This window comes from Callorhinchus milii, unplaced genomic scaffold, assembly GCF_018977255.1.
Source record: "Callorhinchus milii isolate IMCB2004 unplaced genomic scaffold, IMCB_Cmil_1.0 Scaffold3, whole genome shotgun sequence".
NCBI classification, from domain to species: domain Eukaryota; kingdom Metazoa; phylum Chordata; class Chondrichthyes; order Chimaeriformes; family Callorhinchidae; genus Callorhinchus; species Callorhinchus milii.
The window spans coordinates 63,644,508-63,782,738 of NW_024704744.1; the positions used below are offsets into that span (position 1 = coordinate 63,644,508).

At 41.3% G+C, this 138,231-nt stretch overlaps 8 protein-coding genes across 9 annotated transcripts in view; 4 read left to right on the forward strand and 4 right to left on the reverse strand.

Moving 5' to 3' along the window:
- psen2 (presenilin 2) overlaps positions 1-228 on the reverse strand; it is a 12,876-nt gene extending 12,648 nt beyond the window's left edge. The window contains exon 1 of the mRNA XM_007893697.2: positions 108-228. The gene's annotated coding sequence lies outside the window, so the exon portion shown is untranslated. The remainder of the gene's footprint in view (positions 1-107) is intronic.
- A 12,283-nt stretch (positions 229-12,511) lies between these two features.
- Positions 12,512-18,169, reverse strand: fam89a (family with sequence similarity 89 member A). The gene is made up of 2 exons (XM_007895148.2): positions 17,673-18,169; positions 12,512-14,894 (listed from the first exon to the last, which is right to left on the reverse strand). Exons 1-2 carry the CDS (start codon positions 17,925-17,927, stop codon positions 14,613-14,615), a joined length of 537 nt encoding a protein of 178 aa, XP_007893339.1. The 5' UTR covers positions 17,928-18,169; the 3' UTR covers positions 12,512-14,612.
- Positions 18,170-27,124: 8,955 nt separating this feature from the next.
- Positions 27,125-45,672, forward strand: LOC103180038 (E3 ubiquitin-protein ligase TRIM9). Its single transcript, XM_042333400.1, is given in 9 exon segments — positions 27,125-27,898; positions 35,206-35,301; positions 36,754-36,876; positions 37,217-37,327; positions 38,463-38,674; positions 38,818-38,989; positions 40,871-41,009; positions 44,205-44,508; positions 45,487-45,672. Coding segments are annotated over 9 exon segments (2,103 nt in total). The 3' UTR covers positions 45,659-45,672.
- An 11,412-nt stretch (positions 45,673-57,084) lies between these two features.
- On the reverse strand, positions 57,085-68,028 carry cunh1orf131 (chromosome unknown C1orf131 homolog). Its single transcript, XM_007898192.2, has 7 exons — positions 67,844-68,028; positions 64,260-64,641; positions 62,774-62,830; positions 61,664-61,759; positions 59,716-59,799; positions 58,962-59,005; positions 57,085-57,658 (listed from the first exon to the last, which is right to left on the reverse strand). Exons 2-7 carry the CDS (start codon positions 64,533-64,535, stop codon positions 57,544-57,546), a joined length of 672 nt encoding a protein of 223 aa, XP_007896383.2. The 5' UTR covers positions 64,536-64,641; positions 67,844-68,028; the 3' UTR covers positions 57,085-57,543.
- A 230-nt stretch (positions 68,029-68,258) lies between these two features.
- On the forward strand, positions 68,259-93,244 carry gnpat (glyceronephosphate O-acyltransferase). 2 transcript variants are annotated; one of them, XM_007897332.2, is made up of 16 exons: positions 68,259-68,481; positions 70,886-71,074; positions 71,454-71,630; positions 72,753-72,882; positions 73,762-73,889; positions 74,922-74,997; positions 78,771-78,922; positions 79,014-79,144; positions 84,568-84,791; positions 85,433-85,672; positions 86,934-87,013; positions 88,293-88,433; positions 89,164-89,266; positions 90,199-90,292; positions 90,987-91,048; positions 92,690-93,244. In XM_007897332.2, exons 1-16 carry the CDS (start codon positions 68,434-68,436, stop codon positions 92,731-92,733), a joined length of 2,019 nt encoding a protein of 672 aa, XP_007895523.1. In that variant the 5' UTR covers positions 68,259-68,433; the 3' UTR covers positions 92,734-93,244. The 2 variants fall into 2 exon arrangements, with proteins under 2 accessions (XP_007895523.1, XP_007895006.1); XM_007896815.2 differs by having other exon boundaries at positions 68,260-68,481; positions 70,883-71,074.
- A 1,598-nt stretch (positions 93,245-94,842) lies between these two features.
- On the reverse strand, positions 94,843-100,354 carry sprtn (SprT-like N-terminal domain). The gene is made up of 5 exons (XM_042333564.1): positions 100,023-100,354; positions 98,594-98,693; positions 98,043-98,171; positions 96,792-97,062; positions 94,843-96,455 (listed from the first exon to the last, which is right to left on the reverse strand). The coding sequence occupies exons 1-5, from the start codon at positions 100,331-100,333 to the stop codon at positions 95,449-95,451; spliced, it is 1,818 nt and encodes a 605-aa protein (XP_042189498.1). The 5' UTR covers positions 100,334-100,354; the 3' UTR covers positions 94,843-95,448.
- A 174-nt stretch (positions 100,355-100,528) lies between these two features.
- exoc8 (exocyst complex component 8) lies at positions 100,529-104,379 on the forward strand. Its single transcript, XM_007899846.2, has one exon. The coding sequence runs from the start codon at positions 100,782-100,784 to the stop codon at positions 102,834-102,836; it is 2,055 nt and encodes a 684-aa protein (XP_007898037.1). The 5' UTR covers positions 100,529-100,781; the 3' UTR covers positions 102,837-104,379.
- A 3,988-nt stretch (positions 104,380-108,367) lies between these two features.
- selenol (selenoprotein L) lies at positions 108,368-120,652 on the forward strand. Its single transcript, XM_007900663.2, has 9 exons — positions 108,368-108,487; positions 110,849-110,927; positions 111,635-111,688; positions 112,517-112,562; positions 114,014-114,138; positions 115,205-115,319; positions 116,520-116,642; positions 118,254-118,391; positions 119,637-120,652. Exons 1-6 carry the CDS (start codon positions 108,385-108,387, stop codon positions 115,275-115,277), a joined length of 480 nt encoding a protein of 159 aa, XP_007898854.2. The 5' UTR covers positions 108,368-108,384; the 3' UTR covers positions 115,278-115,319; positions 116,520-116,642; positions 118,254-118,391; positions 119,637-120,652.
- The last annotated feature ends 17,579 nt before the right edge of the window (positions 120,653-138,231 follow it).

Here is a 138,231-nt window from a genome sequence, read left to right on the forward strand (position 1 = left end):
CCCCCCCGACCCGACCCCCGACCCAGTTCTCGCGCGCGCGCACACACACAGTGGAGGCAGCCGAGCAGTCGGCCAGCGGCCAAAGCCATTAATACATCACACATTACCTGTGACAAGCGAGAGGTGCGGATAAGAGCTACTCCTCACAAAACGGAGCCGCCCAAACCTGCAGCCATTCTGCAGGGAAGCGAAAGCGAGCCAGTCAGCTGATCAGAGCCACACTCGGGGGAAGCTCTTCCCACAATCCTCACTCGTAGCTCTTATTGTATTTCCCGTCACAACAACAGCGACAGCAACAGCGCAACTGCTCCCCCGTGTGGCTGTCTGGGAGCTACCGCACCGGTCATTACAGTCATAGCAATAATTGTACCTCAATTGAGCAATAATAACCCTGGCATTTGATACAGCGCCTTATCACGTCTTGGGAGTCTCGGAGTGCTTCACTGTAGAAGTGATTTGACTGTATGTTTTGTGGGCAAGATTTTTCTTTACTTCTCGCGCGCAAACTGCTGGTAGGTGGGTGCGAGGAGGTTTCGCCAACATGGCCATATTTTTCCCTCAATGACCAGGGTTGCTCTTTTCGGTCTTGAGAGGGGACGTCTTATAAAAGCTTTCAAAAAAGATTTGGAACTGGATTGAGAAAGTCGATCCAGAATGACTCTTTCAGATGCACCAAGACAGCAGAACCAGAGGACACTGGTTTTGGGTTTCAAAGTGCAGTTTAAGGATGTATTTCTCTACCCAGCGGACAATTAATGCCTGGAATTAGTTTCCAGGAAGGGTGATTAAGGCCAGAACACTGAACTTGTTTAATAAAATAGCTTGATGTGAGTACAAAAGGTTGAGATCAAATGGACTGAAGGACCTTTTTCATCTGAACCTCTCTTGGGAAGACTGAAGAGCTTCAGGTCCGTCAAAATGTCACATTTCATCCCTCTAACGTTGGGATCATCCCCCATTGCTTTCCTCTGCACTGCAAATGTTAATACTGGTAGTGTGTTCCTAACTAATGCAGACATTTCAGAATGTTATTAGGTAAAGGCAGATATAATATTCCTTGCATTTGATATGGTGCCTTATCACATTGTTGAGACGTCTCAACGTGCTTCACAGACTATTTTGAAAAGAGAATTGACTGTATTTTGTGGGCAAAATGTGCCAGCCAATTGCACACAGCAGTGTGCCACAGACAGTCATGGATTGAGTGACCANTTTTTTCTGACACTGTTAACAGGTGATTCAGTGTTATATGAAGAGAATTTGCTAACCATTAATTTATGGTAAGCCTTCATGGTGATGGTTTTTTACATGTACCAGATACCTGGCTGATCAAAACCAAATATTATATTGTTCTTTTTCTGCTATTAATCACCAATTTAGCTCATCAATGTTGAGAATCGTGAAGACTAAAAGTTGTTCATGTCAAATTGGTTGTGAGCATGTCGTTGATTGCCTTTCATTATGAATGTGGATTGACATAATAAACACACACACTGTAACAGTGTGACATTATTATTCCATTTGTCAAGTGAAAATTGTACTTTTTGAATTTTTGCGACATTATCAATGCAAGCAGAGGACCTTGAGGACAAATACACTTCCATGGCATGCCATGTTTCTTGTTAACTTCACACGTTGAGTCATCATATTTAGTGTGTCAACACATGCTGCAATATAAGATGCTCAACTCCAGTAAAAAGTTTGCTTTTGGCCAGGGAGAGATTATGTGCTCCTCCAAACCATTCACTGGGAGGGGTGTGTCGTCACCTAGTGGGTGATGCTTAATAGTTTTGAAACACTGAGGGGGTCTAATTTCAGAACTTTAATTGTGTAAATTAAGATGGACATAATTTGGGGAGTTAAAGGGAAACGAGAGTTAAATGCCCTCAATTCCTGTGAATTTCCAGTGCTTGTTTTGGGGAGATACAGTGGTTCTGTGCAAACACTAAAAAGGTACAAAATACACTCAATTTTCACTTTACAGTATATTCTGTGAAGCGCTTTGAGACATCTCAATGACATGATGAGGCGTTATATCAAATGCAAGGATTATTATTAACACTTCCTCATCTCCTTCTCCTCTTACATCCCTCTCTCCTCCACCAAGCCCTCAACCATCCTCTACCACCCTTGGAAAAGGCTGCTCCCTGAGACCCTCACAAAGGCCCTCACATCATCAAACATCCTATCCCTCCAGCTTTCCACCCACAGAGATCCTGAAGCAGCCGTCCAGCTGCTCCATGATTGCCACTGCTCCACCTTCAACTCCCTCATCCCCCTGAAATCCAGGACCCACCCGATCCCCTGGTACAACAACCATCTCCAGCGCCTAAAAACCCAAAACAGGCTGCTCAAGCGCAGATGGTGGAAAACTGGCCTGACAGTTCACTGCCAACTGTGGCTCGAGCATCTCCACAGCTACCGCCGTTCTTTGACACGTGCAAAAACAGCCTTCTACTCCAACATCATCTTGGAGGCTAAACACAACCCTAAAATCCTTTTTTCCACCACCCACTACCTCCTCTGTGCCCCCCCTTAGGCCTCCTCAATCTTCATATCAAATGCCAAGTGCGAGGAGGTCATGGACTTCTTTTCATTTAAAATACACAACATCCGTCAGGCAGCCTCATCCACCTGCCTCTTGTTCCCACCACCACACCCTCTCTGTCCCCCTCACCTTCCTCATCATCTGCTCCTACCACCAACCCCATCCTACATTCCTTCCTCTCCATCTCTCTCTCCTCCCTCTCACCCACCATCACCTCCATGAAATTCACCACCTGCTGCCTTAACCCCCTCCCCACCAACTTCCTGGTCACACAGCTCCCCCTCCTCTGCCCACTACTGGCTGATGTCATCAACCAGTCCCTCTCCTCCGGATCAGTTCCTGCCTCCCTCAAAACTGCTGTCATCAGCCCCCTCCTCAAAAAACCCTCCCTGGATCCCTCAAATCCCCAACCACTACCGCCCTATTTCTAACCTGCCCTTCCTCACAAAAGTCCTAGAACGCGTTGTTGCCAATCAACTCCACGCACACCTCTCCTCCCACTCCCTCTTCAAACCCCTCCCGTCCGGTTTCCGCCCACAGTACAGAGACTGCGCTTGTGAAAGTCACAAACGACATCGTCTCTATCTGTGACCAGGGCTCCCTCTGCCTCCTTGTCCTCTTGGACCTCTCAGCCACGTTCGACACAGTCGATCACCCCATCCTCCTCCACCGCCTTTCCTCCCTCATCCACCTCAGTGGGACCGCACTCGCCTGGTTCAAGTCCTAACTCACAAACTGACAGCAGTACACCTGCACAAATGGCTTCTCCTCCCACTCTCACCCGGTCACTTGCGAAGTACCCCAAGGATCCATCCTTGGCCCCCTTCTCTTTCTGATCTACATGCTCCCTCTTGGGGATGTCATTCGCAGACATGGGGTACATTTCCACATGTATGCAGATGACACCCAACTCTATTTTTCCACCTCTCTTTGCGACCCCCAGTCCCCTGATGTTCTGTCAGCCTGCCTGTCAGATCTCAGGGGCTGGATGAGCGCAAATTTCCTTCAGCTGAACGTTGACAAGACGGAAGCCATACTCTTTGGCTCTCATCAACATCTGAAATCTCACGGTTCTCACCTCCTCCACCTACCCGACCTCCCCCTAAAAATCTCTGTACGCAATCTAGGCATCAGGTTCAACCCCCAATTATCCTTCCTCCCCCACATCCAGTCCCTCACCAGCACCGCTTTCTTCCACCTTCGACTCATTGCCCATCTCCGTCAATACCTCTCTCCGAAAGCCGCTGAAACCCTGATCTATGCTTTTGTCACCTCTCGGCTGGACTATTCAAACACCCTCCTCACCGGCCTCCCCTCCACTACCATCCATAAAATCCAAATCATTCAAAACTCTGCCGCCCGTATTCTCACCCGCACCAAACTCCGCTCCCCAATTACCCCAGTCCTTGCCAGACTGCACTGGCTGCCTATCCCAGAGAGGATCGACTTCAAGATCCTCACCCTTGTCTTCAAATCCCTCCACTCCTCTACAACCCCTACCTCTCTGACCTCCTCTCTCCTCAAAACAGTACCTATTGCCTTCGTTCCTCCGGGTCTGACCTCCTCCTTGTCCCCCGAGTTCTCCGCTCCATCCTCGGCGGCCATGCCTTCAGCCACTACGCCCGAGACTCTGGAATTCCCTTCCTCACTCCCTTCGCCTCACCCCCTCTCTTCCTATTTTCAGGTCTCTGCTGAAGATCTTTCTTTTTGACCGCGCCTTTGGTCACCTTCCTCCCCCTCCCGCTGGCTCGGCCCCGGGATCTGTTACTGTAAAGCCCTCTGAGACGCTGTCCGGCGTGGAGGGCGCTATATAAATCCAAGTTGTTATTATTAAGGTTTTGGTTTTGGATGAGGTATGGGAGAATTTACATAAGCCTCAAATTGTGTTTTTTTTCTCCTCTAACAACAAGAATGTATTTATACAGCTCTTTAGAACCAGCATAAACTGGACTTTGTGTTCTTGTGACCGCAGAAGAATACCAAAGAAATATATCTGTGCAGGAAATACCAACAGGCAGAACAAACAAAGAACTAAGAAGACCAGTTAGTTTCAACAATAATTATATTAGATCTAATAAGAAAACAGACCCGTCTCAAGCCCCTCCTCTTCTACCGTACCTTCAGTTAACCTCCACCTTCCTCGATTCCAACCCCCAGCTAGGGTCCAAACACAGATTGTCCAGTGCCTTGGGACGTCCTCCCGACATGAAAAGCGCTATACAAGTGTCATTCTGTTGTTGTTGTTGACAGTAATTCAACCCGTAGCACCGTGCTTGTGATGAGAATGCTTTGTTATATCTTTATATTTCCTGGTTCCCAACCTGTTATGTGTGAGAGGGAAAGTGAGTGTGACGTGTGATGCTGTGTCCCAGAAATAAATAATTAATAATAATCCTTTCATTTGACATAGCGCTTTATCATGTCATTGAGACGTCTAAAAGCGCTTCACAAAATATATTATAAAGTGAATTGACTGTATTTTGTGGGCGAAACGCAGCAGGCAATTGCCCGCAGCAGTGTCCTGTCCCACATACAGTCATTTTATATGAAAAATATATTTTATATATAAAGGGGACGAAAATGAATTGGAGGCCAACAGCCTCAGCCCCTCACATCTCCACTCACCTCAGGAACATGAGAGCTGCAGCTCCAGATGCCTCCTTCTGAAGGTGACTCACAGTGTAGCCGCAAATGCTGTCCTCTCACCTCTCCAGTGGTTGTTGCTCCATCATGCGCTGTTTGTGTGCTGCAGTGTCAGCCTGATCATTGGCTCAAGTCATGATGTGGGGTGTGAACCCACAACTTAAAACAGTTGTTTTGGGGAGATGAAGACAAACCATTGTAATTAGTTGCTTGTTAAATTGTGACAGGGTTGAAAGCACAGTCAGTGGAAAGTACAGCCCTCAGTATTGCATGATAGGAAACTTGTAGATGACCTTCTCAGTTGTACTGTTCAGCACTTTCAGCTACATTCAAATTGTATGATTACTGCTAGCACTGCAGGCATTGACCAGCTGAGTTCAGTGAAAATGATCTGTTAGATGATATTCTCAAATATGAGTCCTTCAAGCTATATTCCAATGATATGACTAGCATCAGCACTGTGGGAGATGATAAAAATTTAATAATATGATCCACAACATAGTGAATTGTGATGATGATGTAGAGAATCAGGTGGTGATCGGGTGGCAGGTGACATTACTAAGGATATTATGTCAAATTATAAGACTGGAGTGCTGCTGGGTGGGGGCAGAGGGAACTCTAACTCCCAAACCCAAGTCCGAAAGTATCTGAAGACAATGCAGAGCCGATTCCTTCCAATGTCATGACAAAGTCAATTGAACAGATTGCCTCTCCGACTGCCAAGCCCAGTCTGAACTAGTGATCAAGTCTCAAGGCAGTCCATGTTCCACTTTCTCCACCGATCCTTTTGGGGCTGGATCATACTCTTCAGAATCAATGGTCTCTGCAATTCCTATTCCAGCCAACAGAAGTCTGAGGGCAGGCATTCCACTGCTCAGCTGCATCCGTCTCCCACGAATAAATCATGGAGAGGTTCGGAATGGCAGCTACAACGTTATGAGACCTCAGAGAGGGAGAGAGCACTGCCAGCAACTACACAGCCTGAGGAGTAACTGATAAGAATAGACAGTACATTTGATCTTAGCCAAAAGGACAAGAAGCAAACAATATATTCTTTTAATTTGGTGAGTGAGGTGAGGCCCCACTCACCCCCCGCTAAGCCCAATTAGACCGAATCACGTTCTTCAATGAGAGCGAGAGTTGTCCCACAGACAGGCCTTTCCCCTGATAATCTAGGATGACACAGACCATCTTCCTTCCCTCGTGACCACCTGAGCAAATCAGGTGCCGACAAGGTGACCAAGTGCTGAAGCTAGATATGTATTCCAGTTTCTCTGCTCCTCTTTGTGAGGGTGAATCAAACCCGATTCCAGCCAACAGAGATCCACAGGCTGGTTCTCCTGCTCAAGCTGCACCTCCCACCCATGAATGAATCATGGGAGGCTTAGAGAGGTGGCGGCGAGCACCACTCCCTGCCTCAAAGGATGGGCGCACTCCGTACAGTGGCTGACACCCACTAATCATGGGGAGGCTCAGAACAGTGACAGCGATACCCAGCTCACTTCCAGGCACTGCACAGCCCAAGGAGTAAGTGATCAGTGTACGAGTATCTGTTAGCGTGATGGGGGATGTGTTTTGGTGAGCCCAATTCTTCCCAACTAGAACCTTCCCTTACTTGGTTATGCAGCCAGGTCGGCAGGATTGCAGAGCACCACAAGAGTTACTGAAGTTTAAGGCAGGCCTGTATAACTACCTCTCCATGATTTTCACTTCATTTCTAATTCATTTCAATCTGTACTTTGTGTATTGTGAGTCAAGTGCTTTGACTCATTTATATACACTACAGGTACTATACAAATGCAATGCAAGTTGTTGTTCTATGTTTTATAATAATAATAATCCTTGCATTTGATATAGCGCTTTTCACGTCGGGAGGACGTCCCAAAGGCACTTCACAGAACACACTGTAAAGTGAATTGACTGTATATTTGTGGGCGAACGTGGCAGCCAATTGTGCACAGCAATGTCCCACAAACAATCATATGGATTGAAAATGACCAATTTTATTATTGTTTTTTTTTGGAGGGATTATTATTAGGCGTGTGGAGTAAGGAAACTTGCCCAAGGTTTCGCCCTCTGCCTGGAATTGAACTCAGGTCTCTCACTTGCAAAGCGAGTGCTCTAACCACTGAGCTACAGGACTCCACAGAAACTCAAGAACTGCACCAACACTGCATCTGCATTTCAGCCAATACCTGCGAGCAACGTGAGCACTGCTTCTGACTGGAGCTCAGTTTTAAGCAATGTTGCCTGGAACTCTGTCCTTCCATGGACATATTTAAGTACAAAATTCACCATGACTTGGCGAACATGGACAGTTGAAGCGTACATTGTTCTATTGGAAATCTATAATTTGTCAACACAGACTGGGCAAAGAACTTCACACCATCAAGGCCATTCAGCCTATCGTGTCGGTGCTGATTTTTGAATGAAGAATCCATTCAGTTCTAGTCCCATACCGCTACAAATGACGGCTTTTGAATATCTATCTAGTTCCCTCCTGAAAGCCAATATGGATTCTGGCTTGATCGTTGCTCCTGCCAGGCCATTTCAATCCAAACAACTCTTTGTATATCTTAAATGAACACACAGTCCCAAACAGATTGCACAGGCACACGCATAACACGTACAGATCACATTGGAGATACACTTTAGATCATGATGCAAGTTAATAATTAATGCAGCAGAAAAAGAAACAAAAAGCGAATTTTAATTCAATATAATAAAACACACACAATGACAGATGTTTTCTGGTCTAATTTTCATACAAACAGACCTGCGTCATTCTCTATCAGGAGCAAATCATTCTTCCTCTTAAAATAATGATGTAAGCGATTGGCATAGTTTTCCTTTTAATGTTTTGAGATTGTCAGTTTTGATCAATGCTTCCAGCTCACAGATCAACCAGATGTAACCCAATGAGCTCCTACTGGGGACAGCAGTGTCTCTTTATAAGGGGTTCAAAAGAACAAACAGAAGAATTTAAAAACATAAAATCTGCATAGGATTATCTTCTATTTTAATATTATTTGCGAGAGTAGTTCATATCGAATAAGTAAATCCTTATGAGATTATATTTGGCCTCAGAAGAAGTAAGTGCCTCAAGTGTTTGTGCTCTGAGTAATTTTGGGTTAGTCATCTAAAGTATGAACTCGATTGACTCTAACATGACAACAATGATCTTATGCCCCTCGGCAAATAGTATGTGATTGATATCGCACTATCACCAATTTATTGCAAAGGTTAAAAATGTCAATGCATGTTGCCACACTTAGTAAACTTCTTGAATTCAAAAGCATACTGGGTGTATATCCAGTTAAGACTTTAGGGATTAAGGGAGTGATCAACCAGGAACAAAAAAAGCTGCAAAGGAAAATCAAGAGATAATTATCGAAAAAATTATTCAATTATTCATATTATTACAGCAGAATTTTGTCATTAATTGGTGATCCCATGTATACTTGCTTTATTTGAGGCTTCAAAAGGCATTTTTATGACACTGAATTAAGATTATAATAATCCTTCCTTGCATTTTGATATAGCGCCTTATTACGTATTGAGACGTCTCAAGTGCTTCACAGAATAGATTGTAAAGTGAATTGACTGTATATTTTGTGGGTGAAATACAGCAACCAATTGCACACAGCAGCATCCCACAAACAGTCGTGGATTGAGTGACCAAATTATTATTTTTTGAAGGGATAATTAACCGCAGAAAAGCGATCCGCCAATCAACTAACAACCGGGTTCCTACTTACTACTAGGTAAAGAGGCATGTGAAGTAAGAAAACTTGCCTAACGTTTCGCTTTGTCTGGGAATTGAACCCAGGTCCTCTCGCTTGCAAGTTCTCTAACCACTAAACTATGGGACTCCATGACCTTATGCTCATCTGTTTCCACTCTTCCTTTATTATTCCATCTTTCTTCTACTGTATTCCTATTTTAATTTCTATTTCTACCTTCTACTTCTAGTAGTTTGACTTTAAGTTCCTTGGCCATCACAACCTTACCATCCCTGAGTTCTACGATCTCACTCCCTTGCCTGTTCAGGCCACATTGCCCACCACCTCCTCCTACATCTAATCTCCTGTGGCTCACAGATCCGAAATACACAATAAATTAGACATAAGGTACTAAAACCATTTTGAAACCTATAAATAGATTTTTTAAAAAGATTTTTTAATTACCAAAATGCCTGTTTATTAGGTGGTGGTGGAGGGGGTGGTCACAATAGGTGACAGATCTGATATGTTTTACCACAATAATGAATAAAATGTCAATCCCACTGCCACATCTTTAATGTCTGCTACCATGCAAAACCTAATGTTGGCAACCTCACAATGCTGCATTTAACCTGACTCCGACTCCCGACTTCTGCACAGCACCAATTAAATTGGTGATTAAGCAATAGCTTGAAATTGGTATGTGATGAAATACCCTCAATCAGGAGATGCTGAACAAATGCATTTTCCTGCGATGCAAAATTGCCATTTTCTGTCCATTCCGAAAAGCGGTTTGATTATTTTATTGATTATTCAAGGACCTTCACTAAACGTTTGCTGAGTTGAAATTGTTGGGACAAATTTAGAAAACACTGCCTGGACAAACATAAGGAATAATTAGCAACCAGCTGTCATTTGAAAAAGGAGCTTTGAATAAATGCCAGCTGTCTCCTGCAATCCCTTCCTTTAAATGTCTTAATATGGCAATTTTGCATTGTAGCAAATGCAGTTGCTCAGCTTGTCCCGATTGAGTGATTTCATCCCATAGTAATTTCAAGGGATTTGCTGCGATCCATTTAATTGGTCGTGTGGTGCTCACAGGACAGGTCTAACGCCTTCGGGCATTGTTAAAAAGCTTGCGTTCTGATGAAGGGTCATAGACCCGATATGTTGACTCGTTTCCTTTCTCCATCAAATCTGCTTGACCTGCTGAGTGTTCCCAGTGACTTCTGTTTTTGGTTCAGATGTCCAGCATGTGCAGTATTTTGCATTTTGCGTGATAACTTGCTTGCCCCAATATGTACTTATCTTGTTTAAAAAAACACAAAATCAAACAAACCCAACGTACACGTTTTTTTTCGCAAGCAAGAGACAAATCTAATGATGTACTTGCCATGGATCTGAGGTTCCAAGAATTCTGACATGTTAAACACATGTTATTTACCTATGTTGAATAGTTAAGGTTTCTAAATGGTAATACAACTACAAACTGGTAATATTAAATAATAATCCTTGCATTTGATATAGCACCTTATCACATCTTTGAGATGTCTCAAAAGCGCTTCACAGAATATACTGTAAAGTGAATTGATATTTTGTGGGCGAAATGCAGCAGCCAATTGCACACAGAAGAGTCCCACAAACAGTCGTGGATTGAGTGACCAATTTTTTTTGAGGGATTATTAAAAAGGGATTATGGTAGTTGTCAATCAAAGGGGATCACTTTTACTTGAAAGTACATGACTTACATGAATGCATTTTCAGCAAAATTATTCATTTTCATTAATAATTCTCAATTATTAACATTATTGGGTGATAGGTTAATCTGATTAAAATATCCTAGTTCTTTATAGGTTGCACTCATGTTCAAAATAAAACTTTTAACTCAACCCAACAGTATTAAAAACTGAATCCATATGGTGAATGTGTAATATAATCTGAATGATGAATATGATACTTCCCTCTGTTGATGCTTATCTGTGAAATATTTGATTGTGTTGAATACCATTGTCGTATCCTCTGTTGAAGGCATAAACAAATAAACTGTAGACATTCCCATGAAATAAGCCAACTTACTTCTGCTAGGACTCCACTGGCTCCACATCCCCCAGAGGACCGAGTTCAAGATCCTCGTCCTCACCTTTAAGGCCATCCATGGCCTTGCCCTCTCTGACCTGCTGACTCCTTACCAACCTGCCCGCTCCCTCCGTTCATCAGGCTCTGGCCTGCTCCATATCTCCCGCCCGACCCAACCTACCATCGGTGGCCGGGCTTTCAGCCTCTCTACCCCCCTCCCCCACTCTGGAACTCCATCCCACGGTCCCTTCGCCTCGCTTCCTCCCTTACCTCCTTCAAAGCCAGTCTCAAGACCCTTCTCTTTGAACATGCCTTTGGTCTCTCTACCACCTCTCTGCCTTCCCTCACCCCTACACCCCTGTGCTTGAGCCACAACATCTGACTTTTCCGCGCTTTGGGATGTCCTTCTGACATGAAAGGCACTCTATAAATGTAATTTTTTTGGTGTTGTAGGTTTTTGAAGAAGTTTTTTCCAGAAATATGCCCTTGACCTTCATCTCATTGTTTTGTGTTTATATCTGGCCAGTAGCTCTTTAAATAAAAATGAGGTGGTTTCAGTGGAGCTTAAGGTCAGTACACTGCAGGAAAAACCCAAGGACATGTTAATGTGCACAACATCATTAGGGAAGCTTCCTATAATAAGAAGCTCCTGACAAATACTTGGATATTGTTGTAACTGCTATCAATTATTATGTGTGTTCTCAACAGTGTTGAATTTATTCCAAGTTTTGGGAAATATCAGTTTTGATGCCTGAACCTATAACATGCCCTGACTCTTCCTAGGTAGGCACTGGGCATGTAACTTGCTAGATGGCAGGTAACTTACCAGTAGCATGGGGTGGGGGGGGATTCAGAAAAAATGTTGTGCATCAGAAATTCCCTGGAAAACCTCTCTGAACAGGACTTTTCCTTCTTTAGTAGTAGCATTGCAGTTTATATTGGTGTGGTTTTGTTAACAGAGGATTTATTGGGGCATTTTTGTCAGAAAATACTTTTCTTCCTCACACTTGTTTTAGCCTTTCACCCAAAATACATATCTAATTATCTGTATAACCTCTTTGTAAGATCTTGACTGCATCCTCTGATTTCAGGTCACCCTAGATTGGTATCATATGCAAATTTAACTTTCTTGAATCAACAGTAAAATCAGGTCATTTATGAATACAAGAAACAGGAGTGGTCTCAGCACAAAGACTTGGGCCACCCCCTCCATATCTCCCTCAATTTGACGCCATTCAGGTTATGTCTACCTTTGGTTTGCTTCTCCCTAGCAAGTTACAATACATGTCCCAGTCTTAACCACGATTCCCTTGCATAAATTCTCTTCTTACAAATTACAGAAGTGCATGTGCAGCTTGGAGTCCTGCCATCTTGCAACAAGCTAGAAAGCTTTATGCACTTTTAATTTCCAGGTTTGGTACTTGGGCATGTAATCTAACAGTGTGAAGCTAAGGTTTCAAAAGGCTAAAACTTTGCAATACACAGATAGACAAATTAAGCAAATACATCATGATTGCCTCCATTGCCAAGAAAACCATTTTTATTCAAGCACATTTGTCAGCACAAGGACAAAATGGAAAATTCTGGTAAACAGGAAGACTCATTGAATTTGCAATTTTATCACACAGTATAAATAAGAAACCTATAAATCATTATTAGTTCTGTTACATTATGGTTAAACTTATGCCATGAATAATAAAATCAACTAGTTTATAGTTGGTGTGATTAGCAGACATCCATTCAATGGAATAAACAAAATCAGAGTGAATTAGCAAGACCAGTGACACACTTTGAGGCTACGGTCAGTGCATAAGGAAGTGTTTAACAAGATTTTAAAGCATTTGAATGACAGAATATCTGAATGCACCACCTGCAGTTTCAGCTTCCCTAGTTTGACACCCAATGGTGCCCTGAAATATCAGATATAGCCATAGGATGTGCAAGGTATGTGAAGAGATATTAAACAGCATCATTATCTGGAAAAGGTGACAAAAATATTTAAATACAACTATTGAATTAGAATTCAGCACTTTTTTTTATAAATTAGAAATAGATTCAAAGATTTAAAAATAGACGTATCGACCGTTCAGCACCATAAAACCCTGCATAAAAATCAGTTATAAAATATGAAATTAAAGAAATTGTATAGTCATCATAGAAGTTATACAATCATAATTGCTTAAAATAGTGTTGTTTGCACAGTTAACTTTGTGTAGAATAAAAAAAAATTATAAAAGCATCCAACTCCTTAAGGAAGCTCACATCCCCTCTGCTTGGCTGCATAAAATGATAAGAGTCCATATACTTTTTTTAAAATAACAATAGCCCAGCAGAAGTAGAGTTTTAAAATTATGCCATGAAAAAAATAAATACAATTCATAACAATAAGAGTGCTACATATAATTGAGGAGAACATTTCTACCAAAAGTTCAAGTAGAATGTTGAATATAGTTTATGGAACTTGGTTAAAATACTGGTGAGGGTCACGTTGATATAGTTTATACTGCAATAAACATTGCTAAGGTGAATAAATGAGTCATCCAGCTTCTATATTAAGCCTACATTTATCTCAATCCAACTGTGCTCAAATTACTTGATACTAGCTGAAGAAACATTTTCAATCAATGATGCATTTATTAATAATGGTTCTGATCAGTAGATTTCTCGGTTATCACTCTAATCTTACCAATTTCCAGAGATATTGATATATTTTCAATTGCCACACCTCTATACTACTATTTGCATTTTGTAAGCATACATATGTGGGATCATCAGATCTTGTACAACATAGAATCTGCCATGAAAGTAACAGTTGAAATGGAAGTGTGGCTATCATGAGGATATACAAACCTACAATATTTGTTATATTGACCTTCATTTGTCTAGGCAGACACATTCAGTGTTCTACAGTATTTAGTAGGCTTTCAATTTGTATTTCTTAGGAATTGCTTCACAGCACAGGAAGGTAAAACAGTCTGGCACGGGCTACCAGATTATTAACAACAGCATTTATGGTCAGCGTATACGAAGTGCACATGCAGCAAGATAAGACAAGCTTTTCACTCCTTTTGATACACATTTCACACCAAAACATATGATGAGTCAATTTACTGAAGGCTAAATTTACAAAATCTTATTGAAAAATCCTCAGCCCTTAAACCAATAAGCACAGTGTTTATTATATTCAATCTAAAGAGTTCTAACTTACTCAGCAGGATAAAGGTTAAAGCTGCTTTTTTGGTTATGAATATTGAGTAACATATTCCAGCACAGCAGTTCCAACCTCCAGAAATAGCGTCCATGATCCAGTAACAAAAGAAAGTCAATGTCTGCCTTCGATTCTCCAAGAAGAAATTTAATGCAAAACATTTGCTATTTCCAAAAAGTGTATATAATCTGTTAAAGTATCAAGTTCGTCAAAAAAGTACCGCGTTAATTTTAAAGCTATAGAAGACTCAGCTTGAGAGGTACTTTAGCAGCATTTGCTTCTAGCTGTTTAGGCTTCAGTAAAACCTGCTATTGAACTTTAACAATTCTGATCCTGACTCACTCAGATACATTTCAGAATAAAGTACAATATAATGTACAAGTACAGTGTGAAGGTCAAAGCTACTCATCCTTGGCTAGATGGTGATATGAAAAGAATCCTGCATCCACTGGTCTCTAGAATTTTGAGTTTTAGGCACTGCAAGATTGACTTCTACATCATCCTTCCCATTTTTTACAATGGTTTGTTCCTGGAAATATTCTTCTTCTTCATCAAAGTAGCCATTTTCCATTCCATAGGCGCAATCAGAATTCGCTGCAGCTGACAAGTCCTGGCAGGTTCCTTTATATTCCTGAATAGACTCATAGAGAGACCACAGCTGACACAGCAAAGACATATCTAGCTGGCGAAGGCCAACCTACATTTTAAAAAAAAAGGAACTTTTATTACTTCAGTGGTAATGATTTGCATCCATTCATGAATTACAATACAGAGCAGCTGGAGCCAAATGCAATTCATAATGAAGCGTAAATGCTTGGATAATACCAGTATGTAAAATGCACAAGGAATTAAGTTGATATGTTGAGGTGGTTACAATCCTAAATTAATGAAATTTTAGAGGATTTACAACATCAAAATTTCTTAAAAGATCTTCACAGTAATAACCATCATGGGAGATTATTTTTGGAAGGCAAATATGGTGGCCATTTTGCAAACGGAAAAATCCCACAATGAATGACCAGTTTATCTGGAGGAAGGTCATCCATGACACCATTCTGTTTTTTTAATTAAGCGATCTTTACACCTGTGCCATGACCCGCTCTGCCTCCCCCCACCACCGCACATTGCCCGGCTCCGCCACTACCTCTCCCGTCAGGTGCCAGAACACTCATCCACGCATTTATCACATCAACAACAACTTGGATTTATATAGCGCCGGACTCGATTACCCCACCTCCCTGCTGGTCACCCTTCCCTTTACAAGATGCAGATCATCCAGAACTTTGCAGCTCGTGTCCTCTTCCCTGCCAGCCTCCACTGGCACCCCATCCCCCAGAGAACAGAATTCAAAATCCTCATCCTCGCCTTCAAGGCCCTTCACACACTTGTCTGCTCCCTCCAATCTGCAGCCTGCTCCACGTCCCCCGTCCGGTCCGCCTCACCATCGACGATCGGGCCTTCAGCCGCTCTGCCCCCCTTGTTGGAATTCAAACTCGTATTCCCTTTGCCTTGCTTTCTCCTGCAAGGCATGTCTCAAGATCCTCCTCTTCAACCGCATCTTCGGCCACCCTCCTACTCTCCTTACCCTCCATCCCCCTGCTCAGGTCCAAATCCCTGAGATCCTTCTGACGTAAAAGGCACTATACAAATTTAATTTGTGGTTGTTTACATCCACTTGAAGAACAGCCAGAAATCTCAGTTTAAAGTCCCGTCTGAAGAGCGGCACCTGACAACGGAACATTCGATAAGAGGCTTGAGCGCACAACTTTCTGATCCAGAGGCAAGAATACTTCCAACTGAGCCATGATGACCACCAATGCCACAAAACTATGTGGAATCTGTTGAAGACACTGTTGCTTAACAGTTCCAAACCAAATGACTATTCATTTTCCTAAAGATACAAAAATACACTTACTTATGCAAATCAAAATGTTCACAAATTACATACTGATTTATACTTTCAGTATTTCATACAAAAAAGCCAACATACTGTTGTTTTAAGTGCTTGTATACCTTTCCCTAATTTGTCAGTACCACAAAAGGCAGATAATACAAATGAAATGTACATACGTGATATCAAATATAGATTAAAGATTAATATTGCACTTCATTGGTAATAATTATTTTCATCCTAGTCGCTTCCTGCAGATAATTTGGAAATGTGATGAAAGGTGTCGTGCTCCAGCTCCACTTCACACTTTACAGAACAGGTGGGTGCCCAGAGTTTGTGCCGGATTAGGATTGTGAACAATTGAAGAAGCAAATCAACGGTTCTGGATTGAGAGTCATGTCTAGCTCTGAGACAATTTTGGACTCTGATGTAGGCATGTCAGTTTATCAAGGTAAACAACAAAACGACATGGGAAAAGCTAAAAATGCTTGCAAGAGGAACCATGACTGACCAGCCAGAAGCCAAGCAGCAGCAATCCAATGACCCTGAAGCCATTTTAATAGTCGGTATGTCTTAACACAGTGTAATTTTTTGGGATCCAAAGAAGCACGTTACAACAGGCACTGCTGTGTTATCACTTCACAAGATCAATTTCAAAATTTAAGGAGTGGGGATTTCCTGGGATTTATCTTTTCTTAAGACGGATAAGACCCAGGAATTCTAGATGATGAAAATTTATGATTAGGATATTTATTTCTGCCACACACAAGATTTAGGCACATACCTTCATAAAGGCCAAGAGAATATGAAATTCGGCAGTTTAAGTATGAAGCGATGGAAGTGATGGAATAAGATATCACAGAGCAATGAACTACAAAGGACTTGGAAAGAGGAACTAGGAAGGCAAGTTCCTGTCAACCCAAATGATTCAGGGTTGTTTGATGTAGATAGATGCACTGAAAAAAATGGTGGTAAATTGGATTGTAAGATGGATGAACTGGAACAGTTGCTATTGCATGAATAACCGACTCGTACCTGAAATTATTATATGCACAGGAGTTGTGATCCACTCACTCCAGCACTTCTCAATCTATTAATCACTCACTGGAGGTGCCTCCTTTGTGAATGGATCCGGATTTTTTTGACCCGACTCCTGGAAATAAATGTCTCGGGGGCCCAATCCCACAGGAGAGGGAGGGTCGGTCCTCTCTCTCGGTGGGAAGTCGCGTCCAGAACACATCAGCCTGGGATTGTGTGCCCTTAATTTAATGCGCGTTTAATATTCCGGGCGTTAGAGGAGGACCGGGGGTCTGCGGCTCTGGACACCTTCTCACTATAATATCCCGTGTCCTCCACCCCACACCCACACACACCCCCACACCCAGGAGCAGGAGGCCGGGCTTCACTCTCTCCCAAGTCGGACGGGTCATGTCTCCCCGGCGAGACGCTCAGCTTCAACGCCTTTGGCTCCTGGTGGTGGTGTCCACCCCCTCCTCCTCCTCCTCCCCCCCCAACACACCCAGACTCCGGGGTCGCACGGCCACACCCACCACCCCTTTTCTCCCGAGTCCCCCCTACGCTCACCATCTCTTTCCGGAGTAGGGCTAAAGCGGCGTCCAGGTTGGCCGGTTTGCTGGGCTGCGCGCTGTGCCGGGTGCTGGTGCGGGCCCGGCTCAGGTCGTCCTGGATCATGCTCCTCTTGGCGTACATGCGCTCCATCTCTCGCCAGGAGCCGCCGCTGGAGTTCAGCAAACCGCTCAGGCTCTTGGGCAGAGGCGGCAGACCCTCCAGGCACGCCGTGTTGGGCACGGAGCCACCATTCGCCGGCTTCCCGGCCATAGCGGGCGCTTCCCGAGGCGGGTCCTGGTTTCTCGCTCGTGTGTTCTTGGGGGGACTGAGCGGAGCTCACATCCTCCTCTCGCTGTTCCCGGCTCCTCCCTCCCGGCTGCCGTCCAGCACCATCCAAACCCCACTCGATAACGGCCTCCGCTTCTCAGCCCCAACTGACAACCGCGCGCTGTCTCCAGTTACCAAAATACTCTCCCGACCGCAACACGTTTCACCGGATGTGCCGCCTCCCCGCTGCCCTGATTGGCTCCGCGCCTTCCCAAGGTGCCACTGGTGTGAGGCGAGCCGCCGTGTCAATCACGTCGAGTCACCCAATCGGGTGCTACGTCACGTCCCGCGGCGACACTCAAGCGTCCCGTCTGGTGACTGACTGCTCGCTCGGGGGGAGCGGAGCGGAGTGTAGCGGCGGTTCGGTTACGGGTTCACATTGAACGTGAAACACGTTGTCCCAAACCAGCGCATTTTTTTTAATTCGCTCATGTTTCATTTTTTTTAAAAAAGTAAATATTCGAGGAGAAGGGAATTCTTCGCGGTGATCCTGACCAACACTCACAAAAACATGGTTGATTTACTTAACGAGAGCCGTTAGAGGGAAGCTGCTGGGTGCAAATTCGCTGCTCTCGCCTACAAACCGGTCACTGCACTTTATACTTTATACTGACTGCAGTGAAGTGGGTTGAGACATCCGCCTATTGTGAAAGTGGCGACATTAAATTGCAAGGTTTATTAGCAACAATCCCCACCAAGGATGTTTGCTCTCTTGCAGGTGCACACAACTCACATTGTTGACCTGAAATGTAGGCAATTATTCTGAAGGCTGTGGCTTTATTCAGACGTGAGTCATTCTTGAAAATAACGTTTTATGATTAAATTAGAGTGAGACCCACGTCTCGTTCTTGACATTTCACGATGTTGTCAACTGTGAGAGACGCCTTTGCAAATGGTTGTTTGTGCCTCAGTTGGCACTGTAGGCTTTAGATTGTGGGTACAATGGCAAAAACTAGAAACCTGAACAGCTTAGGTTTCAGTTCCTACAACTACCAGCATCCTGGCTTAATGCTTATCTCTTCCTGACTTCACAATTCAAGCAGAGGAAGGAAACAGAATTTCTAAGGAAACAATGGCTAACATTGTGTACTCATCAAAAATGAATGCATCTGTGTTTTAGCTGCCGAGAATAAACAAATGATGGTATTAAACCAAAGAACAATGGTATTTTGGATCATATTTAATGGCTCATAAATTCTCTGGTAATTACAGAACAAAGAAGGATATTTGACACATCTCGCCTACACTGAGGTTTGCTTCACAGATGAAATCGTAATAATAATAATCACTGCATTTGAAAGAGCACCTTATCACATCTTTGAGACGTCTCAAACCACTTCAGATTATCCCGTAAAGCGAACCGACTATGTTGTGGGCAAAAACGCCACTGCCAATTGCGCACAGCAGTGTCCCACAAATAGTCGTGCATTGAGTGACCAATTTATATATTATTTTGAAGGAATTATCACCCACGGAAAAGCGATCCGCCAATCGACTAACAACCGGGTTCCTACTTACTGCTAGTTAAACAGGTGTGTGGAGTAAGGAAACATGCCCAAAGTTTTGCCCTGCCAGGAATCAAATCCAGGTCAACTGTATACCTTGATCCTAATTTCCTGGTCTATGTTGCACATTATTTTATGATTTGTCTTCAAACATGTATTCATTTCTCCATCAATTGGTAATTCAAAAAAGTTTGGAAACTAAAAAGGATTAAACTTCAAGGACAAAGGATAAATTCACACTTTTAACTGAGTAAAGTAAGTCAATAAATACAAATTGTTACTAAAACAATACTGTGGGACAATAGACGTTGATTAAAAGAAGTGGTTTATATTGAAATGGTTGAATCAAGAGAAAAAAGCAAATTGATGGTAACAGTAACACAGTTACCTCCTGATAATTCATTACTCCAAGGAAAAAGGGTTCAGTGTTGAGTTATCCAGAGTGGCGTGTTAGACATTTTTATAAATACATAAATGCAGCTGGAATATTGACAGCATGATGACGTAATGGTAGTGATAAGTTAAGCCAGAGTTGAGTTATCAGGAGTTTACTGTATACTATATTGTAAAACTATATTTGTGATGTTTAATTTTTTTTACGGCTTTTAATTAATCGTTATATACGTTTAGAATGAAATCTACCCATAATCCTTTAATAAGGTTGGTTTGATTTAATGAGTAGCTTAGCAGGGGTTAAAATTAGCTTTGCTGGACCAGTCAAGGTTAGCTTCTGATTACATTCCATGTTTTCCTGGGAAGATGTTCTCTCCTCTGAGATAATGAGCAACAACAACAACAACAAGATTACATTTGTATAGCGCCTTTCACGTCGGGAGGACATCCCAAGATGCTGGACAGTATACAGCATTTCAGACTCGAGCTGGAGTCAAGGGGGGAGAAGGGAGGGGAGAGGAAGGGGGGTGGAGTGGGTCGGGGGACGTGGAGCAGGCCAGAGCTGGCTGAAGGGAGGGAGCGGGCGGGTTGGTAGGGGGTTAGGAGGTCACAGAGGTAGGGTGGGGAGAGGCCATGGAGGGCTTTGTAGGTGAGGACCAGGATCTTGAACTGGATCCTCTGAAGGATAGGGAGCCAATAGAGTCGGGCGAGAATGGGGGAGATGGGGTCACAGAGTTTGGTACGGGAGAGGACACGGGCTGCATAGTTCTGGAGCAATCGGGTCCTTGAGCATAGATGTAAGAATAATGGACCACAGAATGGAAAGGCTGCAGCTTCAGACACCTGTCTATCTCAAGGCTAAGAAGCAAGTAGGCTGTAGGAGGCTGCCCAGAAGTTGTCCATATCTCTCTCTGTGCAAAGCAGCCTGCGAAGGGTGGGGGCTATCTCTGTGACGAGGGGAGATGGAGTTAGAAACGCACAAAAGGTGTAACTTTGAAATAGTTGGAGTTGTGTAAAGGGTTAATGCACTTCCCAGTGGAATCAATATTGATTCTACTGTATCTATGGTCTCAGTTTTAAGAATAAATTAAACTATTTGTATTACTTAATAAACCTCGGTCGTTTCCATCCGAATCTCTTACATACTCTTATTACTAGAATGCTTTTAAGAATCTCACAAAAATCAGAAAAATCCCAGGAGCCAGAGTAATATGTTCTAATGATAAGAATGTATTTCAATCAGTGCTGATATAGAAGGAGTAGTGGAGTTGCACAGCAGTCCAATGTCATCCTTCCATTTGTTCTGAAAATTAATACATCTATTGTATTAAAAAGCAAGTACACTCACATATTAATATTTTGTGTATTGTAAAAGTATCTTGAGTTAAGAAAACAATTCGGTTTGCATTTGCACATTTTATTGAAAATGTGAACTAACATTCATTGGAGTCCTGTAGCTCAGTGGTTAGAGCACTCGCTTTGCAAGTGAGAGACCTGAGTTCAATTCCAGGCAGGGCGAAACCTTGGGCAAGTTTCCTTACTCCACACGCCTAATAATAATCCCTCCAAAAAAACAAAAAAAAACAATAATAAATTGGTCATTTTCAATCTACGACTGTTTGTGGGACATTGCTGTGCGCAATTGGCTGCCGCGTTCGCCACAATATACAGGGGACGTCTCCGACGTGAAAAGCGCTATATCAAATGCAAGGATTATTATTATTATTATTATTATAATGTCTATTAAGTCTTAAAGAAATGTTTTCTTGATAATAGGGTAGATATCACAACTTTTTGGTCACTGTAAAATAACTTCCCCTCAAACGGCTTTATATGAAAAAAATGAGGATTTTAAGAAAGATTCATAGGTACTTGGAAAGAAAGGAAATAAGAAACATAATAATACTCCTTGCTTTTGATATAATGCCTTATCATATTATTGAAACAACAAAAAGAGCTCCGCGGGATTTATTATAGCATATAGTGACTATATATTGTAAGCTAACTAGAAGAGCAAAATTGTCTAAATCAATTTTTATGATCAAGTGCTTGTATGTTATTAACACGTTTCCAGTAGAGCTTTATACGTGAATATAAAAAAAACACGGGATTAAAAATAGAAACTCCATGACTATTAAATGACTGTGGAGGAGGCTGGATGAGGCAAATTGCCCATGTTTATTTTATGATAGAGCTTTATGTTAACACATTTTTCAGTAAAGATTTATACTGCAATAAATGAATTAGTAGAGTACATAAATCAAGTTTTAGGTACCACTTAAAGTGCAATTTTTTCCATGTTCCATTATTCAAATAACATCTAGAATAATAATTCGAAATAAATAGACGAAGTATTTAAAAAATCTTATTGTCAATTAACAACAACAACAAGATTACATTTGTATAGCGCCTTTCACGTCGGGAGGTCGTCCCAATGAAATAAAATTAAATTAAAGGAGCAATATGTATTTTTATTCATGTTATGTTAGTAAAATTTAAATGAAAGTTACATATAAAATTTTAAATGAAAGTTACATATAAATTCATGTTCTGGCATCTCCCACTCTGACCTGCCTGTACTCCACTCTTCTGCCCGCCTCCTTCACTCAGCTAATACTGGTCTGTCTCGGGTCCCTCGAACCCTCCACTCCACCATCAGTGCCCATACCTTCAGCTACTACTTCACTAACATCTGGAACTGACTCTGAATTACCCCCTCTTTATCTTTAAATCCCATTTTAAGACCTAATTCTTCGACTCCACCCTCTTCTCCCTTGCTCAATGTCCAACCAACCCACCGTGGACACTCCGTAGTGCTCTCCTGTGTGAAGAGTGCTATATAAATATGTTGTTGCTCTTTACTGCAACAGATGAAAGATGTAATTTCATCTTTCTCTGCCATCAGCTATCCAGAGAACACTTTTAAGTTGTTTTATTATTAAACAGCGCTAGTGACCTCCTTGCTCATTGATTTCCACCTCCTACGTTTGCCTACAAAACACAGTTACTTCACTTTATAATATATCCTGTGAAGTCCTTTGGTATGACCTCCTGAAGTGAAAGGCACAATACCAAATGCAATGATTATTATTATGTTATCTGTTGCTTCTCTGCATTCAACCTGAAAAATGAGATCAGCTTGTAGGTGGATGGGAAAGTGCCGCTGCTTTTGTTCCACCCACACATTTTACACATCAGTTCTGACATGTTAGTAGGAGAAATAATCTACTTCTTGCTAGGTGCAATTGGATCCCCATATCCTAGAGGACCGACTTCAAGATCCCCACCTTCACAAACAAATGCCTTCACACCCTAGCACGTACCTACCACTTTGACCTGCTTGTACCCCATTCCTCTGCCCATTCCCTTTGCTCAGCTAATACAGACTTGTTGTGCATCACCCAACCTCTGGGTACCACCATTGGTGGCCTTGCCTTCAGCCACTACACTTTTGCCCCATCTCAATCTGTCCGCCTCCCACCCTGTTTATCTATCTTTAAATCCCACTTGACAATCGACTTCTTTGACTGCGTCTACGGTCACCTCCCCTATTCTGCCATTGTGCAGATCTCCGTGATTCTATCCAGTGCTATATAAATGCAAGTTATTGTTTTTCTCCTGGTTATTTTAGTATTTTTGGCAGATTTTTAATGGAGGAATCTAATGTTTACAAGAATTAGTGTATTATTCCTTAAATAATAATAAAAATTACAAAGTTAAATTGTAAATATTTAGCCAAAATAAATGACCTCAATACTCAGAGAATTCACTTACAATATATATATAAATATAGGAACAGGGGAAGCCATTCAGCCCCTCAAGCCTGTTCCGTCATTCTATTAGATCATAACTGAATAGTACCTCAACTCCAATTACTTGCCTTTGCCCCATATCCCTTGATCCCAGCTCGAGTCTGAAATGCTGTACACTGTCCAGCGCCTTAGGATGTCCTACCGACGTAATCTTGTTGTTACAATAGATAGAACTCTCGGTTATTCCAGCAAAATAAACATCATAGATCAGTCCATTTCTAAACTCTATAACCGATTAGTCCAAAAGCTTCAGAACTTTTACTTTCACACTAACAACCCTTTACTTTTTCCTGAATGTAGACATTCATCCATTGATCCATCGCTCCATTCACACAAGTAGGTGGTCTTTCTTTCACTCTATTTTTGCCTCAAATATTTCCACTTTCTCTGCCTCCACCAGAGTAGTTAAAGCTTTAAAGAATGGATCATTTTATACAAGGCATCAGTAAAACTTCATAACCTGAGTTATACCTTGTGCACATACACAGAACATCATTGCTAATTCATTCAGCTAACAGCCAGGAAAAAATAAAATGTCAGGTTCTGCTAATGTGAAATGCTATGGGAGTAGGACTGCGAATCAGAAATATTCTTGATATGAAGTGGTGGTCAGAGAAAGCAGGACTGATGTATACGATGCAAGTTGTGTTCCGTCAGCATGAAGTAATGTTCGGTAAGTACTGTTCATTTGATAATCTCAAGTACTGAAGGGAGAAGTACTGCGTAGATAAGTACCATCATTGTAAACTATTTTAGAGATCCTGTATCATTGTACAATGCTGTCTTGTAAAGAATGGATGGTTAGGAGTGCTGTTGATTTATTTGGTGTAACTGTGAAAATGGACAAGACAGAAACCTCCTCCTTGGCTCCCATCATTACCTTGGGCAAGTTTCCTTGCTCCACATGCCTAACAATAATCTCTCCAAAACAACAAAAAATAATAAATTTGTCATTTTCAATCCACAACTGTTTGTGGGACACTGCTGTGCGCAATTGGCTGCCGAGTTTCACCCACAAGTATATGGTCAATTAACTTTACAGCACATTCGGTGAAGCGTTTTGAGATGTCTAGAAGACGTGAAAATCGCTATATCAAATGCAAGGATTATTATTATTATCAACATCTCCTCACCTATGATTGTGAACTTGTGAACTTCCCTCCACAAGCTGCAGGTCATTCAGAACTCTGCAGTTCATGTACTGTCCCGCACGAGGCTTCACGACCACATCACTCCCACCCTCGCTCGCCTCCACTGGCTTCCCATCCCCCAGAGGATCGAATTCAAGATCCTCATCCTCACCTACAAGGCCATTCACGGCCTCGCTCCCTCCTACCTCTCTGACCTACTATCCCCCTACCTACCTGCCCGTACCCTCCGTTCCTCTGGCTCCGGTCTGCTCCACATCCCCCGCCCCAACCGCCCTACCATCGGTGGCCGGGCCTTCAGCCTCAGCCCCCAGGCTCTGGAACTCTATCCCCCAGTGCGGCTCTGGAACTCTATCCCCCAGTGCCTTCGCCGCCTCCTCCCTTTCCTCCTTCAAGGCCAGTCTCAAGACCTTTCTTTTTGACCGAGCCTTCAGCTCCCCTCTCGACTCTCTACCCCCTCCTCACTCCCTCCCTTCCCGCACCCTGACCATTTCCCCCCTGCTCAGGTCCTGACCCAACTGTGCAGCGCCTTGGGACGTCCTCCCGACGTGAAAGGCGCTCTATAAATGGAATCTTGTTGTTGTTTGCCTTCCTAGCCTATTCCTCAGATTCACCGAACCTGTACTCAAACGTTGCATTAGGTTTCATCTTCAGTTATCCTTACTTCCCCACATCTGGTCCCTTCCCCCATCACCCAAGTTCTTGTCAGGCTCCATTAGCTCCCTGTTACTTTCAAATCACTTCACACCCTGGCACCTCCCGACCTTTCCAATCTGCTCACACTCCGCTATCCGTCGCTTTCCCTCGGCTGGCATGTCCCTTGATCTCTCCACTCCACCACTGGTGGCCATGCTTTCATCACTATGCCCCAAATCTCTGGAACGCCTTGTCTCAATCAATCTGTCTTGCCCCCTCTCTGCCTACCTTCAAATCACTTGAAGCACCAAATCAGTGTCCCCAGCTTCACTATAAACAAGGTCCAAATGATACAAAACTCTGCTGCCTTCATTGGAAAGATTGATGACAAGTCTTGTTCATGTAAATACTGTAAGAAAATGTTGTCACTAAGATGCACTGTATAATAAATTATTAGCAACTGATTGGAAAAGGGGCTCAATAAATTGATTTGTGGCACCAATATCTTGGTAGTCTTGGGTTTGATTCACCTATGTTATATATCTTCAATAAGCTTTGTATGGGTTTCCTTTTCTAGTGTGCTGAAATGTTTGTGTACTCATGGTTGAAATGCCAAATCTATTATTCTAATTATAAATTCAGTTGTGTATAATTTCTGTTCTCTTGATATGAAATAAATATTTTTGGCAATTTAAAGTATACCATCAGTGTTTCCCAGGGTAGTCAGACAGACAGATGCAAGTAGCAAACTAGTGAATAGCAGGGGCTCGGGGAGCGAGCTAATGGGTTGTCAGCAGGACAAAAATGCGGCAAAAATGGGATGCAAAGCTTTAAAGTCTGATTTTTTTTCCCTGTTCTATATAAAGCTGTTAACTATCCAAGCGTACGGCGGTGCACAAATAAGACAGGAGGTAAAATAAAGTCCTCTCTGCACACGACAGCTCGGAGCCGCAGGTACTTCAGACACGAGCTACTGTCCTGGAACTGGCAGCTCCGGGTATACTATAGCTGACACGTTTAGTGGTGCGGAACTTGCAAGAAGTCAAGGGTAAGTGTGAGGAACCACAGAGCGCTTCACGAAAGCGGCTTTCCTGGGCAACCGCTCGACACCTTCAGCGAAGCGACTAAGTGTTGAGGGGCTCGGGTCGCCCTCGGCCCGCCAGCCGCTGCGCTGATTTTTTTAAAAAAAAACTCATCCTATTCACCCTTTCATTTTCACTTTCTGCCCGACTTCTCCAAATCCGTGGTGCTGGGGCGCGGCAGTCACCGCAATCCTCCTCCTGGTGTGTTTTATTTATTTATTTGGGTGGGTGGGTGAGGGAGAGAAAGAGAGAGAGAAAGAGAGAGAAGCAAAGATGGCGCCGTCGAACGGTTGGAGGCAAATCCTCGGGGCGTGCGGCGGACGGCGCGCGTGCGCGGTGTGGCGAGTGGGCAGGGGGTACGCCTGCGCAGTGGCGTCCGCGGCGCTGTCCCTCGGCTGGTGCTGCTCGGCGGTTGACGGTTGCCCAGCGCGAGCTCTCGCGCCGCCGTCGGTTGAAGCTGATTCCCCTCCTCGTTCTCCCCCCCACCCCCCCCCCCCCCCACCACCAGCCCCTCCAACCCCCACCTCCACCGCCGCCGCGACGGACAGCCGGGCGAGCGCTTGCATGGCCGACATGGAGGAAGAGCTGAAATGCCCCGTTTGCGGCTCTTTCTTCCGAGACCCCATCATCCTGCCCTGCTCGCACAATGTGTGCCTGCCCTGTGCGCGCAACATCATTGTGCAGACCCCCGAGGCCGAGTCCCCGCAGAGCCGAGCCTCCGCCTCCGCCTCCGACTACGACTACCTGGACCTGGACAAGATGAGCCTGTACAGCGAGGCGGACAGCGGCTACGGCTCCTACACCAGCTTTGCCCCGGTCACGCCGAGCCAGAAGTCGCCGAACGGGGTCCGGGTCTTCCCGCCCGCCCCGGTCCACCGCAATTCGTGCCTGACCTGCCCGCAGTGCCACCGCAGCGCGCTGCTCGAGGAGCGGGGGCTCCGCAGCTTCACCAAGAACCGCCTGCTGGAAGCCATCGTCAGCCGCTACCAGCAGAACCGGGCCGTGGCCACCAAGTGCCAGCTGTGCGAGCGCAGCCCGGTCGAGGCCACCGTCATGTGCGAGCAGTGCGATGTGTTTTACTGCGAGCCGTGCCAGCAGAGGTGCCACCCGGCCCGCGGGCCGCTGGCCAAACACCGGCTCATCCCGCCGGTCCAGGGCCGAGTCACCAGGAAGCAGCTGATCGCCCGCAAACTCGCCACCTGCACCGAGCACGACCTGGAGAACCACAGCATGTACTGCGCCAACTGCAAAGCCCCGGTGTGCTACCAGTGTCTGGAAGAAGGCAAGCACGCCAAGCACGAAGTGAAGGCGCTGGGAGCCATGTGGAAGCAGCACAAGGTAGGCTGCCATTCCCCCATTCCCTCGCAATTCCAGGCAGGTCAGGGCGAAACCTTGGGCAAGTTTCCTTACTCCACACGGAGCCTAATAATAACCCCTCCAAAAAAAACCAAACCATAAGAAATTGGTCATTTTCAATCCACGACTGTTTGCGGGGACGCTGCTGCTGCGCGCAATTGGCTGCCGCGTTCGCCCACAAATGTACAGTCAATTCACTTTACAGTGTGTTCTGTGAAGCGCTGTGGGACGTCCTCCCGACGTGAAAAGCGCTATATCAAATGCAAGGATTATTATTAGTAGTAGTATCCACCGACAAGATCACAAGGGATGCTTCCACCAAGAACGTATTTTGGTCCATTTCATGAAACGCTATTGCCCAGAAACGGCCCTGTTCCTTTTAACCACGGAACACCCAATCCTACATTCCTGTTGCTTTTCATATACCCTTTAATATTCCCCCCCGTCAAGCATTTATCAAATTCCCTTTTAAAATATATTTTAGATTCTGCTTGAACAACGTTTGATGGCGCATTCCAACCTCCCACTGGGTAAAGAATTTAAAGAATTTAGCTTTCTAGTTTTCCTTTTATTTCTTTTTTTTAACACTATATGTGTCATCTCGTTACTGATTTATTCCCAGTGCATTTTATCTATTACTTGTTATCATAATTCTTCGTGATCGTTTAGACCTTTATGAAATTACATTGTACCTTCTCAGCTCATCCAAAGGCATCATTTCTCATTTCACTTCACAACTAAAACCATTCACCCCTTGTAACATCCTAATGGATCTATGCTGTGATTTTCCCATTGTTTATGTATATTTACATTAATGGGATGTACAAAACTATATGTATTATTCAACTCTTCCTTAATTAAGGTTTTGGACAAATTCAATATTATCCTCTTTTTGAATACTTTGCCTTTGGATATAAAACCAAGTTTTCTTTACCTTTTCTCTACCTGTGCAATCACCTTTAATGACCTGAATATCTGTACATCAAGGTCCCTCTTGTTCTTTCAAACTCACCCTGTCTAATCATTTCTCACATTTGATCCCTGTAACACTGGGGATCAGCCTCAGTGCACTTTACATGTGGATCTCAAGTATTCAACCTTGAATGAAGCAAGCTAACTAAGGATGACCATTTTACTTCATTTCAGCATTCTCCGTACAAGTAGGCTTGCCAGCCCCAGGAGGTATAAAAACAACAATCCTTTCTGAACGCCCACAATGGTTTTCTAAGAAATGTACAAGATTTCTTTGCAATTGAGGGTTCTCTTACAAAATACACAATCATATAGTTTACAGTAAATCTTGTGAAGCACTTTGAGGTGTCCGCCCAACATGAAAGGTGGTATGTCAAATGCTAGGATTATTACTATAATATTATTTTATTATTAGGGAATCTGAATAATGCCATGATAAAAGGAAGAGAGAAAGAAATTCAACCATTCTTAAAATGACCTTCTGACAACGATCCAGGCCCTTTGATAGTAAATGCCAGGGTTGCCTTGATCTTAAACATGGTGATTTTGACTACAGATGTCACCACCCCATAGGTACAGACACTGGTCTGAATCTCCCAAAGGCTGAGGATATTGATTTTTGGGATTAGTTTCAGTGCTGTTTTTGAGCATCAAGGCGATTTAAATTTTGATACCAAAGCAGCTGTCAATAACGGCAAAGGAAGATAAATTCTACTGAGTACATTAACCCTCAACTGACCTAGTTTACACACCTATCCCAAGAACACTCTGCTGTCCATTTTCAGATGGAACCATTTTGGAAAGAGTCTGAACCTTGTATTCCCTGATCACGAGACTAGGTGATTTGACTCATGGAGAAGAAACCAATATACATTTGCGTAGTTCAGCTCAGATGGGAATTGCTTAGCAACAGATCTACTAAGGCAAATTTTATTCATAGCAGGCACCCCATCATTATCCTTACTAGTAAAATTGTTGTGATTTCATTGGTACATTATTGGCTACCTGCGTAGCACACATTTAAACACAATCATAGGAAATGTGCCACTTTGCCTGAAGAAAAAGATGCACAATTGTTGACAGAATCAGACCTAGGACTAATCAATCCAGCAGGATTTTTCCGAGATATATGCTGGTTTTCTGAATACTGACAGAATAAAGATACAATGATAATCCTTGCATTTGATACAGTGCCTTTCACATCATCAACAACAACAACAAGATTACATTTGTATAGTGCCTTTCACGTCGGGAGGACGTCCCAGTGTACAGCATTTCAGACTCGAGCAGGGGTCGGGGGGGAGAGGGGAGGGGAAGGTGGGTGGCCGATGGTATGGTCGAAGAGGATGTCTTGAAGTGCTTGATAGCATTTTACTGTAAAATGTATTAACTGTGTATTTCATTGGCAATTCTGAAAGAGCCCCTAGCACCCTTGTCATACGAACAGAACATAAGGGAACAGAAAGTGTCATTTAGCTGCCGAGCCTTTTCTGCCTTTTATTAGAGTATGGCAGATCTTTTAGTCTTACTTCCCACCCTTTCTCCACATTCCTCCAACTCTATGTGTGAAGACATATTTCCTGGTGGGTTTAGCTCTAAAACTCAAATTATTTTCCATATTTAAAAAATCAGTACATTAAACACTGTATTAAATAAATGTAGGTAATTCAGTCTTCTATATAGGCTTTCACAAGGACAAAGAGTGTTTACAACAACAACAAGATTCCATTTATAAAGCGCCTTTCACGTCAGGAGGACGTCCCAAGGCGCTGCACAGTTGGGTCATGACCCGAGCAGGGGGGAAATGGTCAGGGGAGGGGAGAGAGCGAGGAGGGGGGAAATGGTCAGGGTGAGGGGAGGGATGGGAGGGAGCGAGAAGGGGGAAGAGAGTCGAGAGGGGAGGTGAAGGCTCGGTCAAAGAGAAAGGTTTGGAGACCGGCCTTGAAGGAGGAAAAGGAGGAGGCGGCGAAGGCACTGGGGGATAGAGTTCCAGAGCCTCGGGGCTGAGAGGCTGAAGGCCCGACCACCAATGGTAGGGCGATTGGGGCGGGGGACGTGGAGCAGACCGGAGCCGGAGGAACGGAGGGTACGGGCAGGTAGGTAGGGGGATAGTAGGTCGGAGAGGTAGGAGGGAGCAAGGCCGTGAATGGCCTTGTAGGTGAGAATGAGGATCTTGAAATCAATCCTCTGGGGGATGGGGAGCCAGTGGAGGCGAGCGAGGGAGGGAGTGATGTGGTCCCGAAGCCTGGTGCGGGACAGTACACGAACTGCAGAGTTCTGGATGACCTGCAGCTTGTGGAGGGAGGTGGCGGGAAGGCCGGCGAGGAGAGAGTTCCCATAGTCCAGCCTTGAGGTGACAAAGGCGTGAACCAGGGTTTCAGCAGCCTGAGGGGTGAGGTAATGGCGTTTACATTTCTTAATATTATTGCTCCTGCTTGGGCAGTATTTGTGACTGGCATCAAATATGTTTTTGAATGGCAGTAACATTAATTTTGATATCTGTATTCACACTTGATTTGACTGAAACTTCCCTTATTATCATGTGGAATTTAAAAGTTCAGGATATGTAAAGATGAGAAGTTAATTTTTAAGCATTTGCTTATGTAACAATATTCTATATTATGTACAATTTTGTTATTAATTTCCAAATTATCATCCCATTTTTTGATTGGGTTATTAATGTATGCCTGTGATTCAAGTGGACGTAAAGTGTGGACTACCCTGCTGTTCGTTTCCCCAAATTATCCTATTTTGCCTTTGAACCGAATTTATCTCCAAATTCAAATTAATTTATCTGCTTATCTCATTGTTTGGGATATTTTGGTGCCAATTGGCTGGTATATATAAACTCTCAATAACCATCTTGTAACTCACGTTCACTATATATGATTGTCAAGCCATTAAAGAAAAGAGTTATTTACCAAAAGAACTAGAGGTTACAAAATCATTTCTTTACACAGAATTTTTGGAATGTGGCATTCTCTGTCAAAAAATGTAGATTAAGCAGAGCCCATAATATCTTTTGAAAGGGAATTTAGATGCTTGAAGAGGAGAAATATTAAAGGCTTTGGGGAATGATCAAGAAATTGGGATTAGATTGTTGGATTAAAGTAGTAAAATGAAATTAGATTGGCTCAAGTGGAGAAAAACACCAATACAGACTTGATGAGTTGAATGGCCTATTTCTGGGTGGTAACATTACAGCATATGATTTTAAATCACTCATGGTAATCCTTTAACATTGTGTTAAAAAACTATGTTGGAACCAGGCTCGGTGACCCTATCACCCTCGCCCGACTCCACCGGCTTCCCATCACTCAGAAGGAGTTCACAGTTCAAGATCCTGGTCCTCACCTTCAAAACCCTCCATGGTCTTGCTCCCCCCTACCTCTGCGACCTCCTAATCCCATACCCTCCTGCCCGCTCCCTCCACTCAGCGGCTCCAGCCTGCTTCACATCCCCCGCCTCACTCGCCCCACCATTGGCAGGGGGGTCTTCTGCCACTCTACCCCCACCTTCTGGAACTCCATCCCGCAGTCCCTCCGCCTCGCCCCCTCCCTTGCCTCCTTCAAGACCCATCTCAAGACCCTCCTCTTCGACCGTGCTTTCGATCACCCTCCTTTCCCCCCCGCCTCCCCCGCTCTCCATCCTCTCCAATCCCGACCCCGAGCTCAGGGCTGAAACACTGACTGTCCAGCGCCTTGGGACATCCTCCCGACATGAAAGGCGCTTTACAAATTACATTTTGTTATTGTTGTTAGTATGCCTTATGTACCCTCATCCAGACTATAATGAACCGATATAGAATCACCAGGTTTAAAAAACAAAAAAAAGGAAATATGGGTAAATATGTTATGTAAGGAGAGATGTAAGAAAAGGGTAAAATAATACATAATAATCCTTGCATTTGATATAGTGCTTTTCACAATATGTAGAGAAACGTGTTGGAGGAGGAAGACAGGTTTGCGAAATGAAAATGAGTAGAAATAGTGACCCATTACATAAAAGACCTTCATTTCTAAGGTGGATTGACATTCAGAATATTATGGACCAGAAACTTTGAGGTTAAGTACAGGACGGACAGTACCCAGTGAGGCTGTGGCAGTCAATAAATAATTGACGGAATCCAGAGGAAGCCTTTACTCCATGAGTATCAGCTGTTCGTGTCTCATTTTAATTATTGTAGCAATAAGCTTAATGAAACAAAAGTCTTTAGTTATGCATTTTATTGACTTCTTAACACACATTCCATTAGTAAGCCTTCAAAGTCTCCAGGGAATATCCTGGCAGAGTGCTTACAAGTACTCATGTAACCATGCATATCATCAATCTGTAGAGCCATTAGGCTGTAGACTGTAAATTGTTACATAGTGTCCAGTAATTAAGTGCCTTTTGTAGTGGAATACTGTATTTGGAAAATAATTATCCATTATGTTTAATATATTTTGTGTTATTTGCTTTCCTGAAATGTTCATGTGCTTAAATTATTATCAGACTTTAGGAAAAATAAATGATCACGTGAGCATTTGATGGCTATTTTTAAATCACAATTTTAATATTTATAACAAAGTAGGCATTCAAACCTTAAAATGTAGAGCAAGTATGGCCGATCATTTGTATATTTTTTCCTCCCCTTTTCTCCTGAAGGTGCCTCACTTTTCTGAAAAGGTCATTATTCAACTGCGTTGACATGCTATTTTGAAATCAAGATTGCAGCTAAACCATTCCTTTATTTAGCCAGTAGTCGCATAAGCATGCTTCCAAGAGAAGTCAATAGATAACAAATAGGTGTGAAAACGTTTGGTTTGTTATCCACTTCCTAATCTTATGCTCCCTCCCAGCGGCCAATCTCTGGTTAAGATTGAATTTAACAATTTCCCAATCTGTATGGGTCAACTCCTAGCCGAATAAATTTGTGGAGGTATTGGAGAGTTCCACAGGCCAACCTTCTAAAGCTAAAGAGACAGGAAAGCAAATTGTCTGCTGACATTAGTTACATGCATTTTATATATGCAGAATATTGTATTATAATAATAATTAATAATAATCCTTGCATTTAGTATACCACCTTATCACATCGGAAGAAAGTCTCACAGCGCTTCACTGGAATCACTGTGAAATTGTTTTTTATTTGGGGATTTGTTGGCCAGGACACTGGGAGAAATCCCTTCACTTTTTAAATATTGCTGTGGGATATTTAATGCCCAACTGAACAGGCAGGTGGGACCTTGGTTTTATGTCTCATTCAAAGCATAGCTTTATGTGCAATACATTGGTGTGTCAGCTTACACTTATGTGAGTTCAGCTCTTGACTTGGAATTCACATAACCTTCTGACTCGGAGGCAAGAGTGCTACCACTGAGCCAAGCTGACAGACATTGTTTGAGGATCCCTCCAGCACTGGACGTAAACGTTTCCTTATTGTTCCCTCTGTTGTTATTTGCTAACATGTCTGTGACAGTCCATTCAATTGCAATCGAGATGACTTCCTCTAAGGGATGCATGTATATGTCACAGATGGAAAGTATTTTTCTTCCTTCTTTCAGCTGAGAGTCAAGCTCAGTCTTGGGGAATTTGTTGGTTGATAATTTCACCACTTCTCCTGCCATTCAGCAAGTCCTCAAAAATGCATTTTATTATGTTCTGCATTCAACAAAATATAATAATAATAAGATATCTTGCTATTTGAGGAAAATAACAAAAACATTGTGTGAATTTTCCCGAGGCTTCACCTTGATGTGCTTTTGATAAACCATTCTAACCTTCACAGCTATAAGGAATGGATGTTCATGTGTGCACTGTTTTGTAAAGGCAGCAATGATGTCACCTTAAAATATCAAGTTGAAAAAGGCTATTTTGATGAAGAAAATGTGGCTAGATTAGAGCTTAGTCTTCTTGAGGAAAGCAATGTAGGAATTGTACTTAACAATGAACTTCAGCAGGTATATAGTTCACACTTTGCAGTGAAATTTATTCATGTTATATCTATTTTAATTTTGTATCTTACATGTTAATTTATATTTGATCATATTAAGTAGTACTATAATGTGGGAGATTGCTTGATAATGTCTTAGTTTTGACATCAACAAAGGAGATGAATTCCCCTGTCCCTGTTCTTCCATTTGCGTTGATGTACTTTATATTCCCCGATTTCAAACATTATCTGACACTAATCTGCAAAAGCATAGATTCACTATTCCATAATTGCAAAAAATCCTAAATTGTTTAAATACGCCTTGAAGGTGATGTGATCAGTGAAGCTTTTGACCAGTGGTAATGAGTTTACTTAACAAAAACATTTGCTTTTTAAATTGTAGGCTGAACTATCGCTAGCATTAAATGGAGTGTCTGACAAAGCAAAGGAGGCCAAAGAATTTTTGGTGCAACTGAAAAATATGGTACAGCAAATTCAGGTAAGAAAGTTCTATGTTGACATATGTCTATCTATGCTAGATTTATTTTTGAGACTAGATATTTGTGGTAAGAATATGCCTTAAGATTTGAAACTCCGCACAAAACTCCTCTCCCCGATCACCCCAGTCCTTGCCAGACTGCACTGGCTCCCTATCCCAGAGAGGATGGATTTCAAGATCCTCACCCTCGTATTCAAGTCCCTGCACTCCTCTGCACCCCCCTACCTCTCTGACCTCCTCTCTCCTCGGCACAGTACCCGTTGCTTTTATTCCTCCGGGTCTGGCCTCCTCCTTATCCCCCGAGTCCTTCGCTCCATCCTCGGTGGCCGTGCCTTCAGCCACTATGTCCAGAGGCTCTGGAACTGCCTTCCTCACTCCCTTCGTCTCGCTCCCTCCCTTCCCATTTTCAGGTCTCTGCTGAAGACCTTTCTTTTTGACTGCGCCTTTGGTCACCTTCCTCCCTCTGGCTCGGTCCCGGGATCCTAAACTATAAAGCACTCTGAGACGCCGTCCGAGGTAGAGGGCTCTCTATAAATCCAAGTTGTTGTTATTGTTGATTCATGTCAATGGATCAGTTGCCCACATAAACCTGACTCAGATTGGAGTCTGATGACTTAAAAACTGCTGTTTCTTTTCAGATAGTGTATGGCTAACAGTGAGCAGAATCTGATTTGATGTGATGCTATGCACACTAGTGTGACACTATTGCTGACCATTGTTGGCTCCCATATAGTAGAAAAACTAACCACACATGTTAGAGCAGGAATCCATTTTTCCTCAGCTAGGAATAACATTTTCAGTTTTTAGAACATTTATGTTTGTGAGCGAAGTTATAAAACATGCCATTTACAACCAGATTCATAAAGGATTTGTAAATATTGAAAACTGCCTTTGTCAGGCTTTGCTCCGCACCATCTTGCAGGAACTCTGCTCCAATGTAGTCTATTTCTGGCCACAACAGAGTGGAATTCCCATGGGTGGGCATGACACATGTCTAGTTATTGGCAGCATTGAATATTGACAGTACCTTGTGAATGCCATGATTTGCACCCCAGTGAGTCTCCAGCTTTTGTTTTATTTTGTTTTAATCATTGTTTAATCATTGTAGTTGGTCCAGTTTGTATGTTATTTTTGTGTAGAAAATAATTTTAGGGTTTGTAAATCTCTGAATTTTTCAAATTTTTTATAGTTTTGCTTCTGCCTATGTTGTTTGTTGATCAACATCCTTGTGCTCCCTCAGCAGTTTTTAACAAAAATCTTGACTGATTTTATTTTTTAAGTTGTTTAATCCAATTGTAATAAAACACTATTTTGAAAAACAACCTGAATGTTTATATTAAATATTTAAAATATTTATCAATTTCAATCAATGGGTTAGAAAGCAAGCAATTTATTCAGTGCAGGCATGTTCCAAACTTCATAATGGTTCTACTGTTCCCGTAAACCTTGCAGGAAAATGGCGTAGAGTTTGAAGCCTGTCTTGTTGCACAATGCGATGCACTTGTAGATGCATTAAATCGTCAAAAAGCAAAGTTGCTCACCAGAGTTACAAAGGAACGTGAGAATAAATTAAAGGTCAGTAAGTTGAATCTTGGATCTTCGTATTGCTAATAATTAAGTATAGATTTACAATGTTATTGATTGATTTAGTGTGCAGTACTTATGAAATGCAAACTACAAGAATTTAATTGAATACATTCGTTAGCAGATTAAATGTTTTAGAACTGTAATATTTACCCATTTAACATTAAGATATCTTTTAAGAAACACTGTAAATTAGACCTTACTATATCTGTGTAGATACGTTTTGCATTAACAACAGATTGTGAGCTGTTCTATTTTTCTTAATTCATCACTTGTGGTGTGCATGGTGCAGTGAGTTAGATTCTAAACATTGTTCATTCTGTGCTGTCAGGTTGTTCGGGACCAGATAAGTCACTGCACAGTGAAGCTCCGCCAGACCACAGGCCTCATGGAGTATTGTCTGGAAGTCATGAAAGAGAATGATCCTAGCGGATTTCTACAGGTAACAAAACAAGTGTGCAGATTTATTATTTGTAGTCTCTTTACAGTAATAATATTTGAATAAAATACAGAATGTCAGGAATTTGCCAATGACAGCTATTTATCTACATTGCTAGTTATTTGAGTTCCATGCAGAGAATCCAAAAATTATTTTAGGATACATTATTTCATCTTTCCATTTCAGTAACAACCCCATTTTTCATGCATAAACAATTGTATTTGATACTCTTATTTGTTTAGGTAAACATCTCCAATGCATCCAACAATCCTTGTGAAGTTGACATTCCTTGAATATTTTTAAAAAATGAGAGTGTTCAGCAGGAAGGTTTAATTCAACATGACATTAAGTTGTCACTTCTACTTAAAGATCATAAGGGGATAGGAAACATTTTATTCTTTAGTTTATTGATGTGTGAAAGCATTGTATAAAAGACTATATGATAAAATGAGTTCACATTTAGAAATAGAGACACATTTATTTTACAAAAGCAGGAGGGGTAGTTCTGTGGAATCACACTTTCGTCGTCCTCACCTGTAAGGCCATCTATGGCCTTGCCCCCTCCTACCTCTCTGACCTGCTGACTCCCTACCAACCTGCCCGCTCCCTCCGTTCAGCGGGCTCCGGCCTGCTCCATGTACCCATTTTGTTGTTGTTGCGCTAGATTTAAATGGTTTGAATCCATGTGTCTGTAAGGCTGTTGCACAGGATTATAGCCATAGATTCATTAACATGTACCATCTGCGATTTCATCATTTTAATTTTAGAGCCTACATTCCACTCTGGTATCCCATGTTCCTGAGAGCATTTTGAGCTAGAAATTTTCAAACTCTTGACGCTGGTAGGGATGAATGATATGCTTGTACTTTTCCTGCCATTATATTAACAGTAAAAAAATGCATTTAAATGATGATTTGAATTTGTATGAAGTTGCTGAAAAGTAACAAAAGAAAGAGGAATTGCATTGCATGGATCAGTTTAAGCCCCAAGTATTATTGTTATTATTATCCTTATTATTAAAGATGAAAACAATTGTTTTGATGAACCCAAAGTTTAGATTGGTAAAATTTATTGTTAAGGCCTTTAGGAATCACCTGAAATAGCTTATAATGCAACATATTCTGATTTACAATTCTAGATTTCAGATGCTCTGATCAAGCGTGTACAAACGTCTCAAGAACAGTGGGTCAAAGGAGCTTTAGAGGCCAAAATAAATCCTGACTTTGATCTGACACTTGACAGTGGTCCGTTACTTCAATCAGTTCATCAACTGGACTTTATTCAAATGAAAGGTAAGTGACACTTCACAACAGCTAAGGTTACATATAATGCTATAGGGCAAAAAAAAGAATTTTAGTTTGAAAATTTTAAATGCTTAATCCTGTGCCTCTGAAATCTTCCTAAAATGTATGGATGTTGTTGAAATTAGATATGTCTTCCAGGTTTATTTGGTTCATTGGGTTTAATCCTGCTGTGTAAGGACAGATTTTCACTAAGTTATCCTTAGTTTCCTCTGCAGTGCCACCTGTACCTATACTGCAACTGGAAAAATGCTGTACTCATAACAACAATGCTACACTTGCATGGAAGCCGCCTCCACTCAACCAGACTCCGATTGAAGGCTACATCCTAGAACTTGATGATGGAAGTGGGGGTCCTTTTCGAGTAAGTATTATTGTACTTTATTTAATCATATCTTTGCAGCAGAAAAGATAGTGTTTAGATTATTATGATTTGGCATTAAACTAAGTTCAACTTGTGCAAATGCCTTTTTTTAAAAAAATTGTAGAGCTTTAATAATAATATACATTTTATCATTTACTGTCTTAAGCATGAAAATGTAATAATTTCAGTTTATACAGTGTTTATAAAGTATAGTTTTACCACGAGCGCATACCATTTCATGTTACAGATTTTCAATTCATTAATGGTCTATTATTGTGTCATGAGTTCTTCAAACTATTTATGAAAAAATGTACATTTCTATTGTCATTGAGGGCAATTCAGAAGACTATAATTTGTACTTCTACATTGAGTAAATTATAAATACTTGTTATTGCACGGGAATTTTTCCAGATTGTAAACTTAATCTTCATTAACTCTGTTCAATCACCTGATCATTTGTTATAACCGATTGCAGTGTATTCAATAAATTAATCCCCTGTAACATGCAGTGAAGTAAATCCACTTTCATTTCAATTCAAGGCATGGTAAGCTGCCACCTGTCTTCGTCTACTATGACACCCATATAAAACAAAATGCAACAAGCTTGTTTAAAGCAGAATAAATCTTTCCCTATGAACTCAAGATGTATATGTTGTATAAAATAATACAGGCTCTAAACATACTCCAATCTGTTTTATTCTACATACAATGTATTTTGTATATAAAGAGAAAACCTATTATAAACCTCAACGTTGATGTCCTTATGCATTGGGGTTGTTGACATTTGTCATAATATCTAATATCAATTAAAATTTAAGAATAGACAAAGTATTTCCATAAACTTCATAATAGAGTTCTTAACAACAACAAATTACATTTGTATAGCACCTTTCAAGTCGGGAGGATGTCCCACATGCTGGAGAACTTGATTCTTAATGTTACTCTCAACTAATATTTAAACTTGACCATCCCCAGTGACTGTGTCGCTCACAAAATATACAGTCAATTCACTTTACACTATATATTCTGTGCAGCGCTTTGAGACGTCTCAAGGATATGATAAGGCGCTATATCAAATAAAGGATTATTATTATTATTGATCTGGGACAATGTTTCAGTGCCTTGGGATAAATGTAAATTTGTATTGTAATGCTAAAATGATTTGTCTCCAAGAGAGAAAGATCAGAAGCAGTTAAGTATCCAACCTCTGCAAAAGACTATTTCTGTTGCTGATATAGAGCAGCATTGATGATGACCACGGAACAGCTCTTTTGCCTAGACTTCCCCCTCCACACACCAACCTAGAGAAATGCCAGTGAGTCAGGAGAAATGAGTGGATCAAAAGGCAATTTATAATAATAATAATAATCCTTGCATTTGATATAGCGCTTTTCACGTCTTCTAGACGTCTCAAAGCGCTTCACAGACTAGACTGTAAAGTGAATTGACTATATTTGTGGGCGAAACACGGCAGTCGATTGCGCACAGCATTGTCCCACAAACAGTCGAAGATTGAAGTGACCAATTTATTATTAATTTTTCATGAGGGATTATTATTAGGCGTGTGGAGTAAGGAAATTTGCCCAAGGTTTCACCCTTGTTAATTTGTCAAATAATCCTTAATTTTTTTAACTGTGCCTCATTTGACTGAAATTGCTTGTTGCTGTTCGTTTGCAGTAGAAATATAATCCCACTGATAAAAGACATAAATGATTTGAATCTACGTTATATTTTGATTTGAGCACCTGAATAATAATATACTAAGATTTTAATTCGCAATTTGATGCGATTTATGCAACGGGGAAGCTAAACATCGGAAGTGCTGTTGATGCTTATCATTCATCTACATTTTTAACTAACTTAGTATACTTGGACTTTCAGGAGGTGTATGTTGGCAAAGAAACTGTGTGCACAGTAGATGGACTTCAGTTCAACAGTGCCTACAATGCCAGAGTAAAAGCCTTTAACTCAGCAGGTGTTGGACCTTACAGTAAAACAGTTGTGCTGCAGACATCTGAGGGTGAGGGTTGGCCAATACTAACTTAACATTACAAATTTCATTATTATTGTTTTGTACAAATATGTTTGATCTATCTGAATTGGCTTTATCATCTCCCAAGTATTTAAGCGAAGAGTTTAGATCAGGTAAAACTGCTGATAGGATCTTTTTCCCTTCACCCTGCATCTTTTAGGTCTCAGCACTCTTTCTGATGTTTTCTACATCATTGTACATTAACATTATGTGGCACTGACACACGTTATCCTCACTCTTGTGCAGTATTAAAGGCAAAATATCGAAATGTATCCAGGCAAGGATGGGGTTGATGGGCTCGCAGTGTAGTATGGGGGAGGAGACGGATTTTGAACTTCTGGATGATCTTGAACTTGTGGAGGGTAGAACTGGGGAAGCAGATCATTGGAAAAGTTGTGTCAGGTTGTGACAAAGGTATGGATGAGGATTTCAGCTGTGAGATGAGGTAGTAATCAAGATGTACAATGTTGCAGAGATGAAGGAAAGTGGACGTTCTAGAAATCACAATTTTTCAACCCATATTTCTGTATTTGCATACATTAATTTTCTTTTTGTTCTCTGCCTTTTCCATCTGGCCCTTTCTTCACCATATATTTCTACAATCGAGTACAAAACTGTCGTTCTTACCTTCAAAGCCCGCCACGATCATGTTCCCCCCTACCTCTCCAACCTCCTAACCCCAAATATGTCTTCCGCTCCTTCTGCTCAATGGACACAGCCTGCTTCAGGTTCCCCACATTTCCCGCCCACCACGGGTGGTCAGGCATTCAGCATCTCTGCGCCCACACTCTGGAACTCTACCCCGCAATCCCTCCGCCTCACCTCCTCTCTTGCCTTCTTCCAGTTCCATCTCAAGACTCTCCTCTTCGACCATGCTTTAGATCATCCTGCTTCACCGCCCCTGCCTTCCACCCTCCCCAATCCTGACCCACAGCTGAAACTGACTGTCCAGTGCCTAATCTTGTTCTTATTGTAGATCAATAGAGTGGGAAGGTGATCTGCTTCCAGGTCTCTGCCAATGCTGCTATGTAACCACCTGCGGGATTTATGTAAGAGCGCTTATCCTCCAATTTCCTTCTTTCTCTTTGAGAAAAGACTTCCTCTTTACAACCTAGCTGAGATCAGTAATTTACCACATAGAATCATAGTATTATACAGCACAGAAGGAGGCCATTCGGCCCATCGTGTCTGTGTTGGCTCTTTGAAAAGGGCTATCCAAATCAATCCCACTTCCCCACTCTCTTCCCATAGCCTTGCAAACTTGTCCTTCCCAAATAATTATCTACTTCTCTCTTAAAAGTTGTTATTGAATCGGCTTCTATCACCCTTTCAGGCAATGTGTGTGAAAAAATTTCGCCTCACCTACCCTCTGTTTCTTTTAACAACTATTTTAAATTGGTGTCCTCGGGCTACCGACTCACCCACCAGTGGAAATAGTTTCTCCTTGTTCATCCTATCGAATCCCCTCAAAATTTTGAAAACCTCTATTAAGCCTCCTCTTAACCTTCTCTGTTCCAAGGAGAATAATCCTAGCTTCTCCAGCCTCTCCTGATAACTGAAGTCCCTTTTCCTTGTACCATTCTAGTAAATCTCCTTTGCCCCCCTTCCAATGCCTTGACATCCTTCTTGAAGTGTGATGCCCAGAACTGAACACAGTACTCTCGCTGAGACCTAACCAGTGTTTTATAAAGGTTTTCATCATAACTTCCTGACGTGTATTCTATGACCCTGTTTATAAAACTTAGTATCCCATATGTTTTGTTAACAGCTTTATCTACCTGTCCTGCTACCTTCAAAGATTTACTTATATGAACGCCCAGGTCTCTCTGTTCCTTCACCCCCTTTAAGATTCTACCATCAGCTTATATTACCCCACCTCTTTCTTCCTCCCAAAATGCATCACTTCACATTTTTCCACACTAAACTTCATCTGCCACGTGTCTGCCCATTTTACTAGTCTGTCTGCGTCCTCTTGCAGTCTGTTACTATCCTCCTCACTGTTTACTACTTTTCCCAACTTAGTATCACTTGCAAACTTGGAAATTGTGCTCCCTATATCCAAGTCCACGTCATTTATACAGAACAAAAACAGCAGTGGTCCCAATACTGCCCCCTGGGAGACACCACTTCCCTCCAGTCAGAAAAATAACCGTTCATCACCACTCTCTGCTTTCTGTCTCTCAGCCAGTTCTGTATCCATGGACATAGGGATTCTTTACTGTGAGTCCATGCTATACCATTCCCTTGAGAATCACATTAATACACAAGAGAATTGTGCTATCAGATTTCACCTCTACCTAATGTTAAGCATTAAAACATCTTTGGATGCATGAAATGTGTTTATACTCCTGAGCAAACCCTTAACATAAGCCTTTATAACTGGCTAAATTGGAGGAAATTGGAGGAAAAACTGACAATGTGGTATTTCCTCATATTACAAATTAGGACTTTTAATGTTTGGAACAGGTTCACTTATATTACTGGTGTAACAATACCAAAAATGTAATTGCTAATCATATGTTGTATATTTCCTCAGTATACTCACTCAAATGTCTCATTTTCCATAGTTCTTCGTAGTTGCACTCGTTGAATATTTCATATTCTTTCAACTTTTAAATTTTAAATCCAGTTTATTTTCCCTGCCTTCTCCTGTTAACTTCCACAAATGAAGATAGCAGCTTCTGGTGTTTTTACTCCACGCAAATGGTGGTGGTGGCTCTCTGGCAACACAACCAAGTGGGCATTCTTAATGTCTAAGACTGAATTCAGTGAGCTTTGAGGGGACTTTCAACAGTGGCAGTGATAGCACTAAATTAACACTAAAACAATAACAGATGAGTTAAAATGCCAATGTTATATATCTTCTCATTATTATCTAATTCTAGTAGTCAAAAGCACAATATGCCAAATCCGATTGGATGAAAGGCTTTGAATATGGTTAAATGCAAGATCTGTATATTCTATACAAATATATGCTATCATTCTATTTTTTGTTTTCTGGTTCAGATTTAATTAGGAAATAACATCAATATTTTACAAGAATCTATAATACATGTAGAAAACAGTATTAAATATTTCAGGTACACATTGTCTCATTTTTTCCTAAAGAGAGATGAAGCAATTATTATATGGAATTTGTTTCTATCATTATTTTTAAATCACTGTTTTGCTGTTTCATTTCAGTGGCTTGGTTCACCTTTGATGCCAATTCTGCCCATCCAGATATCCTATTGTCTAACGATAATCTTACAGTTACGTGCAATAGTTATGACGATCGTGTTGTCCTTGGATCTGTGGCATTCTCAAAAGGAGTCCATTACTGGGAACTGTCTATTGATCGCTATGACAATCACCCAGACCCTGCTTTTGGAGTGGCAAGGATTAATTTAATAAAAGATATGATGCTTGGAAAGGATGATAAGGCCTGGGCCATGTATGTTGATAACAACCGTAGTTGGTTTATGCATGGCAATTCTCACACAAACAGGTAAGTGATCTATTGGGAATATTTTCAAAATATTAAAGATCAAAATCTTCCTTGATATTCATCAATTTTGCAAAGGATGAAAAACCTTTCCCCTAGTATAGTTTAGTAACTGTAAGTTAATATATAAAAGTGGTAAATGATCTTTCTGATTAATACTATCAGAATATTTAAACAGATCAATTAAAGTGTGAAGGAGTCTATAAAAACGGTACTTTATCCCGGGATTTAGTTTAAGAATTGTTTTCATGTAAGGTGACGGTAGTGACCAAAATGAACCCTGCTTCACTCAAACTTACTTGATTTGTAACTTGTATAGAGAATTGTATGATTTGGGGGGGCTGGCGATACATGAAATTCATAAGCAGCTTTTTTAAGATTGTAGTTGTTTTTCGCTACATTGAAAAAGTTACCTTTAGTAATCTAAAAGAGATAAAATTATTTTAAAAATGTAACAAAGGCCAGCTTGATATAATAATAACCCCTATAATAATAATAATCCTTGCATTTGATATAGTGTCTTATCACATCTTCAAGACGTATCAGAGTGCTTCACAGGATACACTGTATTTTGTGGACGAAACGTGGCAACCAATTACGATCAGCAGTGTCCCACAAACAGTCGTGGATTGAAATGACCGATTTCTTTTTTTAAGTGATTATTACCTCCGGAAAAGCAATCCGCCAATCGATTAACAACCGGGTTCATACTTACTGCTAGGTAAACAGAGGAGTAAAGAAACTTGCCCAACATTTTACCCTGCCTGGGAATTGAACCGAAGTCTCTCGCTTGCAAGGCGAGTGCTCTAACCATTATATTTTGTATAGCGCATAAAGGAAGTGTCTGATACAACAGGGAGGGAGGCGATTCCAAGAATTCCCAATAGAATAGACATTTTGCAACTGAAGCTTTTTCGGAGTAGTGTGAAATCTTTTAGAAAATGCTGGTTTAAATAAAATCCTTTTTTTTACTGATTGTAGGACAGAAGGTGGGATTTCAAAGGGTAAAACAGTTGGAGTTCTTCTGGATCTTAGCAAACGCACCCTTGCATTTTATATAAATGATGTGCAACATGGACCTGTAGCGTTTGAAAATTTGGATGGAATTTTTGTGCCAGCTGTCAGCATCAATAGGAATGTCCAGGTAAACTGAGCAATTCTAATAATAATTACTGTATTTGATACGGTGACGTGTTAACATCATTGAAATGCATTGAAATATTTCAAAGGATTTGAGAAATGTGAAGTAGTACATGGGGAAGGTGGGGGAGGGGGAGAGAAAAGAGTCTTGTGCCACTATATTTGTTTTTGCTGCCTGTGATCAAGATATTTCAGTCCAATTGCATGGAATAATAATGGTGTAAGACTCAGAATTGAGATTATAGATATGACAATGGACTTTGGAATAGAGAAGGTTAAAGGAATCCACTAAAAGTCTTAAATCTGAAAGGATTTGAGAGTATAAATAATGACAATTACGCTTGCTGCTTGGTAAATTGGAAGCAATGTGATAAATGTTGTTTCTGGAAGAATCAAGAGGANTTTTTTAAAGAAATATTCTCTATTAGAACATAGAAGGCTTTGCCACAAGTGGCTATTGGAAGCTGGGACATTAAAACATCTAACAAAGGAATTGTATAACCATTTGACAAGAAAGAATGTAGTAAAGAACTGCTGGGAATTGAAATTATCTATAGTTGAGCTACCATCAGCATAGGGTTGAATAACCAAATGCCCATTTTGCTGTGATTCTGCAACTTGTGTGTCTCCCAATAGGTATAAAGTTGTACTTTGTGTTTATTGTTGATTTTTTTTTAAAAGAGCTATTCCTTGGTCGATCTGTAAGTGAAACATAATCTTGTATTTCCCTGTCCCTATCTAATCATGTTACTTATAAATGTTGAACACATGTCACTTCTCAGCCCATGTACTGTACAGTATTGCTACGTGTAAACCTAAACACCTGATTGGAATTGTTATTCACATTTAGTGCTATCATGTTTTAATGTGCATTTTGTTTGACAGGTAACTCTTCACACAGGGTTGGAAGTTCCAGATCACATCAAACAAGTAAAATCCTCATTACCCTATGCTCTTAATAGCAGCTGTACCTATTTGCAGTAGATATGCAAAACAACCAGCAAAATAACTATGTATGAGGCTACACAGTACTGTTCCAAAACTCCCCATTCTAAATGCACAAATTAGATTGGAAACTGTAAAATAAAGAAGACTGGTTACAATCCAGTTGCCAGAAACTTTGTTTTTGTCACACTAGTGAGCCAGCATTATAGCATCTCCAGAACTATTATTTTTTAGACAGGAGTTGTATTAACCTCTGCCAGTCAATATTGGAAGGGAAGTTCGACTTTTATAATATCCTGACTTCAATTTAAACCATGCTATCAACTCTACTCTATTTTAAAAGTCTCTTTCTCTGTAGTGGTTCATCTTGAAAATTCTACCCCAGATTTTGATATATTTCATTTCTGATCTGCAGAACAAAAAAATTAGGAAGNAAAAAAACCTTTGTTACTAAATGTAATGACATCGAGAGAATGTACGAACGAGGCAGAATGCTTGGTATAGCACACATTTCAGTGTCACTACATTTAATGAATTTAGGAATTTTCCCTTCTATTTTGTGTTTCATTAGTTCTCTCAAAGATAATTCATTACCTTGAGCCAGTAGGAAGCACAGTTTGAGTGATATCTATTTTCTCCACCGTTCAAGATGAAATGTTGCACTTTACCTAACATTCCATTTTTGACATCTAGTTGACAACTGACAACCCACATATTTTGCCCATATGAAGCATGAATTTCAATAACAGCCATTGATCCTCACTTTCTAACTTTCCGTTTTTTAACTATATAAAGCTAAATTTGAGTGTTTCATTTTAATAGGTGATTGGAAAAATATATTCATAAAAATTGTTGAGCCCATTTTATAACATGTAGGTAGACATATGGATCTTGTGTGACCTGGTGTCTGCCTTCTCGTGTACAAATATGTATTTTTTCCCAAACAAATACATATGCCACTTTGATCTAAACACCTTCCAGTTTTCCCTCATTACTGTTAAGGGCACAATAAATATCGGGTATTTTCAGGGGTATAATAGCTAGTCAAACCAACATGCTATCATGCCATTATGCTTTGTTGCTCGTGCAAGACCATATATTTGCTAGACTTTTGGTATCATGTTTGTCTGCTGATTTAGTGATTATGTGCCAAAAAGTAGACATTTGGTGATTTAATGATACTATGACATTCATTCAAAAAATGCAACTAAAACCCTTTTATTATTCTTAATAATCATCCTTGCAGTTGATATAGCACCTTATCACATCATCAAGATGTCTGAAAGCATTTCACAAGATTTACTGTAAAGTGTAGTGACTGTGTATTTGTAGGTGAACCCAGCAGCCAATTTACAAACCACAAACAACCATGAAATTAATGACCAATTTTATTTGGGGAATTGTTGGCCAGGACACTGAGAAAATCCTCATCTGCAGTTTCCAAATGAAAATCAATTGGGCATCTTAATATTTTTCCTGCTTTATAGATCAAAGTATGCAACTCATATTCCAAAAACTCTAAAGGGCTCAGAATTTAAGCGTTGTAAAGGGTCAGTAGCTAGTAGAGATTCTACTCATTTCGGATGTGTATCTTCTTGGCATCAATGGTATCTTACTCCATTTGACTTGGATGCATAAATTGTAGCACAAGGTGTAAGAAATAAGTTATGCATCACATACCTCTATTGAAAATTCTTTGAGAATGATTAACTGTAGCTTTGTTGAGTGGAATAATATCGCCTTAGAGAAGAGAGCAAAGCTCAGGAGAAATGAAGGGCTTTCAGTCCATACATTTTAGAAACCTGATCTGTAATTGTTGGCCAAAAGGAAGTTAATTAAATTGTTATTCACCTTGGCTTTTGGTGATAAATGGCAGATTGAAAATTAACATAAATAAATAGAATTTAAATCTCTTTTTCTGAACAATTTCAAATCTTCTTGATATGCAGGATGTGTGTAACTGAAAACTTGATTAATCAAGATTGAAAATACACAGAATATCTCTGCTTTCTGATGCTTCTATAAATGCTATAATCCTCTATATAACTTTTTTCTAAGCATTTTGAGAATGGATACAATACTTTCACACCACTGCTGCGGTATTGAATAATATTGTGCCACCAATCTTTAAAATCAGTTTTTCACACTGACAGTCATTTTCCAGCCTACAGTGTTCACCCACACAGAGGCCCAGCATCACTGTCTCTTGGCAAAGCGAGTAAAATGTCACTACCAAGCATGTAATTGGTGTCGTATTACAGCCATTTGTCTTTGAGTTGTTTAGGGCCAAATTAGAGACTACAGCTCCTTTAAAAATTATGCTGTTCTATAATACGGTGCTTGCAATTTCATTTAATGGGAACTGATTACTGGATAATTGTTAACTTGGTATCCCATATTAGATTTTCAACTTGGAGACTTTTGTTAAAAATGCCTTGTTGGATGTTCTAACTGTGATCTTCCTCAGAAAGGTGAGTTAGGTAGTCAACTATTATTTAGGGGACTGAAGAAAAACTGCCTGGTAGACTATGGTTTCTGATATCACTCAAGTATTCCTACTATTAGGCTGACCAAAGAGAGGTGTTGGGAGTCAATGTCAACATTTCTATAGGCTTGACTCTGCCCTTGAAAGAAATGAGGATTTTGTAGCAATGAGGGCTCCTAGCATAGAGATTGTGGATAAAACAAAAAATCTAATTCTCAAAGGTTTTTTTCTCTCAAAGTTTTAAGTGTAGAAAATATGGATAATTTAATAAACAATAAAGCAATCTATGGTATTACTTTAACATAAAGCTAATAAAAATCCAAGTCTATTTTGGATCCCAATAAAGTATCAGTATTAAATCTGCAAGTAAAGAGCTAGATTTTTCTACAGTACAATCTGAGGCAGTTATTTCAAAATGTACCAAACAGATGTAGCTGATTCTCATTATTGTGACACATTGATAAAAGGTCACTCAAGTGAAGTCCCCACCATTGTTATTCAATATTAGCTTAATTATTCTTCCTCTTTGCTGTTTATATCATCATGTCTGGCTCTGAATTTGCTGTGCTTAATATTAAATATTTTCAGTGCAACTGTACATCCTAAATGATTAGTATCCTGAACTCAGTCTGTCTGGAGGAAGTGCTGATTAGACAGGAAGCACTTCCTCAGATAGTGGGAGAGAGGGACAATTTAAGGATGTATTAACCTGTGCTTTTCTTGAACATCTGCTTGTCATTGTTTGGTCTGTGTTACATGGATGGGATCTAACAAAGAGGAATTTTTTGATCAAGCACTCCCAGCACCAGATTCAAGGCTTTTGATTCCCTTTTCATTTAATATTTATGCATTCAATATTTTCAGTAAGGAAAGGGAGTTCTAGGGAACGATATGGAGAGAAAACTCTTGTGATTCTGTAAGGTACGTTGACCAAATGATGCAATATGGATTAAAAGCAAAAAGTTAATGTAAATTTAATACAATAGTGTTTTGTGATAGTTATTTCAAGCATGTGTTCTGCTAATGTATAATTTATTATGGTTTTAAAGGTAAAATTGTATTGATGGTAGATACAAGATATGCTTAAAAATGTATTGTGAAAAACAGCTGTTTTGCATGTATAATTCAACAGAGTTTGCCAACTTTTATGTATGAAAGTTCCTTCAATATGCACTTTTGATATTCATTTATAATTAGAAAAAGTGATAACATGATTTTTTTGTTAAATTTTAAAAAGATAACTTTGCCAGGGCGGTATAACACTACAAAGAAATTGCGCAAGGTATAGAAAGGACTTGTGTAAGGCTAATGCTGACTATGAAACTGAATCATACAGACTGGGAAGATACCAGATTTGATCTCTAGGATGCTCTCAATTCAGTGATTCCAGCCAGTGTACCAGATGAGCTGCTACAATTTCCCTCATTATCCCTTGAAGGGAAAAATTCAGCCATGGTTTCTGCTCCTGATTGCTTTCCGGTGATCCCTACTGCAAAGTGGATAATCGGGTAAGGAGTGGATTGAACTTTACCGTGATACTCCTTAGAGATGAGCAGCCTGGTGACATTCAGTGTCTGGCACTGTGTCTGGGCTCACAAATAGAGAATGTCCATTTAAGGTATTGGAGGGCGGCCGGCGCCCAGGGAACCATACCTCAACATAACTCAGAGTCTCCATATAGGAGGGAACAAAACTGAAGCTTTTAAATACATATATATATATATATATATATAATTTAAGATATGAGGGCCAGCTAATTAAATCAGAGCATTGTTCTATCGTCTTTATTTTCAGAATCTATTCCATCCTAAATATCTGCTTTATTCTGCTCCTGGGCCATCTGCACGTGACACCTGCTCGAACAGTAGGGGAAGCAATCCTCCCCAATACACTTCCTTCCCCTTTTTGCACCAAGTGATGCAATTGAAACTGACAATTTGCTCCCTTGGAGAAAGCTCAAACACAAACGCTAATGAAAACTAAAATTCAAATTCCTGTCTACATGTCACACATTTTATGATGTCTCTCCAAGCTCTGTGAGATGATCACCCCCATCTTTGCCCAATTTCACTGGGTTTCCATCCCCCATATGATTGAGTTTCAAGTCCTCATCCTGACTTTTAAAGCCCTCCCTACCTCTGCAACCTTTGAACATCATATCAACCTTCCCACTCTCTCTGCTTGGGGGTAGCTGGCCTGCTCCATGTACTCTGCCCTGCGCACCCACCATCAGCGGATGGGCTTTCAGCCTTTCTGTCCCTCTATCCCGGAATCCTTTCTGAAACTCCATCCCAGATCCCTTTGTCGTGCCTCCTTAATGGTCTGTCTCAAGACTTTCTTTCGGTCTTTGACCGTACTTTGGTCATCCTCCCACCCCCATCCCCCTTGCCCCATCCTTGATTCCAACCCCCAACCTGGGTCCAAACCTTTGACTGTTCAGCGCCTTGGGACATCCTGCCTTGAAAGACGCTCTGTAAATGCAATTCGTTGGTGTTGATGTTCTGTCAGGGTTAATATGTGAAATAGATTTCAAATCAGCATTTAAATATGCAGGAATCTATTTGCAAAATGAGTAAAACATTTGAACTTTTCATTACTTTTAAAACGTACTTGTTCAGTTACTTTCTCTTATATAATGCCGTTCACATAGCACAACTTTTCAAAGCACTTCATTCACTTGTTTTATTTGACCCTCAACTATCCTTCCTACTCCACATCTATGCCATGTCCTGCTCTGCCTTCCCCCACCTCCGCAACTGTCTCACACTGCAGGCTGCTGAGACCCTCATACACGCATTCATAACATCCAGGCTCGACTAGGCAAATTCCCTGCTTGTTGGTCTCCCCAACTCCTCCTTCCATAGGCTGCAGATCATCCAGAACTCTGCAGCCCGTGTTTTATCCCGCAACAGGCTCCGTGACCCTATCATCCCCGTCGTTGCCGAACTCCACTGACTTCCCATCACACAGAGGAAGGATATAGTTCAAGATCCTTGTCCTCACCTTCAAAACCCTCCATGGCCTTGCTCCCCCCTACAAACCTGCCCCTCCCTCCACTCAGCGAGCTACGGCCCGCTTCACGTTCCCAATGCCTCGCTCGCCCCACCATTCGTGGGCGAGCCTTCTGCCACTCTGCCACCACCCTCTGGAACTCCGTTCCGCAATCCCTCCGCCTTGCCACCTTCAAGACCCAGGTCAAGAACCTCCTCTTCGACCGTGCCTTCGGTCACCCTCCTTCTGCCCTCCACCGTCCCCGATCCCAACCCTAGCTCGGGTCCAAAACACATTGTCCAACGCCTTGGGACCTCCTCCTGACGTGAAAGGCGCTATACAAATGTAATTTTGTTGTATTAAAGGAAATAGTCTTACATGCCAACAGATGGCACTGGTGCACTTTGTAAATACATTTGTGACACCCTCAAATGAGAAAAAGTTTGTCTTTAAGTACAGTTATATTTAAAAGTTGGGCAAGTCAGTTAGTTGAGGCCAGGATGCTAGTTTGTGTAAAAACAGGTTCATGCTGTTATGGGAGGATGAAAGGGTGGGTATTTCTTATTATTAATAATAAATGATAATTTATTATTAATAATGATCCTTACATTTGGTGTAGAGCCTTATACCTTGGGAGGATATCCCAAAGATCGTATTTTGGAAGGATGAGATCAAATTGGCCAAAGGGCCTTTTTTATCTGAACTTGTTTTGTGATCTTGTAATTAAAATAATTCTGGGAGGCTTCATTCAGTTGGAGGCCTCTTTTAATTTACCTTATTTTAGCAAACCCTCTATGAGCATGCCAGGTCTTGGAAATGTAGCTATTCCAAACAACACATTGTAAAGACCATATTATACCCTAATCCGTAATCTGCAATGTATTTTTAAAAAAATTAAAACTGTGTATGACCAGAATAAAATTTATTCGAATGTGTGTTTGGCATCAGTGCAAATATTCCAATCATTATTATAGAGAATTTTAAAATAATGTACTCAGCTCTTTTTAATAGGAATATAGCAACATGAAGAGGACATTCAGTCTATCAAGCCTATTCCAACATATTTAAATAGGTTATGGCATTTTTAAATCTCATTTCTCTGCCTTTTTCTCTACATATTTTAATGACTACTTTCCAAATATTCCGCTATACTTATTTAGTTGTCTAAGTTGTAAAGTTCACTGACATAGAATTGCTTTAAGGTGTCATGAAGGGAATAGACTATTTCAGTTAACTGTTAATTTATAAAAAAGATATGACCGGTCCATTAACTTGTTTGAATCCTCTACAAAAATCACTGCAAACCTTTACGTGAGATCCACAAAGGGTTGTACAATCTTCTGAAGATCAGTTGAGATTAAAAATTAATTATCAACAACATAATCCCTTCAAGATGTTTATTATCATTTGATGAATTTGTTACAACGTTCAATGTGAATAGCTGTGATTTTCAAATGTTTTTGTAACTAGGATTAAGTTTTGATTAAATTAGAGCTTTGAGAGGGGCTAGCATTCTGAACTATCCATTACGATCTTATTGAAAAATAATTTCTATTTGGTTAAATACATTTTAATAAATGCAGAAACTGAATAATTAATGTGTACTATTTTAAAGGTAAGATGTTTGCTGAAATTCCAAAGAGTATACTGTTAGTATGTTTTTATCACGTTCTTAATAAAGTCAGTTCATAATCTGAAAAATATTTCTAAATTTTTCAAAATTGCGATTTTGTGAATAGTCGAAATCCTTAAAAGTCAGGTACCTTTACTCGTTTTTGTTTTTAAAAATCAAGTTAAGATGTTTTTAATACTTTGTTACAGCAGAATTTGATAGTTTATGAATGTATTGTTATAAACTGTTAAATGAACTACAATATTTTAAATTCATTTATAGACTACTTGTAATACAAATACTAAAGACAATTAAATATTAAAGAGTATTAACACTGAAATAAAACTAGAAATTGAGCATTTTTACAGATGGCATTATCAGGCCCAGAATCCAAATAATAGGCATTGTTTACGAACTGAATCACTGCCAGCCATTTTAATGATAGTGCCTGGCTATTATGCTGAACATAGTTAATAGTGTAATAATGTTTTCTGAAGAGTGTTAAACTCAAAACTATTGTAATAGAAACAGTACAGCCTGTCACTAAAATTGTGACCTTATGGCTATGCCATTTTATGTTTTGACTCAAAATAACCTCATGAAGATTAGAATTGGATAAGATCATTGCATTGGATTGACATTTCAATGAAAATTTAGTAGCTATGTTAATTTCATTTCAAGGTTGTCATGTTTATTTTTTTTCCCGTACACTTCTGTTGTAATGTATGACAAGAATTGCATTTGGAGCTGGTTTTAAAGGTAACTTTTAAAAATTAGATTGTAAAAGGAGGGAAAAAGTAACTTATTTTTCCCCGACCAATAATTGGCTATAAATGTAAAGAAGGCATTTTGCAGGAAAAGTTTATGCATCTGTATTTTTAATTTGAATTAATCAATTCATTTTACATATGTCAAGCAGCTTCGCATTGGCTTGTGCTCAGAATGGAAACTTTATCCATTTACAAGCATTTTATACCTGGTTTTATACTCGTGGACTCGATGCACGTTGAACTCTTTGGTGATACTCTAGACATTACTTTCACCAGTAAATCATTTCAGAGCAGTTGCGTTTAGATTTCCCATTCTCAATTGCTCTTATGAGGGTGGGAGACGAGGAATACTCTTCATGTGGGCTATTTACAGAATTCTGCACTTTATTTTTTTTAGTAGTGATGATATGTTAGCTGTACAAATCAATATTCTGTTGAATCCACCTTCAAGGTTGGATCAGCAGCCAGGCTCCAAAACAAATTTTAACGTTGGACCTGATTTATAGTGTTTTTGTAATGATGCTTCACATCAAATTTCCATAAAAGCCACAGTATGAAATGGGCATAAAACAGATGTCCAGGGTGGATGGAACACATTTTAGATGCACTGAAAATTGTAGTAACTTGTGATTATTAAATGACCTTCAGTTTAAGAAAACCTACCTCGGCATAGTTTGGTTTTGTTTCAGGACACTTTAAATAAAGACCTCAACATTACCCCATTCTAGAACATATTAGAATTGATAAGACTGACTAAAAATTTGTGCCACAGTAAACCTCACGATTAGTCTGTTTGAAAACCTTGGATCCAAATGTAAATACTTTACTGAAAATATCACGTGTGTTGCATCAAAACAGAATCTCTTCTATTGGAGAATTTACAATATCCCTAATTGGATATTTAGGTGAAATGGTTTTCACTGAAAGAATGTTTTAAAGAGATTAAAATTGGGCATTGAAAATGTTAAATGGATACTGGTTGGGGTCTAATAGCTGGAATAGTTAATTATAAAATATCTGGCTGTGGACTAAAGAATTACATATTGAGAATATACAATATAGGTTGGCATTTTGTTCTGTGGTCTAATGTGGTTATCATTTATAAGGTGCTTCACTATTCTCAAGATAGCTGTTGTTTATTTGAAGTTATGTTAATGTATTAACTTTCAACATTTCAACAATAAAAAAAACTTAAGAAGAAAAGGATCACACTAATCTTGAGATTTTTTTTAAATGACTGGTTTACTAAATGTTATGCTTTTTCTGGCCAAACTCAAAACACTAACTGATTTCACTCGTGATTATAGTTGGTTAAGCAAAATGTCTAAGGCTTATCTATCAATGCAAACCCTTACAACTGTGCTATTTATTTATGTCATTTGGTCAGTTTTGATTCTTAATTTTAATGTCATCACATTTTATTATTTCATAGATTAGATCACCAAATTGAATTGAATGCATTTGCAATTTTTTAGGTGCTAATTATTTTTTCAGTGACCTGAAAAAATTATGGCTTCATGCAGCTTTATATTTCAACTTGGTCTTAAAAGCACCTGAACATAATGAAGATTGGTATTAGCGGAATTAATTTGCAATCTTGTGACATAACAAGAAGTCACGTTTTGTTTCAAGAAAAATCCTTCTGTAGAGGTATATCCTCATATTCTGTCCCCTCCCCCATGGTGATAGAAACATTTGAGAATTACTTGAGCATACAGCACCTATAGAAGGAATCTAGTCCGTTACTATATTTGGCTTCAGGATGTAAAAGGCTTGCATTACAGATAGAAATTGCCAAGCTCTATTCACTTAAGATTTTGTATTTGAACTTGTTTCAATGTTTAACCAACAATTAGAATGTTAAGCGGCCGGCCCGCTGATTTTTTGTTAATTCTTTTTGTGACTAGAGAATTTCCTAAGAAAAAAAACTTTCTATGTATATCGGATAGTTTGGCATTTGTGTTTTATATTAATATTCTGTTTGTCACTTAATGGTCTTGTGTATTACATCATTGGAGTAAATATTGTAGTTATAGCTTCTCTTTTCATAAATTGTATTGTGCCAAAAATAAGTGTTTGGTGTAACTAGCAGAATTTGTTAATGAAATAAATCTGGTTGTTACGATTTACAATTACCAATTAAACAGAATTACTTCAATTTATGATGGAATTAATAATCCTTGCATTTGATATTGTGCTTTACGTCATCGGTCTCAAAACGCTTCACAGGATATACTACTGTAAAATGGTATTTTGTGGGTGAAACATGGCAACCAAGTTGCACACGCAATAGCGCCCTTCATAAGGGGCATCTTCGAGTGCTTAACAGTGGAGGAGCCTGACACCAAGCTGGGGGAGGTGACTAAGCGTGGTCGAAGAGGAAAGGCTTTAGGTGTGATCTGAAAATGGGGGATGAAGGAGAGTCCATGGAGAGAAACTGAATGAGTGATCAATTTTATTTGGGGGATTTATTTGTTACTCCAGCACTAGAATAGCTTTCCTCCTTTTGTTGTGTACCAGGCAGTTTTTAACTAATCAAATGCTTACATTGAATTTGGGATTTTTAACCAGCAACATAAGCAATCTGAAATAAGCAGTTATTCCAGCCTCATGCAGTTCTAATAAAACCCACATTCTAGAGTTGGATATGTTTATTCTCTGGACTGTATTAAATGGCAGCTTATTCCCATATTTAGGCAGCACGTTCTGCATATAGTCAACAAATGTGAATTCATAGCTCACGTAAACAAACCAGGAATTCAAAGTTTTATCTCTGTACCCTGTACATTTCTTTTGGGATTTTGATGTCACTACTCTGAAGTGCTTGTTTAAATACACTGTCATCTGTAAACTCAGGGAAGTTTGACAACATTTACTGTAGAAGCACTGAAGTTAAAACACAAACTAAAACAGTAACATCAATGGTATTTAATTACTACAAATCAGGTAGAGGCACCTCTTCAATAATATTAATTAGCTGCAATAACAGTTAATACAACTTTTTGGGATAAAACTCATTTAAAGAAGTAGCAGATGTCTCGATGTTTCATTCATTGAAATGGAAAATGTCTTGAAAAATATGTACAAGTCTAATTCTATCTTGAGCTTGCTTTGATTCTCTTAATATCACGATCACTAAGAACCAGTGCCCCATTTTTAAATCTTCCAACTTGACCAGTTGGTACTACGTCAGTCTTCCTTTTGGTCCTCCTATGGAAACAAAATCAATTTTTAAAGTCAATTCTTCATGCAATATGATGCATAAGTTTACCACAGGTTAATCATCATTTACTTATTGAAGTTCTCTTGTAGTAGGTTAGTGAAATGCTGATGTTGCAGAATGGCTGAAATAAAAATGTAAGCAGTTCTGCATCTAATTAATTAATCTAATTACAGTAGCTACCAAATTAGCAAAGGGTTGGCTTCAGTGGACTGAATAGCTTTTCTCATCCTGACTTGTGTTCCTGATTCAGCTTTAATACACATCATAGAAATAAATGAAGATAATGTAGATATTAAAGGCAAGGTTCAATTCAGTTCTGATTGCAAGCTGAAATTACCAATCATTGGTAAAGTTTGAGTCCAACAAACCACAGCTATTGCAGTCCAAAGCTTAACCGGATTTTCAAGATTGGGCACAATATGCAGGTAATCCAATCAATATATAGGATGCAAACGTTTCTGGATGTATACAAATTGTTTTATAACAAGAATTAAAATTCTTTACTGGAAGATGCTGAGCAAGAGATTTTCATTGCTCAAAGGGAAGGTGAAAAGGGGGCAAATCAGCTTGGACACCCTTGTGCATTTACCAGGAGCTCAGGAATGGCACTGATGATTTCTGGTACTCTGCCAGGCAATGGTTGATAATAATCCTTTCATTAGATATAGCACCTTATCACTTCATTCAGACATCTCAAAGCACTTCCACAGGTTATACTGTAAAGTGGATTGACTGTACTTTGTGGGTGAAACACAGCAGCTAGATGCACACAGCAATGTCCCACAAACAGATTCAAATGCAATGAGATCTAAGAGGGTATAGGAATACTTTCTTTCAAAATTTTAAATATTAGGAATGAAACCAAGTCTGTGTTCAGATTAAAATGATCCAATAATAGTTTAGAGTAACTACTTTTCAGAAGATATTTCAGAATGTGACTTACAAATCTAAATTGGTTGATTTTTTTCTTAAAAACTCAATTTGTTTCCAACAAATGATAGTAGACTTTCCTTTGCAGTGATTGTAAATAAGACTTAAAATAGGATTTTATATATCTTTCTCTGAAGAAAGGGAAAATGTTTCACTGCAGATTATAAAAATAAGTGTGGTTTGTGGATCACAAATAGCAACTTGGTGAGTTCCACAAAAAAACTAGAACATAACAATATTTCAGCTGTTAATATTGACTGTTCTTTAGTTAAAAAAAACTTTAGGTAGAATTTTTAGCGACAATTACAACAAAATTAACATATCTAGATAAAACACTAAATTCCCCCAATAATTGCTCACCTTTCTGTTTTTTTCTTTTTCTTCGATTGTGGCAAATTTGGGTTCTAAAGTACAACAACAACAAAATTACATTTGTAAAGCACCTTTCATGTCAGGAGGCGCTGGACAGACGTTATGGACCCGAGCTGGGGGAGGGTGGGGGGGAAGCAGGGTGATCGAAAGTGCAGTTGAAGGTGGCGATGGAGGGACTGCGGGATGGAGTTCCAGAGGGTGGGTGCAGAGAGGCGGAAGGCCCGCCAATAGTGGGGCAAGCAAGGAGGGGGACGTGAAGCAGGCCGGAGCCCGCTGAGCAGAGGGGAAACAAATTCAGCAAAAGTTTACAAAGAAATGCTCCAAACATTTAAATGCATAAAATGCACTTGCCTGAAGGCTGAACCCGACCAACAAAGAATATTATGAGAGAACAACGAGTTTTGACAATTAGAATCTGATGCATGTACAGCAAGGGAACAAATGTTTTGCAAGCTTGAAAACATTTTATAATGCAAAGATAAAACATTTTATACTGCTGTGTATAAAGGTTATGTGATCTGATGATTTCATCATCATTAATCAGGAAGAAGTAATGATTTAATATTCTTGGTAGGTTTTAAGATTTCAAAGCACATTTCTTAGACTTCAGTATACATCTTCGACCAGCTCCTGTTACTTTACAAGCATCAGGATTTATACAATGTAATCTGTAAATCCAGAATCAGATTCAGCAAATATCCTTGAATAAAAGAAAAACTTCAAAAAGGCGCAAAACACTAACCATTTTCATTTCTTGTTCTGCAATTGCCTTCTTTTTGATGAATTCTTGGTAATCCTTGTAATTCACGTATTCACGTTTTGGGGGCTAAAAATGAAACAAACCAGATGCAAACAGTAGTTTTGTAAGAACTGGATTGTGAACTTCCGCTCAGCATTTGTAGCACTGCGCTTAAAATTAGCAAATTTCCAATAGATTGTTAACTTCCAGCAATCCCTTCATGTTACCATTCAAACACATATTTATCCCCAGTACCACTCATCATCTCTTTTCCCTGTGTTCCCCTTTTCCTGGCAGTTCCTGACTGAAGGGACATATAGATAACAAGTTTTGTTTCTTATGCTGGAATGCCTGAATCTATATCCTCTTATCCCACAATACCTTGGCAATATTTGAAAGATTTCATTTGATCTCATTAAGTATCTAATATACTTTTGCAAGCCCCCGCTTAGACACCTTTTTTTAATTCTGAGGAGCCTTATCTTAGTAGTTGTTTTATCGCTTCAACAAGGATCAGACTTCAGACTCAGGAGCATAAATGTCTTCTGCAGTTCCTTTACAGCCTGGCAACCAGAACTGTATCCAGTACACCAGGTAAGGGCTGGCCAGAGCACTGTATAATTAGGGGATTTTGACATTTACTTTTGGTCAGTCAGGTGTCTCTCACCTGCAAGAGATCAACCCAGGGATTTACACTTTATGGACTATTTGAAAAAGGAAGGAATTTCTGTCAGCAACCAAAGACTGATTCCACAGTAAGATTCTTCCAGTATTGACTGCTCAATTAAAATTTCTGACAGTGCTTCACAAATCTCTCTTCAAATACAGAAATACAGATCATCTGCCCCAAGGCAACTATTTGCTTCCAGTCCCTTGAGTCTGTTGAGAGCTTCTGTCTTGCTCATGTTGAATTCCAGAATTCACAGGATACATGTGGTGTTTGTGGCATGTTTTATTGCCCTCTATGGTTAAAAACTTCCAAGAAATAGTTAATACATTTACTCTCTCGTTTATCTTTTGCAACATCCTTTAGGTCCCCTAAGATTTTAACTACTTTCCAAATACCTTACAATCCTTACATTTGATATACTGCCTTATCGTACTGATGAAATGTTTCAAAGCACTTCAAAGAATTTTAATGTGAAGATGTAGTGAGTGTCTATTTGTAGGCGAATGCGCCATAGAATTTGCACACAGCAATGGCCCACAAACAGCCACAAAATGAGTGACCAATTTTATTTGGGGAATTGTTGGCCTGCAAACCGAGAGAAATTCCTTATTTTTCCCCAACTGGAGTTGAATCCTGTAGCTTAGTGGTTAGAGGACTCGCCTCGCAAGCAAGAGGACCCGGGTTCGATTCCCGACAGGGCGAAATGTTGGGCAAGTTTCCTTACTCCACACACCTGTTTACTAAGCAGTAAGTAGGAACCCGGTTGTTAGTCGACTGTCGGATCGCTTTTCCAGGGGAAATAATCCCTTTTAAAAAAAAATTAATAATTTCGTCACTCAATCCACATTGTTTGTGGGATACGCTGTGTGCAATTGGTTGCCACGTTTCCCCAGAAAATATACAGTCAATTCACTTTACAGTATATTCTGTGAAGCGATTTGAGACATGTAAGAAGATGTGATAAGGCGCTATATATCAAATGGAAGGATTATTAATTGGTCCCATGGAATCTTTAACTGGCACCTGAACAAATAGGGATCTTGGTTTAACGCTTCATCCAAATGACACCACCACCACCAATGCAACACAATCCCAGCACTCCATTCGAGTGTCAGAGTTGAAAGCCCTTACGTGGGGCCTGGAAACACAACCTTCTGATTCAGAGGTGAGAGTGCTGCCAACTAAGCCAGATGGACACACAATGGGTTCTTACTATTGAAATACTGAAAGAATATTTTGTAATACTATAATGAAATTTACTACTGTTATAATATGACATACCTTAGCACCAAGCATAATAGCTCGTTCCTTTTCAAACACTCTTTGCTCTTCCTTTTTGTAGCCTGTGATACCAAACCTGTGCACTTCCAGACGAGTCTGTAAGTGGAAATGGCTGAACAGTAAGACTGAACTTTCTTTGACGCCTATATACTATATATCATAAACATCCATTTACAGTTACTTAGCTTGTTAAATTAAAATGTGTATTAGAACAGAAAGCTGCCTATTATAATACAATAGCATAATGGAAACACAAAAATATTAACCAATTCAGAGAAGTACCATATGAGGGCTGGAACCCATCACTTCAATGGCTTCTACCACAGGTACAAATAGAACACTGTTTATAGTACAAGGACTAAGTACCCTTTATAAAAACTTTTGGGTCTATTTTCATACTGCAAGAGAATCTCAGAATTTTACAGTAGAGGCGTTTTGAAACATCTTGTCTATGCTCCCTAAAAACAGCCAATCATTTAGACCTACCCTTTGCCATTACCTTTCAGTATTTCTCTAATTCACCTATAAACTATTATGGATTCTGCTTCAATCACTATTTTTAGCTGGGCATTCTGTGTTCTAATAACTCTGTAATTATAAATTTGATTTTTTTGGCAATGATCTTACATCAGTAATTTTTTGATTTACAATTAAAAACAAACTTTCTAATAACCAATATAGTTAGTCTCTTAGTGTCCACATTCCTCACATACAGCTGGAAACCTCAATGCAGCTCCCAAGGATTCAAACAACTGCTTGCAGCTGCCATATTTAGTTCGTGGTGAAACATTTTCTCCAAGAAAAAACAGCTGCAGTGTGTACAAAACATAAACTGTCAAGAGACATTATGAACTTCTACGTGGTTGTGCATTCACGTATTTAAGAGTGCAATTTTGTTGATATTCAAAACTTATTTCTATTGAAGTCAAAAATATTCTATATCATGCATCTTTGCATCCAATTACAATAATATCTGTTGAAAGGCAGATAACAATTCAAATATAACACTTAATGAAAGGTGAATATTACACAACAGCTGTATCCATTGAACCTTTAAAACTCATTTGAACTTTTACAGAAAACAATTAGTAATGGAACAGTAAGACTTACCTTCTCCAAATTAAATATTTTTTGTTCCTTATCATTCTGCAGATTAGTTTGTTCCATCTAATTTTAAAAAAATGCACTTTAATTCACTTGTATCAGCACAGTGATATTTTCATCAGACTAGAATGCAGATTGTTTCACTGCTTACTGTCCCCCAATCCCACCGAGTACATTTTAAAATTAAAATTGAGTGGAATAGTTAAATAACATAACATATGGTGACTCTTTTTCACATGGGTAAAAATTCAATCAACCAGTAAATCAGTCATTTACATCCTATTTTACTAACTATAAATACGTAATCATCCCTTTGAAAAAGTCTATAAAATACAAGCCTTTATATGAACAAAAAAATGAAAGAAGCACTTCCAAAATACAAATTTGAAAAAAGGAAAAAAATGACTGATGCCAGATCTTGGCTACTTCACATCAGTTACATTTTGAGGATATCTCCAGCAGACGCATTTTCACTCCTCGATTTGATCCCCATTATACATTAAATCTAGAGTAAAGCATTCTTCATTTCAGTTAAGAGAAATCACAGTCAATTCATCCATCTGTAAAATCAAAAAGGTCAATCACATCTTTAATTTCCCTACATAAATGGCTCCTTCTGAAATAAGATATAACCCAGAGGTTATAGGTTACTTGGATACAAAGGAATATGTCATTGAAGTATGCCATTGAGGCCATCAAACCTCCTCAACCATTTTATTGTAGTTCTTTCTTTCCCAAACAAATTGCCCCACCTTTCCTTCATATTCCTTAGTATCTTGTGTATACATACATGCAACTACATATAGAAATAGTAAATCTCAACAGTTTTTCAAATAAGTGTAAATTCTATTCCTGCTTTTGCATTACAAGTTTGCCTGCATTAGCAAGATCACCTGTTAGCAACCCAATAATGAACAGCAGTCAAATTTCCAGCGACAAATTAGCTAGATCTTTCTCGAGTCAGATCTCCCAACAAGTGTTCTCAATCTTCATGATGAAAAGGGTTGGTGCTAGCAAGAAACATTCAATTGTGTCAGACGAATTACATTTGTCTGAAAATAAACCACTGAGGTTCATTGTCTTGATGGCCACTCTCAAGAAATAAAAGTGGCAATTGCCTAATATTCCTGCCCATCTACCAGTCTATGTTACTTTGTAATGTCGATCAAGATAATAAACTTTTAAAGAGTTTTCACATGCACGATGCAATCACAACACTTATGCTGTGTGTTGTGCCTTTTTCAGCAATGCAAAGGGAAGTGCTTGAATCAAGTGCTTGAAGCAGTGGGTACAGGAAAAAAAGCGCCGAGTGTCAGCACCTCTCCCTCAGTGTTACAATCCATGCTCCAGATTCCATTGCATAAAAGTGGCAAAAGATCTATATTTACAAATACATTTTAGAATTCTGAATGCACTGATTAGCATAATATGAACTAAATAAAGTATTGTTGCGTTTAATCTATCCCTTTTGAGACTAATGAAGCATAATTACTTTTTGATCCTCTTCAGTAACTGGTGGAAGTTTCTTCCTCTTGTTGGAAGGATCTGTAAACGTTACTACTTCGACTTGCCTCTTCTTATTTACAGTAAGATTGCCATTATCAGTGCTTATGTTCTTCGTCTCTGTAGGCATTGCACAATCCCAGGCAGGATTGAGAAGTTCAGCTTGCATCTCTGCAAGGCATTTTGCAGCGCCACGGATGGGTTTTAGGGCTTTCATTGTGAGCATACTATTTGTCCTTGAGAAAATGCTGGTGCAAGGGACCATCTGATTATCTTGGTCAGCAACATCTGAACAAACTATTTTTTCTTCAACCTTCTCTGGTTTGATCTTCTTTGTTTCCTTCTGTTTATTTCATCAATTGCTGCTTCTCCTGCAATAATTTTTAAAAAGGTTAAAAAGGCTCATCTGGATTAATGGGTACAAACTCTTTGGAATTATAAAAGCAACCCCAATTTTACATAAATTTATACCCATTATAAAAATAGTGAGATGTTGTATCTCCAAACTGTTAGTGCTGATATTGGGTAACTCAAACTGAAACAGTAAATTCAATGTAGAAATAATGCAGCTGATATCTTTGGTTTAAATGAATAAGAAAGTCCTCCAACCAAGTTCTTATCTTCATACTACAGCAAAACTCGCACACGTCTTATCTTTATAAATCGTATAATTGCCTAAGTAGTACATTCACCCAAGTACCATTTAGGTTCCTGTCAAGACATTTTAGATTGCTTTGCACTAATCGTATTAATCACCTCTTAACTTGTAACCCCACTGGCTACTCTCCATTACTTCCGCACTTAACAGCTGCCTTAAATCATGGGAAATAATGCCTTGGCCTGTCGACCATGTGGACTTACCAGTTGGCTGCAATGAATCGCGGGGAACATAGACTTGATCTGTTGACGCATTTCCCATGATTCAATGTGATTCCAATGCTTACCAATAAGTGCTCATGGGGTGATGGTCAAAATGACGGGAAAGTTAGTCTTGACCCGTCACCACATGTGCACTTACCGGCTACAGTAATGAACTACAGCATGTGCACTTACTGGCAGCATTAAATTACACATGCGCAGTGCAGATTATTGATTAATATACAGTTTGCTTGCAGTTCGGACTTCGCGCAAATCATATTAAATGTTATGGTCCTGACTAATCCAATTGTGACTTGTAACTTGTTTTACTGTACTCCATACAGTAAGTTTATTTCCCAATCATTGCACCCAAAAATAAGAGTATTGACACCACACAAAACCCACTCAGTCACTGAGTCTAAGCTAACCAGAGTCTGGAAAGATTCTTGCTGCCTGCTAATTTGCTACTCTTTCTCTCGATCCACATCCCTCGACCCCTTGGCCTCCAACCCCAGCTTGAGCCCTTGGACAATCCAGCTCCTTGAGACATCCTCCCGACATGAAAGGCGCTTTACAAATGTAATTTTGTATTGTATCTCTGTGCTTAACAATTTGCAATTCCTGAAAGCTCAAAATAATGGTCCAGCTACAACTCCAGCTGACCTGGACACCCTTGTGCATTTGCCAAGAGCTCAGGAATGGCACGGATGTTTGCTATGAACCAATTTAACTTCTGGTACTCTGCTAGACAATGGTTTATAATAATGCTTGATATAGTACCTTATCACATTGTTGAGAAGTCTTAAAGCACATCACAGGATATACTGTAAAGTTGATTGACTGTGTATTTTGTGGGTAAAAGGTGGCAGCCAGTTGCACACCACAATGTCCCACAAACAACCTGGATGAGGGCAAACTTTCTCCAATTCAACGTCAGCACGACTGAGGCCCTCTTGGTTGGCTCGTGCCAGCGCCTCCACACCTCAGGCGCTGGCAGCATCAGCCTCCATGGCTGCACACTCAACCTCACTAAGCCAGTCAGGAACCTGGGTGTCTTGTTTGACCCTGAACTTTCTCCCCCACATCTGCGCCATGACCGGCACTGCCTACCACCACCCCCAATATTGCCAGATTCCGCCACTGCCTCACCCCTCAAACTGCCGAAACCCTCACCCACGTATTTGTTACATCAAGGCTCGATTACGGGAACTCCCTCCTCATCGGCCTTCCCAACTCTTCCCTTCACAAGCTGCAGATCATCCAAAACTCTGCAGCTCGTGTTCTCTCACGCACCAGGCTCCGTGACCCCATCACTCCCACCCTCGCCCGACTCCACTGGCTTCCCATCCCCCAGTGATCGAGATCCTCATCCTCACCTTTAAGGCCACCCATGGCCTTGCCCCCTCCTACCTCTCTAACCTGTTGACTCCCTACCAACCTGCCCGCTCCCTCCGTTCAGCGGGCTCCGACCTGCTCCATGTCTCATCGATGACCGGGCTTTCAGCCTCTCTGCCCCCACACTCTGGAACTCCATCCCACGGTCCCTTCGCCTCGCTTCCTCCCTTGCCTCCTTCAAGGCCAGTCTCAAGACCCTTCTCTTCGACCGTGCTCTTGGTCGCCCTCCCACCTCTCTGCCTTCCCTCACCCCTACACCACCCCTCCCCCATGCTCGGGCCCCGACACCTGACTGTTCAGCGATTTGGGACGTCCTCCCGACATGAAAGGCGCTCTATAAATGTTGTTGATGGCGTGAATGACATCTTATATGGGAGATTGTTGGCCAGGACACCAGAAAATATATCCTTTTCTTTTTCAATAGTGACATCCACTTGCTCCTGACAAACGGGACCTCGGTTTAACGTCTCATCTGAAGGATGGCACCTCCGACAATGCAACATGGCCCCAGCACTGCATTATTTGCTTGAACCCACAACTTTCTGACTTAAGATGAGAATACTACCAATGCACCAGGCTGACACACTTTATTATGCGCAGGTTGGCAAGAGCCAAGGGTTTGGGGACTAGGCTCCGTGACCCTATCGCACCCATCCTCGCCCAACTCCACCGGCTTCCCATCACACAGAGGACACGGTTCAAGATCCTGGTCCTCACCTTCAAAGCCCTCCATGGTCTTGCTCCCCCCTACCTCTGCGACCTCCTAACCCCCTCCCATCCTGCCCGCTCCCTCCGCTCTGCGGCTCCGGCCTGCCTCACGTCCCCCGCCTCGCTAGCGATGGGCGGGCCTTCCGCCACTCTGCCCCCACCCTCTGGAACTCCATCCCACAGTCCCTCCCCTTCGCCACCTTCAAGACCCCCCGTCTTCGACCGCGCTTTCGATCTCCCCGCTTCCCCCCCCCCACCCCAACCCCCAGCTCGGGTCTGTAACTCTGACTGTCCAGCGCCGTGGGACCTCCTCCCGACGTGAAAGGCGCTTTACAAACGTAATGTTGTTGTTGTTGTTGTGGTGGTGGTGGTGTGGGGGGCGGTGCTGAGGCCCAACATCTGCCACTGAGCGAGAACTCACTGTCTGGCAAACCGCAGGTCCAGTTGGGACCACGTCACCCGTCAGGGCTTTGGAGTCAGCGCTCACCTCTGCCCCCTCCCCCCCGGCCCTGCCCCCCCGGCCCTGCCCCCACCGGCCCGGCCCGGCCCGTGGGACAGCTCCGGGCCGCTCCAGAGGTCGGTTGCGCCGCGCGGGGTCGGGGCCGCTCTTACCGAACTGGTAAAGGTGTTTGACGATGGTGTCGAGGAGCTGTTCGGTGCCCTCACCGCCGCTGCTCTCACCGCCGCTGTCCTCCATGGCCGCCGCCGCCCACTGACTCCCAGCGCTCCCTCAGTGAGTCCGCGGCTCGCGTGGAGCCTCCGCGCTGCTCTGACCGTATAACCAACGCTCAGCGTAATGACGTTGTGCGTGAACCCATTCTTGTGCGTGCGTGTGCGCCCGCGCGCGTGCGGGGAGCGGGGGGGGGGGGGGGGGGGGGTAATTGAGAGGGACCGGTTATTCCAATAGAAGCGCGTGGGTCGATCCTCGCGGGAGGGGGCGGGGCAAGGAGCTGCGTGCGTGCGCGCGCGCTCATCCCCGCGTCGTCACAATCAGCGGCGGGAGGCGCGAGCTCGGTCTCGCGTCGCAACCAGCGGCGGTTGGCGGTGGGAGGCACGTGTCGGGCTGGGCCGGGCCGGGCGTCACCATGGCGGCGCCGAGCGTTGTTCCGGGCCGAGGCGTGGCGGCGGCGGCGGCGCTGTGGCAGTGGCTGTCGCTTCCTCATTCAGCGCCGTAGGCCGCGTGATGGGTAGAGCGGGCTCTCATGGCTGTATCCGGGATGGCGAGCTCCGCTGTGGAATCACTGTATCCGGTGAGTGGCGTGTTTTTGCCCCGGGCTTTAACGGGGCGTGTCACGGTGTGCGCCTGGGGAGGCCCGGCCCGGCCCGGCCCGCGGTACATTATTACATTTAACACATAGCCATTATGTTTGGTCCGGATGTCCAGAGTGGCGCTTGCACCCCGAAAACCACGGTAGGGAACCGCCCGACCTGCACACCCCCGCACCGCACCGCACCCGCACCCGGCCCCCCGCACCCGGCCCCCCGCACTGCTCGGCTCACAGCAACCGCTGCTGGTGAATATACTGTGTTCGCTCTCTGTGCGTTGGACGCTCTCTGTGTAGCTCTCTGTGTAGCTCTCTGTGTAGCTCTCTGTGTAGCTCACGACCCCTCTGAGTCCCAGTCCTTTTGCCTCTTGACATTGCGCCTGTAACGTGGAACGACGTCTCCGAAGCGCTCGACAGGGGCATTGCTGTCAGGTACAGTCACTGTGTGCTTGTAAGCAGATTGACTATTTTGCACCTCAAGCGTAAACCTGTTTTTCCCTTCCGTCACTCTTAAGATGATGGCAATTATTCACGGGTTTGTGATCTGTGTGCTGCACCGGGTGACCCTCGTGTAACCCCGGTCCGCATATCGAGTCCGCTGTGAAACACGCGTATACGCAGCCCCATTTACAGATCGTCAGGTTGCCTCTAATGCGGCTTCGTTGGCTGACATCCTGCTCATAATAATAATAATCCTTACATTTGACATAGCGCTGTATTGAGACGTCTCAAAACACTTCACAGAATATATTGTAAAGTGGATTGACTGTATTTTGCACATAGCAAATGCGCACAAACATTCTTGGATTGAATGACCAAACTTTTTTTTTAGAGGGATTATAACCCTTGGAGAGCGAAAGCGTAGGTGCGGTCGAACTGTGGTCAAAAGATGAACTGTTTCAAAGCTCTGTTGTTGCAGTTGCTTAATACCCCATTTATACTGCTGGAAGTGATGCAACCTGATGATCACCTCCAATTTAGGATTGATGTGAATGGACAAACTTTGTATTGTTATGACACTGTAAACTATTTGATAGTTTTTTGGCGCATTGCAGGTATATGTAGAACCAGCTATGCATTGTCATGTAAGCATATCTGGTCTTCAATTAGTACATTTTTGTAGAACAAGTTTGCATATGATCACCCATCTTAAAATGAGATCATAAATCTCACTCTAAACATTTTCACGTCGTTTACAGCTCTGTACAATGTTCCTAACTTCCTAATTATGTTTTAGTGCTTCCCATGAATCTTGTTTGTCAATATATCCCTTTTGTTAGCCCATTGAGTTTCCTTTTTTTAAAAAACGCCCAATTGTGTCATTGCATTTCTCCTTATACATATTGTTTGTGGTATTAGTACATCTCTTTAAACTTCTGCCTACTATATGTCTGAGGGTTTTGATTGCAAGAGTTACTTACTTCTGTTACTTACTCATGAAAATGAAGCAATGCTCTTTGACAACACCAAGAACGAATTACATTTGTACAGCGCCTTTCATGTCAGGAGGATGTTCCAAGACGCTGAAAGGAAAAAATTGGGTAGAATTTCAAATATTCCAAATATTTCTGGAAAACAAAGTGAATGGACTGCTTTAAACATAAAATATTGTTTGAGAAAGTATGCCAACTCTTGATTTACAACCCCACATCTGCACCATGACCCGCTCTGCCTTCCCCCACCTCCGCCCGGCTCCGCCACTGTCTCACACCGCAGGCTGCCAAAACCCTTATACATGCTTTCATTACATCGAGGCTCGACTATGCAAACTCATTGCTTGTCGGCCTCCCCAATTCCTCCCTCCACAGGCTGCAGATCATCCAGAACTCTGCAGCCCGTGCCCTCTCCCACGCTAGGCTCCATGACCCTATCACCTCCATCCTTGGCCAACTCCACTGGCTTTCCCTTAACATAGAGGATACAGTTCAAGATCCTGGTCCTCACCTTCAAAGCCCTCCAAGGTCTTGCTCCCCCTACCTCTGCGACCTTCTAACCCCCTACCATCCTGCTTGCTCCCTCCTCTCAGTGGGCTCTGGCCTGCTTCATGTCCCCCGCTTCGCTCGCCCCACTATTGGCGAGCGAGCCTTCCGCCACTCTGTCCCCACCCTCTGGAACTCCGTCCTGCAGTATCTCAGCCTCGCCCCCTCCCTCGCCACTTTCAAGACCCATCTCAAGACCCTCGACTGTGCTTTCGGTCTCCCTGCTTCTCCCCGCCCTCCACCTTCCTCGACCCCGACCCCAAGCTCGGTCCATAACTGTCTGTCCAGTGCCTTGGGACATCCTCCCGACGTTAAAAGCGCTTTACAAATGTAATTTTGTTGTTGTTGTTGATAGTTTGAATGAAAAAAGATTTCTGTATGCATTTTTAGTATTTCATATTTTATAGCAGAGAAATCCTACACTGAGTAAAAGAGATGGATTTGAAGACATGATGGAGGATCGTAGACGATGTAGTGATCTGAAGTACGCCATGAGATATTACACTCCAGTGCTTTATAAGTACCTTGTGCCACGTACTCCTAGTGTTATCAAAAGTGTTGTTTTGAAATCTGATCAAGTGCAGCATGTCATCAAGCAGGTAAGATAACGTTAGAATTTGAATTAGTTAAATTGTTTTTCAAACGTTTAAAAAGTAAATGGATCAATAAACAAAGCAAACAGAATGCTGCCAATATATTGCCAAATCGGTTGAGTTCAATTCCCCACAAGTCATACTTGAGCTGCATAGTGTTCTGGTCAGGCTGCACCTGGAACACTTCATGCAATCCTGATCGATGTGACATATGGGAACAGCCCAGATCCTAGAAGCAGTGCAGAGAAAACAACTTAACTTTGTATGAACAACAATAACAATTGTTCATTCTCAATTATATGATTGATTTCTTTTTTGAATAGTAGTGCTGAGAGGGTTGAAATTGATTTGTGTAAAGCTACGCTAATTTTAGTTTTTTTTTAAGTTATCAAAAGAGACTGGCGAATCTCCAGATATCATTGGTGAGGAAGCAGCTGAAATTTTGGAGAAGATGGGTCATGGACTTCGATTAAGTGTTGTCCGATTCTTTGCATTCACTCTGAGCAAAATCTTTAAAGCCCTGTTCCAGAAAGTGCGTGTAAATGAGGAGGGAATTCAGAAGGTTTGTTCACTTTCTTCCTTTGTGGTATTATCTTCCACAGATTTATGTTCATTTTATACAAAAAAAAGACACATGAAAATTAAGTGCTGCAATTTGAGAAATTATTTTTCTTGAAGTGTTTCCCCTTTTTGCCTTCAAAGTGATGACTTATGCTAATGACACTAGCAACTCTTTGGTACCTCGCTCAAGTGGGTAGTCTTCATGTGTGAGGTTAGACAGTGGGTGTCACCAGACTGTTCAAATATGTGGGACATTACAATCCAGTCTGACCTACATGAGTCAAGCCTAGTATTTAGAGATACCCAAAAATGAATGTGTCAGGGTCTTATGCAAGTCTACAGCTTCTCAAATTCTGAATTGAATTAAGAACCCCGAGCAAAGATAACTAATTGTCTACACTTTATATATAACATGGTAACTGGGGTCCATGAAATCTCACCCCACGCTAAAACAAGTAGCATTCACAGGTATGTACTTGTGTATCGTGATATCATAGATCATGTGTTAAAATGGCTGATTTTCAGATCATATATTTGCCACTAACATCACTTCCCAAGTGTTCAGAAAGCCACTAGATTCGCAATACAAAACTTGATTCACCTGCACTATTGGTATCCTAATTAACTAACCTGCTCATAGTAGTAGAGTTAGTTGCGCAGTCACATACATATGCCAAGAAAAAGTTCTACAACAAAAGCATAATGTAGTAAATCGAAAAATAAACATCCTTTCAATATTTTAACAAATACCTTCTGCTGTGTCTATACTGTCAGTAGTGAGGCCTCTTGAGACTAGTCTGGGAATGTTTTCATATTAGAATTTCTTACTTAATGCAAATAATTTATAAGGATGTTTTTTATTTCTAGAGGGACTACTTTGAACACAAATTTTTACGTTCCTCTAGACTCAGTTTACCTGTGACATTTTGGAATTGGAACTTAAGCTCTATTCTATACGTTCATAGTTTATGATGTATTTGTTAAGTGTCACATTTCTAAGTAAAACTCAACTTCGTTTGCAACACTTAGTTTTACACGGTAAAATCAAACTTTTTTTAAAGTGGATGTGCCATTTCTAGAGTAAAGACCATGAAGTTTTATGAATATTATTCTTTTATTTCAGTTACATCAGGCAATTCGGGAATACCCGGTTATTCTACTTCCCAGCCATCGCAGTTACATAGATTTTCTCATGCTGTCGTATATTATGTACACTTATGACCTCTGCTTACCTGTTATTGCTGCAGGAATGGGCAAGTACAATTTTATTTTAGTCAATGAACATAATTGGTTAAATAACCAGTGAAATTCATAGAATTCATAGATTCATAGAATGTCACGGCACAGAAGGAGGCCATTCGGCCCATCGAGTCTGTGCCGGCTCTTTGACAGAGCAAGTCAATATAAAACCAAAGAGGTAATGCTGAATTGAGGTTATTAATGAAAGAAATCTGATGCATTGCAATCAAGTAATATCATGCTCCTTTATAGCACTAATTCTTTTATAATCTGGTTGCATTTTAGACCCCATTCATGGTGCACATGCATAGTCGTCTCTCTCTTTGTTGCACTATGGGAAGCTGAAATGGCCAACGTTTGGGTAATTAGATTGGTGCTGATATCATTTACTGTGCATGCATGGTACACTGTAAATAACTTTGATGGCAGTCTGATTACACAGAGGTCAGACGTTTTAGTTTCCTGCATTAAAATAAGTTGACTTCCAGGTCATCATTGGAATCACTGTCTGCTTTACTCATGTGCAGCACGTAAGAAGTGACATTGACAGAGACCTAGAAGATGATCATTTTAGCTTCCTGGGTGACAAAAATAGCCAATTTACAGGATATTGGGTGGTGATACCCTGATGAGCTGGAAGTCAGCCATTTTTTTACACGGGAAACAAAAATGGCCAACTTCTGGGCCATCAGGATGAAAAGGTCCCAGTGACTTGGCGCTGGCAGGCGTGCAAGGAAGGAATCGACATGCACAGTGAAACCAACTATCGCTCCTCAATACAGTGTGGGTTGAACCTGTGGATTTCAATGACATTGCTGTAATGATTCTTCACTGTACTTATCTACTCATGTTATGTTTCAGAATAAAAAAACTGATGGATACTTTTTTCACAGATTTTATGGGAATGAAAATTGTTGGTGAGATGCTTCGAATGTCTGGTGCTTTTTTCATTCGACGTTCATTTGGAGGGGACAAGTTGTATTGGGCCATTTTTTCTGAATATGTGAAAACCATTCTGCGGGTGAGTAAGCAACTTATTAAATTTTGTTGGGTCAGCCAGGCATGCAAACCTCTTTCCATGCTTGAGTCTACACATTCAGCTCCTAAGATCTCAGAAGTCGAGTTTTATTTATTAGTTTTGGATTGCAAAACTCTTCTGCCCTTACTTGTAAGCCCATCTCAAAACATACCTCTTCAACCATACTTTCAGTCATCTTTCCCCTCCCCACCCCTCTCAGCTCCCATCTCCAGCTTAGGTGAAGCACTTTGAGATGTCCTCATGATGTGAATGTAAATTGTATTGTCCTTCCATTTCTCACTTATCTCTACCCACAAGTGGAATCCTAGGTTTTATAAATAGGGATATAGAATATAAAACCAAAGAGGTAATGCTGAATTTTTATATGGTTCAGTTAAACCACAGTTAGAATATTATGTCCAGTTTTGGTCACTCACTTTAGGAAGGATGTGAAGGAGAAGGTGCAGAGGAGATTTGCTAGGATGATACCAGGGGTGAGTGGTTTAGTCTATGAACAAAGAATGGAGGAACTGGGACTGTTTCCATTGGAGCAAAGGAGGTTGAGGGATGAGCTTAGCTTTAAAATTATCAAGGGTTTCCATAGGGAGAGATTATTTCCACTGGTTGATGACTCAGTGACGAGAGGGCATTAATTTAAGACAGCTATTTTGTACCTCCAGCACTGCACTGGAGTGTCAGCCAAGATTATTTATGAGTTTAAATTCCTGACTTGGGACTTGAACCCCAAACCTTCTGATTCCAAGGTGAGAGTGTTAGCAAATGAGCCTGGCTGACATGCATTTGGTTATTTCTTGGGTGAAAAAATATTGATGAGTCATGATATGGTAGTTTTAGAAACCATGATCTAGATTTCTCAAATGAAACTGTACAAATTATCTCCACAATTCATAAACAGTAAAATACAGTGTCAGATTTAGGTCTCTGCTCCCCAATTATTATGAACTAATTGTATTTGTGCAAGTTTCTTTCTAAAGTTTGCTGCTATCAGTAATAATTCAAAAAATTATTTTCTAGAATGGAGATGCTCCCGTTGAATTTTTTGTGGAGGGGACAAGAAGTCGTACAGGGAAATCACTGACGCCAAAATTAGGTGAGTCTGACAGTTAATAATCTTTCATTTAATATAGCTCTTTCACAACAACAACAACAACAACTTGCACTTTTATAGCGCCCTCGATACAGGGTAGCATCCCAGAGCGCTTAACAGTGGTGGAGCCTTACTCCGAGCAGGGGAATGGGAAGGTGAGCATAAGCACGGTCAAAAAGGAAGGTTTTCAGCTGAAACATGAAAAGGGGGAGAGTGTTCCACAGTTTTGGGGCGTAGTGGCTGAAAGCGAGACCTCCAATGGTAGAGCAGAGGGTGTGAGGGATAAGCAGGAGGCCGGTGCCAGTTGAACAGAGGTGCTGGGTGGTGGATTGGGTAGTGAGGAGTTCGGAGAGGTAGGGAGTTGCCAGGGAGTGAAGGAATTTTGACACGAGTATGAGGATCTTGAAGTGGATCTGTTCGGTGATGGGGAGCCAGCGGAACCTGGCAAGAACTGGTGAGATGTGGGAACAGAGTTTGGTCGAGGTAAGTATGCGGGCAGCAGAGTTATGAAAGAGTTGAAGGGTTTTGAATAGTGGAGTTGGGGAGACCGGCGAGGAGTGCATTTGAGTAATCCAGGTGGGAGGTGGCAAATGCATGCACGAGGGTTTCGGCTGCATTTGGGATAATGTACGGTTGGAGGCAGGCGATGTGGTTTAGGTGGAGGAAGGCGGTCCATTTTGTCCACATTCAGCTGCAAGAAGTTTGCACTCATCCAGGCCCTGATGTCTGCTAGTCAAGCTGATAGAACATAGACTGACCTGGAGTTGGTACTGGAGGAGGCAAAATAGATATGTGTGTCATCTGCATACATGTGGAAGTTTACTCCGTGTATACAGACGATATCGCCCAGAGGGAGCATATAGATGAGGAAAAGAAGAGGGCCAAGGATGGAGCCCTGGGGTACCCCGCAGGTAGGGCAGGGGCGGGAGGAGAAACCATTTGCCGAGATGAAGTGGAGGTGGTTGGTTAAGTAGGACTCGCACCATGCGAGTGCAGTCCCACTAGGTTGGAGAGGCAATAGAGGAGGATGGCATGGACGACTATATCGAACACAGCAGAGAGATCCAGGAGGACGAGGAGCCAGAGGGAGCCCTGGTCACAGATAGAAAGGACATCGTTTATGATTTTGACAAGCGCGCTGTCTCTGTGCTGTGAGCAGGGTGAAAAACAGACTTCAGGGGCTCGAGGAGGGAGTGGAGGGAGAGGTGGGACCGAAGTTGACCTGCAACAATGCATTCCAGGACTTTAGCAAGGAAGGGTAGGTTGGAAATGGGATGGTAGTGTGAGAGATTAGAGGGATCAAGGGTGGGTTTTTTGAGGAGGGGTGTGATAACAGCAATTTTCAAGGTAAGTAGAACAAAGCCTGAGGAGAGAGACTGGAGAGCAAGGGAGTGTAAGGAGTGGGGAGTGGCAGGAACTGTGGTGGAGGGAGAAAGTGTTGTGGATGGTCTGGGTGGAGTGGAAGGGGACATGTGGGGCGGGGGGGTCCGTTGCAGCCAAGCGGATGTTTTCAATCTTTGAGGTGAAGAAGTCTAGGACCTCATAACACCCTTGTCGTTTGATGTGAGGATACAGGGAGCTAGAGGTGTTGCACAGAGGAGGTGAAAGATGGTGGAAAACAGTGTCTTTGGGTTGTTCTTGGCCTCCAGGACTTTGGAGTAACAGCCAATTTTGGCCTGTGGAAGGAAGAGACAGTAGGTGCGGAGGTACTCGACCCAGAGATGGCAGTGAATCGTGAGGCCAGATTTCTGCCATTTGCGTTCAAGCATCTGGATTTGGGTTTTAAGTGTGATAACTGTTGTACTAGGATTTGGAAACAACCCTGGATTTCAGGGGAAGCAGGGAATTAAAGGTTGTGGAGAGACAGTCATTCAGCAGCTTGGTGGCTGCATCGGGATCGCTGCGAGTGGAGGGCCAGAGGGAGAGGAGGTCCGAGGAAGAAAGGGTATTTGTGAGGGGTGACATCTCGAAGTGCTTAACAAAATATGCTATTAAGTGCCGTGACTAAATATGTTTTGTCGTCAAATATGGCGACCAATTTGCATACAGCAATGCCCCACAAATAGCCATGAAGTAAATGACCAATTTTATTTGGGAGAATTGTTGGCATGGACACCGGGAGAGACTGAACTGCTTAACACCTCATCCAAAAGACAGCATTATCGACAGTACGTCAGACTCCCGGCACTCTATTAGAGTATCAACCAGGACTGCAAATTCAAAGTTCTGATTTGGGGTTTGAACCCACAACCTTCTAACTCAGAGGCGAGAAATGCTATCAAGTTTTTAGAAAGGGCAGTCTATTGTCCTTTTTCTAAATTCAGTGACATCGGTGGTGCTTCCGGTGGTATAGTGTATAGACCACGTGTGCAGGAAACGGGAAGTGACGCTAGTGGTCTTTTTTGTGCATGCACACAATACATAGGAAGTGACATTAGCGGGGCCCTAGCAGCCCAGAAGTCAGCTATTTATCGTGCGTGTTCAGATATCGGATCCAGATAACTGAATTAGAGTTAGGAATTATTGTTCTCTCCATGTCACCAATTTATGTGTTTTGTTTATTTTTGACTTTACTTTTGGAAATTTTGTGTTAATTTTGACCAGTGCCAAAATCATTCTGACTCAAATTAAAATATTTCCTTATAATATTTTCTATATGTACTATGAACCTGTCAAATAATAAAATAATTTTAAGAGAAGAGTCAGTGGAAGAAAAGTAATAATCCTTGCATTTGATATAGATTAACAACTGAGTTCCAATTTACTGCTAGGTAAATAGAGGTGTGTGGAGTAAGGAAACTTGGCCAAAGTTTCGTTCTGCCCAGGAATCAAACCAGGGTCCTCGCGCTTGAAAAGCGAGCTTACTAACCACAACGCTACGGAATCCCTCCACTGACAAACCTACCTCGAGGCTGCTTTTTAAAAACTTTCTGTCCATTATAAGCAAATAATACTACAAAGGAACCACTAATTTTTTTTGTCAACTTTGATTTCTCAATTTAGATTTCTTAATAGTAGAGTTCAGTATCGAACGCTCCAAAAATAAATAGTTGATAGTCAGAATATAGGGAAAGTCTGTTTACAGTCGACAATCACATTGAAATGAGTTTTTAGAAACTAGCATTAAACCTGAAATAAAATTGCTTTGGAGAAAATAGCAAAAAACCTTCAAAATTAGCATAAAGATTGTTTTGTAAATACGACTTGTACTGTACATTTGTTGTTGAGACTAAAATCTCAATCTCTAAAATCTCTTGTCAGCGCCTTGGGATGTCCTCCCGACGTGAAAGGCGCTCTATAAATGTAATTTTGTTGTTGTAAAATAAGTTATCACCTTGACTGTTCATACAAAACATTCTCTGGGCAAAAATAAATGAAAGTTTTCATTTGAAAAATATCACCTTTCACACATAAACAGAAAATGGTTGTTGCCTGATACTACTAAAAACAAATCCAAAATCTGAACTTTTTTTAAAAAAATGCAATGTTCAAACAAATGTATCCAAAGTTGCTGCGGATGTTAAGGAGGAAAACAGTAAATTTGTTTATAAAGCCACAATAATGTCAATAAAGGCAAATAAAGATACCAGTAAATGCACTCAAATGACCCTTCTCTATGATCTGTCTATTGTTGTATCTAGCTTATAAAGGCAATGATTGCAGATGTAAAACTGTATGTATAAATAAAAATACACTGAAGTTTTGTGTAATGTTTCACAAATTCTGTTATCAATAAATAGTGCTGGATCAGATCTATAAAATGTTATTTTTTACAGGTTTACTGAATATTGCAATCGAACCTTTTCTGATGGGAGAAGTTTTTGACACGTACCTTGTTCCAATCAGCATAAGCTATGAGCGAATACTAGAGGAGTCCCTGTATGCACATGAGCTTTTAGGAGTGCCAAAGCCAAAGGAATCAACTTCGGTCTGTACAATTTACCTGTTACAAACGCTCCATTTTGGTTACTTCCTAATATTAATGCAAAGTGGTGACAAAACCTTGTTTTATGTTTTAGGGTTTGTTGAAAGCAAGGAAGATTCTCAGTGATAACTTTGGGAGCATACATGTTTACTTTGGGCAGCCTATATCCGTGAGAACTCTGGCAACTGGAGCAGTTAGAAGGGCTCAGTACAACTTGGTTCCCAGGTCAGTTGTCACAGATTATGCATAGGTTATCAGCAATGGGAGCAATAACTGCAAAGTGATGTACATACTTCCTTGTACTTTTGTGTTAACCAATGTTAGCGATATTTTCTAGATCATAATTTAGGTCTATAATGCACGATAATGATGTATGCCAATGGTTTGGTACTGTAACTCTCAAAGCACATGTTTTGAGTGGCTGTAGGAGAGACTTGAATTTAAGATTAAGAATCACCAGTCAGACTTGTTGACTCTTGTCACTTCTCATTTACGTCTTATTCTTGGAAAGATTTTTTTCCCACGATTACCTCACTATCAAATCACCTAAGGTATAGACAAAGATAAGTCAAAGCACTTTACAATAGGATAGGATAGCACTTTGAGATTAAGTCAATTTATGCCACTCATTGATCTCCTATCAATAGTCAGGAACCTAGGTGTTTTGTTCGACCCTCAACTGTCTTCTCCCCCACATTCAAGCCATGTAGATCAGTGGTTAGAGCACTCGCTTTGCAAGTGAGAGACCTGAGTTCAATTCCAGGCAGGGCGAAACCTTGGGCAAGTTTTCCACACGCCTAATAATAATCCCTCCAAAAAAAAAAACAATAATAAATTGGTCATTTTTAATCCATGACTGTTTGTGGGACATTGCTGTGCGCAATTGGCTGCCGCGTTCGCCCACAAATATACAGTCAATTCACTTTACAGTATATTCTGTGAAGCACTTTGGGACGTCTAGAAGACGTGAAAAGCGCTATAACAAATGCAAGGATTATTATTATGACCCGCTCAGCCCTCCCTCACCTCAGTAATATCGTCCGACTCCGCCACTACCTCACCCCTCAGGCCACTGAAGCTCTTGTTCATGCCTTCATCATCTCCAGGCTCGACTATGCAAACGTCCTGCTTGTCGGCCTTCCCAACTCCTCCCTCCACAGGCTGCAGATAATCCAGAACTCTGCAGTCCGTGTCCTCTCCCGCACCAAACTCCATGACCCTATTTCCCCCACTCTCGCCCGACTCCATTGGCTCCCTATCCTTCAGAGGATCCAGTTCAAAATCCTGGTCCTCACCTACAAAGCCCTCCATGGCCTCGCCCCACCCTACCTCTGTGACCTCCTAACCCCCTACCAACCCGCCCGTTCCTTCCGCTCAGGCCTGTTCCACATCCCCCGACCCACCCGCCCCACCACTGGTGGGAGACTGCCTTCAGTCCCCAACCTCTGGAATTCCATCCCCCAGTCACTCCGCCTCGCCCCCTCCTTAGCCTCCTTCAAGTCCCGCCTCAAAAACCCTCCTCTTCGACCATGCCATCGGCCACCCCCCTTACCTCCCCAACCACAGCTCGGGTCTGAAATGCTGTTCTCTGTCCAGCACCTTGGGACGTCCTCCCGACATGAAAGGCGCTGTACAAATGTAATCTTCTTGTTGTATTAGCCGTTTCATAAGTGGGTTGGGAATAGTGTCTTACCATTTGAAAAGGGCAGCGTCTGTAAGGGACTATATTTTTTTCACCTGTTAAGTTTTTTTTTCCCCTGAAGGTGCTAGGTCTTGCTGGTGTATAATTCTGATGACATCTCTGATCCTAGACTGAAGGGGACATTCTTCTTGTGCATGCATGACTGGCTAAGCATATTGGCAGGCTATTTGAGTGTCGCATTCACACAGCTTGGGGACCCAATGTGCAATAAGAAAAGGCTTTTTTTCTATATTTCCCATATACTTCTAACTGAAAGTGCTATATTGTATATGGTGTATTGTGTTTATGTACCTCTATCTTTATGTCTATTAAGGATCATTTCAGCTGAAGAAGTTTTGTTTTTTGCACAGTGAGAATTTCACTTATTTAGAAGTTCAAGAGCTGTGCATATTCAACATCTGTGACATGGCTTGATAAATTTCTCCACTTGTGAGTTATAAATAAACAGTGTTAACAGGGAGGGATAGATACAAAATCAGTCACTGAGTCAGACTGATTCGTATCGTTGCACAACTCTTCGCAGCTAGCAGAGAATAGTAATGATGTAAAATTAGGAGGAACAAATTATGGAAAAATATATAATTTTGTTCAGTACCATTGCAAAAAAAGGTTGTAGCAAATGTGTGCTGCTTTATTTATTGTTTATACTTTGTCCAGGCAAAAAACTGTAAGTCACAGAAGACTTGTAACTCCATATCTTGCCCAAGTTTTGTTTGTGGAATCAAACCCTACCCTATTGAAGCTCAGTAATGTTGTCTAACTGGTTTCAAAATTGGTAACAACTAGTAACAAGCTCCAAAGAATATACCTGTTTAAACTTGCACTTCAGGCGTCAGGTTCGAACCCCAACTATCCTCTGTAACCCACATCCAGGCCCTGGCCAGGATCTCCACTTCCACCTCATTCAAACAATTATTATTATTACCGTGGCCAGGACCGCTTTCCTCCACCTGCAGCACATTGCCCGCCTTCTCACTCGCACTAAACTCCGTACCTCTATTACCCCAATCCTTGTCAAACTCCATTGGTTCCCTGTCACAGAGCGGATCAATTTCAAGATCCGTACTTTGAATTTAAATATTCTTTTTATTTATGTTTTTTTTTTTCTACACAAACTGATTACCAACTTGATATAGCGCCTCCACGGGGCGTCAGGCACTTACGTTCAGATCCGGAGAGCAGGGGAGTGGGGAGGTGACAAGGCGGTCAAAGAAGTGTTCAGCAGGAGCTGATGGGGAGGGCGGACAGGGTGAGGGGGTTCCAGATCCGGATAGTAGCTGAAGGCCGATGGACGAGATCGTCAAGAGCAGACCGAGACGGCACGGTCTTGCTGAGGAGGAGGTCAGAGAGGGGGGTGCAGAGGAGTGCAGGTGATCCAGGGTGGATCTGAAATCGATCTTTGGATGGAGCCAGTGCGTCTGGGGGGGGGGGGGAGGGGTGCGGTGGGCGGGGGCAGGTTGTGAGTGGATTATGGTGGTGGGATGGGGACCGGGGGGGGGGGGGTCAGGAGGTGACAAAGACATGGACCAGGGTTTCAGCAGCTTTTGGGGAGAGGTATTGGTGGATCTCTGCCTCCACTTGACTGGCTCCAGTCAACTCCTTGTCCCCTGGACCCTCCGCTCCACAATCAGCAGCCATGCTTTCAGCCACTTTGCCCTGAAGCTGTGGAACGCTTTCCACAATGCCTTCACCTTGCCCCCTCTCCGCATTTTCAGGTTGTGCTTGAAGACCTTCCTTTTTGACCGTGCCTACAATCACCTTCCCCACCGCCTGGCTCGGCATTGGGCTCCGCCACTGTTAAGCGCTCCAAGATGCTGTCGGGAGTGAAGGGCTCTATATAAATGCAAGTTGTTGTTTTAAAGGTGTTTGGCAAAGCACCACATGAAAGACTTCCTCACAAACTGGTCACTGGCTATCAACGACAAGGACTCAGAATTAGCTCAAGAGAAGGAAGCAGTAAGTGTTAGGGAAGCAAGGTCAAAATATGGAGAGATATTAAGCAGGGTATCTCAGGGACCTGTACTGTTCCTCACATATATTAATGATCTGGATTTGCAGACCCAGTGTAAATTAAATTTGCAGACAACACCAAGTTGGGGGGATCTGTGGTATTAGGAAACCGCAGAGGTCTTACAAACGGAGCTTGATAGGGTATGCACATAGGCTGATAACTGGCAAATAAAGTTTAATACAGATAAAATACTACATCCAGAATGCTAGAATAGGAAAATACCCATTAATGAGTACTTAATGGGTGGGATAGAACTTGCCAAGGTGGAAGTTCAAATAGATTTAGGGGTCTTAGTTGACTCGTAGCTCATTATGTCAAAATAGTGAGAGGCAGCAGTAAACAAGGCAAACAAACAGAATCCTATGTTGCAAAATCAATTTACTTTAGATCCCCAGATTTTAAATGAGAAAACATTAACATCAAAATTGTTATGTTCTTAATTACGTACTTAATAAAATCGTTTTGTTCTGCAGATTCCTCATCAGTGGGTACACTTGCTTAGCTAAGACGTGGTTTATAAGAGCCAATGCTGTTGGCTCTTTGGAAGATTTTATAACCTATATCTTTAGTACCTGCAAAGAGTGATTCTGATTGATCCATTTGTAATGAATTTTATTTTCTTTTACATATAGTTTTTCAGTAATATGTAGTCTGGAAGATTTCTTTTAAAATAGAAATTAAAACTTTGAAGTGTTTTTTTTTAAAATTCTATGTGTAATTTTCTGTTGTTCTAAAAGGATATATGAAGACTAGAAGTAAGCAAAACTACTAAACAAAGTAGCTTTCCAAGCAATCATTGCTAAGCAGAACAAGGTTTTGACCTGTTAAAGAATAGTACTGTTCAGAAAAGCAAAATGTGTTGTATTTCATACAGCCTGCGAGCCCTCAGAGGATGTCCTGAAAGGGTCATAAATTCATCCTTCTTTGGTGCATCCCAGTGATAAACATCATATTTTCCTAAGAAATTATTCTTGTGATCTAATAGCAGGAGCAAACACAATAGAAATGAGGAGGTAGGGAGTGGTGGGACTCTGAACAATCCAAGCAAGTTTTCAAATTAGGAAAGTTACACAATCAGATTTTGAAAAACTAAATCTATTTACCCGGATAATATTTTCAATGCCACTTTAAAAGAAATGTTGAAAAGTGGGCCCTGGTTGAATGTATATTCCTTGTGTACCAATGTTCATGTGTACCAGTGCTTCTTCAGTCACTAATTTGTATGTTAGTGTTGAAGATTTGTAGTGATGTAGCGTGAAAGGAAATATTGGTCAACAACAACAAAATTACATTTATAGAGCGCCTTTCACGTCGGGAGGACGTCCCAAAGTGCTCAACAATCAGGTGTCGGGACCCAAGCGTGGGGAGGGGTGGTGTAGGGGTGAGGTAAGGCAGAGAGGTGGGAGGGCGACCAAAGGCACGATCGAAGAAAAGGTTCTTGCGACCGGCTTTGAAGGAGGCAAGGGAGGAAGTGAGGCGCAGGGACCGTGGGATGGAGTTCCAGAGTGTGGGGGCAGAGAGGCTGAAAGCCCGGCCACCGATGGAGCAGACCGGAGCCCACTGAACGGAGGGAGCGGGCAGGTTGGTAGGGAGTCAGCAGGTCAGAGAGGTAGGAGAGGGCAAGGCCTTGAAAGTGAGGATGAGGATCTTGAACTCGATCCTCTGGGGGATGGGGAGCCAGTGGAGTTGGGCGAGGGTGGGAGTGATGGGGTCACGGAACCTGATGCGCAAGAGTACACGAGCTGCAGAATTTTGGATGATCTGCAGCTTGTGAAGGGAAGAGTTGGGAAGGCCGATGAAGAGGGAGTTTCCATAATTGAGCCTTGATGTGAACTTGTATAGAAGGAACTTTTCAATATCTGATAAATTTTATTGAGTTGATTAGCACTAGTAAACACTTTTTCACAGCACATTATTTTTGATCTTTTAATTCAGGCATATTCCACAGAGACCTTCAGAAGATGTGTATAAATTTCTCGATGCTATTGGCCATAGAATGGTGCTACTGCAGCAAAAAAACATGGTCATTAGTCCTTGGCCACTAATGGCTACAGTGCTCATGCAGAACCTTCCTGGTATACCATTGTTGGATGTCATCAGAAAGACACTGTGGCTCAAAGAAATCGCAGAAGCATTTGGTGCTTTTATTGACTGGCCTGGTATGTTATGAAAGTGTACAGATAAAGACAGTTTAAATGTCACAGCCTTTAATAATCCTTTTGCTACCAGAGAACATATTTTGTATGTTTATTTTCCCATCCAGCCCATGAGGAGATTTCTATGGGGTTGGAGTTATTAGGTCATAACAAAATTACATTGGTTGCGAAGGATGTCGCTTATATAGAGCGCAGAGTGGAAACATCCCTGATCAGATCCATATTCAAGGAGATCTGCTGTTTATTACATGATGATAATAATAATCCTTGTATTTGATATCATGGGAAGTAATGTAAAGTGATGTGTGTGTGTGTATTTTGGGTGAACACAGCAGCCAATTTGCGCACAGTAATGACTCATAAACAGTCATAGAGTGAGTGACCAATTTGGGGGAGTATTGGTCAGGATACAGGGATAAACTAACTTCTCTTATCAAGTAGTGTCTCTGGATCTTTAACATCTACCTGAACCGGTAGACAGAACCTCAGTTTAATGTCTCTAAGCCTTGAGCCTTAATATGGTCTTAAAATGAAATTATAATAAGACATTGTTTTAGTTATTTTTGTTTCTCATTTGGTTGTAATTATATTGCTGCTTTAAGAAAATATTCAATTAATTTACTGATATCTGTGCTGTGTCATAGCAAATGTACCATCTGATAAGGTGATCCTCTCCAGTCTTGCCCTACATCGTAACATTGTGAAGACAGTCAAAAACCAGGTTCTACTTTGTCAAGAGGAGACACAGACCACTTTGGAAAAGGTTTTTAAGCACACAGTCTCTGTGCTGATGTGTGCATCTTACAGAAATCAGATACTACACCTTTTTCTGCGTCCAGCGTTGGTGGCGATTGCATTTCAAATTACATGCAGTTGCAAGAGAGGTAAATATGCCACCTAGATTATGCACACTTTTGGGGAACATTTACTTTTGATGGTACAGTGGGTGAGATGAGATTATGATCCTTTCACCTTTGCAATCGGCATTTAAATCCAGCCCAAACTGATGGATTAAATCTCTATGGCGGTGTAAGGATTCTAGTTGAAGTAAATTCTTGCATTCTTCTTGAGTTTCAAGCAACGTCAAAGTACAAGATTATTATTATCATTATCACTGTAAAGTGATTTCTATTCTATCATATTTGATTATTTCGTCATCAGCTAAACTGTCATCAGCTTACTCTCAGTGCAACTTCAATTCTGGCTATCAGGTTGTAGGTTTGAGTTGTTGAGTGACAGTCCCAGTATGTTTGTGGAGAAGCATCTGTTTCCATGTGGATCAATGCAGAGCAGCACAATTGAAATTGTTAATTCAGTATGTGAATGATCATGGTATTAAATCTACTGTAACTCTAGTTCAATGATCCTGCCATTATAATTATAACTATAGAACAACCAAAAAAAAGAAATATCAATGGTTTCAATTCCTGCTCTCAAGCTCCTTTATGGTACATAGTAAACATTGTATATCAGAATGGTTTAATAGCTGAATCGATTATTGGCTGTATTTAAATGAAAATACCATGTTTTGAGTAATCTGCTATTGCTTTAGTTGAACTTCAGTGGCTAAATATACAGTAAGATACTACATGAAAAATTGCTTGCTGAAAGGTTGCTATAATTATAATTTTAGATAATCAAATTCAAATTTATTGCCAGGAATTTGTCACTAATAATTGTTTACATAACGTGAGGTTTTCAATCACCTTCATTCTTCAGTCAGCTCCCTCCAAGCTTGAGCTCCCAGTCAGCTGTATGAAACACTTTGAGATGTCTTTCCAACATGAAAGGAACTATATCAGTGTAAATTGTTGTTGATGGATTAATGGGACAGCAATATACACCATAAGAAACTACAAAAAAGTTTTCTTACTGCACACTGAATTACTTGATGATAACCAGATTTGTGTACACATCTGATGTTGCTGAAATCGATTTTAGATTATTTTTGAAGATTGTGTTTTTTGACAAAATAGAACTTAAAAATATAGGTGATGAATATAAGGTGGATAATGTATACAATGATGCAATGGATACCATACCATGACTGACTAACTATAAAACAAAGCAGTAAAAAATAAAGGCTTCCACCAAAGTGACTTTATATTCCTAACAAGATTCTTATAATGTTTTTGTTTCTTTCAGGGGATGTTTATGGCTGCTTTAGCTTTTTACAAGAACTACTCTCCAATGAGTTTATTTTCTTAACAGGAAACGGTGTCAAGGTAACATGACATCTGCCAAAAAATTCTGGGTTGTATGCTAAAACTTCTTGAAGTTAGATAATGTGTTTCTTATTATTCTTTACTTGTCAGGTAATTTAATACTGAAATTGTTCTTTTTCAATTAATATTTCAAGCGCATGAAACATTGCCATCATGCATTATCGTTTTCTACTCTAGACTACAAATTCCGTTCTGTATAATATAAAGCAACTTACAAAAACTTGCATTTATATTGCGCCTTTCATGTGGGTAGCATCTCGGAAGGCTGAAACAAAACATATACAATCTAGATGGACTTTGACCGCTCTACTATTTTATTGCAATAGAGAGACATGGTGGGCTGAGAGGAATTGCACAATTTATATTGAAAACCAGAAATTGCAATTAACAACTCCATTTTGTTAATATTGCAAATTAGACCCCAATTTTATATTTGTACTAGACATTGACTTGAATTTATTTTTGCATACAGTTTGGGGTGTTCCATTATAGAAAGAACATTCATAGAGAGAAAGTATAGAGAACATGGTAACCAGGGATGAGCATTTATTGCTATTTGAAGAGTCTTGGAAAGTTGTGACTTTTTGCTGGAATAGTGAAAGTTAAGGTGAGATGTGAGAAGAGGTTTTCCCAAATTAACAATGATTTTGATGGTGGAAGTAGAGATAAACTGCTTAGACTGATTGATGGCAGGCAATAAATAACAAGATGGCATGAATTGAGGATTATTCTCAGAAAAAAAGGGGGAGGTTAGAAGAAATATATTTACACAGAGAAATGTTAGATTGTGGAATGTCTAATCACAAATAGCTGTTGAAGCCGAGTCCATGACAGCACTTAAAATTAATTATCAGCCGATTGCACCAAAGAATATCATTCATGTTACCACTCTTCTGAATTTCATTGCCCCTCAGAAACCAAAATAAAAGTTTTTCCAGTGAATAAAGACACTGGAGTAGCACTGAGCCTTATAGATCGTCTATAATTGATTTGAACTGGATTAACTGGTCTCGGCTGGCACAGTAATTGGAGTGCTACAATTGGCTATACCACTGGATTAAGGAGGGCAAAGATCAGCCAATGTTCCCCTTCCTGGAGAAGCATCAAGTTGTGAACGTTGAGAACAATATAGTACTTTGCACATATTTGTATTTTGGGTAAGGATATGATTAGGCTTGCCTAATGCAAATGTAAGGATTATTTTGTCCGATACCACATAGTTCATCGTTGAGTATCTTGGCTATGTTCAGTGTGAATTGACTCTTTTCTCTTACTGTAGGACTTTGACGAAGGGTTGTACTTGTTAATGAAATGCAATGCCATTCAGGTGTCTCACACTGATCTTTATGTCTCTGAGAAAGGCAAATCCACATTGTCCTTTTTGTCAAGCATGTTCTGGCCTTTTCTGGATGGTTATCGGGTAAGTTTCTGAGTAATGAGAGCATTATGTTCAACAGTTTATGAACTTTGAATTATTCAAACTAAAAGGACAAACATATAAAAAAATGCTAATTTTTTTAAGAACAGTCTTGCTATAAATAAACAAGAAGAACAAATTACATTTGTATAGCATGTTTCATGTGGGGCGGATGTTCCAAGGCGCTGATGTGAAGTTATAACATAAGAGCACTGTTATAGGTGAAGGCTTACGGTGTGGGTCTACTGTATAAGTCTCAAAACATACAACCGTGCTTGCTGTGGTTCAACAAAATCAGCTTTCTTGTAATGCTCTTTTCTAATATAGAGATTTTTTAAAATTCTGTCCATGAAACAGATTCTGAAACAATCTCTTTAAAAAGTTCTTGCTTCATTAGTTTTCGCCTTAATTCTTATCTATAGTGAAATAACTTCTTCAGCAATGTAGTGATTTTACTTGTGCCTTTCTGCCTTTTATGTTTTCTTGAGAATGTAGCTTGAGACTGAATTATTGTAAACATCTAAATATAGTACTATAGTTGTATCCATATCTTCCTATACTGTAAATTCCTTTGAATGTTCCCTTTTTTTGTTATTTATACTCTTCCAGCTTACCGGCTTTCAAAATAGACATTCATGTGCTGGTTACATCAAAACCAAGGATAAGAAAAATTGTTTTAACTGGAATCATTTGTAATAAGTGCAATGATCTCTCTTAATATTTTGTATTTTAGGTTATTTGTAAATACTTGCTGTCCAAAGAATTTAGTGAGGATTTTACAGAGAAAATGTTTATTACAGAAATCCGAACCTATGCAGCAGAACTAATTTTAGCAGGTATTTAATTTAAATGTAGTTTCCATTTATCTAAGATTCTACAACCATAAAATGTATATTCTAAGACGATTTTTTATATCAAAGGTGAAGAATGTTGTATAGCCAATGGTACATGTTTTAACTTTTAATGTTACTTAGTTTTTAATATTAGATATTCAGGGTCGGGGGCATGTAAAATTCCACCACTCTTACACGATCAGTGTGCATTAATCTCAGAAGGCAAACAACCAATTAATTGGCTGTTATTTCTCAGCTGTCCATGTGGTATTTCTAAGTTTAAAAAAAAATTCCATGCCCTGTGCCTTATCCCTCTATGAGCAGAATTTAAATTGTCGTGAGTTATCCTGTATAGAAACCTTACATTTCACAAGATTAGTATAGAGGTTTGGGTGAATAAGCCCCTTTTGATCTCATCCTTCCAGAGTATTTTTATTCCAGGCCAAAATATACTAACTCACTGAATGACTCAATCTCTGCCCATGTTCTTGATTAGTATTCATTCACTTTCATAGTCATTTGATTGATGCATTGTTGCAGAATAAAACTGGTCGAGTTATTTTACTCAGAAAGCTTTTCTGTTACACGGCCCCATATTTAGCAATCCAACCACAAACCTGAAAAATGGGGGTGAGGGAGCGCCACTGAAGATCACTCCAGGGTTTGAACATGAGACACTGATTTGAAATCTAACATTCCATTGCAGAGTTACATAGATGTTCTGCTTGGGAGTCATAATAAAAAGAATTACATTGATATATTGGCCCTTCATGTCAAGAGGACAACTCGCAGGAATTTACTGTGAAGTGTAGTGATATTAATCACTTAGAAAGTGATTGATATTTCTTTTACACCAAACAATAAATTAAATCGCAAACTTAGAATTATAAAAACTTCCATTAGGGTCTGATTTATACTCTTTCCTTTCTATATAGGTGCCATAAAGTACAATGAAGTGCTTTCTGTGGATATGCAGAAAAATGCTTTGGCTGCTTTTGTACGACTGGGAGCTATACACAAAATCAAAACGTATGTATTAAAATAATAATAATAATCTTTATGTTTGATATAGTGCCTTATCTCAAAGCGCTTCACAGTATATATTGTAAAGTGATAAAAATGTTAATATAGTGAATAGTGTAATAACTCAATGGTTGGAATCCATAAAACCACAACCTCTTTGTATAACATGATAGTGAGGCCCTCTTGTTTTCTGTGCACTGGCCGGTTCCCACACAAAAAGAAAAGCTGCAGACTTCTGGGGCATCAGGACATCCCCAACATCACCACCTGTTTGCTGCCCTGCACAAAGCAGCAAGTGACATCATTGGTGATCTGATGACTCAGATGTCTGCTTTTTTCAGAGCAGGAATGGTTAACCGCGTCATTAGGTTGCTTCCAATGTCAGCTTCTGCTTTTCCCAACGCCCAGCAAAGCAGGAAGTTGCAGCAGCAGGTACCTAATGACCTGGAACTTTGTAATTTTAGTGCAAAAGCCAACTGCACACAGGAGATGAGTGCAATAGTTGCAAACATGCTCAGCGGAGGTCCACAACGAACCTGCATTATATCCAAATTCAAGCTGTAAAGGATCACATTATAATGGGACTGCATTGTAAATTCTAATTATTGCAGTGTGAAAATGGTTTGGTCATATGATTATATTTACAGTACTTTATAGCTGGAAGTATATGGCTTTACATTATTGATTTAATGCTTTACAGAGCTGATGGGATCGTCTGTAAGGTGAACAGGAGTGTTGTTGAAAAAGTGGCAGAAATGTTGGGTAAGAACATCCAATTTGTCCGTAGACAAAAGTGATTTCTGGCTAGTTTTCCTTTGCAACCAATAAAATAGTTATTTTTATATAAATTACTTTGTAATTCTACATTCAGTTGGGTGTTTTAATGCAGATATATAGATTATGATAATCTTAGGATATAAACTGGTGTAAACACCTATTTAATGAGTTTTTGAATACATCACACATTTGTGCTCGAGTACTATTAAATACTCATAGCCAGGAATTCTGATGTTTACATTTGAGCTCTGTGCTTGCTGGCAAACTCATATCTTGCATGCAGGATAGCATCGTGGAGTGCTGCATATCATAAGTTTAATCAGGACAGAGTGGTGCCATTAATTTCCAATCCTAACTTTAAATCAACGATTGAGTTCTTCATTAGAGCACAGGTCTGTCTGCTTTTAATGTGGGTGCCTATGATTAGTTCCAGTACAGATTGGCCTGCTTCCAGCAGTAGAAGGTATCAGGTTATTGCCAATTTTCCTTCCTACTCATGTATGATTTGTTTTTAGTCAGCCGGGTGTCTGACACATAATAATAATCCTTATATTTGATACAGCACTTTCCATGTCTTCTAGATGTCTCAAAGTGCTTCAGAATATACTGTAAAGAGAATTGACTGTATATTCGTGAGTGAAACGCAGCAGCCAATTGCACACACCAGTGTCCCACAACCAGTCGTGGATTGAAGTGACCAATTTACCATTTCTTTTTGCGGAAACCCATTACCATGCTTAAGATTATCCAAACCAAGCTGAGAATTCCATGCATGCCACCTACACATAGAAATTCCAGAGATATTTTCTGGGATGGATACGCACTCTCTCCCTGGAGGGATGCATCCTGCTTACCTAATTCCGGAAAGTAATAGGCACAGGTTGGAAGGAGCCAAGGCTTGCAGAACCCAGTGTGCCTTGGGGGGGGGGTGCTGGAGTCTAACCAGTGAAAACCGCATAGCTTGAGATCAATAGCACTGTCTGACAAAATTTCCTGCTACTTGTCCAGTTAGGACTTGTTGGGAAGTGCACCTGGCATTACTTCACCTCATCTGTGCCATACATATGCAGTACACAGCAAGTGACAGTAGGAAGCCGCCCATTGTTTTGCTCGCCCTTTTTAACACGAGATATTGAAACAAGACAAATACTATTTCATGGAATTGCTGCATGCAAAAAGCTCTGGGTATCAACACTTCTGTATTCTGTCCTGGAATATAACTGATGGTGTTAACAAAATGTTCCCTATGTTGACCAATAGTTGATTCTGGGATGAACTTGAGAATTACTGGTTTAGTGTCCAAATATATAGTCCTGCATGAGCCAGAGTCTCCTCTTTACAAGTCATTGGTGATAACCATCTTTGTCAAGCATTAAGAAAATGTTCCAACTGGTAGTCTGTCTGTTTCATCTTGTATGTCCGTTTCAGCTTTTTGAATTTTAGTGTTCAACCTTGTTCTCAAAAATTGTCACAATAACCTACCAATAGAATTACCTTATGAATTTTGGTTCTGATGGGTCAAATATGATTAAATCTAAATTTGCAAGTTAATTTTGTATAAATATGTAAATATATTTTATAAGTTGTATCTTATTTGGAAAACCTCAACTTGAGTTTTATTTCCAGCTTCGAAGATTCCAATGAAAAACACTGTTATGGCAAGGCTTTGAGTGTCATCCCTCGATGCTCAGCAATATCCGAATGAGCTGACTTTGTATTTCATGGTCAAGGATGGAATTGGTTTACAACGATCCATAGAATGTCTTCAACAGTAACCTGGGCAGTGGTTCAGATGAAAACTGTTGGGAGATGGATTTGAATAACCGATTGATTTTTTGGAAGTTAAACTGCTTGAAAAACTGTGCTTCCTACAGGAGCAATGACTAAGCAAACTACTATACTATGGATTCTTAAACAAACTTATAATTGCCTTCACCTATAGTGTCTTTTTTAAATTTAGATAAGTTATGCCCTTTGAGTTTTGTTGGATATGAACATTGATATACCTATATCAATACTAAAGTGGGAACATAGCCCTCATTTAAATTGTAAGCGAGCTTACTGCTACACTTGTAATTAAGTGTAATAAATCCATTTGAGAAAGTTTACAGTTGTTCAATTGAGTTCTGTAATGAATTGTGTAATTTGGAAGTCAGTTATGTTTACAGTTAAACTACTGTACCCAAATTATTTCTATAAGGGGTATATCTTTAAACAGTTTCTGGTTCTGATGTCACATTCAGGATTTTTCATCCCACGATTACTAAAAATGGCCAAAAACAGCAAACTTTTGAATAGAAAATTCTGAATTACAATTGATTTAACATGTTGTGGATTTTCAGTTTTTATATTGTATTTTATTTCATGAAATTGAGGAGTGCTTTATGGAGCAAATGCTAATATTTCCTGCAAAAAGCCAATTTTAATGTGATCCACAGATTAGTAAATATTAAAGGAACAAAGTTCATTTTTCTAAAAGCCAAGACAATAGTCCCTTGATCAAATTATTCAATTTATTCACACCAGTCCGATGCAGTTTAGTTCTATCTGATTGCAAGAACATTTCTCTGAAACTTGCTGCAAGTACCCATATAGTTACAATATTAAAAAAATCAAGTCTGTTGCTGAAAGTTTGTGGGAAAAGCCAAAAAGAATGATTTCATCATTTGAACTTGTGGATCTATATTCCATCCCACCAGAACCATATGGAAACTCCATTTTTCAATCTAAAACCCATTTTACAACTTGAAGACACACCAGTAATCACATCACTCCAGAATTTGTTGTCTTCTTTTGCAACTACTGTGATATTTTTGCATTTCTACATGTATTGTAAACATTTCCGCAAGACTATTTATGTACTATCCTGAACCACTTTAAGTTTATTTAGATCTGAAATCCCCCTTAATAAACTAACTAAAAAAAAACTTTTATTGATGTTCCTGCTACTTGCATTTTCATTTTACATTTCGCTTTAATTTTGGTTGTCAGTCCACATTTAAAAAAGGTGCTTAATGATAGAATCAATCTCAGCCAATGCATTTTGGGGGAAGAAACCACCCTATGTGCCTTTCACAGAATGTTTCACAGATCTTAGAGATTGTGGGAGGGAGAAAGAGGGGACAAGAAGAGATTTTTGGAGAGAATTCCACAGATTCTCAGTGTCTCACCACCAATGGTAGGGTGAATGGGACAGGGTAACTAAAGCAGAAAGTAGGCAAGGGTGTATGACCACAGATTAGGTAGGGTAAGGCAATGGAGGCACTTTAAAGCAAGAACAGGGATCTTAGTTGATCCATTTTTTTTTGCTCAGCTAGGTCTGTGGCACATAATAAAGATAATTGCATTTGCATGAGGACATCCTAAAGTGCTTCACAGAATATGCTGTAAAATAAAATGAACAAATACAGCAGCCAAGTTGCACGCAGCAATGTCCAACAAACAGATTAATCTGTCCCACCAATAACCCAAGGAGCCAGATCTGTCATCAGTGTCTTGGAGCAAACCTACTTTGTTCAGGAACTGCATTATAACACCACAACAAAGGATTGACTATTCAGTTATTCCATTCCCAGAATTGGAGCCAGCTCAGCCTCAGGAGAAATAATTACCACTTCCAAGACATTTGTGTATTGTGATTCTATTGAACAGTTCACCACACAACGGTCTTTGGAAATTAAACAAATGCTAATATAAAAACAACTAAAATTCAGAACAGATTTCTGAAACAGCTAAACTAACTGGGAGTTTGCTTATCAGAAGTACATCAACTCTAAGAATAAGAAATGGAAATAAGTTTATTAATAAAGTGCAACATTTTTGGCCAATCTCCATACAAGAAACAAATCATGTTTAAATACAAAATGTATACATTTATAGACACCATTAATTAACAATATTAACAACATACAGATGATTAAAAATTTGCAGGAGAGCAAGTTTTTTTTTTAAAAAAGCCTTTATAGATGGTTCAAGCCGAGGCTGATAGGGTGAAACCTCTTCTGTGCCAGAGTTCTACATGAAATTAGCTTCAGCCTAATCCTGGTGGGCAAAGTACAAATATACCTACCATTCAGCACCATTCTCATTTACAGCTTGCACAGGTATAAAATTATAATACTCGCATTTGATACAGCCCCTTTTCACGTCTTCCGAGACGTCTCAAAGTGCTTCACAGAATATACTGAAAAGTGAATGGACTATATTTTGTGGGCGAAAACATGGCAGCCAATTGCACACAGCAGTGTCTCACAAACAGTCGTGGATTGAGTGACCAATTTATTATTTTTTGAAGGAATTATTACCACGGGAAAAGCAATCTGCCAATTAACTAACAACCGGGTTCCTACTTACTCCAACTCCTCGATCTACCACTTCACGTATATTCACTTAAGACAGGAATCCAGATGTTCATTAATTTTGGATTCTAAGATTACAGTGCAACAGACAGGGCAATTTACAGTTATGCTGCCATGATCAGGGTTTGGGGTTTCAGTCATAGTATCCACCTGCGATGTTCTTGGGTTGGCACTTTCTCCAATATCTCGGTGCTGTGATTTACTCTGACTAAACTCATGTGCTCTGATTAATTGATCTACTCGTTTGGGTTCTAATGATTTGGGAAACACAGGTAAAACAGAATTTCTGGAAACATTTGTCACTGTCCGAAGCTTTTCATTAGTGGTTGTGTTATCACTGCTGCTGAGAGATTGCTGCGAAAAGCTGGAAGACTGTGGAGAGGATATTTTGTCCATTTGTTCCACCTGTTTAAATTCTGATAATTTGGGAAAAGCATGTAAAATTGAACTTCTGGAAAGGTCCGTCGCAGTCCGAACCTTTTTTTTAGCTTTTATGTCATCTCTGTTGGTGTCAGACTGTCGCGATGAGCTTGAATACTGTTGAGAGGAATTGAACATTTCAGAGTGCACTCTCTTCTGACCACTTTTACAGATGTCTTCTTTTACAGCTTTTGTTGATATGGGGATTTTAACAGGGGATCCATTGATATTGACAAATGCGTTTCTATTAGAAACAGATTTTTTAGGTGAACTTTTTAAGTTTGAACTGGAATGTTTTAGCAGCCAACCTGAAAGTGAAGAGGATAATCCATTGGCTGAATGACTAACTCCTGATGTGGCAGAGTTTACTGGTCTTACAGGTGGCAAAGAAACTGGTTTGTGCATATTGCACTGATCAGACTTAATGTCTGACATTGAACTATGTTCTGGATGCTGATAACCGTTCTGGAAAAATGGGCTAAGCAATTTGCTGTTCTGTGGAATCCTTCCTATGGTTGTGTTCCCTGAGAGTAAATCATCACGGTTTCCTCCAAGAGCATAACCTTTTCCATTGAATGGAAATAGAGAACGGATATCCACACCTGGAGATTGATCTAAACAATAGAATGAAACAAAGATTAAAAAATAAATATCACTGAAAATGTGCTTGTCTGCTGTGTTTTAAAATACTTCTTGCTTTAACTCTTATAACCTGTAACTTGGTGACACAAACGGTACACCAGGAACTGAAAACATTACTTTTTTAAAAAATAAAATGAAACAATCATAAAACTGTTTACTTGGATCATTTTAAAGATAGTCAGAGATTGTTTAATGTTGGCAAAATCTTAGCAATACATGTGGAGTCATAAAGATTTAATGCAATCAGTTATGCCCATGAATTAGATTTCTGACATCCACAATGAAAGTCCTAGAAACATGCACAATACCTTTATGCTTCACTGGCTTCGGTTGATTTATTGGAGTTTGTTCTGCTTTGCCTTTTTTTGGCTTCTTGTAATTTTCTGGCTCTTTGATTTTGATATATGTGCCACCACAAGTCTCCTGATGATCAGCCCACCATGGGTCATTAGCTGAAGGGGCTCTGTTCATTGCTCGTTTAACGTATCCAAAATAAGGTGCTCTTTTTTGACATGGCCCATCACAACGCCACCAGTGTCGACGGTACTCATCAACTTCATCATGGAATGTGTGATAGATCTGGAAGAGACCCATTTTTAAAAAAATGATTACAGTACAGTATCCCACTATTTTAAGACTAGTAATGATTCATAAAATAATCTGCAGATATCACTGGGTCCCATATTTTGTTCTAGTCAATTCATTTATAGATCAATGAATGTTCCAAATATTACTTAATTATTTACTAGTTGAAAGACAAAGTGAATTAAGTCCTTTGATTCTGTATATATGCTTTATAGTAATGTATTCAACCCAACATATGAAGAAAATTCTGTTTTTTATTGATATTGAAAAAATACAATATCTACCATATTACCATTATTTACCATCTGATATATTTTTGTAGAAATCTACCAACTTTACAAAATGTTAACTAACTTAGTTGGATTTAGCTTTCCATTCCTAGTGTACCTGCTGTTTATTACCCAAGTCAGATTGCAACAAATCAGACTCATAACTCTCAGTGAATGAGCCAAACATTTTTCTTTATAGCAGAATCCAATATTTTTCTAACTCTAAACAGGGTTCGATATACCCAAGGGCAGAAATGTCAGTTACAAGCATTTATATTTGCTTGTAGTTTTACACAGGCAGCTGTATGAATTCATTTACATTCCAGCACCACCGCCAAAGTCAGGACAACTGTAAACAACATCAGTGCAATGTGAAGAACTTTGAATTTTAGTGATTTCTTCTTTCCTCTGCTTCATTACCACATTCATTCCAACTCAAGTTGGAGTGGCAGAGTCAACTAATACAAGCTGTTGCAAACCAACAGTTAGTTATATGTGAGAAATTATCTAACCCCCCAAAATGAACAGTAAGTTTGGGAAAGATTGTGCAGAAAACCAAGATAACAACAAATTACATTTGTATTGTGCCTTTCACTTCAGGAGGACATCACGGAATGTATACTAAGGATGTATCAATAATGCCATATCTAACTGCAACTAATCTCCCCAAAAGTAATCATGAGCTATGCTGCATGCAGTACTTACAGTAACATTGGCTCCAGTCATCCCGTTGATCCTTTTCATGTGTTTGCAGAATTCCGGTCCATGAGAATCATGGTCTTTGTTGTTGTTTGTGACAAACAGTAGCGCATGGATCATTTCATGCAACAGTGTCTGATAAATATAGAAAATATTTTAAACAATTTCTGTACTGTTTTATCTAGTTACACTTCAAAACAATGCTTAATTGATCACAAAATCGGATTTTTCCCCACAAAAGTGGCTCTTAATCTGAATCTTAGAAGTGTACCACCTACTTACAACAAGTTACATTTCCTGATGTGAAAGGCGCTATACAAATGTAATTTCTTACACTGAACTTGTATATGGCCTCTCTGAGTGTTTTGAACCAATGCTTACAGAACTTAATTTTAATCAAGAGAGCCAGCAGAAAGAACATTTCAATACATCCCAGTGGTTTTGAACCTGCTACATCTGCTAAGAAATGGAGAGTAATTTGGTTTCTCCATAGAATTTTATTTTTAGAAAAAAATTTAAACGTGGACTACTAAATCGAATATTGATGGAAGTATTACCTCAACCAAGTCTCGTCGGGGTCTCAGCTTCAATAAAGGTTCACTGATACGGATTGAGCACAGGCCTCCTCTCCCTTCATAGCAGCATACTCCTGCACATCTAGAACCAATTCATATTAAACCATTACTATGATTTATTCACCATATTAATACCATCAGTCGCATTAAAACAAGAAATTAAATTGATTTCAAGATTTTTTTAAAGACAAAAAAATTACTGCAAGTAAGATGAAAGCACACAATGAGTATCACCCAAATAATTTTTCACCGAAGGGCTGTTAATGTGGAGCCACAGTAGCATTTAACAGGAAATTAAGTAGTTAATAATCAATCTATAATGAGGTTTAGATTTTGTTCCAGGTGACCGATTCAACAACAACAAAATTACATTTATAGAACACCTTTCACGTCAGGAGGACGTCCCAAGGCGCTGGCCTATTCTCTGAATCCATCAAATAGATTAGCTTTTTTAGTAAATTTGTAGGAGAGAATAATGTGCTGAACACTGAACAAACTCTCATTTGAATTTAACAGCAAATTGGACTAACAAAACACACAAATTCCTTCAGTTGTAACATTTAATTCAAGAACCTCTGACAACTCAGTGTCAGACAAGGCTATGAGTTCAAGTCCCAATATAACAATAACCCTTGCATTTGATATAGCACTTTTCATGTCTTCTAGATGTCTCAAACCGCTTCACAGAATATACTATAAAGTGAATTGTCTGTATATATTTGTGGGCAAAACGCAGGAACCAATTGATAGGTTTCCACATGTGTCAGACAGGTTTCCACATGTGTCAGACCCCCCAAAAAATCTGTCTGCAAGTCCTATTTTGAAAGCCACCTCTTCAAACCTACCTACAATCACTTCTCCCTTCCTGTTTTGATGGCTGAACCGGGCACTATCAAACAATTAGACACTATCCTACCCCCTGCCCAGTGCAGCCCCACATGGACCTCAGATTTCTTTCTGACCTTTTCAATCACAAAACAGGTTGTGTGGTCACCTGAAGGTGCAAGGATGTGAAAAAGGTTAGAGCCTGGGCCATCCGCAGCAGGTTCCCAATGATAATAACAGCGCTCCGTGAAGGGCGCAATATAAATGCAAGTTGTAGAAATAAATGCAAGTTGCAACTGTTGCCTTGGGACGTCCTTCTGACATGAGAGGTGCTATACAAATGTAATGTGTTGTTGGTGTTGAATGTGGGCAACTTAGAATTTATGTTCTAAATGTGTTGGAAGGAAAATAACAGCGGGTTGCAGTAATGATTAGCGGCTTCCACAGCGGGGGGGGGGGGGGGGGGGGGGGGGGCAACGGACGGTTCAGGATTTGCACCGAACTGGGGGTTTCCATCAGTGAACGTGGCCGCGGGTCATCGACAGCAACACGAGGTCTAACAACAGGACCTCTGCCGCCAACTTACAGGGTCATCCGCGGGCTCCACCTGACCTCCACCCCGGCCAGTTTACCCCAGAAGAACATGTCGTCGAACTGCAGGAACAGGGCTCGCAGGTCGGGGCTCGGGTCTATCAGCTCCCAGGACTCGTCCACCACCGACAGCGGCTTCTGAGGGGCGCGCCTCGCCCACTCCTCCACTCCGCCTTGCCGGCCATTGCAGAACAAGGCCGCCGAGCCTGCGGCCGCGGGACTTGCACTTGCCCCCGATGCTGCCGCCTCCTCCCGCTGCAGCTCTTCCTGTAGCTGCAGCGCCAGCAAGTAATCCACACCGTCCATCCTCGCCACCGGCCGCCCCGACTGCCTGCCCACTCGGCGCATGCGCTCTCCGACTGCCTGCCCACTCGGCGCATGCGCTCGCTGACTGCCTGCCCACTCGGCGCATGCGCTCTCTGACTCCAACCGCTCCCACAACGGTCAAAATTCAAAGGTCGGCCTGAAACGCTCGCGCGGGTCACGTGACGGAAGGCGGTGCTCGTCCCTCGGCCCCGACAGAACATCGCGGCTCAAACCTGTCAGCTGAGGGGGCGCGCAGCGAGTCACCGGCCCTGGCGGGGAGGCGGAGGCAAAGGTGAGGTGATAGGCGTTGGCAGTTCCTGCCTCAGGAGCCGGAGCCAAGGCTTGTGTGGGAGCGAGTGCGGTGAGATCAGAGGTTTGTCCGGGGAGGTGGTGGTGGGAGTCCGGGGCGGCCTCTGTTCCTGTGTTTGTCGCCGCTCACACACATAAAATGGCGGAGTCGGGTGGAAAGCTGCGGCGGCAGCTGGAAGCCATCAACTTCGAGCCGACCCTGTACGTGAAGCAGCTGTCTCAGCAGTCGGATGGGGACCGAGACCTGCAGGAGCACAGGCACAAAATCCAGAGCCTGGCCGACGAGACTGCCCAGAACCTGAAGAAGAACGTCTACAAAAACTACCGGCAATTCATCGAGACGGCCAAAGAGATCTCGTACCTGGAGAGTGAGATGTACCAACTGAGCCACATCCTGACAGAGCAGAAGACCATCATGGACAGCATCACCCAGAGTCTGCTCTCGGCAGACAAGGACCAGGCCGCCAAAGAGATGCAAGCCGCCTTCCCCAAAGATACGGAGGAGATCAAGCACCGCACCCTGACCACACTCTTGGAGAAGGTGGAGGGCTGCAAGAACATTCTGGAGACCCCCGGCCGCTTCCTCGTCTACAACGGGGACCTGGTTGAGTACGACATCGACACCATGGCCCAGATCCAGCGGGTCCACGCTTTCCTCATGAATGACTGCCTCTTGGTGGCCACCTGGCTACCCAACCGTAGAGGGGCCGTCCGCTACCGTTACAATGCGCTCTACCAGCTGGACAGCTTTGCCACGGTCAATGTCAAGGACAACGGGCCAATGAAGGACATGTTCAAGATCCTCATGTTCCCCGACACCCGCATCTTCCAGGCCGAGAATGCCAAGATCAAGAAGGAGTGGCTGGAGATCCTGGATGAGACCAAGAAGAACAAGGTGCTGAATGAACGCCTCAAGAAGGAAGAGGAGCGGCCGCTTTCGCCCAAGACGCCTGAGGCCGCCATCAACCCATTCGAGGAGGATTTGCCAGCCTCTGGCGAGGAGTTTGTGGATTTGAGCCTCGAGTGGATTCAGGAGTTGCCCGAGGACCTTGATGTGTGCATTGCCCAGAGAGACTTTGAGGGGGCTGTGGACCTTTTGGACAAACTCAATGAATATCTGAGCAACCAAGCACTCACCCAGCCTGTGAAGGAGCTCCGCAACAAAGTGGAGGAACGGGTCCGCCAGCTGACCGATGTGCTGGTCTTTGAGTTGTCCCCCGACCGCTCACTGAGAGGTGGTCCTAGGGCTACCCGCAGGGCAGTGTCGCAGCTGATTCGCCTGGGTCAGTCTACCAAAGCTTGTGAGCTCTTCCTTAAGAACAGGGCGGCCGCCGTGCAGACTGCCATCAGGCAGCTTCGAATTGAGGGTGCCACCCTGCTCTACATCCATAAACTCTGCAACATTTTTTTCACCAGCCTCCTGGATACAGCCAAAGAGTTTGAGATGGACTTTGCAGGAAACACTGGTTGTTATTCAGCCTTCATTGTGTGGTCTCGTGTTGCCATGAAGATGTTTGTAGATGCCTTCAGCAAGCAGGTGTTTGACAGTAAAGAAAGTCTGTCCACAACAGCTGAGTGTGTGGAAGTTGCAAAAGAGCATTGCAGTAAATTGAGCGAGATTGGCCTGGACCTTACCTTTACTCTGCAGGCTCTTCTAATTAAGGACATCAAAGCTGCTCTCCAGAGCTATAAAGGCATCATCATGGAAGCCACCAAACATCGCAACTCTGAAGAAATGTGGAGGAAGATGAACTTAATGACACCAGAAGCTTTGGTGAAATTAAAGGAAGAGATGAAAAATAGTGGTATCACCAACTTTGATCAATATACGGGCGATGATTGCTGGGTGAACCTCAGCTACACTATTGTGGCCTTCACAAAGCAGTTGATGGCTTTCCTGGAAGAAGGATTAAAACTGTATTTTCCAGAACTGCACATGGTTCTTCTGGAAAGTCTTACAGAAATAATTTTAGTGGCTGTGCAGCATGTTGACTATAGTTTACGGTGTGAACAGGAACCAGAAAAGAAAAATTTCATCCGTGAAAATGTTTCCTTCTTGTATGAGACAGTCCTTCCCGTAGTGGAGAAAAGGTTTGAGGAAGGAGTTGGAAGGCCAGCCAAACAACTTCAAGATCTCCGGAATGGATCTCGAATCATTCGTATAAACCCAGAAAGTACAAATTCTTTTGTGTAATAGTTTGAACAGTTTCTAAACTGTGCACAAATTAATACAGAATGCACTGTACTGCTTAATGCACATATGACAATGAATGACTTCTTTAACATTGCTAGCACATAAGCAATAGTTGACAAAGTACAGATGTCCAAATGAATTTCATGCATTATGTTATACACAACATTAAAATATGTCCTCTCAAAAGAGATTTAGTACCCATTACTTTCAGTAGTACTTGTCCTATTTATAATTGCTCAGAGTGGATGCTTTAATAAATCTATAATTCACTAGTAAGTATCATTTGCCTAATTCTGAAATTAAGTTTAATCACAAATGAAAGGTGGGGGAGAAGGTGTTTCCAATGTACAAACCTAACAATATTAATATTGCATTTGGTCAGCAAAAAAACCTTGTAAGACCGAACTGCAGAAATAAATTGGTTGGCTGAACCAGATACATTTAGTGATATTGTTGGAATATTATCATTTCATGTTTTTAGGAGGCTTGAACATTAGTCTTCAGAAAATGATTAACCTTTGGTAACAACTAATTCTACAGCTCATCAAAGCAGCGGTGCTCGTTGTGCTGGCTTCTTTCTAAACATTTATACTAAAATTCACTAAGTTATTTCCTGTATTAGCATGGTCCACATGACAATTATAGACTTGCAAACTTGCTTCATACTTCTAACTGAACTATCGTACATATTTTTGCACATATTGGCATCTCTTGGGCAATTGAGCATTTAGTACAAGCTATTAATATGGATTCAGCACAACACAATTATTGGTATATTTGCTCTGTTTTCAGATTCATTTGAACTGTTTCCACAAATAAATGAACACTAGTATGACACTACAAACAAATCCTTACCTTGGGGTGTAAGCTCCATTTTATGCTGCTTTAAATTGAGGAATAGCCATGTAAAAGTTATTAAAAGTTAATATTATTCCCCTATCGCTGTTCTGTGGATAAGTACCTGCAATTAATGATGTGTATACATTACCACTTTTTTTTATAAATATTGTTAAATATTTTGGAGCGAGTGTCAAAACTAGAAGTTTCATCTATGTTAATTTTCCTTTCTAACAAAATCGCCTCTTCTCCCAAGTGAGCAGAATTGCACAGATGGTGGTTGAGCAGTTCACACAGCTTCAATTGTGTATAAAATGGGATCCATTTTAAAAAAAGGGGGTTTAAACTGGTAATAATAGAATACCTTATGTCCTTTTTAAACTGTGTATGTGGCCTTAGTGTTGATGGTTTCAGAAATATTATCGACCATAAATAGATATTTGCAGTCGTATATATTGCATGTTTGTATCCTGTGATTGCTTTATAGACCTTTTCTTCTTCCTCTTCCCCCATGCTAATATTATTTGCTAATATACCGCATGATGGCATGAAAATTGTCACACTGTACTTCATTTAATATTCTTCTGCAATGTTAAGACCATTATTTATGTGAATAATGTTCAATTATTTCAATCTTTAAAATTGTAAAATGAGTTAACGCTGTTTAAACCTGAATAAACAATAGGACTCGGTTTCTGGAAAAGCAGTGAATTTGGGCTAGAATGACTCCTATCTTCATGCTCACAGAGTGTTGTACATATCTGACATCATTAGCTTGTGAACTGTAGATTCTCATTTATTCTCTGGAATAAGAAGCAGCTATTTTTTCTGTGTAGCTGTGGAACTCTGAGCCAAATGCTGCACTTAAATTGTGGTTCACTCAACCTTTAGTAGCCATTATACGAACACAAGAAGTTAGGAGCAGAAAAGGGTACAAGCCTCCTTCACCACAGGTGATTCTTTGATCTACAACAGATGTCCTCACCTCATTCCTCCTTGTCATATTCCTTCATATTTCTATTTCCCCAAGTAAATCTGTCAAAACAATTTCTCGTCTGACTTATTGAGACAAATTCTAATTATTTTGCCTCAATCATAATCCTTGCCCCCGCTCCCCGCTGCAGATCTCAGACTAGGATGAAACTCCAGTGCAGTACTGGAGGAAAAGCTGCATTGCTGGAGACAATCATTTGCACTAAACGTTAAATCAAGACTCATTTTGTTCAGGTGAATTTTAAAGATAGCTTGAATTGAAAATAGAAAGAAAAGTTTCCTGGGGTCTTGGTGTACAATCCTCTTTCTGACGGGTTCCTCCATTTGCAAACTCCAGGATCAAGCAATGAAGTGGATTTGTGGCATGCATGGGAAGCGGCTGCAAGGAGGGAGGGCTGCTACCTCCACTGACCAGGACGTGGAGTTAGCTTTAATAATAAATAATAACAATCCTTGCATTTGATATAGCACTTTTCACGTCTGCTGGACGCCTCAAAGCACTTCACAGAATAATATAAAGTGAATTGACTATATTTGTAGGAGAAACACGGCAGCCAATTGTGTACAGGAGTGTCCCACAAACAGTTGTGGATTGAAGTGTTTGTTTTCTTGAGGGAATATCAGGCATGTGGAGTAAGGAAACTTGCCTATGGTTTCAAACCCAGGTCTCTCACTTGCGAGGCAAGGGCTCTAACCACTGAGCTACAGGAATCCACAGTTTTTGATAGCAGGTACCTCTGTTTGCGAAAGACCCTCGCATGAGGGTCTGGATTAAGCAGTCGGTGCAGCATTGGATTTAGACCTTGAAGAAATACAACAATAACTTGCAATTATCTAGCACCCCTCATATAGGGTAATGTCCCAAACCGTATGGCAGCTGGTATGTCACAAGCTGTCCTATAAAGGTCCTTTTACCACGTTGAAAGCAGATATCATCTGATAGCTAACGAGGAAACTAAGGCTTGGGGTGACAGGTGCTGGAAGGCATTACCTGGAGTCCGAATTCATGAACATATATCTGTACATCCAGCACGGAATCCACCTTGGTTGGCTTGCAGAGAGGTAAGCAGCTGCTGCTCAGCTCCACACCTCTAACTGGTGGAACCATTGCTCAATTGGAAGGGATGTGTGCCCAAGCTGTGAACAGGAAGATGGTGGCAATTCTCTCATCCATCTTGTGCTGCCCACCAGGAGACTTGCTGGGAGTTCCTGGAACCTGCCATTAATGAGGGTTCAAACCTGCACTTGTCAATGTCAAATGACCAGCTAGTAACTATCCCCGTCTGTGTGTGTGCGTGTGTGTGCATGGGGTGGGGGGGTTGCCAAGCGAGGTCTCCTTGTAGATGAATTGCCTCCAAGCTGACACATTAGGCATAAAAATGACAGAATTGAGCCAATCCTCTGTGGTGGTCTTGGTTGTCCAGTTCCTGAGCTAGTCCAGAGCTTCCTCATGAGTGCTCCAGGTCACTGCTTATGATAGCACAGCCAGCCTGGCTCAGCAGCAGGCCTTGTGTAAATAATGATTAATTATGGATGATTATGTTATGTATGATCATGTCTATAAGCGTTAATTCACATAATTATGGGTCATGTACACGCTGTCGTTTAATACTGAATGACCTGTGAAACCCCTGAGGTAAGCAATAAGAAGGCTGGTACAAACTGGTTTAGCGCTGTCAAAGAAGTTGGGACAAAAGTTACATTTTCCAGAACAAAGAAACATGTCAGAAAAACAGTTTCAAGGTCAGGGACAGGGAGGGCGAGTGGGAGGGAGGGACAGGGAGGGAGGGATAGACAGGGAGCCCGGGACAGGGAGGGAGCCCGGGACAGGGAGGGAGCCCGGGACAGGGAGAGGGAGGGACAGGGGGAGAGAGGGAGGGACAGGGGGAGAGAGGGAGGGACAGGGGGAGAGAGGGAGGGACGGGGAGGGAGGGAGGGACAGTGAGCCTGGGACAGGGGGAGAGAGGGAGGGACGGGAGAGAGGGAGGGACAGGGGGAGAGAGGGAGGGACGGGGAGAGAGGGAGGGACAGGGGGAGAGAGGGAGGGACAGAGAGCCTGGGACAGGGGGAGGGAGGGACAGAGAGCCTGGGACAGGGGGAGAGAGGGAGGGACAGGGAGCCTGGGACAGGGGGAGAGAGGGAGGGACAGGGGGAGAGAGGGAGGGACAGGGGGAGAGAGGGAGGGACAGGGAGCCTGGGACAGGGGGAGAGAGGGAGGGACAGAGAGCCTGGGTCAGGGGGAGAGACAGGGAGCCTGGGACAGGGGGAGAGAGGGAGGGACAGGGGGAGAGAGGGAGGGACAGGGAGCCTGGGACAGGGGGAGAGAGGGAGGGACAGGGGGAGAGAGGGAGGGACAGGGAGCCTGGGACAGGGGGAGAGAGGGAGGGACAGGAGCCTGGGACAGGGGGAGAGAGGGAGGGACAGAGAGCCTGGGACAGGGGGGGAGGGACAGAGAGCCTGGGACAGGGGGAGAGAGGGAGGGACAGAGAGCCTGGGACAGGGGGAGAGAGGGAGGGACAGGGGAGAGAGGGAGGGACAGGGGAGAGAGGAGGACAGAGAGCCTGGGACAGGGGGAGAGAGGGAGGGACAGGGAGCCTGGGACAGGGGGAGGGAGGACAGAGAGCCTGGGACAGGGGGAGAGAGGGAGGGACAGAGAGCCTGGGACAGGGGGAGAGAGGGAGGGACAGGAGCCTGGGACAGGGGGAGAGAGGGAGGGACAGGGAGCCTGGGACAGGGGGAGAGAGGGAGGGACAGGGAGCCTGGGACAGGGGAGAGAGGGAGGGACAGGGAGCCTGGGACAGGGGGAGAGAGGGAGGGACAGAGAGCCTGGGACAGGGGGAGAGAGGGAGGGACAGGGGGAGAGAGGGAGGGACAGGGGGAGAGAGGGAGGGACAGAGAGCCTGGGACAGGGGGAGAGAGGGAGGGACAGAGAGCCTGGGACAGGGGGAGAGAGGGAGGGACAGGGGGAGAGAGGGAGGGACAGGGGGAGAGAGGGAGGGACAGAGAGCCTGGGACAGGGGGAGAGAGGGAGGGACAGGGAGCCTGGGACAGGGGGAGGGAGGGACAGAGAGCCTGGGACAGGGGGAGAGAGGGAGGGACAGAGAGCCTGGGACAGGGGGAGAGAGGGAGGGACAGGGAGCCTGGGACAGGGGGAGAGAGGGAGGGACAGGGAGCCTGGGACAGGGGGAGAGAGGGAGGGACAGGGAGCCTGGGACAGGGGGAGAGAGGGAGAGAGGGAGGGACAGTGAGCCTGGGACAGGGGGAGAGAGGGAGGGACAGGGAGCCTGGACAGGGGGGGGGAGGGACAGAGAGCCTGGGACAGGGGGAGAGAGGGAGGACAGGGGGAGGGAGGGAGAGAGGGAGGGACAGGGAGCCTGGACAGGGGGAGAGAGGGAGGGACAGGGGGAGGGAGGGAGAGAGGGAGGGACAGGGAGCCTGGGACAGGGGGAGAGAGGGAGGGACAGGGGGAGGGAGGGAGAGAGGGAGGGACAGGGGGAGAGAGGGAGGGACGGGGACAGGAGGATCAGGAGCAGAGTCACGAGGGCTGCAGTCCCCCTGACCCCGGGGGGGGGAGGGGGGGGGGAGACACCGATCGCCTCCTTCCTGATTGGCCCGTGCGGGTGTGACGACGGTGAGTGACGGGCCGGGGGTCGCGGTGATTGGTTGGGTTGGTCCCGGGCGGGGCGGGGCGGGGCGGGGGGCGGGGCAGAGGGCGGCGATGGCCCAGCCGCCGGGGGAGCGGGTTGTGGTGAGGGCCCTCCTGGAGCTGCTGCAGGCGGGCGGGCAGCTGCTCCGCACCGCAGTGCAGGAGGCCGGCGCGGGTAGGCACCGCGCGAGTCAAGCGGGCGAAGGTCGGGAAGGCAGCTGTGCAGCCCGGGACTGGAAGCCATTGCAGTCCGCGTCCGATGAGGAGATAACAGGCCCCGGTAGCTCTCTGCCCCTCTTAAAGGAGCAGCTCTTGCCCCTCCCTTGGCTGGTTTGTCATGGAGCAGTCTGGCTCAGCTCATCACCTCTCAGACCTGGTTCATAGCTCAAGGACTTACTATTTGTCCCCTTCCCCCCCCCATCACCCCCCCCCATCAAATATACAGTCAATTCACCCACAAATATAGAGTCAATTCACTTTACAGTGTGTCCTGTGAAGCGCTTTGGGACGTCCTCCCGACGTGAAAAGCGCTATGTCAAATGCAAGGATTATTAGTATTATTATTATTATCATCATCAAATTTTGTTTAAATGCAGCGAATCCTTTTTTTTCCCGAGTGAGTTCTACGTTCTGTGAGATTGCTGAGGCTAAAGGAACATTGTGACACGGTTGTAAACAAGGATGCGGGAATGTCAGCGCACACTGCCAGATGAAATGCTGGAAAAACACATTTTGAAAATGTTCGGGTACATTATATCTGCTTTATAATAATAATAATAATAATCCTTGCATTTGATATAGCGCTTTTCACGTCAGGAGGACGTCCCAAAGCGCTTCACAGAACACACTGTAAAGTGAATTGACTGTATATTTGTGGGCGAATAACCTGCATTTGCAGGGTAGGTTTTACGCAGTACAAAAGCAGAGGTATCTGAACCTGCCCAGAATGGTTGTTGAAGTTCCTTTCAATTGTACTTTGTTCAGAATACTCTGCGTGTTGCTGAATTTACTTGGGAGTGTTTTCGCTAATATGCTGGAGCTATTATGATGCTGTTTTTAACATGCTGAGTAACCAGTTTCCCAGTTACAATATATGCTTTTTAAATAACATTGCGCTTCAATCCAAAGTAGCATCAAATCACATTTGAGTCACCTGAAAGAAAACAAATTGCCTATAAAATGTAAAAGTAAACTTAAGAGGTCCACACTTATGAATCAATAACAGCAACAACTTGCCTTTATATAGAAGCCTTCACGCGGGACAGCAGGAGGCTGGCTCAGGTAGTGGCACTCAATGTGTTGAAGGTTGTTGGGTTCAAGACCCACATTAGGACTTGGAACTCATATAATCTAAGATGACATTCGGATGTAGTGGTTGGGGAGGTGGGAGTGCTATATTGTTGGAGATGCTGCTCTTGGGTTAAGACTTTATGTAAATGTAAGTCCAGTATTATACAATTTTTGTATTGAAAATGTCTCGGAGTGCTGTACATTGGTGGGTCTGGACAACAAGCAAAGGGGCTGAGGGGTAACTGCTAAGGTGGAAATCATCTTGGAAAGAGATAAATATGTTAACAATTCAGGTTTGACTTCTGATTAAAGTTTTGGTTTAACCTTGTGTATGATTAGTGCATTGTATTTACATTCTGATAGAGAGAAATATCTACAAGCTGTCGGACTTTATCCTGATAGTAGCTTGAGAAAAAATATTGTTCGGTTGAGCAGCACACCTAAAATGTAATTAGCTTTCTCTTTCAGAAACTGACTGACCTGCTGTTTTTTTCAGCATTTCCTTTTTTAATTTCCGTTTTCCACCATTCAGTTTTTCTTCTTACCTTTGCTTGGGGAAAAAAGTATTATTGTTTTACCCACAAAATATAGTCAATTCACTTTACAGTATATTCCGTGAAGCGCTTTGAAACTTTTCGAAGATGCGATAAGGTGCTATATGAAATGCAAGGGTTATTATTGTGTCTTCCTTCAACAACTTTAGAGCATAAATTCTAAGTTGCCTAGATCAACACCAAATATACGTTATATAGAACCCTACAGAGGCCGAGTTGGGGTGGGGAAGGTTGGGAAAGGTGCCTGAAAGGATGGCTGAAATTAAAGATCTTGGCGGCTTTAAAGGTGTGGAGGGAGAGGGCGGAGAGGAGAGGCTGCTGGATGGAGTTCCAGACTGTCAAAGACACTGGTACTAGGAGATGCATGATCATGCTCCCAGATTGCTCATCCTCCTCTCCCCTTCCTGTATCCCTGAGTGAAAGTGCCTTCCTCCCTCCACCAGATGGCACAGCTGGCAGCATGAACTATTGTGTTAGAGGAATTGCTTTTCAACCTTTTGCATACCAGACATTTTCACGTTCTTAAAACGTGGGTTGGGGTTGACCGGGGGTTGGTTGGGGTTGACCGGGAGTTGTGGGATGCATGGAAATCTCAGCTTGGTTTGGATATTCTTAAGCATGCCACATATGTCAGATACCTTCTGACCAAACAAAAATCGAATTAATCCGTGTTTTCCTGTTTTTTTATTTAGGTACAGCCCAAGAATATGTTTCCCAGAAGATCTGGCATCTGGCTGGAATGATACAAATATATGAAACGTTTCTGAAAAAGTACAGTACATTTCATTGTTTCTTTGCTCAAATCTGCTGTATACCAGTTTTATGTTGTGGTTAAAATTAACATATTTCAGAAAAAGAGTATGTATTTCTGTACCTTGGGAAATCAGTTTATCATTGGTCATGTGGCCACTAAAAATAATACAATACGATTGACTGGATGTCTGAGCTGTTGCAAGGCGGAGTTGAGGGGAAAAGATGAGCGAAAGCATGTTTATTAAGATAGGTGGAGCAGAGAGGTCAGGGACATGAAGCAGACCAGTGTTAGCTAAGCAGAGAAGAAGATTGGGTTGGGAGTAGAACGTGATTAGCAGCGGTGAAGCTTCACACTATCTCTGCCTGTGAATCTCTCTCCCAGACAACTTCTTGGTAGAAGTTCAGATGTCAGGTTAAGCATCACTTGAAATGTTGTTGGTGCAGCACGTCCTAAGCTATGGGGAGGATCGTTGCTTGCTGGTTGCTCTGTTCTGTGCTCCCAGCGTTCTCCAAACTCAAATTTGTAAGATCTCTGTCCTTGCTTGAGTTGTCCACCGCTATTGTCATGCATGGACTACAGTATATTAAAAGAAAGGTGCATATTATAGCAGAGTGGAGCTTGGAGTGTGGGATGGCATGGCATCATTAATTCAGCCCTCCCTGACCTTAGTGTATGTTACTGGATCTTGTGCCTCCAAGTATTTGAAATATTTTTCTTATTAAAGCTTGTCAGTAGCGAAGAGAAGTGATGCTGAAAACCTGTGGAAGACTTTATATCAGTAAGTATTAACAATTGTGCTTGATCAGTAAATACTAAACTATTTTTTTTGGAGTCGGGGGGGAGGGCAACTGAGGGTGTCTGACATAAGTGGAAACCCACCACCATGCTTAAGAGTATCCAAACCAGACTTGAGTTCCATGGATGACACTTACACGTGGAACTTGTTGTTGTTGAAATGCCAATGTCTGGAATGGAATACACACTCTCTCCCCAGAGGGATGCACCGTGCATACCTAATACTGGAGAGTATTAGGGGCCGGTTGGCAAGAACCATGTTTGGGGACCTCAGAGTATCGTTTGAGGTACTCCTGGAGTTTACCTGCTTAGCTTACCATTGAAAGTAATGTCTGGCAAGCTTCCTGCTGTTTGTCCAGCGAGGACCACTCCACTCTTTAGTGTTCTGGCTTGCAGGGTTAACAGGAGCTGAGTGGGAACAATCCCTGCCCACAGTGACGGGTCTGCCCTTCCAAGTCTTGCCAATGAACCAAGGTGATTGTGCTATTATCAGCTGTGCCCTGGATTGGTATGAACCCCCCGGCTGGAGAAGTGGATGACTGAGCCACCACTAAGGGGTGACTTGATTTCAACATTCCATTGCGGAGCACGTCAACTTGGAGCCAGTTCAACTTCAAGGAGACCCTGCTTACCTACCCCCTCCTGCTCCCCCACCCTCAGGAAACATGCAATCTAGTGGTTTGAAAGGCAACTGCAGTGCTTCGAAGTGACAATACATTTTAGGGAACTTGACCTGCAAGTGATGAGTGTCATGGCATAATAATCCATCAATTATTGTAACTATTTCTAAGTATATTTTGGTCAATTGCAGTTCTGCCGCTGTTCGGGACCATGTTGAAGACTTGCTGCAGTTTGAGGTAATACCATTGTGGTTATGAAACTGTATCTTTGTTATAGGGCAGCTGCCAAGGTGATGTCTCAAGGAGATTAAATATGTCTGTTGTAACGCTTGAATTAGTTCACTTTCAATTCACACGTTAGACCTTGAAGTGACCTGGACAAGTCAGGGCCATAACACTCACCACTTGCAGGTCAAGTTCTCTCGTCAAAATGCATTGTCACTTGGAGGCACTGCAGTGGCCTTTCAAACCACTAAAACCACAGGTATTTGAGGAGGGGAAGGGGCGAGGCTACCAGAGGGTGGGTGGTGTTAATTGTTAGTGGAGCCCCTGCTCTAGATATAATCAATGAGCTGGGATTGGCTTTCCATTTTACTTGTTGCAAATCCAGCCTGGAAAGACAATTTCTAGCCAATGATTTTCATTTTGCACCCAAAAAAGAAGGAAACGATAGGCAAGTTGCCTTACTCCACACTCCCCTGTTTACCTGGCAGTAAGTGGGAACCCGGTTGTTAGTTGGTTGGCAGATCGCTTTTCCGGAGGTAATAATTCCTTCAAAAAAAACAATAATTTGGTTACTTAATCCACGACTGTTTGTGGGACACTGCTGCGCTCAATTGGCTGCTGCATTTCGCCCACAAAATATAATCAATTCACTTTACAGTATAAAACAAAACACAAAATGCTGCAGATGCTGGAAATCTGAAAATAAAAACAGAAGTCACTGGGAACACTCAGCAGGTCAGGCAGCATCTATGGAGAAAGGAAAGTGAGTCAACGTTTCGGGTCCACGATCCTTTGTCATAACTGGACCCAGTTCTGACGAAGGGTCGTGGACCTAAAACGTTGACTCACTTTCCTTTCTCCATAGATGCTGCCTGACCTGCTGAGTGTTCCCGTGACTTCTGTTTTTGTTGTCACTTTATGGTATATTCTGTGAAGCGCTTTGAGATGTCGAGAAGACGTGAAAAGGCGCTATATCAAATGCAAGAATTATTATTATTGTTGTTGGGGGTCCAATCCTTCGAATGAGACTTTAAACCGAGGTTCCGTCTGCTTGTTCAGGTGGATGTTAAAGATCCCCAATTTGAAAAGAGAAGGGAATTTCTCCCAATAACCTGAACAAATCCCTCAAATCAAATAGGTCACTCACTCCATGTGGGACATTGCTGTGCACAAATAGGCTATTGTGTTTGCCTACAAATACACAATCGCTCAATTTTACAGTAAATCCTGTGAAGCTCTTTGAGACAGCTTCCTGACGTCTCAATTATTATTATTATTTAAGTGGGAGCTGGAAGAAAGAAGCAGAATGCTAAGTGATAGGATTTAAGAAAGAAAAATGAGAGAACAGGTATTACAACAGTAAAGAAACCCTTATGTTTGATTAACCAGTTGGAGTTTCCACAGGTCTGCTGAGACTAAAATGATTAAGGTGTTTTTGTAACAGTGGACATCTGTGTCTCTAGCTTGATTGGAATACTTTCCTGAGGAATGTGGATGTCAGTTTGAAGACAGACTGCGTTGGTATCCAATTAGGACTTGGTGCACAAGTTCCTGCGAGTATGCCATTCACAGACGCTAGAAGTGGCAAGTAAGTGATGCATTAACTCTGGGAATGCTTTGAAAAAGATTGGCCGAAAGAACTCAAACACTGCCCCAACAGTGATCATTTGAATCTGAGATCATTCAGAATACTGAATGCAAGGATTGTTAGGGTCATTATTCTGTGAAGCGCTTTGAAACATCTCAACGACGTGATAAGCCGCTATCTCAAATGCAACGATTATTATTTTTAATTTATGTTTTCTGGCATTTAAAACCCTTACCATATTGAGTGGCTTGCCTTTATTATCTTTCTCAGCATTCTTCATGAAACCTTTATCCAGTTCTTTTCCATACTAAACCAAATCAGCTCAACTTTCTTAACCCATCCTCATAACTTTAAATTTCCAGAAGCATTTTAGTTTCTCACTTCCTTATCCTCTCAAGAGAAATGATAATAAAATTCCATAAACGGCTTATACGTCAACAGTATAAACTCTTGATTTGTACTCTAATCCCTCTTTTCATGTAATCCGCACCTTTACATCAATTAGTGTATAATAATTCCTGGATTTCTTTTGATCAGAACATTGTATGACTTTCACTTTACAAATATTCCATAACAAACTGCATTTGGCATATACCACCTGGTTACCGTCAAACTCCAAATCCTTTTCCTCATAGTTCTTTCTGCCTCTAGGTGTCCCTATATCCAAAGGAAGGGGACAAGACGATAAAGTAATAATAATCCTTGCAGTTGATCTAGCATCTTAACATGTCTTCTAGATGGTTCAAAGTGCTTCACAGTTGTGGATCGAGTGACCAAATTATTATTTTTGGGAGGGATTATTACCCCCAGAAAACCAATCGACTAACAACCGGGTTCCTACTTACAGCTAGATAAACAGAGGTGTGCAGAGTAAGGAAACTTGTCTGGGAATCGAACCCGGGTCCACTCGCTTGTGAGGTGAGTGCTCTAACCCCTAAGCTACAGGATTCCATGATGAAAATGTAAAGTTTTGTCTAGAACAAGATCATTTCCTGCTTAAAATAGGCTTTAGTCAAACTAAAAAATGCATTGTTTCACATTTCCTTTCTTGTGTTTTTCCTTTCAGGGAGGTTGTACTTGAGGAGTACCAGCAGCACAATATGAAGCTGTTGCTTGTATTGTTGAGACATTTTTCCTGACTACCATGACGAGATCACTTGGCACAACTTCAAGCGAACCAGGTAAAACCTCTGCCAGAAAGAACTAAGCTTTGGACTTTTGCGCATATTCCCACTGCAGTCTAATGTGCGATATTTGCGAACTGGGTTTGTTGGGTTATTTGCGTCTTCAGATTTGTGTTTGACGATTTTGAGACTTGACCAACTTTCAAATCCCCAAAGTCCGAGGGGGGGAAACACAGGCATTCTGTTCGGAGTCAGATTTAAGCTGGATATTTTTATGACCTGAGGAATGAAGTAGTGCCTTTCAGACTCTTTGCCACCACCCACTGAAACTCATCTTCACCCCCTCCCTTGCCTCCTTCAAGACCTTCCTCTTTGACTGTGCCTTTGACCTCCACTTGCCCTCCACCCCTCTGGACTCTAAACCCCAGCTCGGGTCAAACCCTTCTCTGTTCAGGGTCTTGAGATGTCCTCCTGATGTGAAAGGTGTTATGTAAATGCAATTTGTTGTTGGTGGTGGGACAGGTTGTGGCACTTGCAACTGCAGCTCTATATGTGGAACTTGTTTAGACCAATGTAGAGTAGATACTATCTGATCCGTTGCTACTAACAAATGAATGTAAGCGAACACTAGATAACCACTCCCTGGCTTGCTGTCACTTCATGAGGAGGCTGAACTCCTCAGCATGTGAAGACCAGTGAAGCTAAACATGAATAGCAAGGTGAGTGCAATGTTAGCAGCAGAAACTTGGAGCCATTGCTGTGGAAGGCAAATAGTACCTACAGTTTGCAGCTGGGCAGGACGAGTGCCACATAGGATGCATCTGGGATTGTTTTCTGTTTCATGGGAAACCCTATAAGCTGGCTAGTGGACAGTCAGTAACTCTCAGACCAGCCAGTCCCCAACATACAGAGTCCTGCTTCAGTGAGACTCTCCCTACTGCAATGCAGTCAGAATAGACATTCCCTGATACAAGTGCAGATATTCAACACTACCTTGCACTGATGTTCATTTTGTTTGTGCTGAACTGTAAGTGCTTCCTGAACTCCATATTAAAATATGCTGGGAAATGGGACTGAAAGGATTGTTCTTTAAAAGAGCCAATGCAGACACGATGGACCCTAACCCTTACCACTTGAATAATATTTGATAAGGTGACCACCCTGAACTTCCCTTTGCTGATGAAAATACTCTTAAGACGCAGAGCAATATAACTGTGGTTTGAAGACTGAGCTGATCACTGCTTGTCTTTTGTGCAGAGTCTCCTGGATGCTGTGCCAATAAAGGTTATAGTGATCTCGTTTGGTTGTCAGGAAGGGGCTCTACGATGGCTTCAAGAGACTGGGTGTCAATACAATATGTTGCTGGATCCTAGCCGCAAGGTGATTGATTTTTTTTTACGAAACGAGAGTTTATATGGATGTTCAGAATCAGGCTGTTGTGCAGATATGTTAATAGCGTTGTTTGTAAAAGTAATAGAGTGACAAGCCTTTTAAAATTAACATTTTTATGCCAAGAAAATTCCAAACTGCCATTTGAGACCGTTTAAGCAGGGTGAGGCTAGAAGGAGCCAGTTCCATTTCACAGTAGTTTGACCTGTGCACGAGTTTTGTCTTAAACCATGCTACTCAAGTAAGCCACTGGTTGCCTGTTAAGTGACCATTTATATATTTTCCATGTGCACAGCAACACGTCACAACGTGTTGCAAAGATGTTTCAGTGTCCTGAGCTTGTTTACCAGACTTCTCTCCAAATCTCTTCTGCAATTAATGACAATCTATGCAGTTTTAGTTGGTTAATTTCCAGCAGTACCCCCAACACACACTGATGTCAATCTACGCCTAATACTCTCCAGAATTAGGTAAGCAGGGTGCATCCTACCAAGAGCCCATATATGGCACGAGTCCAGAAAAAGTGGGTGGCACCAGGTTTAGGCTAAAAGGCTTGTTGGGGTTGAGGAGCAGAAAAGGAAGAAAAGGACCAGAGAGACTAGGATCAATATAGTGGCTGTGAATACGGTGTTGCAGTAGTGTAGTGGAAAGGTCTGGTAACTAGCCCAGGGCACTGGAACATCCTTGTAACGCTTTGAAATGTGTTGCTCTGGAAATGGAAAATATGCAAATAGTCACTCAATATGCAAATGGTTGTTTATTTCAGTAGCAACATTCAAGATTTTCCCTTTTTAACTGTCGATCTAAGAAATAAAAGATGGTTTGTTAAAATGGATGTTTTTTAAAGGTATTTGGTTACACCTCGTTTCAAATGTGGTTTCTGCTCTATTCAGCTTATCCTTCCTCCTCTCCTCTCTCACACACACACACACACACACACACACATCATTTGACAACTCCGCTCCCAGTTGACTAAATATTGGTAAGCATTGCTATTTATCTGGTTTTAGACTTGTCATAGTTAAGCAACTTTAGTTATTCTTGTCACCAATCAATTGTGCTCTTTGTTTTTTGTCAGGGAATTTTGTAGGGAATTCTCTGACCTGGGTCACTGGTTGCATTTACACATGTAAATTAAAGGAAATCTATTCAAAACTTGCTCATCTGGTAACTTCAAAGGAAACTCATTGGCAACTCTTATCCAGCTACCCTGCTACTCCTCAAACTGATAAGAGACTTCTTTTCTATTCAAGAAAATCCGTACCCAAAGGTGGAAAATCAGTTGTCTGAGAATAATTCTGAGAGCAGTAAGGTCCACCTCAAGACTTGCCTCTTTGACCGCACTTTCGGTCATCTTTCTCCCCTTCCCGACACCCCAAGTTTGTGTGCAAGCCTTAGACTATGCAATGCCTTGGGACATCCTCCCAATTTGAAATGAATCTAAGTTTGCATTGTAATTTGTATTGTAGTGTAATTCAACTCAAATACGTGAGAGACTTTCATCCCATTGGATTCAAACTCTTAAGAGGTGAAAGGAAGGTTCAGTATATTGATATTTTATCTCCCAGGCCTCATAATACTGCCATCAATTTTATTTTCCAGTTGTACCATGCATTTGGTCTGGGAATATCTGTTGAAAAGGTCTGGAATGTTAACGTGCTTAACTACTACGCTGAGCAAAAGGTTGCCAGCCGTCCACTGCCAAAACAATTTGAAAACATAATAGATGATCCTCACCAGGTGAGCAAACAGTCTTTTAAACATGTGTGCAGAAGTGTTGTACACAGACCTATTGGTTGCAGAAAAATCTCTCAAGTGTTGATCTAAATTGTAATTTCTCAAATAGTACTTTGTATTCTGCATTCATATGATCAGAAATTTTTGGTTCTTTGAACTAAAGATTTTTTTTAGCATTATGCACTTCATCGGGAATTCCTTTTTAATGTTTAAACATATTGATGTGAATAACTAAATAGACGTTGGCTGTATTCGTCCATGATATCCAGTGAGAGTTTATCAATAAAGATGTAAGATTCTCTAACCTTTAACTCTAGCCTGTTTGATTAAAAACGTCCTATCTCAGAATCGACAGACACGAATTTCACCTTTTCGTATTCTGTAAGATGTGTAACAGTGTTGATAGCAACAGCAAAAAGAAACAACCGCTTCTGTCTTAGTTGAATAATAACCACAACAATTTTACATTATACACTGCCTTTCACTTCCAGAGGACGTCTTGCAGTTCAAAACACTGTCACTCCAATTTATAATACATCCGTGAAGCGCTTTGAGGCATCCTCCTGATGTAAAAGGCACAACTATGTGGGACACTGCTGTCCACCATTGGCTGCCCTGTTTTGCCCACAAAAATACATAGTCGATTCACTTTAACGACGCGATAAGACACTATATCAAATGTAAAAATTATTACTATAAAGCTCTTCAGAGCTGCCTAGGAACCTGAGCTGGGGATGATGGGGGAAGCTGAAAAGGCTAGGGGGGAAGTTGACCAAAGGTGGGAGGGAACTGTGAGGTGGAAGGACTCCCAAGATGGAGTTCCAGAGAGCGGGGTAGAATAGCTGAAAGCTCACCCACAAATACAGAATATACTTTCAATAAGTGAGCTTTTCTAGAATCCCACTTTTTCTCTACAAGTTTGCTGGCATAACCCATAATAGAAAGAGTCTGAAATTCCCGGGATCCTTTCCGGCGTCAGATCTTCTATTGCTTTATAAAAAGTGCACCAGGGAATTATCTGGCTAGACTCTGTGACCCTATCACCCCTATCCTTGCCCAGCTCCACTGGCTCCAGATCCCCCAGAGGATAGAGTTATCTATAGAGTTCTGCCGTCCACCCTCCTGATCCCAACACTCAGGTCCAAATCCCTAACTGTCCAGCTCCTTGGGGCATCCTCCTGACATGAAAGGTGCGATACAAATGTAATTGTTGTTGTTGTCTTCATTTATTATTTCTCTTTTCTACAGCTTGGTGGCGATTTTGGTTTAGACCAAAATGGAAAGGTGATCTTCTTCCATCCCAGCCAAAGTTCTACTGACAGACCCAGCTTATCAGAAATACTCAGCGCTCTGCTCTAAAACTGTGTTATGGTAATGCGACTATTCATGCCCTGACCCTCAAGTTGCTCTTAATAAAACCGGTATGAATTGAAGAGACCAGTTTAATTAGTTAACGCACCATTGACGTCAGTTTTGCAGTATTTCTTAACTGATTTCTTAATTATTAAGAAACCTTTTCCAGTAAACAAAATATCTCACCCACATCACTGTGACTTGAGGCAGTCCCACGCCTCAAGTAAGTAATTCGAGTAATTGTGATGGATTGGCACTCCCACAGGTTTCTAGAACCATCTTCTGGATTTCTTAATTTGAAAATGAGTTAAGAAATTCCACAAAATCTCCCCCCCCCTTCCCCCACATACAGTATTTGTGTGGCATCAGCGAATACTGCACATGGAGGGGGTGGGGAGAGATTTTGCAGAATTCGGATAGTAGGAACAGAAGTGAAGATCTTTTGTAAGAATAGCACTGAAGATCTTTTGTAAGGATCTTTGGTGAAATATTTGAAAGGTCCAATGACAGCTCGCTGGTATCCAGAGCTACCTGCCTACCTGGTTTACATTGATGAATGCAGGGCTTTAACTCAGGTTGTCTGAATGGAACTGCTGGATGTTTGGTAAACCAGGGAGGCACGTCACTTTGAAAAAAAATCCTTTAATAAGTATAACACGGCGCTAGCACTGAATGGTTAGCAAATGTTCTCTTTCCTGTGCATTATTTCAAATCCCAAGATTTTTTTCATTAAAATATATTCAGAATCAAACAAATCATAACGTAGGGGAGAGGGGGAGTCATGTTAATCATTCTTCTGATAATCTGACTTTGTTACCTTAAATTTTGTGCTCTCATATAGTCTATGGGAAGCTGTATTGATTAGTTAATAAAAATAAATCATTTTATAAGATTCTTCACAGTAATGTAAACTTTTTGATGTGTGGCTGTTATTTAATATATTGTGCTGTTTTCTCCCGTCCTTGTGAAAAGGATTATCTCAAAGGCTTTTGTTGTAAAACTCTGCGAGTTTCTTAGACGTGCAGCTCTGCACAATATTTTGGGACTGATCTGTAATCACCAGTGAGATCTTGCTGTACCTGGTTTGAATCACCAAGAGAAATATTCAGAACCATATCTGGAGTCATCTTAGCACTTTCATCAACTGCAGCCTTGCAAACATAGACCTGTGTCAAAACATTTAGATCACACCGAACTCATGGTCCTACCAAATGATACATGAAATTAACTCTAAAACCCAGAAAAGCTCTATGTTAAAGTAAGGATTATTATTTATTATCATAGGCACCTGCCTCAAATTACAGTTAGTATAAGTCACAAGTAAACATCTATTACTGTTATGAAATTAGAAATTATCCCTGTGCAGATTGACTGCTATGTCGGGAGTGTAAGATTCAGTTAAGAGTTGTAGCAGATGAAAACATTGATGCAGTTAACTACCACTAGATGTCCTTAGGATGCTTTGCAAGTAGAATATGGCATAAACAACAGTTGGCTCGTTCTGTTTCAGCATTGATTCATTCTTTCTCGTTTCCTTGGATGTCAGTACATGCTGTTAACATGGTGTAGCTTAACACATCTAAGCTATATCCTGCAACATATCCAAAATTATTTACACGATTGAGCAGCACATCATTTTGCATCCTAAGCACTGTGTTGCCAAACTCTCATTGCTGCTGCCACCTAATGAATGGGGCAGAGTCCTTGGTCTGAGGGTGTTGCATATTTTCTAAGCAAGGGTTGAAGCGGCGACAGGATATGCAAAATCCATTTGATCAGTTCAAGGCATTGGACAGGTCAGACTGCCTACAGTCCAGCCTGTGGTTTGACTACCAGTACCCCTGCAATATTATCACATGACTTATCAGCCTCAATTGAAGATAAACCCAGATAATGCGAAGTATGTTGAGAATTTACGAATGATGTCCTCGTGGAGGGGCGTTACCCTGGCTAACCTGCCATTCCAGTAAAACACACAGAACCTTCTTTGCATCTCAGTATAAATAACAAGAACAGCAATGATATAATCTCTGATCTGTGAAGATTTCTAAAGTCGCTAAACAAATACATTTTACTGAATGTTTTGTTGTTGGCTTTAATAGGACCTGGCGTTGTGGAGCTTGGGGTGTTTCAGGAATCAACGGAGCCTGGAAAGTCTGGGCTGACTAATTGTGCAGTGTATCCTGTGAGCTGCATTTTTCTAGGGTCAGATAGCTCCCAATTGCACCTCGCCCTTCTCTGGGCTACTCCAAAGTGCCGGCCTGCGTTAAAGTGAATGAATGAGGATAATAGCATTGCCAGAGTGCCCGAGGTGGGAAGATACGAGCGCCCAGAGATGCTTGCCAATCCCGTGTTGCTGGATCCACACGTCACTGAGAGTTCCATCGCAGTCCCACATCAGGACCCATTTCCTGTCTTGTGGGATGGTCAACTGAACCTTGCACATTCTGACGATGCTCTAGCACTCTTGTCCTGGAGAGGGGAACCACTGTACCACCTGCCCTTCCCACAGCCCCTTGTTGCTGACCTCCATCCATTCAGGAGTCCTGAAGTCTAGAAGGCTTGACAAGCGCTATATCAAAAGCAAGGATTATTATTAAAATCCCTTTTAATTTTCTCTCACAAAATATACAGTCAATTCACTTTATAGTGTATTCTGTAAAGTGTTTTGAGAGGTCACGAAGACATGATAAGATGCTATATCAAATGCAAGTATTATTATAATAATAATAATTCCAGATACTGTAGTAGCAGCTGTAGACCTGGCATGATGAATTTATTAAATCACATGAAGATGGTCATTTAATCATTAATATTTTTCAAGCAGTTATTTGAAATTTGATAAATCAAAGCAAATCTGTTGTACTGACTGGGAGACTGTGAATTCTGCTTGTACATGCATAGTTTACTAATGCTTATTTATTATTTTCTTATACATTTTTCAAAGAAGAGGAAGTGGGTGGGTTAGTTTGGCTAGAAAATGATGTACCTATCAGACATGATAAGAATGCTGAATTGTAGTTTTTTGTAGTTATAATAATAATCCTTGCATTTGATATAGCGCTTTTCACGTTGGGAGGATGTCCCAAAGCGCTTCACAGAAGACACTGTAAAGTGAATTGACTGTATATTTGTGGGCGAATGCGGCAGCCAATTGCGCACAGCAATGTCCCACAAACAGTCGTAGATTGAAAATGACCAATTTATTATTGTTTTTGTTTTTTTGGAGGGATTATTATTAGGCTCTGTGTGGAGTAAGGAAACTTGCCCAAGGTTTCGCCCTCTGCCTGGAATTGAACTCAGGTCGCTCGCTTGCAAAGCGAGTGCTCTAACCACTGAGCTACAGGACTCCACAACAATAGTTGTGTTATTTTTGAATGAAACTCGTGTGGGGCGGAATAGGGAGTGCAAATAATACAATCAATTTTCATCCTGGACAAGAAACTCAACTCTTATTTCCAGATTCACCCCAATATGCAAAGGTATGTAGATGTCAGGAGAGGGTCCAACGAGACTCATCTATGGCACCCACCTTGTAGCTTCACACGAGGAATGACCACTTAAGCAAGTCACTGAGATCAGCTGCACCATTTAAATCCATGCATTCCTACTTTCAGCAAAGGAGTAAAGATAAAAAATTGGGGGAAGAGGGTAGAAAATAAGCCTTAGAGGAAGTGAGAATGCATTCAAATTATACCCATTGTGTCTTCATTGTGTGATAATTTAAGAGACCCTTGTCGGAGACTCACAGAAGATAGTGTGCACAAAAGATACACAGCTCATAACCCACAGGAATAGTTCAACCAGGCAGTTCAACTCATTTATTACAGTCATTACAGAAGATGTCACTGTCGTATACAAATATTATACAAACTTATTGGTGCACCATTTTTACACCACTACCAAATATGTCTGGAACTGGATTGCAAGCAAGTTCAGAGAGAGGAAACTCATAGAGGATACAATACTTTCAGGATGTGTGATTCCAGCTGGTATAAAGCAGTGAATGTAAGACTACACTGCAGGTACAGAACCCAGAAGATGTTATTGATGCCATGGGTTTAGGAACATCCGGGAAAAAACCTCAGAGCCTTAAATTCCTCCATGGCATCTGATGTCGGTTTTTGAATGCACATTGTGCTGTTACTTAGAGCACCTCTGAGTTCCTCAGTAGTTTAATTGCAGGATTGGTAGTGAAAACAAATCTTGATTAATGCCTCCAGAAGTGTACATGAAAGGGGGAAATCATTTAATGTTTTGTAGTGAACTAGCAGGTAATGGATCATGGAATATATATCATATGTAAATAAACCAACCAGCTCGCTGAGTTCAAACAACTGCGCTTTACAACTAAGCTTTTCAAGATGTAAAGTGATATTCCCTGCATCCGCCTCTTAAGAAACAAAAACACTGCAGGAATATAACGTCTAAGGTTTCAAGTGTTATGAGGAATATGAAATGGCAGTCACACAAAAGTTTAAGAATTTTTCATTGCTCTTAATAAAAATAACCTGGAGATGGTTTGTAAGCTGTCTCTTACTCTGCCACATCTATATGCCAAACACAGTCACTTCTACCCTATAGACCTAATCCTGTGGAGATTGAATAAATTTTGAACAATAGGAATGCTTGTTTCAATATCCCCAGATTTCACTAACATCCAACTTTGTGAAATAGTGTTTTTTCCTCTCCTGTGGTGCCAGGATATAATCTTTAGCAGTTTGCCTTCGTGTGAATAGAGGCAAAGGCTTCTCTCTGGAATACTGAATGCATATGTGCTTCAAAAGCGCCTTGTTTTTCGGATTCAAGCAGGCAGCTTCAAGATCAAGATAGCTGATCTACACCATCTCCAAGAAAGTTTTGCACTGTGAAGGTCAAACCCATATACTCATTCATCGCTTTGAAGATCAAGGAGTAGTTCATCATGTCACATCAACCAGACCGTGAAGTCCTGTAGTTTAGTGGTTAGGCTCTATATCAAATGCAAGAATTATTGTTATCAATAAATATTTTTGATAAGCAGGACTACATTTAGATGACTATATTTACATATAGACTATAACCACCGAATGTCATTTGGCACCAGAGCGGTGGGTGAGACACAAGTTCACCTGCTTCCTCCATAACACTGAGTTGCCGCTATCCTTTCTGAAGGGCACTGTATAATTGCAAATTGTGATTGTTGCTGAGTTCCTGATCTCAGCTGTGAAAAAAAACAGGAGTCCTGTAGCTCAGTGGTTAGAGCACTCGCTTTGTAAGCGAGAGACCTGAGTTCAATTTCAGGCAGGACGAAACCTTGGGCAAGTTTCCTTACTCCACACAGAGCCTAATAATAATCCCTCCAAAAACCCAAAACAATAATAAATTGGTCATTTTCAATCTACGACTGTTTGTGGGACATTGCAGTGCGCAATTGGCTGCCGCGTTCGCCCACAAATATACAGTCAATTCACTTTACAGTGTGTTCTGTGAAGCGCTTTGGGACGTCCTCCCGACGTGAAAAGCACTATGCAAATGCAAGGATTATTATTATTATTAAATGCTGTCCACAGTCAATTTAGGGAAAGGTTAGATTAAACTTGTGTTTTTTATGTGTCCCTGAAGTCATTGCTCAGCAAGCACAAAATGTAAAGGTCCTATGGGAGGCATAGAGTGAGCAATATGTTCTAACGTTACACTATTTTAGCTGAAAATAATGAGAGATTACAGGGGATCCACAGATTTGCTGTGAAAGAGGGAGGTGGCAAACAGTATCACACAGTAGCCAATATCATTTGTACTTGGTTTCCAGGTGAGAGCACTCTGAAGGGATTTGTGCAGTGGGGCAAGCAAATGGCATAATTGTTTTCCCTTAACCCTCCTCTCTATGATTTACACTGAGGTACAGCACTACAAGCTGTGGCAGTGCTCCAGCACTTTATCCCACTTGCATTGTGTGGAGCGATCTCAGAGACTGAGTGTTGGCAGCATATTTGATCATAAAGACCACCACAGCCAAGACCGGTCCTGTGCTCACTTTAAAACACAGAGGAAGACTTCCATACAATCTCAATCACAGTTGAAAGGGCTGTGTGGGAAAGAGAGGAAACCATAGCAGGGAGGTGATCAAATGGCTTCCCATACATTCCTTCATGAACCTTTAAACTTTTTCTTAAGTTTACTTAATTTTAGTCTGCTTTATTTTTTCTGGCTGCTTCATTTCTTAACATTCTGCTATTTTTTACTTACCACATCTCTGCTTTCTCTCCTATTCCATTCTGCATACACTGCCGCTAATTTTAACTCTTCCATTGCTCTGTAGTCTGTGATTAAATTGTAATGTAAAGTGAAAATTTGTAGTATTCCTAACACAATCCATTCCTCATATAAGGAACAGCATTAAAATCTGTATTGGGATACCCGGCTTTCCAAGCGATCTGGGACGTTACCCTGTGTGAGGGGTGCTGTATAAATGCAAGTTGTTGTTTATGCTGTTCCCCCACCTCCCAGTTCTGAATAATAGCCACTCTGTTTAGTGGGGGATGATTTTTCAGTGTTAAAAGATGGCATTACCAAACTTATTCATCTAAGTTAGGGGAGCATCCCTTAAATAAGGGCAGATATGCCACATTCCACCCTCGGAAACACCAATTTAAAGCTCGCTAAAATGTTTGGGCCTGGTTGTTTCTTTGTTATAAATCAACAATCTGATAGTTGGGAGTTTGCTCTTTCAGTTAATATAGGAGGCACTGCCTGTCGTGGGGAAACATTATCGATGTATCTTGTGTGTAAAATTTAGTAATCTTTCATCTCTAGCAGGAGACGATGCCAATGGTGATCTGAGGGGTTATTTTATGATGTTTTTCCGGCGAGCTAACCATCTACTCAAGTTTCTGAATCTCTGAGAATATCTTGTTTCTTGGTCGTGGAGTATGTATAAAACAGTTGTGTTCGGTGTCTGGTTACTCTGCTTTTCTACATTGTCACTTTTTTTTCTATTTTTAAAAAATAATCTTTCTGCTTCATGAGTTTTGTGCCTTAGATTATTTTACTGTAATGCGATCAGTACTGTATCAGGCTGATACTGTTAAAAATAATAATAATCCATTCATTTGATATTGTGCCTTTCGCGTCATGATGTTGTACTGTGAAGTGGAGCGATTGTATTTTTGCAGGGGGATGTGGCAGCCTGACTGTGCACAGCAATGTCACACAAACAGCCATGATCATTGAATTACCGATCAAACGTTAACTAGATTCAACATTCAGAATTAAATGTTTGCATTTCCTTTTCTCAGGAAGTGAATATGGTTGCTGATTTAATTTCAGGTCTCCAGCATTAAAGTTATTCTTTGTGATATTTGTTAGTCAGATGCTACAATAGCATCATTTACCTGCAGCACACACAAGCACACACACACACACACATACAGAAGCATCTCAAAACTCTTCACAGTAATTGCCATGTGTGGGTATTGTTTTTGTAGGCAATTAATTGTAAAACGCTTTAAGACGTTTCAACATATAAGACACTGTAGTGACAAGGTACCTAGGTAATAGAAGCAAATAACCCTTCACCGGTGATATGAATGGGGATATGAATGTAACTAATGTTACAGTTATCATTGCTGACACATGTAAGAATAACTTCAGCTGTTATATTTTGCACCACAATCGTCATACTAAGCTTTGGGTTGGTTACACAGTGAACTGTAAGGAAAAGGGACAGCTTGGCTATTCAAGTTAATCTCACCTCTGATAGGCTATGGTATGGGCTGGAGCCAAATCATTGACAATGAGATACCAACAGGCAGTACCTGAAGGTTTCAGAAATATCCCTGTTCTCTCGACCTGCTATATTGTTTCCCTACATCAGGGCTCATTGACTGTTAAAAGGTAAAAGTACAATGAAACGTCTCAATAATATCACCATTCCATTCATTCTTTGGACAATGTTTGAACAATTCTGCAACAATGTCCAAGTCTCTTGGTTCTATTATTTTTTTAAAAATTAGAATGAATACAGAAATAAACCAAAGCATAACATTGGGCAGATAAAATGTGGACTAAAACGAAATGGTTCAGGGCATTGGTGCACTGAATTATTGTGCAAATAAATAGTCTCTAATTTGGAATTCCCTAGAAAGTACTTCTCCCTCTATAAGTTCAGTTCTTCAAAGCTTAGATTCCTTCTCACACACTCCAGTGTAGTGTTGAATTTTACTAATACAGTATATTGTACAGGAGCCCTGCTTGTAAGTTCACCTGACAGAGCTGGTTTCAGAAGTTACAATCAATTGCAATATAAACCCTACAGTGTCAATCACAATGTCAATCCATACCAATCACCCTAATCTGCCTTACATTTCTTGTGACTTGTGCCATCTATCTGTCCGATCACCTGCCCGTCAATATCCTTCGGTAGTTTCTTACAGGAATGGTACATGTTACTGTGTATTTAGATACCAATATAAAGCAACTGTTGCCATTTTATTAATTTGTTGGAAAGAGGGTGCAGAAAGCCCATGAGCGAACCGGTTCCTGAACATTCCCCAATTCATAATCCATGTGAGCAATTTTGAATAGAAAGCATATTATAGTCTTTTATTGTTTGAAAACTTCAGAATTATTTCCCTTCAATTAGTAAAGTTTTAACTTTCACCTATATTGAAGCCGGTATTCATAACCTACGTTGAAGACTACTTCCAAATTGGTTTAAATTCTGAAGTCTGCTTAATTTACTAAACTCTGGGCCAAAGTGATGGCTACAAGGAAGAAGGAAGAGAACATTTATTGATCCAGAACAAGATCTGAAGCAAGAAATAACAATAATACTCTGTGCATTTGATATAGCACCTTATCACATCATCAAGCTGGCTCAAAGCGCTTCACAGGATTTCAATTGCAGATGAGTTAAGGAATGGAATTTGGCTTCAATGTATTAAGTTTATAAACATTGGTACAATGTTTTGCCCACAAAATACACAGTCAATCCACTTTACAATATATTCTGTGAAGCACTTTGAGACTTCTCAATGACGAGATAAGACGATATATCAAACGCAAGGATTATTATTACAAGAAACATGAAAGGTGTACAAAATGAAAGGGTATCAATTAGAAATGATAAATGGGAGTTCTGAGCGTTGTTTTTAGTCTCGTGTTTGGTTCTTGGTTTTCTGACTATCTTATTCTAAAAAAGTGTAACTCCGTCCCTTTATTGTTATAAAATGATTAGACATGACGTTCCCAAAATAAGTACACATCGATTTGTGGTTAACGCTCTGATTTTGTTGTCTTTTTTTTGTAAAAGATTAGCACACGGAGGTGGCCAGAATTATGGAAGAAATTTGCTTCTGCTTCAGAGGACACTTGGAATGAGTTGTTTCATCATTGCTTGATGAAGGGATAAGCTTATGGTTCCACACATAGTGTCCAATAGAAACCAGCTCATTAGACCAACAGCTTGGGCACTCCAGGACTAATCTACAAGTACATGTGACATTGTTGTTCAAATACTTGGGCAGTGTAAATCAGATTATGAACCATTCAATGCCTCATAGTCACCTAAAATATGCCTAATGTTTAATGATGGCAAAGCCATTTATGCTTGATGACAAAGTAGAGCTGAGCAAAAATATGCAGCGATTCCAGAATTCCAGAGCAAGTGAGCAGAAACAAGAGCTTTGGCATTAAGCTGTTCCATTAATTACACATCACTACATGTACAAACTGGTTTATCCATTTGACATTTCAGCCAATCAAGCATTTAATTGCATTTCAAGAAAAATAAACAACAGATGTACTGTGTAATTACCGTGCAGGGTATAACAGCTAGTTCTTTAAAGATACAATGATCAGTGAAAGATGTGATTGATTGGTATCAGATGATATTGATTGGTGACAGATACGATTGATCAGTATTTGAGAAAAATTACACTTAACAAAATAATAATAATTTAAAATGGAACAATAAATATTTTCATTTTTTATATTTATTTAAAATATCCCATGGGAAAGGGAAGCTGCGCGATTTAAGTGTACAGTATAACTACAGTATAATTTTTTTGTAGTCAGCTGGGTATCTGAGACATGTGGAAATCCATCACCATGCTTAAGCGTATATAAACCAAACTGAGAGTTCCACTTGTTCATGCCACTTACACATGGAACCAAATTCCTGAGTCTGGAATGGGATGCACATTCTCTCCTTGGAGGTTGCATCCTGACTACCTAATTCTGGAGAGTACCAAGACCTTCATAGAGGATTTACTTGATTACAAAATTCCGTTGCCAAAGCACATCACTTTGGAGCCAGTTCAGCTCCAGGGGATCTCACTTGCCACCCCCGAAGGAGGATAGTCACATTATTTATTAGATCTACCATTTGGTAGATAGCATAAGGGCACACTTGTTCATTTTCCTATTTCCCCCACAAAATACAATCAATTTACTTTACAGTACATTCTGTGAAGCGTTATGAGACATCCCGAAGACGTGATAAGGCGCTATATCAAATGCAAGGATTATTATTATTATCAACAACTGTACAGGGCTCTGAAACGCTATCCAGGGTGAAGGACACAAGATAAATGCAAGTTGTTGTAAATTCGGTCTCTCCACATTACAGTACACATTGCAGTTCAGTAAACTCTGAGAGACACCCTTGTGATGTGAAAGGTGCTATATCAAATGCAAGGATTGTTATTATTATTAATTAATATTATAATAAACAGAACTTGGGAAAATGTGACAAACTAACAAGTTTTCTCTAAGCTTTGATATTGTTGAAGCCTTTTAGGACTTAAAGTCGTTCTCTAGTTCTACTAATATTATAGTTGCTCACGCCTACTTCATTTGTAGCCTTCAGTATATGCTTCACTCATACGTATATGACTCCAGTCAGGCCTTGACATTGTACAGTCTTGCTGTTAATCATCACACTACCACTGATGCAATATATCAATTTTTAGAGGAAGGACAGTGAGGGAAATACAGTCACCTTTTCATATGTGTGGTGACTTAGGAGTCAGGATTGTAGGGGAACATATTTGTGTGCTATGGATTGCACAAAGGAGGGCGGTGAAGTGCAGAAAACAAACCATTGAGTGACGCTTAATCACATGAATCACCATCTGATCCAAAGGGTTTCGCTTTCACTGCTGTCTCACAATCTATTCGTTGTTGTGTAAGCCTGGCTCTCTTGGTAGGGCTCTCACCAATGAGTCAGAAGATTCTGGGCTCAAGCTCATATTGGGACTTTGAGCTCATACCTTGGATGATACTCTGTGCAGGGCTGGTGGAGTGCTGCATTGTCCAAGAGCCGTCCTTTGGATGAGACATTAAACCGAGATTCCTCTGCCTGCTGAGGAGGATGTTAAAGATCCCCACGCACTATTTTGTCCAACAATGTTTCAGATCATATATATCATTCACATTGCGCCTCTTTTGTGCTATGTGCAAATTAGCTGTCATGTTCGACCAGAAAATACAACACATTACAATAAATCCTTTGAAGCGCTTTGAGACATTCTCCTGATGTGAAAGGCGCCATGTCAAATATAAGGATTATTTACCAATTATACAACAGTGTTAAAAAAAACGACCAGGCTTCTTTCCCCTCCCAACCAAAATCAATGAAGGAGAATTCCATCCCCACCCACTAGTAACTAGTAAACTGGTAAAACTGCTAAACAATCTCCTGCTGGTCGTGAAGGTAGAAGAGATTTTTCCGAGTACAGCAGCCTGGTGGTAGTCTGAATTCACCACATCAAAAATGTTTTGCCCATAACAACATACCATAGTATAGGAATATTAACAAGAAGGAAAATTCTTGCTCTCTATCTTCAGAATTAATGTACCAATTTCAAAAGGACTTGTGCTAGAGGGGATCTCCATCATGGCATCATGGTATGAGAACCTACAGTCTGTTCAGCCTGTTATTCGTTTCACAATCCAGTTGTTTACAACGTAGTTCAACCCATGATCCATTTGCTTTAAAGCCATTTCTGGAGCTGGCACACAGATACTGTAATATCAAAACCGTAGGATGACCAGCAACAACTCAAAGATGCAGAGCAATGAATATCTACTAGTTAGACTTGGAGAAACGAAAATTGAGTAACTTACTTTAATCTGAGACCTTTCACGATCTTAATCTTTCTAAAGCCTTTCACTAGCTTTCTCTTATCAGGGGCTATACAGAAGCTCTCAGATTGAAGAGACTGTGCACAAACAAAATGAAAATTTTGATTGAGGTTTTGATTTATGATGTAAATATTGCGACAGTCATGCTTCAAATGAGCAATCAAAAAAATTATTGGGATGTTTAAAATCCCAAATCCCTGTTCTTGGGCAACACATTGTAGTGCATTATTTCTTTTTAATGCAGCAATGATGTTATCAAACAAGTATTAGCAGAGCTCGCACAGGGAGCCCGTATCAAAGAAAAACTCTCAGCATGGAAATTACCAGGCATGTTTTTGTTACGCTGTCATTATGCATTACCAAGGCGCTCTGAAACTTCTGTGAAATCTGAAAGCTCCTCTGGCTAACACATGACTCCGCAAATGGATTTCTCTGGTTGAAGAGAACTGATAGATGGTTGGTTCAGGCTCTGAAACGCCATGGAGATGAAAAACGGACATGAAAAGTGGGGGGAAAGTACATAGTCTTTTTCTCAGGAGCACTGCACTTCCTCGTTAAATGTGTAATTGATTTTACCCAAATCAGTGCCATATTCTAAAAGATGGTATGTATAAAAGGCTGAATTCTATTTATTTGTTTGTGTTGGTGCTTATGTGCCAAACAGTGTATATAGATGCATAGATCTACACATTTTGTATTTGTATTGTGATGTAGATTTGATATTTTGCTATCCAGGGGTTGCACACATTGTACAGCAGAATGCCTGAATATGTACTTTCACATTTCTATAAATGTATTAAATGGGAGAGCAAAATAGATAGAAATATATTAACGTTAGCCAACTGGTACTGTAGAAGATCAGGCTCTGAGTCTACAGAATCTGAAGACAGGAGGGAGCCGAGAATAGCAGCAACTCTGGTAGCATTGCACGAGAGGATCATTTTAACAAGTTGCTGTTGGCAGAATACAGAATATGTATTACAAGATATGTATCATCTTGTAATACATATTTTCTGCTTCTATTGTTAACTGCAAACTGGTAAATCACAATTATAATCATTGCTCCAAAATGTGCACACAAAAAAGGCTATGAAACTTGTTGGAAAATAACTAAAGCTGAGCAAATAGAAATGGCTGTTTTACATTAAAAGATGTCAACAACAACAACAACAAAATTACATTTATAGAGCGCCTTTCACATTGGGAACAGTCAGGTGTCGGGGCCCAAGCATGGGGGAGGGGTGGTGTAGGGGTGAGGGAAGGCAGAGAGGTGGGAGGGAGACCAAAGGCACGGCCGAAGAGAAGGATCTTGAGACCGGCCTTGAAGGAGGCAAGGGAGGAAGTGAGGTGAAGGGACTGTGGGATGGAGTTCCAGAGTGTGGGGGCAGAGAGGCTGAAAGCCCGATCACCGATGGTAGGGTGGTCGGGCGGGAGACATGGAGCAGGCTGGAGCCTGATGAGCGGAGGGAGCGGGCAGGTTGGCAGGGAGTCAGCAGTTCAGAGTGGTAGGAGGGATCAAGGCCATGGATAGCCTTAAAGGTGAGGACGAGAATTTTGAATGTCTGACACAATATGGGGGGAGGAGGGGGCTTAATCCACTGAAGACCAGAAGGAATACTAAAGCAGGACCTGGAAACATTAAGAATTACTGTACTTTTGTCGATGGAATTCACTGGTCTGTCGACACATAAAATAGAGAATCATAATGAATTATGCTGAACTGAACAAAAAATACGGAATATTGAGGCACATGTAAACAAGGTAATTGCAAGGTTCTGGCAAGTCATCAGTTGTTGTCTTTGAGTGAGATATTATGAATGATATTATGAACCAAGGTTTTGAATGATGTTCTTCTTGTAATACAGTCCATATTTTCTTCTTCTATTGATTAATTACACTGTTATGTCACCTGAACATTTTTTTCAGTGAGAGAGCCATAAATAAAGTAATTGAATAATCCATGGCTCACTTAACATTCACATGACATAATTCTGGCTATGCCTTCCCAAACATAATTTAACTTGTACTCCAGTGTAGAAAATGAACTCTGTGGAACTTATGCAACCTGTGTTCTGACTACGACATTTTAGAATTAATAAATTTGAATCTCAGATAAACCAAGGTTTTGAATGATATTCATCTTGAACAGTTCATGGCTGTTTGTGGGAAAATGCAGTGTGCAAATTGTCTATTGTGTTCACCCACAAAATAGTTATTACACTTTATAATAATTCCTTGGAAGCACTTTGAGATGTCCTCCTGACAGGGATTATTACATTCTATCTAAAACTATATTTCTGTCTCCTGAAGGAAAACCGGAGATTTGTTTATTTATTCACCAAAATATCTAATTATTTTGTTCTCTCTCTGGGTTTGTTCCTCATTGCTTGTTGCACTTGATGACCAGTCAGATAACTTGTCTCCTTCTAATACAACTGGAAATGTATCTTGGAGGCCTGGATTTGCTTGCTCTTTGATTTCCTCTCTCCTTGAGGTGGAATTCCTCAACGAATCAGACTGTAAAGGTTTTTGATCAGGGGAATAGAATCCTGGATCTTTGATATCTTCAGCAGCCACAACCAAGTCCTTACGAATACCAAGGTCTAGCTACAGCTCAACAAGCTCAAACAGGTTTGAGTGGAGTGGCTTCTAAATGTACCTACAAGTAGTCCAGTACTATGGACAATTCCTGGACAAGCAAATTGAATAAAACTTAATATTTTGCTGTATGAGAATACAACAATGCCTAAATTCATGTCTTTCATTTCATTTCCCCCCTGCTCGGGTCCTGACCCAACTGTCCAGCGCCTTGGGACGTCCTCCCGACGTGAAAGGCGCTCTATAAATGGAATCTTGTTGTTGTTATTGTCCGATTCCTTCTTTAGGCTGTGTAGGACTTTAAAATTGAAATAAATTAATTGGGTTCTTGCGTTACTTTAAATAATAATATAATCCTTGAATTTGATATAGCACTTTATCACGTCTTTGAGACGTCTCAAAGCACTTCACAGGATATACTGTAAAGTGAATTGACTGTACATTCTGCAGGCGAAAAAGCAGTGTCCCACAATCAATTATAGATTGAGAGACCAAATTATTTTTATTTATACTGAAAGAATTATTACCCCTGAAAAAGCGATATGCTAATCGTGTAAAACGGAGTTCCTACTTAATCCTAGGTAAACAGAGGCATGTGGAGTAAGGAAACTTACCCAACGTTTTGCCCTGCTGCGAATTAAACCCAGGTCCTCTCGCTTGTGAGGTGAGTGCTCTAACCATTAAGCTACAGGACTTAAAGTTTGCAAATGCTAAATAGATCACTGCTTGTAGGGATTTTGCAGTGAAATATCTAAGAACACTGTTCTCTAATCGACCGGGTAATTCCATTTCAGCATCTTTCCAATTTGCTGTAACTTACTTTCCCTGCATTTTACACAATACCATGCATTCCAAATCACCAATGCTGGTGTGTTAAATGCATTTTACAGCTCAACTGCATTCTCAGCTCATATCAGAAACCAATGGCCTCCATTCGCTGTATGTGATGTAAAGGGGGAGTTAAAGGAAACTGCAACTTGTTTTAGTAAATTGTTGTATTTCAATCTCTAACAATGATTTTGCTGTGAAAAATGAAACAGGTTTAACCCTTTACAGCTGTTCACAGTGAGTTACCTCAGGGGCAATGGGTAATCTTTTTGGTCAGCCGACAAAACAAATGATCTTGATTGAATATCTGCCATAAATTAAGAAATATTCAATCAAGAAAAACCTGGAAACAGACTATCGATTGAACACGGACTTAGCTAGACTAGTTTGGGAGGTGGGAGGGCTTCTTGACAGTCCTGTGTAGTTTGTCCGGTGCTTATCTACTGTATATTTTGACGGCAAATGTTGACCTTTTCCCCCACTGAAGTCATTTTTACTCCTTTTACCTTCTACTACGCATCAATTCCTCCGTTACTGGTCTTCCTCCGGTACCTTGCCCAGGTGGTCATTACTTAAGTGAGTATTGGCAAGATATTCGACCAAAGGGGCATTGCAGTGAGCCTAATTGTGCCATCACTTTAAATCCACACACTCACACCCTGCAGCATGAGCCACTGGTCAGCAACAAGGAGCTGGTTACCTGGATCATTTCTTCTTTCTAAACCCGGGGAGTTCAGATTAATTGCCATATCTTAACCAATGTCCCAGATAAGGACAGCTAACTCAGCACAGATGGTGATTCAATCTTACAACCGGCTAATGTGTGTAGCTCTATACTGCACCAGGCAGTACCTTTACCCACTCGGTAATCAAATTTGTCGCGTGGATCAAAGAATTGTAATCAGCCTTTGGCTTCACTGTGGACTTTATGTTGAACCTGACTAGGCAATGCAACTAATATTGTTAGACAGAGTTAAAATAACTTAACTCCTTTGCACCAATCTGCCAGCTATGCAAAGGAGCTAAGTACAGTCACAAGCCTTCATACCACTGCTTTAGGGAGATATATGCAACAAAGTGCAAAATGCTCTCAAATCTGGTAAAAAAAATCCTGACTTGAAAGAGAAACCCATCCTGCTGTTGGTAATGAATTCTAGTATGCGGAGTTCTTTCTAAGTGAAGCTGTGTTCTACTTACTATTTGTCAAAGGAACAGGGTTTCTTGCAATTTCCTTTCTCTCCTGGAGGTGAAATGTCTCAACGAACCAGACTGGAAAGATTAAAACCCCAAATACTGCAGATGCTGGAAATCTGAAACCAAAACAAAGATCGCTGGGAACTCAGCAGGTCAGGCAGGATCTATGGAGAAAGGCAAGTGGGTTAACATTTCGGATCCATGACTCTTCATCAGAACTGGGGGATGTTGGGAGGGAGAGGTTTTAAGGACTAACAGAGAGGGGAGGCGGCTCAAGAAAGACAAAGGAGAAAATTGGGTGGAGGACAGGGGATGATGGGCGAAAGTAGTGTTAATGATGCAAAACAAAAGGGGGCAGCAGATATAGACCAGAGAGAGAAAAGATGTGTCTGGAACCTCAGATGATGCGGTAATGGTAACAGAAGAGGGGGAGGGGGAAGATGAGCTGTTATAGTCTGAAGTGGTTGAACTCAATATTGAGCCCAGAGGGATGTAAGGTCCCTAGCAGATAGATGAGGTGCTGTTCCTCAAGCTTGCTTCATTGGAACAGCGTAAGAGACCATGGATGGAGAGGTCAGAGTGCGAGTGAGGGAGAGTTGAAGTGGCAAGCAACTGGAAGCTCAAGGTTGAGCTTGCAGACAGAATGGAGGTGTTCGCAAATCAATTGCCCAATCTGTATTTGGTCATCCCAGTGTAGAGGAGACCACATCGTGAGCAGCAAATACAGTAAACCATATTGGTGGTAGTACACGTAAATCGCCGTCTCACTTGAAAACTTGTTTGGGGCCCTGGACAGTGGGGGGAAGTGAAAGGACAGGCGTTGCATCTCCTGCGCTGGAAAGGTTGTTGATCAGCGGAATAGAATCCTGGTTTATCTGGGACTTTCCAAAGACTTCCTGCATATCAAACTTTTAAGAGGGTAGGAGGGGGACGGCACACTGAAGTTTTGCCTAGGGCAGCAGATTGTCTTGAGCGGCTTTTGCATTGAACTTAGTCAAACCGCTGAAGGACAAACCTGCAAAATTCTTGTTGACCTTCAGGGATAATCAAAGAAAAGCTCCAGAGTAATAGTCTTCACGACTCCCTCCCAGTTGCTTTCTAGACAGCAATCCCCTCCTCCCTTCCCCTTAGCCATAATAACTCGTCACTGGCTTCTTACAGAGGAATACTGTATTTAATTGCCTCGGACTATCCCAACTACTGTCTGATCCAAATCATGAAGTTACTCAACTCTTTTTGAAGGACTTAATCAACACTGTTAATTGTTTTTGCTGGGAGTCTGCAGCACATTTTTTTCTGATTTATAATTTCACTTGAGATTTATTTACTTTACACCAGTGTCCAATGTGTTTTGCGTATCCAAGGTAAAACATTATCTTGTTTACTTCTACTTTATCTTTTTAAAGACCTGGATCATGTTGCTTTCTCAATCTTTTTACCAATGAAAACAAGTCTCTACAAGTTCTCTTATAATGTAGTCACATGTATCAAGTATACAGCAAAGAAACAAGCCATTTGGCCTTACTAGTCGATGCCTAAGTTTCCAATTACCTTATATTATACTTAGTGAGATTTATAGCTGTGATACATTCATATCTTTCTGTCTGATTCTGAGCTGAACAATTTTCTTTGTCTGCTGTAGGTGTGGTTATGACAACCAAACAGACTCAAGCAAACCCAGTTATTGTTCCGAATTTCAGATTCAGTGAAGTAGAACTGACTGATGGATGACTCCGAGTTAAGA

Excerpts from the sequence above, each read along its gene's own strand:
- fam89a (XM_007895148.2), bottom strand. The coding sequence starts at position 17,927 with ATGGCCGGGAAGCCGGCGAATGGTGGCTCCGTGCCCAACACGGCGTGC. Across the intron at positions 14,895-17,672 it reads CCCTACTCCGGAAAGAGATG|GTTGGCCTTCGCCAGCTAGA; the intron begins GTGAGCGTAGGG and ends TTTAAAATGTAG.
- cunh1orf131 (XM_007898192.2), bottom strand. The coding sequence starts at position 64,535 with ATGGTCCCTTGCACCAGCATTTTCTCAAGGACAAATAGTATGCTCACA. Across the intron at positions 62,831-64,259 it reads TTACTGAAGAGGATCAAAAA|ATGGAACAAACTAATCTGCA; the intron begins GTAATTATGCTT and ends TTTTAAAATTAG. Across the intron at positions 59,006-59,715 it reads CAGAACAAGAAATGAAAATG|AACCCAAATTTGCCACAATC; the intron begins GTTAGTGTTTTG and ends GTTGTACTTTAG.
- gnpat (XM_007896815.2), top strand. The coding sequence starts at position 68,434 with ATGGCTGTATCCGGGATGGCGAGCTCCGCTGTGGAATCACTGTATCCG. Across the intron at positions 71,075-71,453 it reads TGCAGCATGTCATCAAGCAG|TTATCAAAAGAGACTGGCGA; the intron begins GTAAGATAACGT and ends TTTTTTTTTAAG. Across the intron at positions 85,673-86,933 it reads TACATGCAGTTGCAAGAGAG|GGGATGTTTATGGCTGCTTT; the intron begins GTAAATATGCCA and ends TGTTTCTTTCAG.
- sprtn (XM_042333564.1), bottom strand. The coding sequence starts at position 100,333 with ATGGACGGTGTGGATTACTTGCTGGCGCTGCAGCTACAGGAAGAGCTG. Across the intron at positions 98,694-100,022 it reads TGGAGCCCGCGGATGACCCT|ATGTGCAGGAGTATGCTGCT; the intron begins GTAAGTTGGCGG and ends AATTGGTTCTAG. Across the intron at positions 97,063-98,042 it reads TGACTGGAGCCAATGTTACT|ATCTATCACACATTCCATGA; the intron begins GTAAGTACTGCA and ends GGTCTCTTCCAG.
- exoc8 (XM_007899846.2), top strand. The coding sequence starts at position 100,782 with ATGGCGGAGTCGGGTGGAAAGCTGCGGCGGCAGCTGGAAGCCATCAAC.
- selenol (XM_007900663.2), top strand. The coding sequence starts at position 108,385 with ATGGCCCAGCCGCCGGGGGAGCGGGTTGTGGTGAGGGCCCTCCTGGAG. Across the intron at positions 108,488-110,848 it reads AGTGCAGGAGGCCGGCGCGG|GTACAGCCCAAGAATATGTT; the intron begins GTAGGCACCGCG and ends TTTTTTATTTAG. Across the intron at positions 112,563-114,013 it reads AAGACTTGCTGCAGTTTGAG|CTTGATTGGAATACTTTCCT; the intron begins GTAATACCATTG and ends CTGTGTCTCTAG.